Below are 143,880 nucleotides of genomic sequence, written 5' to 3'. Positions count from 1 at the left end.
AATTATTTAATTTTGATGAACAAAGTGCTACTTTTAGCTGGGAAAATGTTCCTTTCGAGTCCTAGAGGAAAAGAAAAAAGAGAGAGAGAGAAGAGCAGTTCTGAAGGATGATGACATCACCACTTTCACACAGCAAGAGAAGCCCCATTGCCACTTCCCTGGCTGAGTAAAAATTAGCCACACATTTGACCCCAGGGTAAATTTTTGGAAAGCAAGGGATGGGTGGGTTTCCTCGGGGAATCAGCATTAATTCCGCAAAGCCATCTGCCATCTTGTTTTCGCTCTTCGGTGCATTTGCCGGGGTGGTGCAGCAGTTAGAATGCAGTACTGCAGGCTACTTCTGCTGACTGCCGGCTGCCAGCCGTTCGATCCTGACCAGCTCAAGGTTGACTCATCCTTCCATCCTTCCAAGATAGGTAAAATGAGGACCCAGATGGTTGCGGGCAAGAGGCTGATTCTGTAAAACGCTTAGAGAGGGCTGTAAATTACTGTGAAGCTGTATATAAGTCTAAATGCTATTGCTAATCCTCCATCCCTCCCACCCTCCCTCCCTTCTGTTAGAATGCCACATTGCAGGCTAATTCTGTCCACAGCCAGAAGTTCGATCCTGACCGACTCAAGGTTGACTCATCCTTCCATCCTTCCAAGGTGGGTAAAATGAGGACCCAGATTGTTGGGGACAAGAGGCTGACTTTGTAAACCACTTAGAAAGGAATGCAAATCACTGTGAAGCGGTATATAAGTCTAAGGGCTATTATTTATTTTATTTATTTATTTACTTACTGAATTTATATTGCCACCTATTCACCCATGGCAACTCAAGATGGCTTACAGAATATAAAACCACATTTAAAACAATAAAAAAGCTAACAAAAAGAATTAAATAAATTAATATAGTTCAATATAACAAAATATTGCTATTGCTATTCTGCAAAGCCCAACAGCAGGATTGGGACTTATGGAAGGAAGAGAGGGATCTTTTCCATTGTCCTCTTAAAAATAGGCGTGGGGGTTTGTTCGTTGCTTCAGACAAACACGGATCCATTTTATATTCTTTTAATGATAATATTTCACTCCGCACACATTTCTCCAGAGATTCTCAGAAAGGATCTCATTGGGTGATATATAAAGAATTAGGAGAAAATCTTCTGACTTTTACCTTCTATGCCACACAGCTACAGTTTCCTGGGCCCTCAGAGGTAAAGAAAAATACTTTCTCCAACTTTTTAAAACTCTGGTGTTGGTGGAGTTTTCCCTGTTTCCTCCCACAAGTATTCTCCTGCAGCAGCAATCCAAGGAACCATTTCTCAGAGGCATGAAGTTATTGATTGCTTTCTAAGACCATCAAAAGCCTTTGACTTTTCTTTTTTTCCTTTTTGTCTTTCTAGTTAAACGTTCTGGGTTCCAGAATGTTTCGGAGAAGCAATGAATGGAAAGGAGGCAGATCAGTTTGACTCAAGGCCTGATGGAACAAGGTGGGGATTGTGGTGGGTGGGCTAAACACCAACGTGTTGTAAATTATGAAACTGCTTTTTGTTAAGTTGGAGGGATAGGGCTGACCCAGAAATCCCTCTACCCCACAGCATGAGAACTAGGTCAGTTGTCGGACCATTTTTGTAGTTCCGCAAAATTGTTTGCTTCTGTTTCTCCTTCCCGTTTCTCCTTTCTTTTTTGGAGTAAAGAACCATTGGTGGTGGCAACTTCAGGACCAGTGAAGGACAAAAATTAGTCAGGACTTACTTGCTTAATCTGCTCTTCTGACAACCCTTATATTATTATTTCCCAGCAAGACTTACAGATCAAGTGACATAATTCTCACAGCTCTTGTTAAATAGGATCCTCCATACATAGAAATATGATGTCATCCTATTCATCAACTGTTTTGTAACTTCAGCCACGGTTGAGGTCCTTTTAATTTTCCAGATTATGAGTCTCTTGTCCCATTAATCAGTCCGAGATATTGAGAGAATCTGGAGCCGTGGTTTTTGTAAGAAAAAGCACAACCCTGATCATCAACTGCCTCTTGAAATCCCCAGGGGGATGTATTCATGACACAGTTGCCTATAAGTTGCAGATATAATGTTTAGATATATGATGAATAACAGAGTTGGAAGGGACCTTAGAGGTCTTCTAGTCCAACCTCCTGCTCAGGCAGGGAAGCCTATATTGTTAAGTCTGGGCGGTGGGTCCCAAGGAGAGACAAGACTCGAAGTGGTGACAACAGCTCTTTATTTGGAGAACAGATACTGAGACCAAAACCCTAGCCGCGGCAGCTCCTTTTATAGGGCTGGCTGCGGCTAGGCAGCCTATGACATGCAATTGAGCTTGCCGCGCTTGGTTTTACCCAATCGCGGCAGCCCGAATATCAACCAATCAGAACGCTTAATATCGTCCAATCACGGCCCGGCTTTTCCGGACCAATAGGAATGCAGGTCTACAAGCCTGCTAGTATGGAACATATATCACTTCAGACAAATGGCTGTCCAATCTCTTCCTAAAAATTTCCAGTGTTGGAGCACCTACAACTTCTTGAGGCAAGTTGTTCCACTGATTAATTGTACTGTCAGGAAATTTCTCCTTGGTTCTAGGTTGCTTCTCTCCCTGATTAGTTTCCACCCGTTGCTTTTTGTCCTGCCCTCAATTGCTTTGGAGAATAGCTTGATTCCCTCTTCTTTGTGGCAGCCCCTCAAGTATTGAAACACTGCTATCGTGTCACCCCTAGTCCATCTTTTCATCAAACTAGACATACCCAATTCCAGCAACTATTCTTGATATATTTTATCCTCCAGTCCCCTAATCCTCTTTGTTGCTCTCCTCTGAACTCTTTTCTAGAGTCCCAAGATCTTTTTTTACATTGTGGTGACCAAAACTGGATGTAATATTCCAAGTGTGGTCTTAATATCTATGAGGAAATGCTTCCAGAAAAATAAAGTGTATACGTTTTCTTCGTGCTGACATTTAAATTAACAATTTATGTGCTGATTGTATTAATAAACTTTAGATCAGTGGTCGCCAATCAGTGGGCCGGAGACCACTGGTGGTCTGCAAGAAAATGTTGGTGGTCCGCATAGAAATGTCACCCCCAAAGCAATTAATCCAGGCTGCGCAGGAACACAAGGCTGCGCTGCCCACATGGCCTGTAGGAACACAAGGCTTGCGTCCCTTGCATTGCTAACAACACAAGGTAGTGAGGGGAGGGGGGGAAAGGGTGGAGAGGGGGAATTTGCCCCACTCGCCCCACGTGCCTCGCTTGGCCACCGGGCTGCTTCTTTCAGCTTCTTTCTTCTGCTTTTGGCTGCACGCAAGGAAAGCAGCAAAAGTCTTTCTTTCTCTCCCCCAAACTCCACCAGAAATGAGTCTTTGGGACCCGGCAAGTCATCCTGCTGCAAGAGGCTGCACCGGCATGACAAGTCCCACCAAGACTCATTTCTGGCGGAGTTTGGGGGAGAGAAAGAAAGACTTCTGCTGCTTCTGCTGCTTTCCTTGCATGAAGTCAAAAGTCTCTCTCTCTCTCCCCCTGATAACAGAGCTGAAGACGATCTCCTGTGATCCCAAATAAAGAATGATTAATTGGTAGGAAAACGGGGTGGGGAATTTTCCTGCAGACTTTTTTGGGGGATTTTCCCAGGGTCTCTGGTCCGCAGGATTTAACATTATGAGTTTGGTGGTCCCTGAGGTCCAAAAGGTTGGTGACCCCTGCTTTAGATCTTTGATGAACCTCACTCTCTGTGAAGGGACCATTGCAGGACAAAAAAAAAGAAAGTTAAGTTTATGAGTTTTCTTCATGTTGATGTTTTAAGCCCCATTTATTGTGAGGATTGTATTGCAGACTCAAAAGTTCACACTCGTAGCAGGGAAAGAGGAATATTTTATCTAGGACGGTAGCAAGATGAAAGCTGCATCTGAACATGTGGTGTGAGGTTGTATTTCAAATAGGGGTATGCAGAGGCTTCTGTTCATGATTAGACATTTCTTTTGAACAGCCTTTTCCTCTAGATCTCCAAAGCTGAAAATTATATCCACGAGCACCAGTGTGCCTAGAGATATCTAGCTTGGCACCTTTTAAAACATCTTTTTTTTTTTTTTTTTTTAAATGATACAAAATTAAAACAGAAAGCTGATCCGTTACAAAGCATAATGACACTCGCCAAACCTTTCTTATCTCCAAAAGCTTCTAGGCTTTACATGACACTTTTTTTTTACCCCCAATTCTTTTTGTCCTTGGAAAAGCTCGTCCAATGCTGATTTAGAATAAATGAGAATGGGTCATGGATAAAGCAGGATAACTTTTCACTGGCCCGCTAACAGAAATATTTTGAAATGAAAGCGCCCTCAACTTGCAACCACAATTGAGCTCCAAGTTTCCTTTGCTAAGCGAGACATTCATTAAGGGAGTTTTGTCCCATTTTACGAGCTTTCTTGCTCTGGTTGTTAGGTGAATCACTCACCTTTTGACGACCTCATGATCTCTTGCGTGGTGGAGTCCAGGCAACTGAAGGGAGCTGAGTGTTTACTGGCCAGATGCCTTTCCTGTTGCCAATGTGGAGTTTTGTTTGGCAGATATATTCTCATGTGCCCAGAGAGAGAAATTTCTGCCTCTAGCTAGGATCGAACTCACAGCCTCCTGGTTGTGAGGGAAGACCTCCACCTCTAGGCCACCGCACAAGTGAATCACTGCGGTTGTTAAATGAATCCGGCTTCCCCATTGACTTGGCTTGTGAGAAGGTGGCAAGAGGGGATCATATGACCTTGGAATTGGCATAAATATGAGTCAGTCACCAAGTGGCGAATGCTACAATGGTCGTAAGTGTGAAAAGTGGTCATAAGTCTTTTTTTTTTTTTTTTTAGTGCTGCTGTAACTTTGAACAGCCACTCAGTGAACTCTTGGAAGTTGAGGACTAATTTTGTTTGTTTTGCTACTTGCTTGTGTCGAAGGGGGAAGTAAAGGTGCCCAATTCCCAAAGGTCCATGAAGATGCCCAATCATCCCAGGTCATGGTTGTGCCAAAGGAGCTTTTTTCCAGAAGGCAGCTGGGCTTTCCTGGCTTGGTTTCTTGGAAAGAAATTCCAGTTGTATTTTCGAGGGGAAAAACGGGTTTTCTAATTTACCAAAAGAAGATTTCTTAAGAAGTATGTAAGGGGGTGCATAAGCGTTCAATCGTGCCTACTGTCCCTGGTGCATTGTCCCCAATTATTTGTACCCATTTTCTGTATTTATACTTATGTTTATTATCTTGTAAGCTATTGACAAATAAAATAAATAAATAAATAAAATAAGGTAGCTTTTTCCTTCTCCTCTTCTTCCTTCCTTCCTTCCTTCCTTCCTTCCTTCCTTCCTTCCTTCCTTCCTTCCTCCTCCTCCTCCTCCTCCTCCTCCTCCTCTCCTCCTCCTCTCCTCCTCCTCCTCCTCCTCCTTCTTCTTCTCTTCTCCTTCTCCTCCTCCTTCCTCCTCCCTCCCTCCTCCTCCTCCTCCTCCTCCCTCCTCCTCCTCCTCCTCCTCTCTTTCTTCTTCTTCTTCTTCTTCTTCTTCTTCTTCTTCTTCTTCTTCTTCTTCTTCTTCTTCTTCTTCTTCTTCTTCTTCTTCTTTCTCCTCCTCCTCCTCCTCCTCTTCTTCTTCTTCTTCTTCTTCTTCTTCTTCTTCTTCTTCTTCTTCTTCTCCTCTCCTTCTCCTTCTCCTTCTTCTCCTTCTTCCCTTCTCCTTCTCCTCCTCTCTTCTTCTTCTTCTTCTTCTTCTTCTTCTTCTTCTTCTTCTTCTTCTTCTTCTTCTCTCTCCTTCTCCTTCTCCTTCTCCTTCTCCTCCTCCTCCTCCTCCCTCCTCCTCTCTCTTCTTCTTCTTCTTCTTCTTCTTCTTCTTCTCTTCTTCTTCTTCTTCTTTCTTCTTCTTCTTCTCCTTCTCTTCCCCTCCTCCTCCTCCTCCTCCTCCTCCTCCTCCTCCCTCCTCTCCTCTTCTTCTTCTTCTTCTTCTTCTTCTTCTTCTTCTTTTCTTCTTCTCTTCTTCTTCTTCTTCTTCTTCTTCTCTTCTTCTTCTCTTCTCCTTCTCCTTCTCCTTCTCCTTCTCCTCTCCTTCTCCTTCTCCTCCTCCTCCTCCTCCTCCTCCTCTTTTTTCTCTTCTTCTTCTTCTTCTTCTTCTCTTCTTCTCCTCCTCCTCCTCCTCCTCCTCCCTCCTCCTCCTCTCCTCTCCTCCTCCTCTTCCTCCTCCTCTCCTCTTCTTCTTCTTCTTCTTCTTCTTCTTCTTCTTCTTCTTCTTCTTCTTCTTTCTTCTTCTTCTTCTTCTTCTTCTTCTTCTTCTTCTTCTTCTTCTTCTTCTTCTTCTTCTTCTTCTTCTTCCTTCTCCTTCTCCTTCTCCTTCTCCTTCTCCTTCTCCTTCCACTTCCACTTCCACTTCCACTTCCCCTTTCCCTCCATAAAGACCTTGTAGATGACTCTCACTCTGTCAAGGACCTTGGAGTTCTCATCTCTGATGATCGAAGTGCTAGAGCCTACTGCAATAACATTGCCCAAAAGGCATTAAGCGTTGTTAACCTAATCCTGTGGTGCTTTTTCTCAGGTAATATTGTACTACTAACTAGAGCAAGGGTCTTCAAACTTGACAGCTTTAAGACTTGTGGACTTCAACTCCCAGAATTCCTCCTCCAGCCATGTTAGCTCAGGAATTCTGGGAGTTGAAGTCTGCAAGTCTTAAACTTGCCAAGTTTGAAGACCCTTGCACTAGAGCATACAAAACATTTACAAGACCAATTCTTGAATGCAGCTAATCTGTCTGGAATCCGCACTGCATATCGGACATTAATACAATTGAGCGAGTCCAGAAATATTTCACAAGAAGAGTCCTCCACTCTTTTACTCGCAACAGAATACCTTATGCCACCAGACTTGAAATTTTAGGCTTAGATAACTTAGAACTACACTGCCTTCAGTCTGACCTAAGCGTAGCACATAAAATTATCCATTGTCCTACCCGTTAATGACTACTACAGCTTCAACCTCAACAATATACGCGCACATAATAGGTACAAACTCAAGGTATACTGCACAAAACCCGATTGCAGGAAATACAACTTCAGCAACAGAGCGGTCAATGCCTGGAATACACTACCTGACTCTGTGGTCTCTTCCACTAACCCCCAAACACTTTAACCTCAGACTGTCTTCTGTTGACCTCACCCCTTTCCTAAGAGGTCTGTAAGGGATGTGTATAAGAGCATCAACATGCCTACCGTCCCTGTCCTAATGTTCCTTTTTATTCGTACCTATTTCATGTGTTTATACTGATCTATATTATCAAATGCATGCTTGACAAAATAAAATAAATAAATTAACTAAAAGATGGGAATGGAAGGAGTCGGATGAGCCCAGGGGAGGGGGCAGGGGGAGGGTTTTTTTTTCACTGGGAAAACTCCAGGTTGCCACACACCTGTGAATCACAAAAATCTTGAGAGGGTCTTTGCCAGAGCCCCTACATCTCTCAGGAATGCCTCTGATGCAAAGTATGTGAAACAGCTGCAGCCCTTAATAGCTCAAATCTCTCTCTTTTTTTCCCTGCGAGTTGAATAAACATCCCCTTCCTTTTAACAAAAGTCTCCACCAGGCCCTTTCCTTGTCTCTGAGAGAGTTTCATAATGCTTTTTCTTTTTTTCTTTTTGGCTCTGTAATCAGTTAATTTGGGTGCTCACGTAAGGAAGAGGAGAGAAAAATGCCCGCTGAAGGGGAAAGAAAACAAAGGAAGCCCCCCCCCCCCCGCCCCCCAATTTCCTACTCATACTTATAAAATCTGGGCGCTCAGCGAATTGCTCTTGCCTTCTCAGCTATCACTCTTATTTTGGGTAATTCTGGTACCTGGGGTTGTGGTATAGGGGTGCCTGACAAAGAAAATGTCCTGCGTTTTCCCTCCCCTTCATGGATGAGGAAAGAAATCTGTTTTTTAGAAAGGCCGTTGAAGAAATCTTCCAAAAGGGAAGAACCTTTTGGAGATAACATCAGAGATGGAGGGTGAACTCTCGATGTCAAGAAGCGTTCATTGTGCGTTTTTAAACACAATGTGCTTCGCGTTAGAATGTTGCACGGTTTGCAGTTGTAGTTTGCAGTTTAGCACAAAGGCTGAATCTAGCTAGTTTGGGGTAATAGACTAAAACTATTGGCCTAGCATGACCAGTGCAGTCAAATTGTGGTTCCTGTGAGCTGTGCTTAGCCAGATCCCTGGAAGATTTTTGCACTGCATTCAGACAACATGCAAATCTTAGTTAGTTTTTAACCTTGATTGTTTTTCTTCCTGGCTTAATTTTGTTGGGTGCACCTGGCTGGTTTTGGTTAATTTATGTATTATGCCCATCCAGAAAAAGGATACTTCCTGTATCCAGATGAAATGTTTTATTGACGATTGATTGATTGATTGATTGATTGATTTGTTGAATTTATTTGCTGCTCATCGGATAACAAAAAGATACTGGGTGGCTTGCAAGAATAAATGTATCTTCCTCTTTAGAATAATCAATCAGTCTTCAAATATCTGAAGGATTGTCACACATCCTGATTATAATGATTATAATGCTTTATATAGTGATTATATGCATTATAATGCATTATAAAGTGATTATAATGCTGCAGATGGCAGGTCAAAAATCAATGGACTAAGTTTTTTCAGGTGATCCTTGACTTAACGACTGCAATGGAGCCTGACAGTTGTGGCCACAAGTTATGAAGGTTGTAAAATGGTTCACCCACAGGGCCAAGTCAATCTTATGGCCTTTTTCTGGCAGTTGGGAAAGCAAACACTGAGCAACATTAAGCGAATCAATTGTTCGCAATGAACCAATTTTGCCGAATGCTGGAAACAAATGCCTATTTTCAACAACAAAATTTGGCAATCCTTTATTGGAACTGTGGAAAGGAAAAGGAAGCCTTGTCCTTTAAGGAAAAGGCAAAGCTCTTTCCTTTGTGGATACAAATTTCCCAGCTGGGAGATTTTACTGCAAAATGATTGGTCAGCTGCACTGGGAGTCAGAATCAGTTTATTAATAGGAAGGCAAGTAAGAAGAAGTCCTACAGCATTCCTGAGGTTTATCTAATCTTGTGAGTAGAGAAACCTCTCTCTTATACCCTTCAGATCCTTTGATTTTGTGAGTGTGAACCCTTGAAGTCTTTGATTTGTGTGTGTGTGATGAGTTCCTGTCTCGTGAGGTTGGGATCTCTTCCTGGGATCTTGGTAGGAGTAATTGTTTTATAGCAGCTGCTTGTTCACGTTGTAGCTGCTTGTTGCATTAGGTTGCAATATCCCGAGTTTCCTGTTACGTCTTTTGGTTTCCTTTTCACAAGTTTTTATAGCTTGCCATCTATTTCATTTCTATGAGAAAGGATCTTAGCTAATTTGTAGGCTTTTTCTGTATCCCATGCAAAGTGAGGGCTAATGGAGCTGACCCTGCTTGTGTTTTCACCTCTCCTTTCTCTAGGGGAATTTTCCTTCCCCTTCTAATGTTTTAAGATTTCTTTTCTTTTCCTAGAAGAGGGGGGAATCGTAACGTCCAACAGAACTTTGGAATCAGTTTATAAATATCTCCCCAGGGAGGTTTGTTTATAACTTGGAACGTTTGCTAAGTGACCAGTCATAAGTCAAATGTCAACCCATTTTTAGAGTTGCCAACAGAAAGGGAGGGGGGAGCAGTGCGGCAGCTTGCAAACTGAAAGCACATTCCATAAGTGTTTTCAAAGATAGTAACTAGGTGACTGAAGTTTCTGCTGTGCAAAATTCTAACTGGAGAGCATGATTGATGACTCTGGGCTATGGATGTGTCCCATTGGAGGATATGAATTACGATACACCCAGGGGGTGGGGGAAAACCAGGGTCAAGGGTGACAATGAATTATGTGTCTCAGAGTCAGCTACACCCAGGCAGTGCCAGACAGTTTAACTCCCAATAAATCCTTTTTAAGTTTTGGAAGTTTGGCTCAAGACTCATGATTTAAACGGGGGTAACTGCCAGAACCCTGACATCGAGAACTACTGGCAGAAGTGGAAGTTCACTCTAGATCTCAGCAGGAACCTCTTGGGTGAACAAACGGTCTGCCAATGAAAAAAATTGCTAGTTGATGTGGTAAGTTCTCCTTTGTCCAGGTCCTCAATTCTGGTTGTGTGTCAGAAATGCTCCAGTGGCTCTTGTAGTAAGCGGGGCATTTTACGAGATGACTTCTCTAGTCCTTTCTAACTCAGGGGTGTCAACCTGGTGGCCCCTAGGCCAGATGCATCACACACAGGCCATGCCCACCCCAGCTCCGCGAATGGGAAAAACGTCGCGAAACACCAACTGACAGCACCAGTTTGACACATTTTGTGTTCTAACTCAACGATCCATCCTTCCATGGGAAAGTTCTTGGGAAGTCCTCTAATTTGACCATCAGTGCTTCTTCCATTCCCAGTAATCTTTGTAGAGGAGCCAACCCTCAAAATGACAATTTTCTGGGGCTCACGCTGTCTTCTTCAAGGAAGAAGAGCAATTTATATCAGGTTTTTGTTTTCGGCTCCAGAATGCGATAGAATTTAAGATTTGGAAGGAGAAGATTCCTTTCTTTTTGTTTTGTTTTATGTTTAACATATAATGAGAACTTTGTGTGTGCTGCTAGCAGCAGTCCTATTAGAATGTGATGAATGTCAGTGTATAATTCTGACAAGCCAAGCATTCCTGTGGCATGCCTTGATCTTTTGAGTTTTTTTTTTCTCTCTCCCTCTCTCTCTTTCTCTCTCTTTCTTGATCTTATTTATTTATTTATTGAACAACAAGTAACCGTGGCTTATGTTTTATTTTAAAATATAGATTTTTGTTTAAACTGACCCATTATTTCAATTCCAGGACATTATACTTTATGTCTTTTTGGCAACCTTGAGGTTATTTAGACAATTGAGATTTGTATTTGCCTATTGGGGAAAAATACGTTTATCAGTAAAAAAGATGTTTTTTAGTCTGCATTTGCACCTCTATAACTGTCTGGTTTGGATCTGCAACCCAACAAGACAGACACAGACTTCAGAGAGTAATTAGGACTGCAGAAAAAACTGTTACTACTAACCTGCCTTCAATCGAGGACCCGTATACTACACGAGTCAAAAAGAGGGCTGTGAAAGTATTTACAGACCCCTCACACCCTGGACATAAACTGTTTCAACTCCTACCCTCAAAACGATACTACAGAGCACTGCACACCAGAACAACTAGATACAAGGACAGTTTTTCCCCCTGAATGCCATCACTCTGCTAAACAAATAATTCCCTCAATACTGTCCTACTATTTACTAAGTCTGCATTACTATCACTATTAATCTTCTCATCACTCCTATCACCCAACCCCTCCCACTTGTGACTGCATGACTGTAACTTTGTTGTTTGTATTCTTATGATTTACATTGACTGTTTCCTAGTATGATTTGACATTCATTCATTCATTCATTCATTCATTCATTCATTTATCTGTCTAACAATCATCTGAAAAAGGAAAACTCTTGATATTAGAATGTTCTGCTTCTATATAATCAAGGTAATTTGAACTAAGAAATCAGTACAAACATCGGCAGATTATTGTGGAAAGAAGATCAGAATTGTTTTGTCAGCCAACTTGGGTTGTACCGGAAGTTTTGGGAGATGCCTACGGTTAGTGAACTCATAATTACTTGAAAGTTCAGGCAAATAAAATACAATGAAAGATCAAACTGGTGCCTAAAAATTAGATAACTGTCAAGCGCTGGGCAAATCAGGAGATTCAGGCAGTTCAAATGAATGTAAAGATTTAGTGCAAGCTTAAGCTCTCCACAAGAATCTGACCTACTAACGGTCAAGGGAAATGAGCGGGAGATAAGAGAGGCATTCAAGCTGGGCTGGATTTAGATCTCTTGTGGGCATGCAGGGACTCGTGACTTATGACGCATTTGACCCCTCCTTCAGGCTCAGCCTGGTCATTTCCTACAGATAGTATCTGTATGAAAGGTATTTTGTTGTGGGCATTCACTACAGAGAAAGTGTTCATTGGGATTCCAGCTTGGATTATGCGGTTTTATGGAGAACTTATGAACGGAACTCCAAGCTCAATGTTGTAGCACATGCATGTGCATTGTGCATGTGGAGGCCATATGTTGCCCCCAAGGCATTTTTGTGAGTCCCACACAACCCCTTTTCCCAGCTTTCATGAGTTTTCAGAAGTTAAAATTAAAGGAAGGGTTCTTAAGAATGGAAAAGATGGAAGATGGAACATGGGAGGAGAAGGTAAAAGTTGATGGTGGATGGGGGTTAAGAAAAATGTGCTTTTGATCTGAATATGCCCACTTCCTCTCTGTCCTGCTCTCATGTTTATTCCAGGGCTTTTCACTCATGTGTGGTCTCCACAAAAGGCTACACACTCTTATTGTTGCATTTTCCCAGAAAGCTTAGCAACCTTTGACCCTGGACTTATACCATCCCACTCAGTTCTTTCTGGATAAGAAGGAAGAAAAAAAAAAACCCTGGTTAAGTTGGTTGTTATTTGAACAATTATAAATTTGGGAAACTGATTTATTCCAGCTTATTTGGTAGGTTTTCATTTATGGCTTTGGGCTTGTTCCTTACTCTAACATGGTCTGGCTTACTAAAGACATCTAAATACTAATATTAAACACTGCATATAAACATTAAAGATTATAATTAAATGGGTACTCTAATACCAAACCTAAATGCTAAATGTCAATATTAAATACTAAATACCATAATTGGAAAGTAAGTAGGTATCGGTAGATAGATATAGATTGGGATACCAAATAGTACTCCCTTGGAGTGATAGTAGTAAACCTACATCCTAAATCTAAGTCTCAAATACATTATTTGACACCTGATTTTCAGTCCAGGCATTCAGTCCTTCTATCAGAACTTCACCTGTCTTAACTCAGATCAGAAGACATAGGTAACCTATGATGGATTCGCCAGCTGAAGGAGGGAGGACCCCTTTGGAGGGTGGGGTGGAGTTGATTTGGGGGAGAAAACACTTGAGGCCAAACCTTTAGGCCTATATTGCCATTTCCCAAAGGAAGGAACGCAGTCTGATGAGATTCTTGTAGTATAGGTGATCAACAATGAAATATCTTCTTGAGCTTCTTCACAAGTGGTTATTCTGGTTGCTGGTGCCTGACCAACCAGAATAACAGGACCAGATGGAAGTGATTCATCATTTTAGAAGAAATTTACTGAGCCAGAAAATAACCTCAGTCACTACCCCTCTCCCCAAACCCATTCTTTGTTCAACTGAATCCATGAATGGCCTTCTTCTAGAGTGAACCCAAAACCCTTTCCACCCATCCTTGAAATCCACCCACCATGGACTTTGGTGCCCCCATCGCTGCTTCCTCTTTGGCCTCTATTGCTTCTGTTCGTACTCGCTGTCAACCCCCCTGACTCTCCTCCCAGGTGTTATGCAACAAAGTCGAACACATTTTGTACACTCGAGACGGCCTTCGTCTGGGATTGGAATGTGGGAGAAAAATATTACGGCCACATTCTTGTGGCTAAAGATGCTTTAAGCCTCTTTCACTCACAGGCTGGGGAGAAGATGAAAGTAACATGGCGGAACAGGGTGCCAAGGAGGGATGGTATACTGATTAGGTGCAAGTGAGGAGAAGGTTTAAGAACTGAAATTATCCATATCTCATCCTGAGCAAGCAACTTCTAACACCAAATAGGCTGGGCTAAGAAGGCGCACTCCATTTTATAACATAGTAGCTGGGTAGTGCGTGATAGAGAAGTCCCATCAAAACTAGATTAAAATAACATCAAAGAATGAAAATAAGTGAATTCTGACTTTAACTATGAACCTGTCCTTCCTGCTGTGTATCTGGATACTGCAGGAGCCTCAAAACCTTGATTAGCGTAGACACCAAAGGCTGGAACGATACTGTGGATCGGCTCACACAGTTGTAGATGGCATCAAAGCAATCTCAGACGAAAGACAAGAGAAGGCTGTAACCAATGCTTCTATGCCTCATCAGCATCTGTGGGGTGCCTTAAAAACTGTTGAAAAAATATACTCTATGTTTCTGCCATTCCCACAATTTACTAATATCCATTTTCTACAGTTTAGTAACATTAAAAATATTTCGGAGCTTAACATTTGTACCCAGTCTACTCCCAACATCTGGAGAACAATGTAGGCAAAAGCCAGCTGATATTGTGATAGTATTTTCATGGCTCAGGGTGATGGCACATGAAAAAAAAAATGATTCAGGACATTATAGATATAAGTTATGGTCAATGGGCCAGGTGTTATCCTGTGGTGAAAACTGAATTTCCTTTTTTTTTTTTTTCCTCCATAGAGCCTTCAAATCTTTAGACTTGACATGTGCAGAAATGATGTGTGTTTGATTCAAAGGCTAGAAAGTGCTTCTGAATCCACCGGAGATCATATTTTTGCTCAGGAAAAGACACAGCAAAGACCAAAGGTATGAAAGCAAAACTTGACTCTTGCAACATTAAGTCGTAATGTCTTTCGGCTTAGCATGTCCTGTGAATCCTGGTTAATTTAAAGTGATGGGAGTGTTGTCTGGATTCCCAGGAGGGAGGGGCTGCATTCTGGAGGAGCAAGGGACCACACAGTTTAGATCAGGGGTCTCCAACCTTAGCAACTTTAAGACTTGTGGGCTTCAACTCCCAGAATTCTGGGAGTTGGAGTCCACAAGTTTTAAAGTTGCCAAGGTTGGAGACTCCTGGTTTAGATGGTTTGTGTGAGAGAAAGAGGATGAAGGTAGCTCCTCCCTAAGAGTTTCCAGTCCGTATGCTTGTATTCTGCTTTACTTTGGAAGGATTTCTATTTACAGTGAAGAACAATAGAGAAATTTGCTTAGAAGAATGTCAACATGTCTCCCTTGGGTTTTGGAGCCTGATATAACGTTTTGCAAGGATGTGCAACCCAGCCACCAGACCAACCCAGCAATTTCTTTAAAGAACACCCAGAAAACTGCTATAAACACTCTTCCCCCAAATAGGGGTGGGCAATTATTACTCTTAACGTGCTGTGGACTTCAACTCCCCAAATTCCTGAGCCAGGCATGCCTGGCTCAGGAATTCTGGGAGTTGAAGTCCACCGGTCATAAAAGGGGCCATAATTATCTCTGTTTTGGAATAATCAAACATGGTCTAAAACAGTAGAACAAAACAGCTTGATATATTTCTCTCCAAAGCAGTATTCAACAGGTTCTCACCAGTTCTGGAGAACCATTAGGGGAAATTTTGAGTCGTTCGGAGAACTAGCCAATCCCACCTCTGACTGGCTCCACCATCCCCATCTCTTCTCTGCCTCCCATTGAGTCCCAGCTGATCGGCTGGGTCTTCTTTGGTTGCCCTGCCCAGGAGAGCGGAGCTGGAAAGCAGGTTAGCGGGGTGGGGAGGGAAGGGGGATTTTGCAGTATATCCTTCCCCTGCCACGCCCACCAAGCCATGCCCATAAAACTGGTAGTAAAAAGATTTGAATCCCACCACTGCTCCAAAGATACAAAACAAAAAACACCATAGCCAATGTTCAGTTTTTTATTTTGGATCGCCTCCTTCTGAAAATGCACGGGAAAACATGCGTTTGAAGTCAACAAGATGGGAGTGTACGGGATTCGCTTCTCCTCCATGTTCAAAAAGCCAGTGTGCTTTGTATTTTTCCCTTCCTATGGAGTTTAATGCTTGGCGTAGAATATTTTTTCTAGGAGCAGCCAGCCAAGCCATTTCCTTCCTAGAACATGTTTCTGGCATCATCTATGGCTCGCTGTTTGCTGGACTTGACAACCTGCCAAACATTAGCATCTTTATGTATTCCTGATTCAGGCAGAACTCCAAAAGTAAGCGATGGAAGTCCTGCCCAGACAAACACTTATGAATTAGTCCCAACCTTGGAGATCAGACTATATAAAGCTACACAAAGAGCACACTGGTGTGCAGGGAAAGGGCCCCTTCATGGATCTCCTCCACCATGGCTGTTCCTTCACTTTTGTTGTTGTTTCCCCTCCCTGCTATGCTCTACTGCAAAAAGAAACACGGCAGCACGGATGTTCTCTACCCCACTGTTCAGTGGTGGGATTCAAATTTTTTTATTACCAGTTCTGTGGGTGTGGCTTGGTGGGCATGGCATGGCTTGGTAGGCGTGGCAGGGGAAGGATATTGCAAAATCCCCATTCCCTCTCCACTCCTGGGGGAAGGATACTGCAAAATCTCTATTCCCTCCCTACCTCACTATCCTGCTTTCCAGCTCCGTTCTCCTGTGCAGGGCAACAAGAGGAGACCCAGCTGATCAGCTGGGACTCAATGGGAGGCAGATAATAGATGGGGTTGGTGGGGCCAGTCAGAGGTGGGATTTGCCGGTTCTCTGAACTACTCAAAATTTCTGCTACCGGTTCTCCAGAACTGGTCAGAACCTGCTGAATACCACCTCTGCCACTGTTACTTTTCCCGGATCAAGGGGGCATGGATAAGGTGGCATGGAAGACTGGCACAATTGTCTTCCATTCAACTGCCTAACCCTGGTCTCTGAATGTTGTATGAATCCTAAAAGTTCTCTCACTAGTTGCCTGAAACAGGATATTCTGATGAATCCAAGAATCTGACTGAAGAAGTCAAGCCAGGACGCTAAAAACAACAACAACATCAACTCAGAATCAAGGGAAATAATTGTCCTCCCAGACAATGTCTCCTTAGGAAATCCTTCCTTTTGAACATAGCGAATGGTCAGTTTAAGTGGATGGAGCTATCCAAAACAAGGAAAGCTTGATTGCCCTAAGAGATTAACAAAAGAACAGAGGAGGGAGGGACTTTGGAGGTCTTCTAGACTAGCCACCTGCTCAAGCAGGAGGCTCTATAGCATTTCTCTAATCTCTTCTTAAAAAGTCTCCACTGATGGGGCATCTACCACTTCTGGAGGCAAACCGTTTCACTCATTCATTGTTCCCGCTGCTAGGAAATTTGTCCTTAGTTCTAGATAAAACCATCTACATAAAACTAAATATTCTAACCTTTTCTTGCCTGGAGGCTGTAGATAAGAAGAATATGGCCTATTCTGGACATCTGAAATCAGATGAGAGCATCAGGTTCAATCCTGTTGGTCTTCTAGTGGGCAGAATCTCCCGAAGAATTATTACACAGTATCAGCCTATGTGAATCTAATTGGAGTAGTCCAACCAGCACATTCCTTTACATTTCACTTTCTAGAGTAAGTTTGTAGACCACTGCAGTTGGATGAATCTTGATCTGGCAGGTTTGATGTAATTGTCTGTGGAGATTCTCAGTCATCCAGGCCATGGTTGTCCCAAAGGTGCTTTTTCAGGAGGCAACTGGACTTCCTTGTTTTTTTCTCTTTGAAGACGTTTCACTTCTCATCCAAGAAGCTTCTTCAGCTCTGACAGGATGATGGGAATAGTAGGATTTATATTCCTTGTAAGTTGGTCATTTACATTTTTTTAGAGAGTCATTGCAGCACAACAGACCCTCTAAAAGGATGCAAATGACCAGCTGTCTGCAAGGAATATAAATCCTTCCATTCCCCACCATCCAGTGAGAGCTGAAGAAGCTTCTTGGATGAGAAGCGAAACGTCTTTTTTAAAAAAGTCCAATAGCTTCCTGAAAAAGCACCTTTGGGACACCCTGATGGAATTAATAAAATACACCAAAAAAAGCCACACGAACTGTAGTCCTTCCAGGATTTAGGGGTGATTTAGCAAAGTTACCTTCAAGGTCCATCTGAAGTTGGAGCAGAAAAGGCATTCAAACGTGGTTCTTCTCACCCTGCATCAGATGGGATGGGATTTCCAGTGCCATAAGTATCTTTGTTTTATTTATCAGGAGTTTCTTTTGGACAACTCCTTCATCTTCCCCGTCTATATGCTCTGAGTTTCTTACGTTGCAGGCCAGTACTGGTGTCTAGTCTAAAACCAGGAGAAGTCTTTACGAAGGTCAAGTGCCAATGTAAAATCAAGGTACAGCAAATTCCAAATAGACCTTTCTGTTTCCATGGCACACAGAATATCCCTCAATGCTCAAACAATAATGTGAAACATGCTTGTTCTCTCTTCTGAATCTCTGCCAGAGGGAAATCACATCCAGGCAAACGGGGAAAATGAAACAGAATCGTGCGCCGTCATGGGAATCGAGGGAACAAAATGATAGAATGTCTTTAAAAAAGAGAAAGGGGGAGGAGAAGACGGATGAAAACGCAAAACACAGAGAAGAAAAGTGTTTGTGAATGGAATCTGGTCAATTAAAGTTGGGAAAAGGAGGCCTTATGATAAGTTGTGGGCCAAGTTAATAGTTAGCCTCGCCAAGTAGCAATTGGGAATCCTGTGTGGCTCAGGAGTTGCCATTCCAACTGCATGGATAGGATTGGCTTAGTGGTTTCTCTCACGGCATTGAAAAATATTGTTGGATTTTTTTGGGTGGAGAAAATGGACAAGCTGGCAGATTTCAGACGATAGGATGGTGGCTTTTGACAGTCCCATAACTAGTCCAAGCCTAGGAAAACAAGATGAGGAGATATCTTGAGAACCTACTAACCGAATTGCTTGTACATGGATAGCTCATGCCCTATCTAACTGGGTTCATCCTTTGTTGGATGTCCTTCCCTTCCCTTCCTCCCTTTCTTTCCTCCTTCCTTTCCTTTCCCTTTCTGCTTCCTCCCTCCCTGTATGCCTTCCTTCTTCCCTCCCTCTCTCCCCTCACTACACCCTCCCTCCCTCCCTCCCTTCCTTCCTTCCTTCCTTCCTTCCTTCCTTCCTTCCTTCCTTCCTTCTTCCCCTCTCTTTCTCTCTCTCCTTCCTTCCTCCCTCCCTCCCTTCCTTCAGTCTTTCTTTATTTCCTTCTTCCCTCCTCCCCCTCTCTCCTTCCCCTTCCTTCCTTCCTTCCTTCCTTCTTCCTTCCTTCCTTCCTTCCTTCCTTCCTTCCTTCCTTCCTTCTCTTCCTTCCTTCCTTCCTTCCTTCCCTTCCTTCCTTCACTTCCTTCCTTCTCTTCTTCCTTCCTTCCTTCCTTCCTTCTTTTCTTTTCCTTCTTTTCTTTCTCTTTTCTTTTCTTTTCTTTTTTCTTTTCTTTTTTTCTTTTTTTTTCTTTTCTTTTCGTTTCTATCTCCAACTTTTGATAAACCTTTGTGCGGGTTGCTCTTTTTCCAAGCAGCTCCAGTGTAACGCTGGCAAAAAAACAGAACCACGCTCTAAAAGTTTTCCTCCTCTCTTTTTTTGGTTTTGTTCTGACCTCATTGCCAGAGAAGTCTAGAATTTCGACCTCCCCCCACTTTCCATTTTCTTTTTCTTTTGAAATCTGAGGCAGGAGAATTCAGTCTTGCTCACTAACGAAAGAACCTGAGTTTGACCACTGGGATATATATATATATATTGTTCAGGCCACTGTGGTCGCCCTTAGTAGGCATCTAAAGGCTGTGTTCTTGGGCCTAAATGTGCTGTGTGGTTTTGGGGGCACATTCTTTTTATCGTGCGTGGCATAACCCCCCAGGACTACTGATTTATGTCCAAAAACTGGCCTAGAATTCCCCTTGTTTCACTTTGAGAAAAAGATGAAGGTCTGCAGAAACCGTTTGTAGCAAACATAGCTCCTTTGATTGGGTTTAAAAAGAGTTTTCCCCTTTTTAACCTTCCTTGCCTGCCTGTTTTGGTCAAAACTGCAACATTCAAACTAAGTGGAAAAATCTATTTTCTAAGTGTAACAAGTTAAAAAAAAAATCCCATGAGCAGCCTATTTATTAGGTATACAAGAGTATTCCAGTGAGTCCTCGCTTACCGACTGGCCTTGTTTAGTGACCATTCCTTAAGTGAGGACGGTATTAAAAATACAGGGTGCCCTCAACTTACGACGGCGATTGAGCCCAACATTTGTGTCGCTGAGCAAGACATTTGTTAAGGGAGTTTTTGCCCCATTTTACAACTTTCCTCGCCACATGTGTCAAGGGAATCATTGTGGTTTTTGAAATGAGTCACGCGGTTGTTAAGTGAATCTGGCCCGCCCGTCGACTTGGCTCATCAGAAGGTCGCAAAAGGGGATCACGTGACCCTGGGACCCTGTGACCATCATACATGTGAATCAGTTGTGTCAAGCATCCGAATGTAAATCACGTTCACCCTGAGGATGCGGCAATGGTCGTAAGTGTGAAAAATGGGTTTTTTCAGTGCCGTTGTAACTTTGAACGGTCACTAAATGAACAGTTGTAAGTCCAGCAGAGGTGGTATTCAGACAGTTCTGACCAGTTCAGGAGAATCGGTAGCGGAAATTTTGAGTAGTTTGGAGAACCGGCCAATCCCACCTCTGACTGGCCCTGCCAACCCCATCTCTCCTCTGCCTCCCATTGAGTCCCAGCTGATCGGCTGGGTCTTCTTTGGTTGCCCTGCACAGGAGAATGGAGCTGGAAAGCAGGTTAGTGGGGTGGGGAGGGAAGGGGGATTTTGCAGTAACCTTCCCCTGCCACACCCACCAAGCCACGCCCACCAAGCCACGCCCACAGAACTGGTAGTAAAAAAAATTGAATCCCACCCCTGATATATTTGCTTCTTTGAGCTTCATGATTTGACTGTGTAGGTCACCGTCCTTTCTTTCCTTCCTTCCTTTTCTTTGTCTTTTCTTTCTTTTCCTTCCTTCCGTTGACTCAGCCTTCCATCCTTCTGAGGTGGGTAAAATGGGGACCCAGAGTGTCAGAGGGCAAAATGCTGACTTAGAGAAGCACTGTGAAGTGGTATATAAGTCTAAGTCCTTCCTTCCTTCCTTCCTTCCTTCCTTCCTTCCTTCCTTCCTTCCTTCCTTCCTTCCTTCCTTCCTTCCTTCCTTCCTTCCTTCCTTCCTTCCTTCCTTCCTTCCTTCCTTCCTTCCTTCCTTCCTTCCTTCCTTCCTGATTAGTGATGTGGGGAGGGAATGGGGATTTTGCAGTGATCTTCTCCCAGGAGTGGGGAGGGAATGGAGATTTTACAATATCCTTCCCCTGCCAAGCCCACCAAGCCACGCCCACAGAACCGGTACTAAAAGATTTTGAATCCCACTACCTGTAAAGCTTTGTGACAAGCTCTGGGGTTTGCCACCGTCACAGCATCCCACAGTCCCAGGGAAAGCAGCGTGATGGAGCTGCAGAACATTGGGCTAGGAATGAAAGATATGGGGAGCGATTCCCCACCCCTTTTTAATACCATGTTGTATCTGTGATCATCCAACATAAGAGAATGGTATGTAACCCAAGAGAGTAGAAAAGAAGTACCTTCCACAATAGATATTCAAATAATGGCCTTTGATGCTCTAAGAGCCAGTGACATTTGTGCTTTTGTTTGGTTTTAAACAAGAACTGTAGAAAAATAAAATAAAGAAGCCAGTGTTTACTAGGTCATGTTGGCACTATAGAAGATAATATTTGTAGCTCTGGGTTGAACCGTGGGGTCCTTAGTGGTCTCTGAGCTTGGTGGTTTTCTTGCAGACGTTTCCTAACCCAGCTAGGGAACATCATCAGTGCTAGAAGGGAATGGGGTTTCAAAAGAGGAGGAAGAGGAGGAGGAGGAGGAGGAGGAGGAGGAGGAGGAGGAGGAGGAGGAGGAGGAGGAGGAGGACTGTTGGGTCCTTGGTGCTGTCTGACCTTGGTGGTTTTCTTGCAGATGTTTCCTTGCCAGCCAACTAACATCAACAGTGCTAGCAGGCAGTGTTCTCTGTTTATATACAAGTGGTTCCTTGATCAGGCCATTGTTTACTGTTAGCTTGTTTCTCAGAATTGGTAGCTCCTCCTTGATTGGGGTTTTGTTGACTTCTTACTTCTCCTAATGAAGAAACCACTAAGAATACCCCCACCGACACTAACAGGGCAAGCAACTTGTATATAAACTGAGAGAAAAGCCCACTCCCTTCTAACGCTGATGATGTGACCTGGCTATAATCGAATGAAATATCTTCAAGAAAACAACCAAGGGTCTCAAAACCAACTCCAATGTCAGAGACAACGAGTTGCTGAGGACAAGAGGAGAACTAAATTGTCAGGAGCTTCCTATCAAAATTGGAGCCTCTTCATAGAATTGACAGCATATTTCTAAGTTCCTCCCATCCTTGTCCATTTCTGAAACCCTTCCAAATTCTGGAGAAGGATCCAGGTGACCCATAGCTTGTGATCTCGGTGGCTCACAGAATAAAAGAGGGTCCGAAGATCATTTCGTACAAGCATCTTTTGATTTCCGAAGAGTTTTTGGTGCACTGCCCATCTTTCCTTCATCCCTGTGTTAATATTATCTTTATAGTCCTAAGAAGAGATTAGCTGTTTTGCCCCTCAAGCCAATCATTAGAAAGATAGATCTTCTTAACAGCTATTATGCTGATTTGTTTTGAAGAGATGAAGGCACTCTACTTTGCATCTTATGTTAATATTGGGATTATTTCTGGTGTACAAACAGCCTTGGTGTCTCAAAAATGTACAGCAGTTAAGAGGGGAAGAAGGGGGTGAAGAGCCAAAACAAAACCTTGCAAGAGTTTTCACTGTGGAAAAACATTCCAATGGCGCTGGAAAAAACTGACTTGTGACCATTTTTCACATTTACTGTGATGACCCAGGGTATGGTACAAAGGCAACACAGACGGATAAGTAATAAGAGACCCTTTATTATCTCCAACTTTGCCCTCAATGTCCAGGTTACCTTCTGGCTGGAGAAAAACTCTCCCAGGGACAGCCTTGTACTGCAGAAAATTAAGTCCAAAACATGGTCAACAAAAACTGTAACTATAAGTCCAAACAAAGCAAACTGAAGTAATTAGTTTGGCAGGGCAGAAGCAAGAATCTCAGGCTTGAAGGCACAGCAAAACTCACACGGTTGGGAAGACGCCAAGACCACAAACCATGACAACACAGGATAAAGTCATGTTTGCTCAAAACAGCCTGCCACACGCAGCCTGCCTTTCTTATCAATTGTCTTCCCAGCTGTGGCTAATGAAGGGAATCAGGGCCCTTTCCTCCCCGTAAACCATGCAACCCATGTTGCTCTCTTCTCCGTTCCTCCCTGTGTGCCCTAGGATGAAGAGGGGGTGGGCCTGGGTCTTCCTCTGAGAACAACCCTCCGTGCACTATCCAAATGTTAGAAGTTAACTGAGAAGCGGCGCCCTGCCAGAGCAGCTTTGTAAAAACCCAGATTTTGGGAACCTCTTGAGACGCCTCTCCCCAACAATGTTGTGCCCCTCCTGTGTGTACACACACACACACACAGAGGCCCAGACACACATTTGTTAGCTGGCTGTGGCCTCCATACCTCGGCTGCCTGCCTGTTGAAATATGCAGCTGGGATAGCAGGAAGTGTTTGTGGAGCATTTCCCTGCCTTTTTCGTTACACAAGGCCGTTCTCAGGGGAGGGGGGTGGAAGTCCTTTGAAGTCCTTTGTGATGGCTGTCTAATCTGTGGAAGAGGATTACTTTTTTTCTGCCAGGAGCACATGACAGCTTGGTAATTAATGAGCATCATAAAATTATATTTTACCATTGGATACCCATTAGAAAACCCGGGACGGTTGTCATCTCAGACAAAACCATGCTGGTTCTCAATTTATCCCAACATCAAAGGGAATCTCCTACTGGCTTCTCCTGAATGCTCTAATTGTGCTTGCGTTTGGTTGTGCAGTTGTTGGTACTGAGACAAGACTTGGAGGGGGGGGAGATTGGCTGCACAGCCCCACACTTTGGAGACCTGGGAAGGGGGGGTTGGAACAAACCAACAACAACAAAAAGCAGCATCCTGAATGTGGGAGAGAAGTGTTGCTTTTGTTATTAGAAACACCCCGCTTCTCTTTTCCTGACCTTCATTCTGGATAGACTTTTTTGGATTTGGTTTTTTTTTAGGGGTTTTTTTTTTTGAGAGAGAGAGAGAGAGAGAGCCTGGGAATGGATTTTGTACTTTGCACAGGGCTGAGAATAAAAGAGAAATGTTCCATATACATTCCACTTAAGGACATTGTGTAATAACAGTCCTGTTTTCTGAATTTTCTTCCTTTTTCCTTCCCTCCCTTCCTTCCCTTCCTTCCTTCCTTCCTTCCTTCCTTCTTTCCTTTCTCTTCCTCCCCTACTTTGCCTTCCTCCCCTTCCTTTTCTTCTTTTTCTTCCTTCCTTCCTCTCTCCTTCTCTCCCCTTCTCTTCCTTCCCTCCTTCCTCTCTCATCTTTCCCCTTCCTTCCTTCTTTCTTTCTTTCTTTCTTTCTTTCTTTCTTTCTTTCTTTCTTTCTTTCTTTCTTTCTCTTCTTTCTTTCTTTCTTTCCTTCCTTCCTTCCTTCCTTCCTTCCTTCCTTCCTTCCTTCCTTCCTTCCTTCCTTCTTTCCTCTCCCTCTTTCCCTCTCTCCTTCTCTCCCTCCCTCCCTCCCCTTCTCTTCCTTCCCTCCTTCCTCTCTCATCTTTCCCCTTCCTTCCTTTCCTTCCTTCCTTCCTTCCTTCCTTCCTTCCTTCCTTCCTTCCTTCCTTCCTTCCTTCCTTCCTTCCTTCCTTCCTTCCTTCTCCCTCTCCCTCTTCCTCTCTCCTCTCTCTCCCTCCCTCCCTCCCTCCCTTTCTCTTCTTTCCTCCCTCTCTCCCTTCCCCCTCCTTTCCCAAATGGACAATCCATCTCTTTTGTATATTCTAAAGGAGGAGAAGTCATTATTATTACTTCCAAAGACACTGATCAAAGATGATGTTCTTTTGGCTTGTCCTTTGTACTGTGTTATTCCTTCCTGTTTTTGAAGCAGGGTGATGTCAGGGTTTCCGGGGTTGTTGTGACTGTTTTGTGTTTACAAAACGAAGAGGAACAAACCAAGTCAAGTCGCCTGGCTAGATTCATGGGACCTGGTCTCTCTGATTCCCAAATAAACTATAAATAAACTATAAATAAAATAAACTATTTACAAAGTGTACACTACTATTACTGTTAATCTTCTCATCGCTCCTTATCACCCATCCCCTCCCATCTGTGACTGTAAGGACTGTAACTTTGTTGCTTGTATCCTTACGATTTATATTGACTGTTTCCTAGTATGATTTGATTGCTTATTTGTACCCTATGACTATTATTAAGTGTTGTACGTTATGATTCTTGATTCTTAACGAATGTACCTTTTCTTTTATGTATACTGAGAGTATTTACACAAAGACAAATTCCTTGTGTGTCCAATCACACTTGGCCAATAAAGTATTCTATTCTATTCTATTCTATTCTATTCTATTCTATTCTATTCTATTCTATTCTATTCTATTCTATTCTACTCTACTCTACTCTACTCTACTCTATTCAAATGCCAGTTGAAGGATGCTAGTTCTTACGCAAACTCCTCAAGAGGGATGTTGAATAACCCAATGATTAATTCTCACCTCATTCGCCTATTTGTGTCCTGGAAGCCACTGAGGTCTAGAAAGAACTGTGTTCTATCAAATTGCCAGGTATCTACTGTACGTTCAATGGCCACAAGGATGAGTTTCTTTCTTTATACAGGTAAACAGATAGCAGATAAACAAAGTTGGAAGGGACCTTGTAGGACATCTAGTCCAACCCCCCCCCCCGACCAAGCAGGAGACCCTACACCATTTCTGACAGATGGGAGTCCAGTCTCTTCTTGAAAGTCTCAAGTTTCTAGGTTCTCCTAATGTAGATTTTATAAATGCAAGGTTGGGACTCCTCCTGTCCCTATTCAGGGGGGTGCCATCAAAGCAATTAACACCATTCGCAGCGGCATCCCTTTTACCTGACTTCTGTGCAGGCGCACAAAATGGGCCCTCTGGTTTCTGGACCCATCAGCAAAAAAACAAATGAAGAATTCAATTAAAAATAAAATATAAAAATTAACGCTCGCCCCGGTTAGGAAAAACCGCTCCCCGCTGAGCCAAGGCACCAGGAAACAGTTTGAGAGAGAAAGGGGAAGAAAACACCCCTCGCAGCATTGTTTTTTTGGGACGCAAACATACACAAGTTATTAGAACAGGAGATCAAAGGTGATGTCCCACTGTTCTCTGTTCAATGCCTCCATTGTGCTTGTATATTGAAGCCTGGTAGAAAGTTAGAATGAGAGGAGGTGAGGGAGGAATGGGTGGGGGGGGGAAAGGAAGCCCTTTGTACAAAGATACTTGTCACGAAGAGAAACTTCATAAAAGGTAACGTAAGGAAAAGCACCGGGTGGAGGAGTATAAACCACCCTTATTGTTAAAAAAAATACAAATAACACCCGCCACCTACATTAAAAACAAAAACCGAAACTTCTCCCTTGTCATTTCTCTGGATGCTAGAGGATTTATTGAAGTCCAGAAAACTGCTGATTTCCACCTCTCCTCTCCTCCTTTCACCCTCTCCTCTCCTTTTATTTTCGGAATAAACACCCTTCCTTGGTGATTACTGGCAGGGGAGGGAGGGGGAAAAGTTTTTTCTTCTTCTACCTTCTCAGCGAAATTACCTGTAAAGTTTAAAGGGGATGAAACTTCGCTTCAGCAAAATATTTGCTGAAAGACAAAGAGCGGACGCTTGGAGAGAGAGACAAAAACACTTTGGAAAATAATAATAACAATAACAATAATTCTCCAAGCCTTCGGGGGAGAGCACCCTGGTTTAGAAAGGACAATCCAGCAGGTTGTGTGAGTAGGAGACATTCTCCTTTATCCTTCTTACATACACTGGTGATCAAAAAGCAAATAAATGCGTGCACACACACACACGCACACACACACGCACATGACATTTTCAGCAAGCTGACAGGGAATGAGAGTGCGGCTCCATTGGCTGTGGGGGAAACTGGGGAAGGGCAAAGTCCAGCTGGGCAGAGCAGAGAAGAGGTAGAACAAGGGAGAGGGAGTTCAGAGGAAGACCCAGGCCCACCCCCTCTTCATCTTAGGGCACGCAGGGAGGAACGGAGAAGGGAGCAACATGGGTTGCATGGCTTGTGGGGGAGGAAAGAGCCCTGATTCCCTTCATGAGCCACAGCTGGGAAGACAGTTGATAAGAAAGGCAGGCTGTGTGCGGCAGATTGTTGGGAGCAAACGTGACTTTATCCTGTGTTGTTGTGGTTTGTCTGTGTTCTTGACGTCTTCCCAACCGTGTGAGTTTTGCTGTGCCTTCAAGCCTAAGATTCTTGCTTCTGCCCTGCCAAACTAATTACTTCAGTTTGGCTTGTTTGGACTTATAGTTACAGTTTGTGTTGACCATGTTTTGGACTTAATTTTCTGCAGTCCAAGGCTGTTCCTGGGAGAGTTTTTCTCCAGCCAGAAGGTAACCTGGACATTGGGGGCAAAGATGGAAAGAATAAAGGGTCTCTTATTACTTATCTGACTGTGTTGCCTTTGTGCCACACCCCGGGTCATCACAAAAAGTGACACCATCTTTTTCTCTCTAATGATATTGTAGACCGGTAGTTTGCACCACGGATTCCCGTTAAATACCTTCAGTGGCCACAGATCATGGCCACAGACCACCAAGACTTACTATTTAAATCATAATATTTCTTCCAGCCTTCGCAGACCCCCCCTGTGATGACATCACAGCCCTCCCAGGGACCACAAGCTGAGAACCACTGTTTTAGACTATTTACAAGCCTATGTTTACATCGCTCTCAATTGCCCTTATTTCTCCATAAATGGGGGTGTTGTGTTGCCAGATCTAACCACATAATACTACCATGACATCATCACTTAGACCTACAGTCAGGCCTGCTGTTGTTGGATATTGTCGGAAGATAACATTCGTAAGGGAAAGAGAAAAATGGAACAGCCAGAGAAAACACAACCCCAAAGAAACAGCAACCCAAGAAAATACAATGTATAATGGGCCTCTTTGCAGGTTTCCATTAAAACCGAACAAGTATAAATAGCTTTGATTGCAATAAAGATCAGATTAAGTTCTGCTGTACATGGTTTTCTTAAAAAAATACTTCAGTGATATGTCTTATTAGAATTAGAATTCTTTATTGTCCAAGTGTGATTGAACACACAAGGAATTTGTCTTGTGCAAATGCTCTCAGTGCACATAAAAGAAAAGATACATTCGTCAAAAGTCAAGAATCATCAGGTGCAACACTTAATAATAATCATAGGGTACAATTAGCAATCAAATCACACCAGGAAACAGTCAATATAGATCATAAGGATACAAGCGACAAAGTTACAGTCATACAGTCACAGGTGGGAGAAGATTGGTGATGTATGGATTGGGGTGTGATGGCTCAGCAGATAAAGATGCTGAGCTTGTCAGTTGGAGAGTTCGAGCCCCAGTTCAAGATCTGAGTACCGCACGAAGGGGTAAGCTCCCGTTCTTGGCTCCAGCTCCTGCCCACCTTGCAGTTCAAAAGCATACGATAAATATGAATTGTATGTTGTTTCAAAATAATTATTTGGACATGGAATAATGTGCAAAAAAGATACACTGAGATGAGAAAAACTACAGCTGTCACTGCTGGGGAGAATATCTGTGATAAAAAAATGAGTGTCTTGCCTAGAATGATGGTTTTGTTTTGAAATAATGCTTGTTTTGACAACCAATGCACCATTTATAGAGTGATGGATGAATATATCTGAGGTTGTGTGGCAAGTGGAAAAAACCCCGCAAGTTAAATATAAGGTGTTGCAAGATGCAAAGGGAAGAATAGGGATGGGCCCTTCTGACTTGAGGTGTTTTTTTTTTTGCAGCTGGTGTGGATTGAAGTTGTACCTGCTTTTGATGTGCGTGGCTTATAATTCTTGTCTTCATCCTACTAACATCCTACTAACTTCGCTCAGTGTCTGTGTTTAATGAAAAGAAGGACTAAAGGGGGACATGATAGCAGTGTTCCAATATCTAAGGGGCTGCCACCAAGAAGAAGAAAGGGTCAACTTATTTATCCAAAGCATCTGTTGTGGTTAGCCGGCAGCAGGTGTGGATGGGTGAGGAGAGCGAGGACACAGATGAGGGGCCAGGACCATTAGGGAGTGGACTGCTGCCTTCAGAGATTGTGAGGGCTGGCAGCAGCAATGAGGAGGTTCCTGAGGAGCCTGTGCCAAGTGCGCGTGCGCGCAGGGCTGCTCATAGGAAAGAGCAGCTACAGCAGCACGGGAGACTTGGGAGTAAGGCTGCAAGGTAATATCCCCTCCTTCAAGATAAGAGCCAGCTGTGAATCAGACGTTCTTTGCAGAAGGCAAAGACGTTTTGAAACCCCAGCCTCGTGGACATTCCAGTATCCTGAGTTTGTATTTGAAGATTCTTGTATTGCAAATTATTTCTTGTCTGTTATCTTTTGGCAAGTCTCGCACAGTTTTGGCAAGGCTTGTGCTTATCACAGCTAATTATTTTGCAGAAGCACTAAAAGGTTTTTGTTCCCTTTGGATTGTGTTTGATTCGTTGGAAAAGGGTGTGGGTCAGAAGGCAAGACAAGAAGCAACGGATGGAAACTAATCAAGGAGAGAAGCAACCTAGAACTAAGGAGAAATTTCCCGACAGTTGGAACAATAAACCAGTGGAACAGCTTCCCTTCAGAAGATGTGGGGGCTCCAACACTGGAGGTCTTCAAGAAAAGATTGAACCACCACTTGTCTGTAATGGTATAGGATCTCCTGCTTGAGAAAGGGGTTGGACTAGAAGACCTCATAAGTCCCTTCCAACTCTGTTATTCTGTTCAAGTGGAATTTATTTATCCACCTCCCATCTATTTATCTCTTGGGCCCCAAGGAAACATCTTTCTGTAAAAGACCCCAGCTTTTTTAAAAAAAGAAAGAACATCTAAACATTTGTTCCATAATATTGCTTTATTTATGTGCCAGTGTGTGCAACTTTTGGCAGATCGTTCAGCAATTAGCAAGCTGTTGTTACTGACACAGTTGATCTACGAAGATTTTCTTAACAGCTCCAAATAACCCAATCCAGGAGCCGTGTTTCCTAAACACGGGGAATAATCAAGTTCAGCCTGCTATTTTTATTTATTCAGTTGCGTTGGGGGAGAATCTCCTTCCTTTCTTTTGGCCTCCCTTTACAGGAAGAAGGAAGTTGCTTCTTGCCTCTTGCAATTTAGGGTGGTGTTTTTTTCTTTCCCAGCCACAAGTAACGGTTCCTATCTTAAATGGGCATGTAAAAAAAAAAGCTTTTGAAGGGTGTTTTTTGGCATGGGGGAAATGTATTGTTTGAACGTTGGTTTTCATGGTTATTTTCAGAGCAGGGGCTGAGAATGGGTTTCTATCTGATCTGAGGCTCAAAAGTTCTTTCTCCGTGTCAGCTCTCTGCACAAGTTTTCGCCTGTTTGGTTCGAATGAAAGGCAAACGGAGGGAAAATTCACAGCCACCTCACTGTCTGCATCAGGAGATCGCAAACCCTTCCCAAAAAAATAAAAATAAAAATTCCACTGCGGTCACCGGGTTAAACGAGAGGCCCTCTTCATCATTATTACAGTTTTATGAATGGTGTCCCTTACTCTAATATTTCACTTCTTAACATGCTCCATTGAAAGGGAGGAGGGTAGTGGAAAGGAGGGGGGGAGGAGAGACAGGGAGAGACAAAAGTCTTTGTATCTGAAAGTGGTTAAAACCTCATTGTAATTATGTTGTGCATTCCTCTCCCACCCCCTCCTCAAATCCTCACAATTGCTAAAAAAAACAACCCAAAACAAAACATCAACTTGTGGTACAGATTTCATCCGTGCCCGGAAATAGTTCAATAAAATGAAGCAAAGCAGAGGTGGTAATTCAGCCAGTACTGACAGGTTCTGGAGAACCGGTAGCGGAAATTTTGAGTCGTTCGGAGAACCGGCAAATCCCACCTCTGACTGGCCCCTCCAACCCCATCTCTTCTCGGCCTCCCATTGAGTCCTAGCTGATGGGAGTCCCAGCTATCGGCTGGGTCTTCTTTGGTTGCCCTACACGGGAGAACAGAGCTGGAAAGCAGGTTAGTGGGATGGGGAGCAGAAGTGGGATTCAGCAGGTTCTGACCAGTTCTGGAGAACCGGTAGCAGAAATTTTTGTCATTCAGAGAACCGGCAAATACCACCATCTATTCTCTGCTCCGAGTCCCAGCTGATTGGCTGGGTCTTTTTTTGTTGCCCTGCACAGGAGAACGGAGCTGGAAAGCAGGTTAGTGGGGTGGGGAGGGAATGGGATTTTGCAGTAACCTTCCTGTAGGAGTGGGGAGGGAATGGGGGTTTTGCAGTATCCTTCCCCTGACACCCCCACCAAGCCACGCCCACAGAACCAGTAGTAAAAAAATTTTGAATCCCACCACTGGTGGGGAGGGAATGGGATTTTGCCCTAACCTTTCCTTGCCATGCCCACCAAGCCACGCCCACAGAACCGGTAGTTTAAAAAAATTGAATACCACCACTGGAGCAAAGATCTTTGGATTTGAGGGCACCTCACGGGATCTTGATCAAGGAGGCTTCTGAAGATGTTCTAGATCAGGGGTGTCAAACTCAAGGTCCGAGGGCCGGATCCAATCTGCAGGGTGCTTAGATCTGACCCGCAGGGCCACCCTGGAAATAGCGAAGGACTGAACTGCAGTGCCTCTGGCAGCGAAAACAGAACTCAGGAGGGCTGTGCACACCATTTTCTCTGGCAGAAGGTTGCAGGAGGCCACTGAAGCAGAAAACGGAGCTCGGGAGCCCATTTTCGCTGGCAGAGTGCTTGGGCCACCACAGGCGGCCCTGAAACAAGTGATGTCAAGCTGGCCACGTCCCCCGGGGCCACACCCTTCCCCACTCCACCAAAGTCAAACACAACCCTAATGTGGCCCTCAACGAAATCAAATTTGACACCCCTGTTCTAGATGCTTTCTAGGTGAGGGTGCTGTGATCTACAATGTAATCTGGATGATTATTGGAAGCGTGATCCAATGGGAATGAATAGGGATATGCCAATTTAGATTGGATTGGGTTGGGGATATATTGATACTACCTCTTGTTGAATTGTCCATGCAGATTTTCGGTCATCCAGATCATGTTTGTTCCAAAGATATATATTTTTTTCCAAAGGCAAATGGACTTCCTTTGTTTTTCCTTGAAGGCATTTCACTTCTCATCCAAGAAGCTTCTTCGGTTCAAACCCTTATTGAGGAGAGCCACGTTATATATGTGGGTTAGTAGGTTTCGGTTTTGTTTTTAAATTCCAAAGACCCTGTGGTCAAATTTTCCCCTACTCCTTTTATCTCTTCCATGGTTGAAAGTGAGAGGAAAGAAGACTCAAGAGCCATAAGGCAGGAATCTTGGCAAGTTTACGACTTGTGAACTCCAACTTCCAGAATTTCTCAGCCAGCCAAGTTGTAAAGTTGCCAAGGCTGGAGATTCCTGCATCAAAGATTCCGAGGCTTGTAGTTGCTCTATATCAGTGTTTTCTCAAACATGGCAACTTGAAAATGTGTGAACTTCAACTCCCAGAAATCCACAGCCAACACGAAAAACACCGTTCTATTCTGCCTCCTCCAGCAACGGTTAACCTACAACCTGTTCTGAACTATGGCTCCCAGCATCCTTCAGCACCAGCTATTTTGGCCAGGGCTGTTGAGAATTGTAGTTTCTCAACCTCTGCAGGTTTTCCGTCGTCCCTTCCCCCACACATCCAAATATTTATTTTACTGCTCCCTCCCCCAAAACCCAAGAGACAAGACATCTAGCTTTGTTCACTGGGAAGGAAAAGGAAGGGGGGGGGGAGATTGACAGGAGGCCAAAAGTCCCAGGCACCAAGGAGAGAATGAGAATTGCAGGATTTCTTGTGGTGGAAAGCAAACTCTGTTGTGTTTCTTGGCTTGGCAAGCTGAAAGAGGCTCTTAAAAATGGGAGCACTTGCTTTCCTATGATGTCATGCTTTCACTTCTGGCTCCAGGAGCTCCAGGAGCGTTCCAGATCTCAAACATTTCAGATTTACATAGCGCTGGAAAATTCAGCCAGAACCTGCCTTTGTCCATTCATGGAAGATGGGAGGCTTGGTAGATACTAAATTTAAAACATTGCATAGTAATTTCCCTTTAAAGAGGCCCTCCAAAGGCACCTGGCTATAAACCAGGATGTGCTGAGTTCTAGTCCTGCCTCAGTGAGCTGTGGTGGCGCAGTGATTAGAAAGCAGTATTGTAGGCTAACTCTGCCAACTGCCAGGAGTTCAATTCTCACCAGTTCAAGGTTGACTCAGCCTTTCATCTTTCCGAGGTCGGTAAAACGAGGACCCAGATTGTTGGGGGCAATTGGCTGACTCGGTAAACTGATTAGAGAGGGCTGTAAAGCACTGTGAAGTGGCATATAAGTCGAAGTGCTATTGCTATTGTACCCACTGCAGTATGTTTGCTTGTAATTGTTTGTGTTTGTCATGCCCCTGTCGGAATCTGACCCAGAGGAGGAAGGCGAACAGCTGACAGGGAGTGGGAGTGTGGCTCCATTGGCTGTGGAAGAAACTGGGGAAGGGCAAAGTCCGGCTGGGCAGAGCAGGGAAGAGATAGGACAAGGGAGAGGGAGTTCAGAGGAAGACCCAGGCCCACCCCTCTTCATCCTAGGGCACGCAGGGAGGAACGGAGAAGAGAGCAACATGGCTTGCGTGGCTTATGGGGGAGGAAAGGGCCCCGATTCCCTTCATTAGCTGCAGTTGGGAACACAGTGTATATTAAAAAAGGCAAGCTGCATGTTGGGAACAAATGTGAATTTATCTTGTATCGTGATAGCTTATCTGTGTTCCTGGCATCTTCCCAACTGAGTGAGTTTTGCCGTGCTTTCAAGTCTGAAATTCCTTCTCCTGCCCTGTCAAGCTAATTACTTCAGTTTGGTTTGTTTGGATTTTAAGTTACAGTTTGTGTATACCTTGTTTTGGACTGAATTTTCTACGGTTAAAGGCTGTTCCTGGGAGAGTTTTTCTCCACCCAAAGGTAACCTGGACATTGGGGGCAAAGTTGGAGATGATAAAGGGTCTCTTATTGCTTATCTGACTGTGTTGCCTTTGTGCTACACCCTGGGTCATCACAGTGTTGTGTCAATCCAAGCCCAGGAATACATGGGGAATTTCCCTTGCTTCATCATCATACTAACCATGACAGAACCCTGGCTGTAGCTGTCCTCAAGAATGGGGACAAGTAACTTGACTTATCATGGCTCATAATGATCCTGGCTGGCTGGGCTTGCACAACCTACTTACTTAAAATGGGAATAACTAGCTAAGGACCCAAGTTGCAACTGGATTCATTCAGTAAATTGCAGTTAGCATGGCATGTACTAGTTGAAAGGGAAACAGGGTTGTGTGAACGCAGCATCTGAAAGGGCAAAGTAGCTCAGGGGGTTTGCATCCATCTACTTTGAGGTTAAAAGATGATCTAAGACTAAATTTCTGTAACAGGATGAGAACTATGTTTCTTCTGGTTTTGGCAGGTCCTAGCTTCTCCTCCCCAGCTACATTCCTCAGCAGGAACTACTGTGCATTTATTCAATATATAGGTTGACAGAGAGAGTATTTACCTCCTGCTCGTTTTGAGCCAGAATTGCCAGCTTGTGCTCAGGCTAAACTCTGGTTATTTTTATGCATCACTCTTTTAAGCCACGGTGATGATGAAAGAGAGGGTGATATATATTTACACACATCCCACTCCATGTTTCTGTCTGAGTTACTTATATTTTGGCTTAGGTTTCTCTCTTAATAAATCTGCAGCTTGCACATGCACTCGCTAGTTCCAGAAAAAGGCAACTGTGTTAATTGAGTTGTTTTGGGAGGGGGAAGAATTTTGTGGCACTGGAAAAACTAGCAAGGTTGAAACTTCAATGGGTTATATCCTCATCGTGATCAATGAAAATTGTTTTTGTTCTTCCTAATGTTTCCAGAAAGTGAAGGATCTGGGTTTTTTCAGATCAATCAAATGTTGATACTTTGATTATGATAGGAATTGGCCAATTGGCTTGCTGCCCTATTGTGGGCCTGATGTTTGTGGGCTGACAGGGAGTAACTGATCCAAAACCACCCTTTTATGTCTAAAGAGTGACTAGAACTCACAGCCTCCTGGTAATTGGCTCAAAGTCACCCAGTGGCTTTCATGACTAAGGCAGGACTAGAATTCACAGTCTCCTTGTGACTGGTTCAGAATCACCCAGCCAGCTTTCATGACTAAAGCAGCACTAGAATTCAGTCCCCTAGTGACTGGTTCCAGATAGTTTTCATGACTAAGGTGCGATTAGAATTCACAGTCTCCTAGTGCTTGGTCGAGAGTTACACAGCCAGCTTTCATGACTAAAGTGGGACTAGAATTCACAGTCTCCTAGTGATTGGTCCAGAGTTACACAGCCAGCTTTCATGACTAAGGTGTGACTAGAATTCACAGTCTCCTAGTGATTGGTCCAGAGTTACACAGCCAGCTTTCATGACTAAGGTGTGACTAGAATTCACAGTCTCCTAGTGATTGGTCGAGAGTTACACAGCCAGCTTTCATGACTAAAGTGGGACTAGAATTCACAGTCTCCTAGTGATTGGTCGAGAGTTACACAGCCAGCTTTCATGACTAAGGTGTGACTAGAATTCACAGTCTCCTAGTGCTTGGTCGAGAGTTACACAGCCAGCTTTCATGACTAAGGTGTGACTAGAATTCACAGTCTCCTAGTGATTGGTCCAGAGTTACACAGCCAGCTTTCATGACTAAGGTGTGACTAGAATTCACAGTCTCCTAGTGATTGGTCGAGAGTTACACAGCCAGCTTTCATGACTAAAGTGGGACTAGAATTCACAATCTCCTAGTGATTGGTCGAGAGTTACACAGCCAGCTTTCATGACTAAGGTGTGACTAGAATTCACAGTCTCCTAGTGCTTGGTCGAGAGTTACACAGCATGACTAAAGTGTGACTAGAATTCACAGTCTCCTAGTGCTTGGTCGAGAGTTACACAGCCAGCTTTCATGACTAAAGTGGGACTAGAATTCACAGTCTCCTAGTGATTGGTCCAGAGTTACACAGCCAGCTTTCATGACTAAAGTGGGACTAGAATTCAGTCTCCTGATGAGTGGCCCAAAGTCACTCAAGTGATCTTCATGCTGAAGGAAAGACTAGAATTTACAATCTCCTAGTATTGGTTGAGTCACCCAACCAGCTTTCTTGCCTAAGGCAGGACTAGAATTCACAATCTCCTATTGATTGGTCCAAAGCCACCGAACTGGCTTTCATACTTAAGACAAGATTAGAACTCACAGTCTCCTGGTTTCTAGCCTGCTGCCTTACCCACCAGACTAAACTGGCTCTCTCTCGATGAAGACCAACCAACGTGAATGTAAAATTGATCACTCTTTAAGGTGCCACAAAAGTCTTATGCATACCCAGAGATTGAGATATTAAGTAAAACCGGTTGGATTCAGGTGAGCTGCCAAACCGAATTTATGGAATAAACCACGATTAGCAGGATTGACGGACTCCCCTCAGCCAGCCAAGGATGCCCTCCAGATATGTGGCCTGCTGCTGAGAGTTTCTGGCTTTGGAAATCCCGCCTGCCTGGAGGATGCTGAAATTGGAGAAAGCCACACAAGTCACAGTCTGTCATTTCCCCCCTCCCGCAAGGACAGTAGAGTCGCACAACACTCTACAAACCACATTGTGGCTTAGCAGGAAGTGTACATGCATACACCCCTTTAGCAAGGAATTATGCCTTTTTGGGGGGTGCAATTATATTTCAAATCTGCTTGGTTTTTCATACTCCCTTTGTACAAAAAGGAGACCCAGAGGCCAATAAAGAATTCTATTCTATTCTATTCTATTCTATTCTATTCTATTCTATTCTATTCTATTCTATTCTATTCTATTCTATTCCATTCCATTCCATTCCATTCCATTCCATTCTATTCTATTCTATTCTATTCTATTCTTATTCTATTCTATTCTATTCTATTCTATTCTATTCTCCATTCCATTCCATTCCATTCCATTTTCCATTCCATTCTGTTCTGTTCTGTTCTATTCTATTCTGGTCCTACATACCGTGCTAGGCTGCAACCTGATTTCTTTCTTCTGTGCGTTGGGCGAATCCAACTTCGTCGTGAACCATGGTTTATCCATCTGGAATCTAAGTGGTTCAAATGATGACTTAGCTTTACTCGTCAGCCCAACCCTTGTGATTTATAAACCCTGGGATAGAGTTGAGTCCCAGAGTTAGAAGCCACGATTACTGGGAAATTTTCAGTCCTGGCTTTTACCTTACAAACTCTGCACACTTTCAAGGAACCAGGATTTCACAGTCTAGAGAATCTCCCCACTGGGGAGCCCCTTTTCTCCAAACATATGAAGAACGGTAACAGGAACTGGGCCTGGCTAGTCTAGGGAAGAGAAGGACCAGGGGAGACAGGAGAGCAGTCTTCCAATATTTGAGGGGCTGCCACAGGGAGGAGGAAGGAGTCAAGCTATTTTCTAAAGGCCAGACAAGGAATAATGGATGGGAACTGAACAAGGAGAGATTCAACCTGGAAATAAGGAGGAATTTTCTGACAGGGAGAACAATCAACTCATGGAAAAAGAAGTTGCCTTCAGAAGTTAGGGGAGCTTCATCCCTGGAGGCTTTCAAGAAGAGACTGGACTGCCATCTATCAGAAATGGTGTAGGTGTGTAAGGGTCTCCTGCTTGGGCTGGACTAGATGACCTCCAAGGTCCTTTCCAACTCTGTTAAAAGTCTGCCAGAGAAGCGGGCAAAGAGACCGGAGAAGATGTTCTTCCCACGACCGTGCGCTCCGCACGGGGAGGGGAGGAAAGGGGGCGAGTTTCCAAACCAGCCCCTCGGGCCAAAGAGCAACCGGGGTGCGCCCTGCCCGATCCCCACTGGCGGAGGGGAGGTGGGGGAGAGAAGGGAACCAAAAGGAGGAGAAAAACCCTGCCGTCTCCAGCGCAGGCGGCCGGGGCGGCGAGTTGGCGCTTCCCTCCTTCCCTGCCTGCTGCCTTCCTTCCTTCTTTTCCTCCGTGACTCTGGGTTCTGCTGCCTGAGCCTGGCTGGAAATGAAATACCTCAAAGCCGCCGCCGCCGCCGCCGCTCCTTTTATTTCAGGAGGGCTGGGTGGCTGCTTCCCCCCCCCCTCCTCCTCCTCCTGGTTTTTTTTTTTTTTTTGGAGACTCCAAAAGAGCCCTTTCATGTGCCGCCCGCCTCCAATCGGCATCCAGAGGTTGCCTGCAAGTGGTCTAATCTCCATGAGGTGTCAATCACGGCCCCTGGTGGGTGCAGGAAAGTCGTAACCGCCTCTCTCTTTGGGAAGGGAAAAAGGCGGGGGGGCGACGAAGGGAGAGAGAGAGAGAGACTCGAGTGGCAGGAGAGAGAGAAGGAAAGAGGGAAAGAAAGAACAGAGAGAGAGAGAGAGACTGGAGTGGGACGAGAGAGGGAGAGAGGAATAGAAAGAAGAGAGAGAGAGAGAGAGACTTGAGTGGTAAACGAGAGTCGAATACTGAAGCAGCAAAGGGAGGGAGAGAGAAATAGAAAGGGGGGGAGTGGTAGGAGAGAGAGAGAGAGAGACAGAAAGAGAGAGGGGGGAAAGAAGAGAGAGAAAGGGAAAGAAGAGAGGGAAAGAAGAAAGTGAGAGACTCAAGTGGCAGGAAAGAGAGAGAGAGAGAGAGACAGAAAGAGATAGAGAGAGACAGAAAGAGGGAGGGAGAGGGGGAAAGAAGAGAGAAAAAGGGAAAGAGAGGGAAAGAGAGAGGGAAAGAAGAGAGAGAGAGACTCTTGTGGCAGGAAAGAGAGAGAGAGACAGAAAGAGAGAGAGAGAGGGGGAGGGGAAAAGAGAGAGAAAAGGGAAAGAAGAGGAGAGAGAGTCGAATAGCAGGAGAGAGGGAGGGAGAGAGGAATAGAAAGAAGAGAAACAGAGAGACAGACGCGCAGCTGCTGCTGCCGCCGCCGCCGCCCGAGCGCTCCGGTCTCTCCGGGCTGCTCCCGCCGCCGCCGGATGGAAGAAGCGGCCGCCACTCGCCCCTTCGCCTTCTTGCCCCCTCCTCGCGAGTAAGCCCCGCAGGGCGAGGAAGGAAGCGCGTGGGTTGCTAAAACGGGGCGAGGGCGAGTAGGAGCTGCCGCCGTCGCCGTCGCCGCCGCCAAGGAGCCGCCGGCTGCAACCGGGACTCGGAGCCAGCTTCCCCGCTGCCTGACTTAGGGGACCCCTCCCCGCTCTCCCCCAAATCGCCGGGGCGGAGGGAGCGAGAAGGCGGGACACCCCCCCACCCCACCCATCACCACTCTCCCTCCTTCCCCAGCGCCGGCCGTCACCCTCTCCAATGCCATCGCGGGCGCCGAGCCGGGCAGAGCGATGGGGAAACTTCACTCCAAGCACGGTGAGGAGTTGCGAAGTTGCTGGCGGGGTGGAGTGGGTGGAAAAGGGGGGGGGGGGTGGAAGGGGGGTATCCCACGAGCCGGACTGGGGAGCGCCGGAGAGATCTAGGGCAGAGGGAGGGGAGCTGAACAGCTCTGGAGAAGCGAAGCCCCAGATGGGATCTAACCATCCCCCTTTTTTTTCTCCTTTCCCCCTTCCCTTTCTTTGAATCCGTCCCTCTTCTCTGCTTTTGGCCCCACTGGATCTCCTCTAGCTGCGGCTTGCAAACCTCGAGAAAGCCCCGAAGGTAAGAGGAGGGGGGCTTGAGGAGGGGGCTCTCTCTCTCTCTCTCTCTCCGGGTTGCGGACCCTCCCCAGCTTTTCCCGGCCAGGAGCTTGGGAGCGCGTCCGCCCTCGGAGCAGCTGCTGGAGCAGAGGAGGAAAACTTTGCGCGCCGCATTCCCGAATGAGTGGCCGGTTTTTTGGGTGTGTGTGTGTGTGTGCTGCCCGGTGTCCCGTCCCCCTAAGGGTGGAAGGAGGCTGCGAGGCGGTGGGGGTGGGGGTGGGACGCTTGGGGTGTGTGTCAAGGGAGGAAAGGGGGCTCCCCCCACCCACGTTTCCCCTCCGTTTTGCTCTGCCTCCCTCCAGGTGATAGCTTCGCCGTGAACGCCTCGCTGGTGCGGAAAGGGCTGGAGGAATGGCCGGCGAACCCCAAAGGCTCTGAGGGCGGCGGCTTGGGGATCCCGCAGGGCTGCCCCCATCGGGCATTTGGCAAGTGGTCCGGCCCCAGGGTGAGTCTTTGCCTCCCCCGCTCCTTCGGCAACTCCGTCCGGGCTCGAGGGGAGCGGACCAAGCCGCTCGCGAGCGCTCGCTTGCAAATGGCTCGGCCGGGTAATCTTTAGGGCGCGTTGGGGAGAGAGAAGAGGGGGGCGCTTTTTCCCCCCTCTCCCCCTTCTTTTCGGGGGGGTGGGGCAGGAGGTTTGGGCCAAGGGGCTCCTGTCTCTTTCTGAATGTGGGAGGCAGAGGAAGGGTCTCTGAATTATGTCTGTGTGTGTGTGTGGCGGGAACGACGCCGGAATCCGCATGACTTTTGCTGAGCTGCCCGGGAATGGGAGTTACATCTTAAGGGTTGCTCACCCTGTTTGTATCCTCAACTGCCTCTGTACTTTCCCCTACTCTGGTACCCTCCCGCGATGGGGACCACATCTCCCATCATCCTTGACAAGGGAAGACGGTTTCCTCCTTATTAAAGTTCAGTACCCTCCTGCGATGGGAACTACAACTCCCATCATCCTTGACAGGGGGAAGATGGTTTTTCACTTCCATGTGTGTTAAGTGTGAAGGAGGTGTGTTTGTGTTTATTTTCATGGTCATAATGTGCACTGAAAATGGGGTTTGATTTCGGTCTTTGATTTCGTCTGTAAGAGGTGCCATGACAATAAAAGTAAAGTAAACTAAACTCCTTATTAAAGTTTGGTACCCACCTACGATGGGAAGGACAACTCCCATCATCCTTGACATGGGAAGGTGGTTTCCTCTGAGCTGCTGCTCCTTATTAAAGTTCTCGACCCTTTGGATGCCCTTCCTAGGTTTTTGACTTCAGTTCCTTTAGCCTAGTCCAAGAGAATAAGGTCCCCAGTCCTACAAGAGACCAGGATAAAAGGAGGTTGCTTTCCCCCCTGTTGTGGCTTGGCTGGTGATGCCCCCTTTGGTCCTTCTCCTTGTGGCTTGGCTGCTGAAAGCTCCCGAGAATGTTTGGAGGGGGCCAGTTCCAGTTCTGTGTTGTCTTCTTTGGCTGGGACTTCTTGATGGGCCCCTGCAAAGGGGAGAATAGAAAGGGAAGAGGTCTCCTCTGATCTTCCAGATGTTGCGCTGAGTTGCTCGTGCTTATTCTTGACTCGCTTGCTTGGCCTCTTGGCGGTGCAGTGCGACTGAAACCGTGGCTGGCTTGTAAACCGTGTTTGCAGGCTGAGTTCCCACCAACAAGGGCAGCCAGTGGTTGAATCCACAAGGCTGAATGAAACGTGGCTCGTGAATGTAGCTCCCTGTTGAAGGTTCCCTTTCATTTCCAGCAGCCTTCAGCCTCACCTTTTGGATTCTGTCTTCTGTTAGTTTCACATATACAGTTAGTCCTCCATTTACGACCGCAATTGAACCCTGTTGCTGAGTGAGACAAGACGTTAAGTGAGTTTTGCTCCATTTTGCGACTTTTCTTGCCACAGAGGAGGTTTAAGCGAATCCATGCACTTGTTAAGTTAGTCACAGGGTTGTTGAGTGAAATCTGGCTTCACCCTGGACTTTGCTGGTTAGAAGGTCACAACAGGGAATCACATATGTCTCCAGGACACTGCAACCGTCATAAGTATGAATCAGTTGCCAGGCTGTTCTGAACTTTGATCCTATGACTATGGGGAAGGCTACAAGGTTGTAAGTGTGAAAAGTGATCCTAAGTCACTTTTTTTTTCAGTGCCATAACTTGGAAGGGTCACTAAATGAACTGCTGTAAATTCAGGACTACAGTTCCCATCACTTTGAGTTTCACGCTGGCTGAGGATGATGAGAGCTTAATCCTACACATCAGAGGAATGTCAAGTTGGAGAAGGCTGCGATAGAACAACAGTGCCAAAAACGCTGTTTCTACAAAACTGCTGTTAAGGCTTGCAATAAGTTTTAAGACCTTTGCTTTGCTCCTCCTAGGAGTTTGCAAAGTGCTTTGCAGATGGGCTACTTTGTGTGAATAAATAGGTGCCAAAATGCGCGGGTGGGAAAATACGGCCCCATGATCAAGCAGGTATTTGTTTGAATCTCTCTTCCCCAATTTGCAAAAATAGCAAATGTGTTTTCCTGAACATCTGGAATTTAGTTGGCTTTCCCCCTGCTTCCAAAAGAGTTAAGACAAGAAAGGATTTTTTTTTTTAAAAAAATTTAATTTGGAGGAACCCTTGGATTCTTATGTCAAGATGGAGAAGCAGTTGCCATCCAGATGTTGCCAAACTCGAGTTTCTGTCATCCTTTTTTGATAGGCGGTTGCCTGGGACTGTTGGGAATTGAAGTTCATCAACATCTGGAGGGCTGCATGTTTTCCCACCCTTGCTGTAAGAGGCCTTGTCGTGTGTATGCTTCAAGAAAGTCTGGAGATAATGTATTGTTTGTACCCTGATAATTGAAGGGTTATAATTTTTCCCCCACCCCTAAAATATGTTCATGCATGACAAACTGAGGGTTTTAAAGCAGCTTTAGAGGTGTCCCTCCAAGTTTCTGAATCTATGTCTGTTTTTTAAAAAGCTGATATTGATTATTTGCAGCTGGAAACCATGTTTCCCCCAAGCTTTCTGGTCTGGTCTGGAGACAGCTCGTACTGTGGCCGTCCGTAAGAGATTCCCCAGGCATTTGAAACTTAAAATATGCATGCATGAGTTTTTAGAGAGGGTGGGGAGTTAGTGAAATCTGGTGCCTCATGATGTCATCATGCAAACGAGGGGAATTATGCAGATGGCCTCATTTATATGGTGCTGATGTCATCAGGCATGCAAATATGCAGCTGCTTAGCTTAAGTTCATTTGACCTTGTTTAAGAGCATAAGAACAAGTAGTTGTCGACTTACAACATTTCATTTGGTGGCCTTCAAAGCTACAATGGCACTGACTTCCGTCTATTTTTCACACTTACCATCTTTGTAGCATCCCCCATGATCACTTGTGTCATGCCCCTGTTGGAATCTGATTCCGAGGGGGAGGTCAAACAGCTGACGGAGTGGGAGTGTGATTCCGCTGGCTGTGGAGGAAACTGGGGAAGGGCACAATCCGGCTAGGCATTCAGAGGAAGACCCAGGGCCACCCCCTCTTCATCCACGCAGGGAGGACCGGAGAAGGGAACAACATGGGTTACGGGGGAGAAAAAGGCCCCGATTCCCTTCATTAGTTGCAGCTGGGAAAACAGGATATAAAGGATGTTTGTGCATAGCACCTTGCTGGAAGCAAAGCGTGAATTATTTTGGTTTGTCAAGTCTTATCTGGGTTCTGGTGTCTTCCCAAATGTGTGTGTTTCGCTATCTTTTGACGTCTTAAATTCCTTATCCTGCCTGGTCTCGTTAATTGCTGCAGCGTGGTTTGTGTTGGTTTTTGTTTATAACCTATATGTACTTTGGGTTTGAACTGAGTTTCTTTCCTTTAAAAACAATTCTTGGGAGATATTTTTTTTTCTTCAACTGATGATAACTGGACCTTGGGGGCCAAGTTGGAGGAATTAAAGGGACTTTACCAACTTTTGTGACTTCGTTGCTTTTGTGCCACGCCCCCTTGGGTCATCACAATGTGATCAGAATTCAGATGCTTGGCACCTGGCTCATACTTACGACCGTTGCTGTGTCCCAAGGTCATGTGATTTCCCTTTTGCGACCTTTGGACAAGTGAAATCAATGGGGAAGCCGTGTGACTAACGTAATGGCTTCAGGGATTCACTGAACAACTGGGACAAGAAAACCCAGGGGCAAGACTCACTTAACAAGTATCTCACTTAACAAGTATCTCACTTAACAATGGAAATTTGTGGTCATAAATTGAGGACTACCTGTATCTTTGGTGGCGGTGATGATGGATTGTGGATGGATGGATGGATGGATGGATAGATAGATAGATAGATAGATAGATAGATGATAGATAGGCAGGTAGGCAGGTAGGCAGGTAGGCAGGTAGATAGAGATTTTCCTTTAATAACTTTAAAGATGGTAGGACCTATTCTGCAATATATGCAAAATTGCAGAGCTGTCACTTTCATTCAGACAATGTGGAAGTTTGGTTCTTTACCAAACAATTCCATTGTGGATTGTTTACAGAAGAGGCGGTGTGGTTTAGTAGTTTTTAAGATGTTGGGTTGGATCTGGGGAGATATTTTTGCATACCCATTTAGACTCCAGTGGCAATCATCCAATAATTGTGCATAATTTTATGCATATCTGGAAGGATTGTTCCTTCCTAAGACACTGTGAGCTTATCTGAATAATCCTTGATTAGGGTTTAGCTTTTGTAACTTCCGAGGCTTTTTTTGTTTCTGTTCTTGGAAGCTTCATCTTGATGGTGGACCATATATTTGATAGGAGGAATCAGTGACTGGGCTCGAGAACTCTCTTAAAGGTGGTTGCTAAATTAATCCAATGTCCCAAGGATGCTTTTCTTAAAGAAGCAACTGGACTTGCTTGTTTTTCTTTGAAGACATTTCGCTTCTCATCCAAGAAGCTTCTCCAGCTCTGACTGGATAGTGGGGAATGGAAAGATTGATCTTCCTTGCAGACAGCTGGTCATTTGCATTCTTTCAGAGGGTCATTGAGGCCACTTGGAGGTTTATCTGTGTCCTCAGGGTCACTGGTTCCTGTAGTCTGCAATTTTTTCTTTCTCTGGAAATCCATTCCTAACTTTCACACCATTGAAAGGGTGATCACCCCAAATTGTATAGCTAAAAGTCTGTAGAGATTCTCAGTCCTCCAGGTCATGGTTCTCCTAAAGGTGCTTTTTTTCAAGAGGCAACTGAACTTTCTTGTTTTTTTTCTTTTTTCTGTCCTTTTTTCTGAGACGTTTCGTTTCTCATCCAAGAAGCTTCTTCAGTTCAGAATCGAAGCTTCGTGGATGAGAAGCAAAACGTCTTCAAAGAAAAACAAAGCCCAGTTGCCTCCAGAAAAAAAAGCACCTTTGGGACAACCATGACCCGGAGGACTGAAAATCTCCATAGACAATTAATCCAATGATCTCTCTCTCTCTCTCTCTCTCTCTCTCTGTGTGTGTGTGTGTGTGCCTTCAAGTCAACATTCACTCCTGGCAGCTGCCTGGGCTAGTTCCCTGCAGCTTTCTGGCAAGTTTTTTTCAGAAATGGTTTGCCATTGTCTTAGCTACCTAGAGCTGACACAGAGTGAGTGGCCCAAAGTCACCCAGCTGGCTTTGTGCATAAGGCAGGACTAGAATTCACAGACTCCTCATTTCTAACCTGGTGCCTTAACATAGGATAGGATAGGATAGGATAGGATAGGATAGGATAGAATAGAATAGAATAGAATAGAATAGAATAGAATAGAATAGAATAGAATAGAATAGAATAGAATAGAATAGAATAGAATAGAATAGAATTCTTTTATTGGCCAAGCATGATTGGACACACAAGGAATTTGTCTTTGGTGCAAATGCTCTCAATGTAAATGAAAGAAAAGATATATTTGTCAAGAGTCAAGAATCATAAGGTACAACACTTAATAATAGTCATAGGGTACAATAAGCAATCAAATAATACTAGGAAAAAAATGATATAGATCTTAAGGGTACAAGTGACAAAGTTACAGTCCCACAAGTCGGAGAGGATGGGTGATAAGGAGTGATGAGAAGATTAATAGTAATAGTAGTGCAGACTTTGTAAATAATTGGACAGTTTTGAGGGAATTAGTTGTTTAGCAGAGTGATGGCATTCAGGGAAAAAACTGTCCTTGTATCTATTTGTTCTGGTGTGCAGTGCTGTAGAGCGTCGTTTTGAGGGAAGGAGTTGAAACGGTTTATGTCCAGGATGTGAGGGGTCTGTAGATATTTTCACAGCCCTCTTTTTGACTCCTGCAGTATACAGGTCCTCGATTGAAGGCAGGTTGGTAGCAATTGTTTTTTCTGCAGTCCTAATTACCCTCTGAAGTCTGTGTCTGTCCTGTTGGGTTGCAGAGCCAAACCAGTTATAGAGGTGCAGATGACAGACTCAATAATTCCTCTGTAGAACTGGATCAGCAGCTCCTTGGGCAATTTGAGCTTTCTGAGTTGGCGCAGAAAGAACATTCTTTGTTGTGCTTTCTTGATGACATTTTTGATGTTAGGTGTCCATTTTAGGTCTTGTGATATGATAGAACCTAGACATTTGAACATTATACCCTAACTGCTCCCAAAGGTGCTTTTTCAAAAGGCAGCTGGCCTCTCTTGATATTTTTCCTTGAAAACATTTCGCTTCTCATCCAAGAACTGAAGAAGCTTCTTGGATGAGAAGCAAAACATTTTCAAGGAAAAACAACAACAAAGAAAGTCCAGTTGCCTCTTGAAAAAAGCACCTTTGAGACAACCACGGACCTGGATCTCCCTAGACATTTACACCAAACTGTTTTTCCTCATCCATGATTAGTGTAACACACTTAAAAAGGCTGAGTTTGCACGAGGTGATAAACTTAAAACAACAACAACAACCCCAGTGTATCCAAGGTTAATTCTAATCAAGCTTAACATGGTGTTAATGGAGATGTTTAGGACTTTAGGGACTTGCTAAATTTGTTGGGCAAACCCATTAGTAGACATGCCATGTTGGGAATTTAATTCACTATCTCAAATTTTCCTAAGCAACCCTGATGAGCAAATAAATCATGTGCTGGATTTTGTAACATGGTTCCTTCATCATGATGGGAAACCAGGCCTCTGTGGTGTAGCAGGATGACTCCAGCGATCTCGGGAAAGGATTGTGGTCATCTCCGACTTAAGTGGTTGATAAATTAGGGACTTGCCGTATCTTGAAGAAATCTATCTATATATAAGCAAAATACCACTCACACATCATCACAAAATCTCCAGAACCGTAAAACCTACAAACTTGAAGTTTGGCATGTATGTTCCTCTTGGCTTCTAGGTGCTACTAAGAAAGGATTTTTCAAAATGACCATCAGAGCATTAGTATTTCATATATTATTATTAACATGCTCTGATGCTAAGGAGTTCTACTCCCCCTCCCCACCTGAAAAGAAATCTGTTCCAAAGGCAAAACACAAGCAGAGGAGAGGAGTTTCAGTTTCAGTTTTAGTCTCACAGCACCAAGTAGCTTTAGTACAGAACAGTTGAGCTAAGCCACGCCCAGGCTCCTTGTTGTCTCCTTCCTCACACAGCAAATACTGTTTCAGTTTCTAAACAGCCCTCAACTCTCTCACATGCTGACAGGATGCTAGCCAGATGAATACTGATAGGCAGAGGCAGAATTTCCCCCCTTATTTTCCTCCCCAAAAACTAAGCCTGACCACATAGTTTCATAGTGAAGCACGGGTATCAAGCTAGTCGTATATAGAGCTAGTCGTATATAACACTTATGATCATTGCAACATCCTCATAGTCACATGATCCTGACCAATAGAGATATTGAACAGCATATTTCAGTTCTTGCTGTCAAAGTAGATGATCTGATAAGAGAATTACCCAGTGACTTTCACACCACTAGTCTTTGGTTCTAAAATATGGCACACAGTTCTTCTAAGGGAAATGCTATGTTTGTTGAGGGTTGGTGAACAATTCTTTTGAGCAAGCTTGTTTTACCTGATTTGAAAGTAAGTTGAGAAATACATCTTGAATGACGTGTCCTATGTGGACCGCAAGGAATGTATATATTTTACTCTGTTCTTCACTACTTTCTTGAGATGAAAGATCTGATCTCGTTCACTGTCTGCAGATCTTTGGTTCCAGATATTTTTTTGGAGAATATCCATTCAAAAATGCGTATAAAGAAAGTGTGGTGGACTAGACCAATGTGCTGGTGGTGTGTGTCTGTTTTTTTTTTTTTTTTTAAAGGGGTTTAAATTATTTACTGTTCAATTGCCTTTTTCTGGTGTTTGAAGTTTCAGTCATACTGTGGGGTTGGGAGGAACTGAATTGCTCAATAACCCAGCAGAAAGCTGGAATCCGTGGCGATTATTCTCAGAGGATAAGTTCAGTGTAGTTACAAACCATAAAGGTGTAGAAAGCACCTAGCATCTCTGTGCAATTTTGCTCTGGAGGCCAGGAGAGAGCTGGGTTGCAAAATTTGGCAGAGTTGAGTTTAAAGAGGCACCGGATGGAGTGCCTCAAGAAGAGATGTTGATCTGCATTTATTTGGGTGTGTTTTCTGGATTGTTCATATCTGATGGGGCTGCTTGTATAATTTGGATCTTGGCAAGCCTTACGAGAAGGGTTCTTGTGTTTACTCTCTACTTTAAAAGAGAATGATATGCTTGTGAGAACAGACTGTAAACAGTAATAATTGAGACTGATTACGGGTGAGTCAGAAAGGCAAAATAAAGGGAATGTTCCTTTTGAATTGGACTGAGTGCCTGGTGATTTCACAGTCACATTTATGTAACTTCCTTGGCAAAGTGTGTGGAAGAAGGTTAATGCTCCTTTAATTTAGAATCCTATCTCTCAACCTTGGCGATAGGAAGATGAATAGTCTTCAACCCCCAGAATGAAGCCAGCAGAATGGGCAATTGAATTGAAGTTCACCCAGATTGAGAAACATGATTTAGGAAGTTACTTCAATTTCCTGATTGGGCTCTAACTCTGATATTATTGATGGTTTACTATCCAGGTGTTAAGCAGCTCCAATCCTATAGAGAGGTCAGGTAAGTTTAGGCGCATTTGGGATGTAAAGAAACCGATAAGAAGGGATATTTGGAACATGACTATGACATATGCAAGGGCCAAAGACTGAAGAATCGGAATAGTAGCCTAACAGATATGGAAGGGACCATATCTTGGAGGTCTTCTAGCCCAGTGGTTGCCAACTAGTGGGCTGGGACAACTGGTGGTCCACAAGAAAATTTTGGTGGTCTGCAGAGAAATGTCCCCCCCAAAGCAATTAATCCAGGCTGCATGGGAACACAAGGCTGCGCCGCCCACATGGCCCGCCCACCCACTGGCCGAGTGCAAACCTTACCTTGAGTAGAGCCACGCAAGGTGGAACTGGAACTGGTGGGGGAGGGAAATCCGCCCCAGGGTGGCTTGCTGACATGGGTGGGAAAGTCGGTCCCATATTCCAGAGCTGCAATTGTCAAGGACTGGCCTTTGGTCATCCCAGAGCAGCTGCTCCTCCACCCGGGTGCGCCGGCCTGCCATGGACTGGAGGAGCTGCTCCGGGATGACCAAAGGGCCAGTCCTGTGACAACTGCAGCTCTGGAATATGGGACCGACTTTCCCACCAACGTCAGCAAGCCACCGTCAGTCAAAATTCATATTAGCGGTCTGCGGGATTTAAAATTATGAGTTTGCTGGTCCCTGAGGTCCAAAAGGTTGGCGACCCCTGGTCTAGTCCAACCCACTGCCCAAGCAGAAGGCCCTACACCATTTTCAGACAAATGGTTATCCCATCTCTTCTTAAAAACTTCCAGTAATGGAGCACCCACAATTTCTGAAGGCAAGTCCTTCCACTGATTCATTGTTCTGTCAGGAAATTTCTCCTTACGTTCCTTAAGTTGGTTCTCTTCTTGATTAGTTTCCATCCATCAGCTCAGGAAAAAACAAGGGCTAGGGGAAAATCTGTATATTGTATCCATTTGTGTACACAAAGCTAAATGAGGTGGCTGGATGGACCTCATGCCTAAATTTGGAGTTACTCGTCATTTGATTGTAGTGGGTAAATTGTAGCAATAGCGATATAATCAGAAAACCATGGTTTATATAACTGCGCTCACTCATTTAGTTTTTCTTTCCCTCCCTCTACAATTGAAGAGAGTCACTTCAAAGGGGAAAAATATGTTCCTAATAAACCAAGATCAAAATGATCTTGGACATAACGACTGAGCTCCAATATCATAACTCTTCCCCCTTCAAAATCAAAACAGCCTTCCTCTCTCTAAAATTAAAAAAAAAAAAAAAAAGAACCCAACTTTTGGCCCGAGAAGAAAACTGGAATGCTGGAAATCGAAACTGTTTGTCTGGGAGTCCATCCTTTTCAAGATCCGTGGCTTCGTTTTCATGTTTAAAATCTAATCTTCGCACCCGAGAGTGTGTGTCTTGTCGGAAATGGGATTTTCCTTTTTTCAAGAGGGCCAACGGAACGGCGACGCTTGTGCGAGCGAAACACCTTGCATGGCTTTAAAGCCTCATCCTAAAATTTGCTTCTTCAGCAACGGAGGGGATGAGAGAAATGCTGTGCAGGCATTTACGCTCAAGTTTATTCGTGGAAAGCTGCCTTTGTGTAGATCCAGCCGCCACAGTGGAGAGCCCAGAGCTGCTTAAATAGGGGGGCTGTTTTTATAGCCTCCTCCTTTGCCTTCCCAGAGATGTTAGGATGGCTTTTTATGGCTTCCTTTGAACTTGGCTTCGGAAGGGAGGGGAGGAAGGAGGGGGGGGGGAAGAGAGAAGTGTGGGGGCCCCGCTGGAGCATTGAAACTTTTGTAAGGGCTGATGCTGGCTTCAGGAGAAGAGAAGCATCCATGCAGTGATGATCTTTTAAAACAAAACAGAGCATTCACCGAGGCCACCTCCTGCCAGTCTAGCCACTGGCCTTTATAGAAATCCTGGAAAAGGGCACGGCTTAGGTTTCCTGCAAGCGTGCTTCAAAACCTGGTTTGAAAAGTAAACTGCAGATGTTCGGGGGGCTGGTAGAGGTTTTTTTTTCCCCTTCCCCCTTTTTTTTTTCTTTTGGTCTGGGTGGTTTATTTTCTTTCAAGGCACTGGCAAACGAGACAGTTCCTGCTGTGGGAGCCTGGGGCTCCGCTTTTCCTGGTTCTCGCGAAGCCAGAAGGCTGAAACCAAAGAGAGACTGAAAAAGCAAGCTCTTGGATCGCTCCCTGGCAGGGATGAGACTCTGGGGCTCAAGTTGCTAGTCCGTTGGGTCGCTTTTACTAGGGAGCGTGGTTAAAAGACAGCAGCCTAGGAAGCTGGAGACTGTGACTTCTTGTCCTGCCTTAGGCACGGAAGCCAGCTGGGTGACTTTGGGCCAGTCACCAGGAGACGGTGAGTTCTAGTCCCACTTTAGCCATGAAAGCCAGCTGGGTGACTTTGGGCCAGTCACCAGGAGACGGTGAGTTCTAGTCCCACTTTAGCCATGAAAGCCAGCTGGGTGACTTTGGGCCAGTCACCAGGAGACTGTGAGTTCTAGTCCCTTCTTAGGCACAAAAGCCAACTGGGTGACTTTGGGCCAGTCACCAGGAGACGGTGAGTTCTAGTCCCACTTTAGCCATGAAAGCCAGCTGGGTGACTTTGGGCCGGTCACCAGGAGATGGGGAGTTCTAGTCCCTTCTTAGGCACAAAAGCCAACTGGGTGACTTTGGGCCAGTCACCAGGAGACGGTGAGTTCTAGTCCCACTTTAGCCATGAAAGCCAGTCGGGTGACTTTGGGCCAATCACCAGGAGACTGTGAGTTCTAGTCCCACTTTAGCCATGAAAGCCAGCTGGGTGACTTTGGGCCAACCCCTCTCTCTCAGCCCGGTCCACCTCTCTTTCAGTCCAACCCATCTGTTGTTAGGGGAAAATAGGAAGAAAGAATTATTGGATATATTCATTGCCTTGAATTATTTATAGTTTTTAAAAATTATTACTCCTCCCTCCCTTCTTGTTCCCATTTTGTCCCTGCCCGTTGAGCCAGGAGAAGGGCAGCTTGGTCTTCTGAATTCATGCAAGCTGCCTAAGTGGCTAGATACTGGTGCCAAAACTCTGTAAGCTGCTTTCTCTATGATGGGGATGAAACCCCCCCCTCCCATGGGCTAAACGACCTGGAACATGCATGTTCACTTCCCCTGATCACGTGGCAGTCGATAAACCTTGATGTCCTGCAGATGTTTCGAATGCCAGTTCTCGCCAGTCCTGCAGCCAGCATTTCCAGGGGCAAAGGACAATGAAAGTTGTCACCCAAACACCACACCAGGCTGTCTGTCCCTGACATAATAGCAATTTAAGGCGGGGCTTCATTTCTCTACCCCGCCTGATTACTTTGGCCCAGATTCCACCAATCGTGTGCTCTGCTTTTTCCCATTATGTTAACACACAGCCGTTATTTTGCTCATCCTCGCTTGCAAAAGTCAGGCAGAAGGCTCTGAAGTCACCACTAGGAGGGCAGCTTGCCAACTTCCTCCAAATTCTGATTGGCCAAGAGAATTCCAGCACTAAATGTGCTAAAAAGTAGGAAAGCACGTGCAGTCTTGTTTACCTGTGGCAGGTGTCTCGGGTTTTCAGAGCCTTCTTCCTGGAGGTGATTATTATTTTTCTTTTATGTTAAACTTGATCAGTCTTCCTAAAGCTTTCTTGGTCCTCGTGTCTTTATCACCATGGGTATTTGGAGTTTAAGGGATGCACCAGAACAGCATTTTTCCACGTTTGGCCACCCTTGAAGATGTGTAGACTTCAACTCCCAGAATTCCCCAGCAAGCGTGCAAGCTGAGGAATCCTGGGATTTGAAATTCACACATCTTTAAGCAGCCAAGCTTAAGAAACACTACATTAGAAGAGCCATCCTGTTTTGCTCAGAAAGAAGCAAGTGGGGACAGAGTGTGTTGTGCGGCTGCTGGAAAAATTGCCCTGGATTCTGTATACAGATGCAGATTTAACAGAGTTGGAAGGGAGCTTGTAGGTCATTTAGTCCTACCCCCGCCCAAGCAGACCCTACACCATTTCTGACAGCCTCTTCTTGAAAGCCTCCAGTGATAAAGTTCCCACAACTTCTGAAGGCAACTTCTTGTTCCATGGGTTGATTGTTCTCACTGTCAGAAAAATTCTCCTTATTTCCAGGTTGAATCTCTCCTGGATCAGTTTCCATCCATTATTCCTTGTCTGGCCTTCAGGTTCCTTGGAAAATAGCTTGACCCCTTCCTCCTCTCTGGGGCAGCCCCTCAAATATTGGAAGACCGCTATTGTGTCTCCCCTGGTCCTTCTCTTCCCTAAACTAGCCATGCCCAGTTCCTGCAACCGTTCTTCATATGTTTTAGTCTCCAGTCCTCTAATCATCCTGGCTGCCCTTCTCTGCACTTGTTCTAGAGTCTCAACATCTTTTTTATAGTGTGGTGACCTAAACTGGATGCATACTTTAGGTGTGGTCTTACTAAGGCTTTATAGAGTGGTATTAGTACCTCCCTTGATCTTCATTGTATCCCTCTGTTAATGTAACCTAGGATTGCGTTGGCTTTTTTGGCTGCTGTACACTGCTGGCTCCTATTTAGCTGGTTGTCCACTAAGACTCCAAGATCCCTCTCACAATTACTGCTGATAAGTCTAGTTTCACCCAGTCTATACGTGTCCTTTTTTTTTCTTCTTGCCTAAGACTTTTAATTTTCTCTACATTGAATTTCATCTCATTCGATAGGGCCCAGTGTTCCAGTTTAACGTATACTTTACATTAAAATAGAAGTAGCATTCTGGTCCTCATGGTGGCAAATTAAAAAGAATAGGCCATTTGTTTTTGTTTTAAGGTGAAAAGGCTAGAAAGCAGAGCAGAAAAGGGCCTTTTGGGAAGTGGCAGGCTCGGATATGATGTTGCTTCTGGCTCCACCTCACCCTTTTCAGGAGGTGTGTAGATTTCTCACTGGCTTCTGGGCTGGGCTGAGCAGGGAGCACTCCTTGCATGTCCGGAATTTGACTGGGAAATGAAATGCTTCAGCCAGATCGCATCCTTCAACGGTGCATAACGTGCGAAGGCGCCATCCTTTAAAAAAAAAAACGGGGGGAGGGGGCGTCTGACCTTACCAATTCTAAGGAGACCCCCCCCCCGTCTGTAGATGGAAACATTTACACCAAGCCTGGAAATAAATTCTGTTTGAGGCCTTTCCGCACACACGCTGCCTTCGCCTGGAGGGATCAGTGATGGTTTATAACAAACTTAAGACTCTGTTGAAAATCTGAAGTGGGAAACTTTTGCATTCTGCCTTCCTCAAAGGGGGAGGAAGAAAAAAAAAAAAGAAGAGGAGAGAGAGTGATTTTTTTCCTCTCTACTGACATGCTGGACACTTAAGTGTTCACCGCTGTTCTCATCGGTGGTTGATAATGGCTTGGAGGAAACTAACTTAGGAACACCGTCGCCATCCTGAGTCAGAAGCGGTACAATCGATGGTGGTTTAGTTGAAGGTCATTTGAAAACACCTGTTATGTCTAGTTTCTAGCCATTCAAAACACTGGCCTTTGTCTACCTGGGACAAACTCCAAAAATCAAGTCAAAGGTACCCTGAATTTTTTCTAAATCAGGGCGTCTCCAACCTTGGCAACTTTCAGACTTGTGGATTTAAATCCTGCCTTGAGCTACCCACGTTTTCTCCACATCTGACCCCAGGTTAGCTCCGAGGCTATTGCCACCAGTCTCTCTCTCTCTCTCTCTCTCTGTCTGTCCCTCTCCCTCCCCTCCCTCCCTCCCTCCCTCCCAGAGCATAACCTGTTTCTGACCATCTCTGCTCAGAGGTTCTGAGCTTGGGGAGGATTAGGGCGCAGGGAAGTCCCCCATTAAAGCCTGATTCTCTGATTTCAAGATATGGGGAAGGAAAACTCATGCACAAGTGTTTGATCTACGGGTGATGCTGCACACACCATTGCTGGGATCAGCTCGGGAGGAAAGAGCGAGAACAAAGGACCACCCTGCAGGAGAAATGGGACCAGGGGGGGGAGATGTTCTGGAGGTCCTTTCATCTGCCGGGTGATGTGTGTTCGGTGGAGGAAACTTGCACACCCTTTCCTGCTTTTCTTATCTGCGGGGTTACAGATAAATACAGATGAACAGAGTTGGAAGGGACCTTGTAGGTCATTTAGTCCAACCTGCCACCCAAGCAGGAGACCCTACACCATTTCTGACAGTCCAGTCTCCTTAAAAGCTTCCAGGGATGAAGCTCCCACAACTTCTGTTCCATGGGTTGGTTGTTCTCATTTTCAGAAAAGTTCTCCTTATTTCCAGGTTAAATCTCTTCTTCGGTTTCCATCCATTATTCCTTGTCTGGCCTTCAGGTGTTTTAGAAAATAGCTTGACCCCCTTCCTTTCTGTGGCAGTCCCTTAAACATTGGAAGACTCTGCTATCCTGTCTCCCCTGGTCCTTCTCTTCACTAGACTAGCCAGGTCCAGTTCCTGTAACTGTTCTTCATATGTTTTAGCCTCCAGTCCCCTCATCATCCTGGTTGCTCTTCTCTGTACTTTTTTCTAGAGTCTCAGCATCTTTTTTATAGTGTGGTGACCAAAATTGGATACAGTACTCTAGGTGTGGTCTTACTAAGGCTTTATAATGGTATTAGTATCTCCCTTGATCTTCATTGTATCCCTCTGTTAATGCAGCTTAGGATTGCATTAGCTTTTTTGGCTGTTGCTGCACACGGCTGGCTCATCTTTTTAGCTGGTTGTCCACTAAGACCCCAAGATCCCTCTCAGGAGGAGGAGGAAGAAAAGGCGTGGAGCCCCTTGCAGATAACTTACCACAGCAGCTTCTTTGGTGGAGAAAAAAACAGAGAGACCAAGGGTGTGGCTGTTCTTTGGCCAGGAAAAATGGCAAAACGAGAGAGGACCACTGGATCCAACTACAACTATAGGAGAACCAGTTATTTAGGGAGGCGGGGAGGAAGTGGGCTGGGTTGTTCTTCAAGCTCAGAGAGCATCCAGGACCCCACAGTTCAATCCTGAGCTTGCAAATACCAACAGTCGACTCCCCAAATTTATGTTGCAAATTTATGAGAAATTTTATTGAGTGAGTTTTGCCCCATTTTTCTGGCCACCGTCGTTGAGTGAATCCCTGCAGTTGTTAAATTAGTAACGTCATTAAGTGAATCTGGCTTCCCCACTAACTTTGCTTGTCAGAAAGTTGCAGTAGAGGATCACATGATCCCACGACCATCATAGGTATAAACCAGTTGCCAAGTGGCTGAATTTTGGTCACGTGACCACAAGGAAGCTGCAACGGTCATAAGTATGAAAAACAGTCCTAAGTCACTTTGTACGGTGTTGTCGTAACTTCGAACAGCTGGAAAGCAAATGGTTACCACCCATTATTTTTTTTTAAAAAAAACTGGCTTTATATACTGAATTGATTCATACTCCATTCAGTGGTGGGATTCATTTTTTTTACTACCGGTTCTGTGGGTGTGGCTTGGCTTGGTGGGCGTGGCTTGGTGGGTGTGGCAGGGGAAGGTTACTGCAAAATCCTGTTCCCTCCCCACCCCACTAACCTGCTTTCCAGCTCTGTTCTCCTGTGCAGGGCAACCAAAGAAGGCCCAGCCGATCAGATGGGACTCAATGGGAGGCAGAGAATAAATGGGGTTGGCAAGGCCAGTCAGAGGTGGGATTTGCCGGTTCTCCAAACTACTCAAAATTTCTGCTACTGGTTCTCCAGAACTGGTCAGAACCGGCTGAATACCACCTCTGGCTCCATCACGGTCTGGGTTACATTTTCTGCAAAGCTTTTAGGAAGACGTTTCCTAATGGTGTGGGTATTGTTTCAAAATGGGTCCCCTTCAGCACCAGTTGTGCTGTAAATGAATCCCTTGCCATTTTGAGAGCCAGGCTCATGAAAAGCGTCGTGTAAACCCAAATGGGAGCTTTGCTTAATTCAGTCTGACTTCACTATGTCTGGGTTTGGCTTGGATCTTAACTTTTGTCCCAGGCATGTGGACTCAATGTGAGGCACTGAAAGATGTTATTTTTTGTTTTGTTTTGAGGCTAAATGAGCACAGAGTATCTAACCGAAGTTTATATCAGCTTGATTCATATAAACAAACAATTTAAGGCTACTTTTAAAAGGCTAAAAATCTGTAGAGATTCTCAGTCCAAATTGCTTTTGTTTTTCCAGGAGGCAACTGGACTTTCTTGCTTTTTTCTTTGAAGACATTTTGCTTCTCATCCAAGAAGCTTCTTCAGCTCTGACAGGATGGTGGGATAGGCTTTTAACAGGATGGCCTTTTAAAAGATCTCTAAGATCTTTTGAAGCCATTCTTTTAATTTGCAAGGGATGGGATTATTTTTGTAGTCAGATTGCTAGATAGTTGTTTTTTCTTTTCTTCCTCCCTTGAAATTCAAGCTGCAGGGCAAATGTCTGAATGGGACTAAATTGAAGGTTTGTTTGTCTGTTTTGTTTTTATCTCGCCATGTAGATTTGTGGGACATGCACTTTGACTTTGCATAGGACAGTTTTTTGGGGGGGTATTTTTATTTCCATAACAAAGTCCATTTCAAAAGTAGGAGATCACCTGAAAGAAAGTAGGAGATTGCCTGAAAGAAATTCTCAAAGCAGAGGAAGACACACACACACAAAAAAAAAACCTCCGAAGCCTCTTTTGCGGTGGAAGAAACTTTTTGAGAAATTGCAGGGCCAACTGGAAAGCGGCCTTCCCTCTTTCATCTCTTTGCAATCCGATAGTGGTGGAAAAAAATAATAATAATCTGGGATCGGCGCCAGATCCTGAGCAGATTTATATTGTGGCTTATCCTTTGAACCTTCAGAAGGCTTGGAGCTTCTTTCTCCCAAAGTCATTCCGGAGTCTCGGCATGGACAGGTGGTCCATCGGTTTTGCAAAATGCTTCTTGCATTCTGGACACAATTCCCGGAGAAGCTTTTGGCCAGCCGATAAATCTTAAGTAATCCCTGGAGGGTCTTTTGAGACCTGCTAAACAAGGTGGCACTCTAAAGGCCACGCCCCTCCCACCCCAAAACAAAAGATAATTACTCATGCCAATAATCTCCTCTAACAAATGTGTTTAGGGAAAGCGTTCATTAGATCTTAGAAGAGATGTTCAAAGGGTTTAGCTTGCTGGGTGAACCAGGCCACCTTCTCTCGTAGTGTTCTGACCTAGACCTTCCCAAGATCGTGAAGCCGGCTCCCCGTCCCGATAAAACCCCTTTTATTTAAGTTAAAAGGAATTCCTCTCTCCAGCAAAGTCCCAGCAAACGGTCTTTCAAGAGATTTCACAACTACAGATCTTTATCAGGCTTGGAGAGTTGCCAGGCTTATATCTTCCAAGCGCCATGCTGTAGCAGAAATTACTTGGCAAGGAATCAGGAACAGATCTTCACCCTAACGAATTGAACTAATTGTCTCCTGCAAACATCACTCCCCTTTCGCTCCTCTTTATTCCCTGTGGGAGGGGCCATTCACCATCCACCTGAGCCTTTACTCCTGAGTCGACCCTTGTTCCTGAACTGTTCCCTTCTCCTGACAGCTCTGTGCATGTGCACACTGGGAACAGGCTCCAGCTGTTCTTCTGCCCCACTGATCTCTGACTCCGAAGGCAGCTGATAACTGTCGGATGACCCTGGCCCCATCTCTGCCTCCGATGCAGAGCCCTCATCAGAGCCTTCCTCAGACTCCAGGACTGGCCCATGTTCTTCCCCAACCTCCTCACTGTCCAAGTCTGTAACCAGCTCAGCTGGCCGCTGGTGGGTCACAACACCTAGGTTGACTTGCAGTCTCTGGGGGCACCAATGGATGTCTACTTCAGAGTCTACCAGGCTCTCTGGACCACTGGATTTTTATTTGGAAGGGCAGAAGAGACCTTGTGACCTTTACTTCCAGTCCAGAGTCTATAGATGTTCTACATGCTTCTATAGATCTTCTAAATCACGGGTGGGCAACTATCGCCCCTTTATGTCCAACTGACTATGGCGCAGGGATTCTGGGAGTTGAAAACCACAGGTCATAAAGGGGCCATAGTTGTGCACCCCAATTCTGAATGGTTCCAGTTCAAGGCTTCGTTGAGAAGGATGCCCACCTGCCCAGAGCTGGGAGGGAGAACTATCTGGAGGAAAAATGTGAATATCAACCTCACAACGTATTTCATAGGTATTTTGTGCCTGACTGCGACCCAAAAGCAGCCATCTGGGAATAGCCAAGCTCCCTTCCTTAAAGGATAGTCATTTTGTGTACATCCCAAGAGATGTTTCCCAAGCTCTGTGTGTGCCCCAAAGTTGACAAATCTTGTAGAGCGTGGTCTTCTTTGGAGAAAAACGAGGATATCATCTTAACTGCCTCAAGAGTCAAGACATGATTTGAAATCAGACAACTATCCAGTAAAGTTCTTAGGTCCGCTCCAAGGGCACAAATACACATTTTTTGACTTCCTATCAGGCAAGGTGCGTACAAGATTAGAATCAGAAAATAGATCAGAAGCAAGAAATAAAGGAAATTATTTGTCTTGACATTGGCATCTATTGAGTTAGAAGGTTACAAAGCCGGAGTTATCTGCAGATGTTGCAATCAAGACTCTTCATGGTGCTAAATAGCTTCAGAAGACATCTAGGATTGTAGACATTCAAAAAAACAACAACACTGTGGCTTAATTAACATGTCAATGTTGGTTTAGCATGATGTCTGAAATAGCTCAACGTGCTCTTATCCTTTATGACTTGTCAGCTAGTTTTCATTGTCTAGAATGATTTTCTGGTTTGCACAGACACTAAGTGTTCTCCAACATCCAGGGGTTTGGTACTGTTGTGGCCCAGCGGCGGCTGACAAGAGTTGGCAGCAGAGTCGGAGAGTAGCAAGGAGGTTGGGAAGGAACCTGGGCCAGTCTTGGAGGCTGAGCGGGACTTGGAATGAGGGCTCTGCATCAGAGGCAGAAATGTGGCCAGGACAGGCTTGTAGTCATCAGCTGTCTTCAGACTCAGACAGCAATGAGGCGGGAGAGTTTCTGGAACCAGTTCCCAGCCTGTGCATGCTCAGGGCTACCAGAAGACAAGAACAATTGAGAAAGCAGGGTCGACTCAGGAGTAAGGCCACACCTCAGAGATGATTGGCCTCTCCCCTAGGACATAAAAAAGGAGCAAACAGGATGTGAGCTTTTGCAGGAAGCAATTACTTTGTCTGGTCGATTCAAGCTTTGAAAAGGTCTCTTTGATTCTGTCAAGTTTGGCCTTGCCCTGTGCTTGGCAATTAGTTCCCTGGCAGCTTTCCAACTTGCGATAAGATGGGTGTTTATAAACATTCCCCTGAAAGACTGTTTGTGAAGCCTTGCAGGCGGTGAATGAATATAATTCACAGCCATGGAAATAAGAGGTTTTGCTGGTACTTTCATGTCCCCAAAGTTCCTGGGACAAGCAGTTCAACACTACAAAGGCTTCCATGCAAAGTTAGTCTATTGGATTTTATTAGGCATCCTCAAAGTATAACTCACAGTTATGTTGAGATTCATCTAATGTCCAATCTTTGCCTCAATACTATGAAAAGATGGTTATTTTTTATCCCATAGTGTTTATAGCAAAGGAAAACTCCAGCACGATGCTGGGTTCCAGGTAAGAATGCCCAAAAACCTCCCCCAGCCCAACCAGAGATCAAGTCAGTGACAAATCAGGATTGCAGATGTGACCACATGACATGAACTACATCTCCCATGAGTTATTAACTACATTTCCCATGAAGCATTCCCTTAAGGGAGCAGCTCTCTTTCCTAAACTAAGTATATACTGTCTAACCAGCACAGGGGTATTGTTGAAGTTACTCAATGGACAGGCCACAGGTGATCTCGGAGCAAAATGTGGTTCAAACAGCCTATCCCACACTTTCATGAGTGGATCCTGCCTGGACAATGTTTTGCTAACTTCAAAGGGCTTTCTAGGCTGGCTCTGAGCCTCTAGACCTTTTGTTTTGTTCAGCTCATGACCGTGTGTGATTTGGTGGAGGTATGCAATGTTTTTCTTGAAACAGCCCTTGCCTACGTCGAGATGAACTTGATTTCTCTCACGCTCCAAAGTTTTTAAACACAAAGGTATAATGTAGGGTCAGGCTTTGTCCGCTTTAAACTTTTTAAGAGAAAGGTTTATGATGTACTTCAAACAGAGGAACATTTTATAAAGGAGAGAAATAGGAAGAAGAACGATCTTGCCAAGCCTCCTTTTTCATTCCCACCATGCTTAGAGAATTCTTAAGTTGGAGAGCCAATGGACTTTTCTTTGCCAGCTATTCACAGATGGAACGATTCATGTTTTGATTTAGTTGCTTTCATCAGGGTTTTAAACTCCAGCTAGACTTTGTTTGAAGCAAATTACAGGCAGGGAAGGGAGTAAACTGGGAAAGCTGTATGGCTTCTATTCTTCCGTTGGATTTGAGCCGTCAAAGTAGAGTCGGAATGAAACTCTAGTCTATGTTCAGATTGGGTTATCCAAAGGAAATCTGGAATAGAATAGAAAATAGAATAGAATAGGGAATAGAATACTAGAATAGAATAGAATAAGGAATAGAATAGAATAGGGAATAGAATAGAAAATAGAATAGAATAGGGAATAGAATAGAATAGAATAAGGAATAGAATAGAATAGGGAATAGAATAGAATAGGGAATAGAATAGAAAATAGAATAGAATAGAATAGGGAATAGAATAGAAAATAGAATACAATAGAATAGGGAATAGAATAGAATAAAGAATAGAATAGGGAATAGAATAGAATAGAATAAGAATAGAATAGAATAGGGAATAGAATAGATTAAAGAATAGAATGGGAATAGAATAGAATAGAATAAGGAATAGAATAGAATAAGGAATAGAATGGGAAAGAGAATAGAATAGAGAATAGAATGGAATAAGGAATAGAATAGAAAATAGAACAGAATAGGGAATAGAATAAGGAATAGAATAGGGAATAGAATAGAATAAAGAATAGAACAAGGAGTAGAGTAGAATAGAATAGAATAGAATAGAATAGAATAGAATAGAATAGAACAGAGTTGGAAGGGACCTTGGAGGTCTTCTAGTCTAACCTCCTGCTTAGTCAGGAAACCCTAAACTCTATACCATTTCAGACAAAGGGTTATCCAATCTCCAATCCAATTCAAATCTTCTGGTTCTAATTTCATGAAAGGCCGGGTCCATGTTTTAAGGAGAACCAGGGAGGGGTATGTGTTTCAAGAGTAAATCTAGATGGGTAGGGAGGCTGGTAACCAAACCGTAGAAGGAATAGTTGAATAAGTTGAAGATAGCACATTAAGCTCCATGGAGAGGAAGAACGAAGGGAAGAATTAAAGGAGGCCTTCAGGTATCTGGCTGTCGAACAGGAGAGTTCCCCTGGCTGGGGAATTCTGGGAGTTGAAATCCGCACATCTTTAAAGTCACTTGTTTGCAAGGACGGTGATTTTATTTTATTTTCCTCCAGCCCCTTTTCTGATGCACTGTTGTTTGTCTGTTCTGTCTTTTGTCTGACTGAGGGGATCAGTGTCGGTTGCATTTGAAGTTTGTTGATTTTTATCAGGCCTCAATTCCGCGGTGCTCCTAAGGCATCCCATACGGCAAATGTGTCTGACTCAGAAATCACATCTTAAGAAAACAAAATTAGAAAAAGGAAACACAGGACTATAATCATGATACAGAATAAATAAAGAATCCTTTATTGGTCAAGCGTAATTGGACACACAAGGAATTTGTCTTGGTGTAAACACTCTCAGTGCACATAAAAGAAAAAAATAGAAAAGAAAGTCAAGAATCATCAGGTACAACAATGATAGTCATAGGGTACAATAAGCAATCCAATCATACTAGGAAACAGTCAATATGAATCGTAAGGATGCAAGCGACAAAGTTACAGTCATACAGTCACAAGTGGGAGGGAATGGGTGACAAGGAGTGATGAGAAGATTAATAGTGATAGCAGTGCAGACTTTGTAAATAGTTGAACAGTGTTGTGGGAATTATTTGTTTAGCAGAGTGATGGTGTTCGGGGAAAAACCTGTCCTTGTGTCTAGTTGTTCTGGTGTGCAGTGCTCGATAGCCTTGTTTTGAGGGAAGGAGTTGAAACAGTTGATGTCCAGGATGTGAGGAGTCTGTAAATACTTTCATAGCCCCCTTTTTGACTCATGCAGCATACAGGTCCCCCATGGAAGGCAGGTTGGTAGTAATTGTTGTTCTGCAGTCCTAATTATCCTCTGAAGTCTGTGTCTGTCCTGTTGGGTTGCAGAACCAAACCAGACGGTTATAGAGGTGCAGATGACAGACTCAATAATTCCTCTGTAGAACTGGACATAAGGAATTCAAACATCGGAGCAGCTTTTTTTTTTACTTTCTATCTAGAAAGGTTGTGTCTTGGAAATGGCAGCTAACACGTAAACCAAATCTGTAGGAATCATTTGGTTGCGTAGAGTCCTCGACGTACAGCCATAATTAGCCCAGAATTAGAGTTGTAAGGCATAGTTGTTAAGTGGATCACCTTGAGGCAAATGTCACACTCGTTAAGCAAATGCAAACTTCAAACAAACCAAATTTTCATTAATGGCCTTTTTTTTTTTTTTTTGCCAGAAATGGGAAATTAAAAGTCCTGAAATCTGCAAAAGACCCTAAAAATCACGGTCATGTGACCACAGCATGCTGTAAACAGTCATAAATAAACAGCATTCAAAAATCTGATCCCACAACTCAACACAATTCTCTTTTGCCCTAAAAATCCTGCCTTAAAGGTTAGGAGACAGAATTGTTAGGTTCCCATGGAGCCTCAAAAGTTTTAAAAACCCGTCTTGAAAATAACCAAATGACCTTCTCTGGAAAGTTATTCTTGGCAGCTGGGAGTTTTTAACTTGTTGACTTGCCTTAAATGAAATGTGTGTCAAAATGTTTGCAAAAGAATTCAAATGGGAGGCTCCATGTCTCTGTCTGTGTGTCTCTCTCTCTCTGTGTGCGTGTGTATGTGTAGCTTTTGGGTTTACGCTGGGCTTTAGAAGAACTCAGATAACAGATAATCAGAGTTGGAAGGGACCTTATAGGTCATCGAATCCAACCCCCCCACCCCCACCCAAGTGGGAGACTACCCCATTTCTGACAAATGGCAGTCCAATCTCTTCTTGAAAGTCTCAAGTGATGGCCCTCCCATTAGAAGAACTGGGGTGGGCTGGGGTCCACGGGGGGTCTCTTTGTATTACCAGGATAAGAGGCACGTCGAGTCTTCTCCAGAGTCTGCAAAGTGTCAACAGTAAAAATGTAAAAAATGCATTTATTAAATGCAAAGATACATTTATTAAATGTAATTTTTGCGCTGCTGCTTCTAACCTGAGTTGCAAGCACAATAGGCCGCTTTGAGGCATCCATCACTCTTTCCCAGGGACATTAATGGGAAAGGTTTAGTTGTGATGGGCTCCTTTTCGAATGGGTTTTAACAAAGCTCTTCGGGAGTAGCTTAATTAGAATATGGACCCATAATGAAGATGGGCCTGTTAACTTACAATACACAGGAACTAAGAGCAAACAGGTTCAATTTGTCACTTTTCCCCTATTATTTTAAACACAGAACCATTTGCTTTAAATTATGAAAACTAGCTTGACTAGCTGGTTTGGAAAGTTTTAACACCCAGAAGAAGAATAAAAACTCTCCATGATTCATTCATTCATTCATTCATTCATTCATTCATTCATTCCTTCTCTTTCTTTTTTCTCTTTCTTTCACTCTTTCTTTCTCTCCCACCCACCCTCCCTCCCTCCCTCCCTCCCTTCCTCCCTCCCTCCCTTCCTTCCTTCCTTCCTTCCTTCCTTCCTTCCTTCCTTCCTTCCTTCCTTCCTCCCTCCCTTCCTTCCTTCTTCCTTTCCCTTCCCTTCCTCTTTTTTCTCTTCTTTCTTTTCTCTTCTTTCTCTTCTTTCTTTTCTTTCATTATTCAAAGCTTAAGAGAATTAAGGCAGTTTCCTTCTGTCTGAAAAGGAGTTAATAGCATCGTTAAGCCCTTTAAATACATAAATAAAGACAACTTCTCTGATGAATATTGGATTATAGAGATGAAGTTTATATTCCAAGCATTGGGGGTGGTAGCAGTTTCTCTCCCCACCCCCATCAAAAAAAGGCCCAAAGAATCTGACTGCAGTAATCATGAGCTGTTTCTGCTGCTCCTCCCTTCACGAAGATTAAGCCAGATCTCTTTGCTTATTAAGCCCTGCCAAGGGATTCATTTTTCTTAGCTTCTTAGATGGTGCCAGATTTTTTTTTCTTTTTGTTTTTTTCCCTTCCTCTTTTTGGACAGTTCCCTCTTTAAGTACAAATATCTTGGAATAAAGTCTAGTCGTTTGCCTCTTGTCACGTCCCGTAGCCTCGCTTGTCCCAGAGCTGATGTCTTTCCAATTGGTCAACGTTCAACCCTTCTCATCTTTAGCCAACAAGGCCGGTGCTGGCTAAGGATTAGCAAAACTCGAGATGCGCACATCCTGAAGGCATTAGATGGGAGGTGAGTTCACTTAGCCCTTCTGATCCTGGGTGGGAAGGTGGTGGATGCATTTCCTACGATTTTGAAGGGTTTGTTATGCACAGGCTGGCTGCCTTTTTTCCAAGGACATTCCAGCAATGTAGGATGTCTTGTTTTGGTTCCAGGAAATGCTCTAGAAGCCATCAGAGATAGCAGACTGGCCAGCTTGTTTGGGTTTGGATGAAGGGTGGTGAAGCAATAGGGGTCTATATCAGGAACGATAAAGAGAGGAAGGGTTGGGGACCTAAGGTGTTTCTTTCAAAGGGTTGTGCGTTGTCCTTTAATTGCAGGGGGCTTTGCATGACCATTGCAGGACAATGAGCCCAGCCTTTGAAAAGAATGTAAGGGTAATCTTGGAATCCTACAGAGAGAAAAATGTGATCCATTCGGGAGAGCCTTGAGTGGACATGGATTCTGATAAAGTTGTTGGCTTTCCTTTAGCAATTGGTTGTGTGTGTTGCCAATGCCATTGTTGGCTTGTTTTTAACTTTTCCTGCACAGCCTATGAAGCAGAGAATATTTCAATCAATCAGCTGGAAGGGACCTTGGAGGTCTTCTAGTCCAACCCTCTGTTCAAGCAGGAGACCCTATACCATTCCAAGCAAGTGACTGTCTGGTCTCTTCTTAAAAACCTCCAGTGACGAAGCACCTACAACTTCTGGAGGCCAGGTGTTCCACTGATTAATTGTCCTCCCTATTCGGAAGTTTCTGCTCAATTCCCAGTTGCTTCTCTCCTTGATTAGTTTCCATCCTTTGTTTCTTGTCCTGCCTTCTGGTGCTTTGGAAAATAAGTTGACCCCCTCTTCTTTGGGGCAGCCCCTCAAATACTGGAAGACTGCTATCATGTCCCTCCTAGTCCTTCTTTTCTCTAGACTAGCTAAATCCAAGTCCTGCACCAGTTCTTCATAGGTTTTAGTCTCTAGGCTTTTAATTATCTTAGTTGCTCTTCTTTGCATTTTTTTTCTCTGCACCTTTTCCTTCCAGAAAAGCTTTGTGTTTGGAGATCTGTTAGGCTTAAGTTCCTGTAATCACAAAGGCCAAAGTACCTGGGGATAATGAATGTCAGAATTCAAAAGAGATAGTTGGATATTCCTTTTGGGAAAGGCTCTTTTTGAAGATTGCTATAAGAGGAGAAGATTGATTGCAACTTCTGATGCAGCCAGGAAGAAAAAGGGTGGATGATATGCAATTCGTACAGAGTCTTCTTCATCCTAAATTTGTTGGCTTGGATTTAAAAGCCCGGGAGGTGTTCCTTAAATTACAAATGTCCTTGGCTCTTGCAGTTGTAAGGAAGGGCTCCTACAATCACTGTCATCTCAGGGGTAGTGTTTTATTTTTGGTACAAGAGACAATCCTGCTATTACATAGAGGTCACCTATATTTACACATCCACAGAGAAATAATTTCCATATAACATTTATCAGACCCGCAGGATGAGATCATCTATCTTAGTGAGAAGGAGATCCTGTCTATCTGTCTTAGCAAGGGCTTATTGTGAGATTCATTTTCATTGATGAATAATTTTTTGAATGGGGAAGAAGAAGAAGAAGGCCTTGGGTGTATGTGTGCCTCCATTCTCCTGTGAGGATATGCAATGAAGAAAACATGTGGTGGCACCCTGTTGCCATCTCAGTAACACCTCAATTCCTACATGTATTTCCCTGAACCCATATTAGTACTGTGTGGGCCCAGGGGGAGAAAATTGGATCTTTTAAGGAGCAGTTGTGAGGTGCAGAGTGAGTATTCACATGAAATCAGAGACACTCTTTCAGCTCAAGATCCAAGTACTGAATATCTCTCGTATAGAGTTAGTTCAGTGCAGTGGTTAAGGTGCTGATCTAGAAACCAGGAGAGGGTGAGTTCTAGTCTCATCTTGGGCATGAAAGCTGTCTGGATAACTTTGGGACTATCATCAGGAGACTGGGAATTCTAGTTTCATCTTGGGCATGGAAGCTGGCTGGGGACTTTGGGTCAATCACCAGGAGACTGGGAATTCTAGTTTCACCTTGGGCATGAAGGCTGGCTGGGTGACTTTGGGGCAATCACCAGGAGACTGGGAATTCTAGTTCTGCTTTACCCATGAAGGCTGGCTGGGGGACTTTGGGTCAATCACCAGGAGACTGGGAATTCTGGTTCTGCTTTACCCATGAAGGCTGGCTGGAGGACTTTGGGTCAATCATCAGGAGACTGGGAATTCTAGTTTCACCTTGGGCATGAAAGGTAGCTGGGTGACTTTGGGCCAGTCTCTCTCTCTCTCTGAGCCCAACCCACTTCACAGGGTTATTCTGGGGAAAACAGGAAGAAGTATTGTTTATGTTCATACCGCCCTTAGTTAGCTATAAACTAATAAAGGCGGTATAAAAATCTAATACATAAGAAATATTGCCTGAATTCTCTCCATGAACTCAGAAGGACATCCAGGGAGAAAACCTATTAAGTCTTTTTCATGTCGGACAAGGGGAAGGGCTGGAAAGCATCAACAACATCCTTCCCATCTAATAATAAATCAAATCACCCCATCGCTTCCCAAAGATAATTAAATGTTCAAGCTCTCCGGATATAAGGGAGAAAAAGAACAGTTTTTTGAGACATCACAAGGGTAATTTTGAGTAACGAAGAGAGACACAGAGAGAGAGAGAACGTAGCTTCTTCTTTTGAGCGTCCAGAAATATTTGTAGCATGCACATGGAAAGGCTGGGAATATTTGGAGTCAGGCCTTGTGAAAGATTGTTGGGTTTCCATTTCTGCAGTGTGCGGTGTGTTTAAAGACGATTTTAGATAAAGCCATGGAAATGAGAGATGACACCGAAGGGAGGGGAAGGGTGCATTGTCCTCCTGGCCTCTTTGTTCTTGCAAAAATTTGGCAAAAAGTTATTTTTGTCCCGCGGAACGAGTCATCGCTTTGACCCCCAGAGGGTTGACCCTTCCTTCCCCCAACTCCCTCTCCTTCTCTCTCCATTTCACAACTCACAAAGGGCCAGAAAAACAGCTGCACAAATGCTTTGTGTGCTACTCGTTCGTGGAATTTTCTTTTCTCCCCCTCTCTCTCCCCGATAAGAGCAAATCACTTCTATGCCTTTTGCTCAAGAAGTGGAGAGTATATTTTCTCCCCCTCAAAAAATGTTTTTTGCAAAGGGATGAAATTGTGCACGTGAGTCCATGCAACCGCTTTATGATTCTGTTGCTTTTGGTTGTTTGCTGCTTTGGGAAAATAAGATAGCTTCTCCTGGTTTTCTTTTGATCGTTGAATTAGATGTTTGGAATGATTCCACGCTTTATAAAATGGTAGAGGTAGTCCTTCACTTACAACAGTTTGTTTAATCATCATCATCATCTTTTAATGACCCCATAATCTCTTGCGGGGTAGAGTCTGAGCAAGTGAATGAAACTAGCAGAGTGTTTACTGGCTGGATGCCCTTCCTGTCACTAGTACGGAGTTTGGAGTTTTGCTCAGCAGATATATTTTCATCATGCCCAGAGAAAGAAATATCTGCCTCTACCTAGGATCGAACTCACAGCGTCCTGATGGTGAGGCGAGAACTCCACCTCTAGGGCCACCGTACCACTGCAACCCACAACCCCTGTAACCATCATAAATAGGAGTCAGATGTCGAATATCTGAATTTTGATTATGTGACCACGAGAGATGCCATAATGGTCATAAGTGTGGAAAATGGTCATAAGTTACTTTGTAACTTTGAAGAGCCATTCAATGAACTCTTATATAAGTTAAGGACTACCTGTATACATAATCAATTCTGCAAATTGGTTTGGGGACTGGGAGAAGTAATTGCTGTTGGCCCCTGTCTGAACACCATCTGTCTGAGTCATAATGTTTATGGGTCTTTGTCCGTCCTGCCCCATCACTTGTAGGGTGAAAATGGTCAGCCTTGCCATATGGTGAGCATTTGGTGAGCATTTGGTGAGCTGGTTCTCCATTTCAGATTCCCCAAAGGCGGAGGGCAGGCTACTAAGATTTGGGACTGGCCAGAGGTGATTGTAAATTAAAGTTGGAGTGGAATGAGAATATAGTCCATTATTGGGACTACCAGAATGTTAGTTGTAAGTCCTTGTGGTTGTAAGTTAAGGCACCAGGTAACCAAACCTGATTTCTTTGTATTGTTTTATGGCAGTTGTTAGGTGGAAACTGTGGGCCTGGGATGGGGGAAGTCACAATATTTTTTTACAATGGCCAGACGTTTATTGACACATTGTAAGCCCCCCCCCCCACACCTTTCAAAAGCCAAGTTGTAACTCTTTAACTGTCACTAAACGGCCAATCTTAGGTTGAGAACTACCTGTAATCAAGATTTGTGCCTTGTGTTTTTGATGCAAGGCTATGTAGGGTCTGTGAGATACAACTCTGACTCTGAGAAAACAGTTTTATCCTTTTCAGAACTACATTGAGCATTTTTGTGTATTTAAGATTTTTTTTTTTTTTTAAAAAAAAAACCTCTTGAAACAAATGGTCTCCATGTGGAGTGTAACTTAAGAACACCCAAGTTTTAAACTTCCCTTTTCTCAGAATTTATGGAAGGCAGAGTAATTCTACCCTTTTGCTTTTGGGGGTGGGAGGGGGACGGGACATGCTAAGATCTGTTTCAAGATATTTAACAAAAATAGCAAAGCAAATTTAAAAGCATAAATCCTGAATTTTTCACAGCTTGATTTAATGTAGCTACCATCTGTCTTAAATGCAGCCCTACCTCTGAACTCAGCGTTTCTTTGGGGTGCAGTAAACGTGTTTCTTCGTGACACCAAGTCGTAGTTTCCTTGCCAAGAGGTATAGTCAAAGATTTATTAGGTTCTCTCTTTGCCCTCCTCTTCCTATTCTGCATTTATTTATTAGACAATTTCAGCTTCAAGGCCAGCAGACATGACTGGAAAATGCTTTCATGGTTAGGCAGGTGGACCCAACATAAAATCCATGGAGGCTTTACAAGACTTTGTAGGGCCTTATTTGAGTCCAAAGTTGGCTTGGAGTTGGTGTGCTTCAGATCATTCCTGGAAAAAAAAAAGTCCTTGACTTGCAACAGTTCATTTAGTGATTGTTCAAAGTTACAATAACTGAAAAAAGTGACTTATGACTGTTTTTGCACTTACAACCGCTGTAGTAGCCCCACTGCAGTGATTCACTTAACAACAGTGGCAAGCAAGGTTGTAAAATGGGGCAAAGTTAAGTTAACAACCATCTCACTTAGCAACGGAAATGTTTGGGCTCAATTGTGGTCATAAGTCAAGGACTTCCCGTACAGTAATCTTGCTTGGGAAGTCAAATCTCTGAACCATCTTTAGATGGTAGCTAATTCGGTAGTAGGGTGAGGGATACTGAACTTTGAATAATCAGTATTCCACTGGACATCTACAACCCAACTGGACGTGTAGAACCCCACTGGGCATCTTGAACCCAACTGGGCATCTAGAACTGGGCATCTAGAACCCAATTGGATGTCTAGAACCAGCCAGAAGGCATAAGGAGGATTTTGCAGCTTCTTCACTTCTTCTATGTCTGAGACTCCGTCTTAACAAACGAGGGGTTCCTAACCTCCTATTCAAATGCTTCCTTTTTCTTTTTTAAAAAAAGAAATTCGAAGGTGCTGAAAAGCAGATTTCCAAAAGATAATATAAGCTCTTTTCAGATGTCTGTTGAGGTGAGATTTTATTGGCTTGAATGTTTCGCAGGACTGCAGATTCAGGAAAGCATTCAGATTTTTTGAACAATGTTCATACGGGTCATTTGATTGTAGAATTTCTGTCTTTCTTGATCTTTCAAGCAAACATTGAAAAAACGGTGAAAGCCATGAAGTTCTTGATACTGTCAGCCTCTTTATTCAGAAGCATCTACTGTGAACTTCTAATATTTGCATGTTTGCAGGCTTGCTGAAACCTTAATATAACTGTTCATGCAGGGATCAAATTCCCAGCAAGTTGGCTCCATTCGTTACTCTTTTGGCTGGGCCATTCAGACATGCATTTTATTTAATGTAAAGAAGAAAGTGCTTTTTTTTTGCTTCCAAGAAACAGCTCACACAGACTTGGGAAACCTGCCAGCTTTAAACTGTGTTTATGTATGCCTATGCTTGTAATGTTTAACATCTGAGCCAAACTGCTTGTTCAGAAAGCTGTTTAATGCTTCTTCTGTTACATTTGCATTTTGCTTTTTCCCCCCCCTTAAATGAATCTTGTATTTAACAATCCCCTCTTCTTGTAGGACGGTTTGGGAAGGCCCTGATATTTACAAAGCCTCTTGGGGGGAAAAAACACCTTGATTTTTTTATTTGAAGGCTTAAATGGTATTTCTGAAAAACCATCTGGAATATAATCAGAGGAAATACTCAGTAAGGTTGGACCAACAGGGGAGAAGATGAAGTTGAGAGATACCAAACCATTCTCATATTTAACAAAACAGAGGTGAGCAGAGATGGCAGGTGGCAACCACATTCAATCACTGAATCCCTTGTTTTCTCCTTATGTTAGTTGTTCCAAATGTGTGACTTGGATTCTTCTCATGTTGAATTGGAGAACATCTACAAACTTACGGAAATTCTAAAGTAGGCTTCAGACTGGTTTTGCTTCCTTTTTGATAATCTCATGTGTCTGCTTAGGAAGGTAGAGTTGAGAGAGGATTAGTTTTATTACTCTGCTTGGTTCAAAATCTTGACAGCTGTCCATTCACAGTAGTTTAATGGTCATTCTCAAGTTTCACATGGTTCCTGGTCAACAAAAGTAAATCTTCTATTGCTCTTAGTCATGGTGGTCTTCTACTGCTGTGGGATAGCTTTTGTCAACCAGGGTACCATCTGGATAATATGGATGTGAATCTCTGAATTCTTAGAAAAAACTCTGCTGGTTTTGAGTTTGGGGAATTGATATTGTGGTGCCTGCAGATTGCACAGAAGGTTGTTTTAAGGTCCTTTAAAAAACATTGGCCTAAAGTGTTAATTTGTTGGTATGGATGGGCTGTATGTTGTAGATCAATGCTTCCCAACCTTGGTAACTTAAAGATATATGGACTTCAAGAATTATGGGATTTAAAGTCTAGGAATCTTAAAGTTGCCAATGTTAGAAAACCCTGACGTAGACTTTCTTCTTTGGTTGCGAATGGAGTGAGTGACTGTTGGAGTGAGACTGAACATTGGAGGAGATATGATCTTATTGACTTTCATTTGGAGAAATGGTAGCTCTCCAGAATGACCTATAGAAGCAACTTGTTGACTTGTTTACTTGGTGTTTACTCTGCATTATAACCATTTCTCAAACTTGAAAGAAGGACTCTTAAATTTCAGATGAATGTCCTCTTGAGAAAGCAGTTGTTTCTTCTTCTTTTTCTTCTTCTTCTTCTTCTTCTTCTTCTTCTTCTTCTTCTTCTTCTTCTTCTTCTTCTTCTTCTTCTTCTTCTTCTTCTTCTTCTTCTTCTTCTTCTTCTTCTTCTTCTCCTTCTCCTTCTCCTTCTCCTTCCTTCTCCTTCTCCTTCTCCTTCTCCTTCTCCTCCTCCTCCTCCTCCTCCTCCTCCTCCTCCTCCTCCTTCCGCTTCCTCTTCCTTCCTCCTTCCTCCTTCCTCCTTCTTCTTCCTCCTTCTTTCTTCTCCTCCTCCTCCTCCTGGTTTGCACCACCCCTCAAAGCTTATTCCAAAGAGAGCAAAACCTGTCTAAATTATGGATTCATTGCTTCTTCCCCTTTGCCGTTGCTTCTATAAAACCTTGACTATGATTCATTAAAGCATGTGGGATTTGGGTCTGTGCCATCTAGGTTGCTATAATTGGTTAATCTAGCTTTCATGCTTGCATTTGTGTGCAGAATTAATATTATGATTAGGCTGTGCTTTTACAAAGCAGAAAATCTCTCGCTTTCATCAAGCCATTTATCTGAGAGGGAGTTATTGTTTTTGGAAAGGCAGCTTGTCTGTTGTACCAGAAGATAATCCATTTAGCTGATCACTTTTTAACTTTGTGATGTGGGTTTATACCACAACTCCACTTGAAGGCAGCTCTTCTCTAATATCTGTTCAGATCTTATTACATACACTGGACTTCTTTTTATGTCAACCTTGCCTTTTTTTTCTTTTTTTGCTCTTAGATTCATTCCTGAAGGTGGAAGTTATAAAAACATCTCTGTAACTTAATTCTTCCCCACTCTTTAAATGAACTAGAAAAGCCTTTCCCTGCTGGGTGTTCTCCAGATGTTCTTGGGATCTGTTGGGACCTTGGGAAGTTTCAACCCAGCACCTCTGAGGAACACCAGATTGGAGAAAATACAGATTAGGTCCTTGGGTATTTTGATGTGATTCAATATCTTTGTTTTTTAATGTTTGACTTATGCGTTTCTACTTCCCACAAAGGGTTTGATTTAGGTCATATCAAGTAAGGTAAAGCAGGTATTAATACATTTAAAAAAAAACCCATAGATAATAGCTAATGTTCCAAAAAAGCCAAAGAAAGTGGTTCTATTCTATGTTCTAAAGCAGAATAAGAAGCAACGGATGGAAACCAATTGAGAGATCCAACCTAGAACTAAGGATAATTTTTCCTGACAGTTAGAACAATCAATCAATGACACCAGAAGTTGTGAATGCTTCAACACTGGAGGCTTTTAAGAAGAGATTGGACAGCCATTTGGTTGAAATAGTATAGGGCAGTGAGGGTGGACCTTTTCCTTGTGGTGTGTGCCGAAAGCATGGGCGTGCCAGCACCCACAATGCAATGTGCCCCGCCTCCCCTGTGCATGAGTGTGCAACACCCCCCCACCCCCCGCTACCCTCTTACCTATGCTAGCCTCCCAGCTGATTTTTGGCCCATTTGAGGCCTTTTTCGGCCTCCCAGAGACTCAAGGGAAGCCTCTGCGGCCTTGGGAGGGCAAAAAATGGGCCCGTTTTTCAGCCTCCAAATACCGGAAGTGATGAAACCGGAAGTACTGGAAGTGACGAAATGGGCCTGTTTTTCGGCCTCCAAAGGCTACAGAGGCTTCCCTTGAGCCTCTGGGAGGCCAAAAAGGCCTCAAATGGGCCGAAAATCAGCTGGGAGACACGCACATGCACATTGCAGGTAAGTTTGGCTGGGGCTTGCATGCCCGCACAAATGGCGCTGCATATCACCTGTGGCATGCGTGCCATAGGTTCGCCATCACGAGTATAGGGTTTCCTGCTTGAGGAGGGAGTTGGACTGGAAGACCTCCAAGATATCTTCCAGCTCTGTTCTTCTATTCCTTCCTTCCTTCCTTCCTTCCTTCCTTCCTTCCTTCCTTCCTTCCTTCCTTCCTTCCTTCCTTCCTTCCTTCCTTCCCTCCCTCCCTCCCTCCCTCCTTCTTTCCTTCCTTCCTTCCTTCCTTCCTTCCTTCCTTCCTTCCTTCCTTCCTTCCTTCCTTCCTTCCTTCCTTCCTTCCTTCCTTTTCCATCACTGGAGGCTTTTAAGAAGACATGGGACAACCATTTGTCTGAAATGGTGTAGGGTTTCCTGCCTAAGCAGAGTGTTGGATTAGAAGATCCCTCCAAAGTCCCTTCTCACTCTGTTATTCTATATTCTAGATGCAGGATGGTGAATGGCATGCAGCTTGGTCCCTTGCCAAATGGATCTGTAATAAGAGTAGGACCATGTGGTTCTCCAGAGGTGGCGGACAATAATCGGTAGGGCTCTGCCTAAGGAATGCCTGGTGCAGGATTTCAGCAGTCTTTAGGATCACAGATGGGTTGCGTCAGTCAACCATCTGCAACCCTAAAGACACCGGATACCCCCACTTCCATCGATCCTGCCTGGGGGCCACGTGCCTTATCCTGCCCCTGGGTTTATCGCCCTTTGGGTCTAATTTATCTTGCAACTACCACCCTCCCCTCCACTGAGCTACAAGGGGATCGATTTGCTCCTTGCCCAGTGTGGGGCATGGCAGACGTGTTGTTGGTTATGCCTTGGCAGCTGGGAACATTACAGAACGAACCCATCTGGAGGAGATCAGTGGAAAAAAGGTTGCTGCCAGGCGCTTAGAAGGATTCCAGGGATGTCTCCTCTTTGCAAGAATCTACGTTCCCTGTTGGTTTCTTTCTCCCAGGCCTAAGATTTTCCTTTGCCCAGATATTTGACACTGAGATGTAGCATGAGACGCAACAAATGCATTCGTTTTGAGAGTCCAAGCATTTCTGTTTTAAGGGAAGCTAGCCTGCCTGCCTGCCTGCCTGCCTATCCATCCATCCATCCATCCATCCATCCATCATCCATCTAATCTATCTATCTATCTATCTATCTATCTATCTATCTATCTATCTATCTATCTATCTATCTATCTATCATCTATCTACAGTATCTATTTATCTATCCATCCATCTATGGTATCTATCTACTGACGATATCTATCTACAGTATCCATCCATCCATCCATCATCCATCATCCATCTTATCTATTTATCTATCTATCTATCTATCTATCATCTATCTATCTATCTATCTATCTATCATCTATCTATCTATCTATCTATCTATCTATCTATCTATCTATCTATCTATCTACCGTATCTATTTATCCATCCATCCATCTATGGTATCTATCTACTGACGGTATCTATCTACAGTATCCATCCATCCATCCATCCATCATCCATCTTATCTATCTATCTATCTATCTATCTATCTATCTATCTATCTATCTATCTATCTATCAATCTATCAATCTATCAATCTATCAATCTATCAATCTATCTATCATCTATCTATTTCTACCATCTATCTAACCATCCATCCATCCATCCATCCATCCACCTAACATCTCTCTCTCTCTCTCTCTCTCTCTCTCTCTCTCTCATATATCTAAAAGTGCAAGGAGTTTTCCCATTGGGTGGCAAAAGGTAGCAATTGTACAACCTCTCAGATGCTACCTGGGCTGTGTAAACCATGAGCAATCTCGCTCATCAGGAGAGCTTTCGAGTTGCCTTGCTCCACTCAAATCGAACCAGGGTGTTAGAATAGGACAGGTTGCCTCTTGTAGTTTCAAAGCTTTGGCTAATTATGAGCTGAATGTAATTTTAGTTAATGTGTTCAGTCTTTGCCCTGGGGAGATTCTCATGGAAGGAAATCCTAGCTTCCCTGCCTGCCTGAGCATCAAGTGGAAGTAAGGAGTGGATTTCCATGCATAGATCTGACTCTAAGCAATGGGACCTTCTCAGCCCTTTGTGTCAAAAGGCGATTTTATTGTTATTCATTGATTGATTGATTTGATTAGTCTACCGCTAAATCCATAAAGACTCGGGTATTTTTACTGACTTGATTGACGTTAAAAGTCATCCTTGACCAACGACTGCAATCGAGCCCCAAATTTTCCGTTGGCTAAGCCAGACCGTTGTTAAGTGAGCTTTGCCCCAGTTTTACGATCTTTATGGCCACTGCTGCGAAGTGAATCACTGCCATTAAGTTAGTAACGTGGATGTGAAGTGAATCTGGCTTCCTTCATTGACTTTGCAGGTCGCAAAAGGGGATCATATGACACTGCAACTGTCATAAATGTGAATCAGCTGCAAGGCATCTGAATCTTGATTTAATGTGTCCGCAGAAATGCTGCAACAGTCATAAGGGCGAAAAACGGTCCTAAAGTTCCTTTTTCCACTGCTGTTGTAACTTTGGATGGTCACTAAGCGGATAGAATCATTGTTGTGGTTCTCTGGCAGCAGGTGCGGACAGCTGAGGTCTCAGAGAGCGAGGACTCAGATGAGGGGCCTGCGTGAGATGCAGGGATGGGGCCAGGGCCATCAGGGAGTGGAGTGCTGCCTTTGTGGAGGCTGGCAGCAGTGATGAAGAGGTCCCCGAGGAGCCTGTGCCCAGTGTGCATGTGCGCAGAGCTGCTCAAAGGAAAGAGCAGCTACAGCAGCACTGGTGACTCAGGAGTAAGGCTGTAAGGTAATGGCCTCTCCCTTAAGAGATAAAAGCCAGCTGAGAAACTGGAGTTCTTTGCAGGAAGCAAAGAAGTTTTGCACTCAAGCCTTGTGGACGTTCGGAATATCTTGCTTGGTATTTGGAGACTCTTTGGGTTTGAAATATTTCTTAGTAATTTTATCTAGTGTTCTTGGCAGACTTGCACCACCTTGGCAAGGCTCCTTCTTATCAGAGACAATTAATTTGAAACAGCCTTTTAACTGTGAAGGAACAGAATTCATAAAGAATCATTAAAAGGTTTTGCTGTTACCTCTGTTTCATGTTTGTTTCCTTGGAACGAGGTTTGGGTCGGAACAATCATTCTGTTTGGTTCTATTAGCTCCGTTGACTGCAGGGCCATTGATCCAGCCGATTTCAACCTTGTTGTAATACAAGTATATTCAATGTACAACCACATCTGAGCCCAATATTGATGCTGTTAAGTGAGACATTTGTTAAGTGAGTTTTGCCCCAGTTTACGACCTTTCTTGCCACCATTGTTAAGTGAATCGTTGCGGTTATTAAATCTGAATCTGGCTTCCCCATTAACTTTGTTCATCAGAAGGTGGCAAAAGGGATCACTTGAGCCTGGGACTCAGCAATGGTCATAAGTACGAACCAGTTGCCAGTTTTGAACACACACACACACAAATACACACACACACACACACACACACGAGGATGCTACAAAAGTTGTAACAGTGAAAAACGGACCTAAGTCACTTTTTTCAGTGCCGTTGTAACTTTGAACCGCCGCTAAATGAACTGTTGTAAGTCGAGGACTACCTGTATGACCGAGGGCTATTTCCCCCCCACACACACACACACACAAAAAAAAGTCATGATTTTTGCAGCATTATCCTTGATAGAAATACTTTTCCAAGATCAAGTTTTGCTTGCAGACGAATCTCTCTCTCTCATGCACTTCTTTGGTTGGTTTGGAGGAAACTTCGAAGTTCCCAAAATCTTTATTTTAGGAAACTGAAATGTCTTGAAATCTTAGCCATTTTTTAATTTTTTGGGTGGCACAAGAGATTGAGCCAGAGATTGTGCAATTTGGAAACGCGCAATTTGTTGCTTCGTTTTCCTTGTTGGAACAGAACAAGCCAAGAGTTGGAAATCTGGCACCTATGTTGCCAAGGTGCCTGCAGGTACCTTTTCTTTGGCCTCTGCTTCCCCCCCTCTTTTTTTTAATTAAAAAAATGAGAAGTTGGCAGGCTGCAAGACAAAGCCATTTACATTGTCAGTAAACTGGGGTGGGGGAAACACAGGAGACATCTATTATCTGATGAGTTTGCTTCTTCCTCACCCACAGTGGTGGTTATTATCACAATTTATCCTAATCTTTTTTTTTTTAATTATTATTTTTCAGGGCAAGAGGGCTCGTAAATTCGGTTTAATTACAGCCGTGCCTTTGGGTATTAGATTAAGATTTGCATTTTGGAAAATAAAAAACCTGCATGTTGCTTCAAAGGGCTTTTTTTTGCTTTAATAAACTTCTTCTATCTTGTGTCCCCTCATTTTGCCACCTTGGTCTTCAGGGTGCTTACAAACAGGTGATGGGGTGTTTAGAATGGCTGTGGGAGTCGTCTTAAAAAGGAAAGAAAGTCTAAATTGACAATATAAATTACTAGCTCATACCTGTGCTTCGCTATGAAACTATGTGGCCGGGCTTAGTTTTTGTGGAGGAAAATAAGAGGGGAAAAAAAAATTGTGCCTCTGCCTACCAGCACCCATCGGTACTCACCTGGCTAGCGTCCTGTCAGGGTGTGAGAGAGTTGAGGGCTGTTTGGAAACTGAAACAGTATTTGCTATTTTGCATTGGTTCCTAACGTTGCTAAAGACAGAAGGAAAGCAACTTCAGATTCTCCACAGAGGCATTAGTACAGGGGCAGGGGGTGTTTGCTGGCACATTTCCTTTTTCCCATCCTGCAGGGAGAGCAGACTTCAAACGCTTTTGCAAGGGATTTTAAACACTGCATTTTGTTTTGTTTTTTTCTGTAGGTATCCAAGCCGAACCCCAGCTTTCCAATTGGTCTTTTCTCCTAAAGAGACAATAATCTTCTTCTTCTTCTTCTTCTTCTTCTCCTCCTTCTTCTTCTTCTTCTTCTTCTTCTTCTTCTTCTTCTTCTTCTTCTTCTTCTTCTTCTCCCCCTCCTCCTCCTCCTTCCCCCCTTCCTGCTCCCTTCAAACATGTTGTGGCTAAGTCCAAGCCTTGGGCCTCTTCTCTTGGTTTCCTTAAAAACCAAAACCACCCATCCTCGCTAGACTCACAAAACAAGGTTGGCGTGCCCCAAACACCTGCCAGATTTGCACATCCCATCTTTTCTTGACTCCATCCAGCCTGCGGGGCAGAGTTGGCACTGGAGTGGTGGAGGAATAAAACAGGATGAGGGGTTTTGATAGCAAGCCAAAGCGAGATACCAAAATAGGCTGTGGGATCGGATCCAGTAGTTCTTGGCTCGGGATCAATGAACGCTGTCTTTCGGCTAGTAAACTGCATGGTATGCGGGCTAAAGTTCTATATATTTTCTCTGGGATGGTGTCACCCTGACTCCAGGATGAGAGCATTATCAACATATCGCCAAGTCTTCCAGGAGCTCTTTTATATTACCTTTCTTTTCTTTTTTAGCTGCTTTGATTTACATCCGTTCTCTCCTTAAATTTCACTCAGATCAGTTGCAAAGCTTTCAGTGTGTGTGTGTGTGTGTGCATTGGTGTGCGAGAGTGTGCAATTACAGAAAAAGATGTTGAGACTGGAAAGAATGCAGAATGCCCAGCAACACATCTCCAAATGCAAAGCTATTCTGGAAGGAAAAAGTGCAGAGAAAAAAAAAATGCAGAGAAGAGCAACTAAGAGGATTAAAAGGTCTGGAGGCTAAAACCTACGGAGAACGGTGGCGGGATTTGGGTTTGGCTAGTCTAGAGGAAAGAAGGACTGGGGGGAGACATGATACCAGTATTCCAGTACTTGAGGGACTGCCTGGAATCAAGGAGAAACTGCCTAACAGGGAGGACAATTAACAGATTGCCTTCAGAAGTTGCAGGGCAGTGGTGGTTAACCTTTTTGGGGCTCCAGTGCCAAAAATTATGCGCTCACATGCCAGCACCCAGAAGGCAATGCCCCCCTCACGCCCCCTGTGTATGCGCATGCAATTGCCCCCTGCTACCCCCTTACCTGCACTGCCCTCACAGCTGATTTTTCGGCTGGTTTGAGGCCTTTTTCAGCCTCCCAGACAGTTTGAAAAGCCCTCTGCAGGCTTTGCAGGGCGAATAATAGGCCCGTTTCGTCACTTCTGTTATTGCAGTAAGTGACGAAACGGACCTATTATTCGTCCTGCAAAGCCTGCAGAGTTTTTTTTTTTCAAGCATCTGGGAGTCCAAAAAGGCTTCAAACCAGCCAAAAATCAGCTGTGAGGCGCAGTGCATGCGCAGTGAGGTAAGTTTGTCTGCGGCTCATGTGCCGGCACAAATGGCTCTGCGTGCCACCTTTGGCGTGCATGCCATAGGTTCGCCATCACAGTTGTAGGGGCTTCATCACTAGAGCTTTGCAGGTAGAAATTGGACAGTCACCTGTCTGAAATGTTCTAGTGTCTTGGTTGAGCAGGGGGTTAGACTAGAAGGCCTCCGAGGTCCCTCCCATCTCTGTTCTGATTGAGATTGATTGGGGTGTGTATGAGGGAACTAGCAGGCTGCATCTTCTCCTTTCTTGAGCTAAAATAGACCCCACCAAGATCTATCTAGGAAAGAGGAGAAGACTTAAATTTAGCAAGCCACGGGCCAAATGGGAAGCCAGGGAACCAAATTGGATCTGACCACCTTGGGAGGACGGGGGGGGGGGGTGGGGGTGGAATGCCTGGGGGGGGAATGTGTGATCTAAGGCATAAACTTGTTTTTATAGGGGCAGGGGAAATGAAGAGAGTTTGGCTGGAACCAAGTTTGAAGGAGTTTTTGGAAAAACAACAACAACCAAATTATATACTCTCCCCTCTCCAGTTTGTTCAAGGAGTTACACATATATTTTTTTTGCTTCTTAATTTATTAGCAAAACAACCTAAAAGGATAGGTTAAGCTGAGAACGGATGGCTGGGCCAAGATCATTCAGGGAGTGGAATGGCTCCAGAGAGATTTGCTAACCTTCTTGGCTATCATTTTGCTTCTGTAACTAAGAAGATAAACAAGATCATCAAAGGAATGAGAGTATATTTCAGGGTTTTCTTGTATGAATGTCATAAATCAAAGCACCAGGTTTGCAAGTACCTGGAGGAACCTCTCCCTGCGTTGCTGCTGAAACATCAAACAGTCACTAAATGAACTGTTATAAGTTGAGGACTACCTGTCCTAAAGGACTTTGCTTGAAGATTAGCAGGAAAATGACAGCAGAGATATGCAAACTTTGCTGGTCAAGTCTCATAAAAATAAAAAAACAGATGGAACATTTTCCAAAATAAATTGGCTTCTGTTAGAGTCCCCTCCTTTGCCAAATCCCGTGTTCTAAAATAAAAGCTTATATTGGAGTTACATGACCAAGGAGAAGTGTTTCAAACCCCAAAACCATTCTATATGCTTGGAGGCATTTTTTTTAAAAAAAAGAGAAATTGATGTAACGTGTGTTATGCTTATTCATTCTTATTTCTAACTAGATTTTTTTTGTATACATTTCCTAAAACTCTAGAGTTGTCCTTTCATTCGCTTGGGGAAAACTACTCAATTCTGTGTGATGTTAAGTGTCAGGGTTCCAGCAAACCTCCATCCCAATCAATAACTCCGAGACAAACATATCTCAAAAGTACTTTTATGAGGATAGTAAACTGGCACATCTGTGGAATCCCGAGTTTCTGGGCTTCCTACAATTTTCCAAACTACAAATCCATCCCCCGCTTGGCCGTCATCACATCACATGGCCCAATCACGATCTGTCCAAAAGTAAGATCCTTATTTCATCCTGCGCCATTCTCAATGACCTTGAACTAACAAAAGAATGTATTTTGTCTACTTAGAGCTACTCAATTGAATCCACCCCCTTCCACTTTCTCAGGCTTGTGGCAGCGTGGAAGTATCAAATCTCAGTATGGCTTCCAAAGATGACATTAAGCTTCCATCGAGTATTGCTATACAGCATACACAACAACAATAATAGTTAAAGATGTAGGTGGTAGTAAAAGTGACAAATAGATGGAGTTTTATTCATTGCATCAAGCCATACTGGGATTGTCTACTAGTATCCAGGTATTGAGCTCTTCCCAACCATGATTAACCATTTGTTATTTGTGCTTTTGAGTCAGTCTTGACTTCAGGCAGCTGTCTGGATATGTCCATGCGATTTTCTTGGGAAGATTTCTAGAAGCTACTCGTTCTATTTTCTTCTTAGGATAGAGGGGAGAGACGGGCCTAATGTCACCCTCTGGCTTTATGTCTAAAGTAGGGTGTCAGGGCTTTGACAAACCACCCCCATTCAAATCATAAGTCTCTATCCGCATCTAGAGATAGCCAATGGAGAGAGGAAGGGAAGGAGAGGGGAGAGAGGGAGGAAGAAAGAAAGAGAAAGAAAAAGAAAGAAAAGGAGAAAGAAAGAAAAGCACTTGGATTTCTTTAAAACCACGTGTAAACTTCCTTGTCCCCCTATAGCCTTTGGTCAGTCACAGAGGAAGGAAGGAAGGAAAAAGAAAGAAGGAAGGAAGGAAAAAAAGGGAAATGAAAGAAAGAAAGGGAAGGAAGGAAGGAAGGAAGGAAGGAAGGAAGGAAGGAAGGAAGGAAGGAAGGAAGGAAGGAAGAGAAAGGAGGAAGAAAGAAAAGCACTTGGATTTCTTTAAAACCACGTGTAAACTTCCTTGTCTCCCTATAGCCTTTGGTCAGTCACAGAGGAAGGAAGGAAGGAAGGAAAAAGAAAGAAGGAAGGAAGGAAGGAAGGAAGAAAAGGGAAAAGAAGAAAGAAAGAAAGGGTAGGAAGGAAGGAAGACAAAGAAAGAAAGAGAAAGAAAGAAAGAAAGAAAGAAAGAAAGAAAGAAAGAAAGAAAGAAAGAAAGAAAGAAAGAAAGAAAGAAAGGAAAGAAGGAAAGAAAGAAAGAAAGAAGAAAAAGAAAGAAAGAAAGAAAGAAAGAAAGGCTAGGAAGGAAGGAAGGAAGGAAGGAAGGAAGGAAGGAAGGAAGGAAGGAAGGAAGGAAGGAAGAAAGAAAGAAAGAGAAAGAAGGAGAAAGAAAGAAAAGCACTTGGATTTTTTTAAAAACCACGTGTAAACTTCCTTGTCCCCCTATAGCTTTTAGTCAGTCAAAGAGGAAGGAAGGAAGGAAGGAAGGAAAAAGAAAGGAAAGAAGGAAGGTAGGAAGGAAGAAAAGGGAAAAGAAAGAAAGAAAGAGAAAGAAGGAGAAAGAAAGAAAAGCACTTGGATTTCTTTAAAACCATTTGTAATCTTTCTTGTCCCACTATAGCCTTTAGTTAGTGACAGAGGAAGGAAGGCATGAAAAAGAAAGGAAAGAAGGAAGAAAGGAAAGAAGGAAGAAAGGAAAGAAAAAAAGAAAGAGAAGGAAGGAAAAAGAAAGAAAAGCACTTGGCCTTCTTGAAGACCACGTGTGATGGGCACAGTGTTTGTCCAACCTCTTGAGCGCTTAATGGCATTCATTAGCTTAATACTAAACAAACAAGGAAACCGGAGGGCCCTTCTGCCTCTGATCACTCAAGCGGCCTTTCCAGTTAATCTTGGGGGAGGTGGAGAGCTTGTCCTTTCATCCCCCTCGCCCAGCCCAGGTGTGGCCTCTGCTGATTAGAAGTCCAGTTGCCCATGAAAACCAGGAAAGGGAAGTTTTGGAGTTTCGGGTGAGGTTGTGGGCTCTATGCCTCATCAGTTTTTCTGTTTGGTCTATTGTTTGTCGCTCACACTGATCTAAAAGCATATCCATTACAGGTTGTCCTCAACTTAGGAGCACAATTGGAAGCAGAATTCCCAGTGATCGGTAAAACAATTTAGTGAATCATGCCCGGTTTTATCCCCGTTTTGGACAGGGTTGTTCAGTGAATCGCTACAATTGTTAAGCAAATTGTGTGCTCCCCCAATTTGACTTCATTTATTGGAAGGTTGCAAATGCTGATCACATGACCCTGGGATGCTGCAACCATTGTGTTGTGGTTCGCCGGCAGACGGCAGCGGAATCGGACAGTGGGGAAGAACAGGGAACAGTCAGGAAGTCTGGAGAGGACTCGGACAAGGGTCCTGCGTCCGATACAGAGATGGGGCCAGGACCATCTGGAAGTGGGGTGCTGACTCCAAAGCCTTCGGAGTCTGGAAGCAGTGAGGAAGAGGACCCAGGGGAGCCTGTTCCCAGTGTGCATGTGTGCAGAGCTGCTAGAAGGCGAGAGGAGCTGAAACAAAAGGGGTGACTTGGAAGTAAGGCTGGGAGGTGATTGCCCCTCCCATAAGGGATAAAAGTCAGACCTCAATGACAAAACCTTTGCAGGAAGCAAAGTAGTTCAATCGCTTCCGAGTCCTCCTTAAAGCTCTGTGTATTCTGGTCGGTTTTTTTCTGGTACTTTGGTTGGTTTCTGTTATAATTAAATTGGATACTTCTGTTATAAAGGTCAGGCCAAGATGATGATACCTTTGCAGGAAGCAAAGTAGTTTGATCAGTTCAGAGTCATTCTTGAAGCTCTTTGTACTTTGGTTGGGGTTTTTTTTTTTTTTTTGTATTTCATTTGGTTTCTTTTCTAGTTCATTTGATACTTCTGTTTTTGGCAGCACTTCACAGAACTGAAAGGTGTGTGCTTATCTTGGGGGACTGTTTGAGATTAATTCTGGTTGGGAATGAAAACAATTCCCAGCATTGCAATAAAATAAGACTTGTTTTTAAAATAAGTGTATGCGTAACTACAGTTTGGAAGCCTTGGTCAGAACACATTGTAAATACATGCAGGTTACCATGCACCCAAATTTTGATCATGTGACTGTGGGGAATACTCCAACGGTTGTAAGGCTGAGGACCATTTTCAGAAGTGGTTGGCCATTGCTGCCTTCTTGGGGACAAAAGAGAGAGACTGGCCCAAGGTGACCTAGCTAACTTTGCGCCTAAGGCTGCACTAGAACTCACAATCACCTGTTTTTTAGCCTGGTGCTTTAACCGCTACACCAAACTGTCTCCTGTAATGGTTAATATAGCCAGGTAAATAATTTTCCTTTCTACTTTACTCACTCTAACTCTACTTTAGTGTTCATTGGCTCCACTGTGCTCTATGGCCATCCTTCTTCCTTTCCCAAATGTAGGAGATCATCAGGCTGAGTTTGCAGCGGTGGGATCAAACGAGTCATTAGTTTGGAGTCATTGCGTTCCTACTAGAGAACCAAGTCCAGCTTTCTCCCCATGAATTCTCTTGACTCTTATCTAGCACCAATTTGCCTTGACCACTAGTAGATCAGATTCTTGTCTGTAGATAGCATGAAATAAACTCGTAGTCCTTTTGAACGTTATCCCGGCACCTGGTTTTCTTGTGCCTGACACCGTAGCATCACCTGGATCTAATCCTTTTCCCCTTAGATTCCAACCACCCTTAACTTCTGCGGGGAGAAACTCAGCTGCTCTCCCGTTTCCCCCGATGACAGCTTCTGCAACAGCAAACATTTCCAAAGAGCTGAAAATGTTTTGAACCGTCAGCAGAACTTGGTAAAGAAACTCCATTCAGGGTTGATCAGCTGTTCTTTACCGCTACGGCTCCCTACTGGGTAGCATAGCAATCCAGTTATAGCAAATCCTTAAGAGCAAAATCATTAGAGTAAAAGAAAAAGAAAAAAAAACACCAAAAGCTAGTTTATACAAACAGATTGAAGTTAGGGTCCTTCTCTCCCCCCTCCCCCCACCATAAAAAAACCCATTGAAAAAAAAGGGAGCGTTGCAGGCGCCAGCTGCTTTCCTTCGGTGATTTTTTTTTTTTTTAAAGAGATTGATTTCTTTCATCTTCTTTTTAAAGGGGTGGGGCTGTTGATGCTGTGTTTGTACAAGATCTGGAAGACTTGTCAAGTGAAGGGAGATGTTTTCCCCTTTGATGTCAGACGACTTGGTGCCCTATTTAGCACACAGTGGGGTGTTTAGAGAAGAAGCACTGGAGATGCTTCCAATTAGGTGGATTTGTGTCCTCGCCTCTAAATTTTCATTCTCTTCTGTCTGTATAAATAACATGCATGTCAGCAGGTGGCAATGAGGATGGCTTTACTTGATCTTGGAGGAGAAGTACAGTTTAGACCTGATTGGCATTCTGATGGGAGGACCAGAAAACTTTAATCGATGGATTGGACATTTGGACCATTGGGCCGTTAGAAGAAGACTAAAACCTCCTTAGGGATTTACTCCTATCCATGTGAGTAGGAAGTCCTAGCAAACAGACCATGCACTGTGTGGGGCCATCAAAGGTAGCTGATGGGATGCCCTTCAAACTTGTTGAATGATGGGTTCCACAAGCCGACAATTATGGCTAGACATCAGTCAGTGCTTCAGGGAATCTTATCCCTAAACAGAGTCATCTGGTCCTAAGCTACACATAATAGAACATCTCGTTTACCAAAGGAGATAGTAAACATTGTCTTAGACTCTTCAAATTCAATGTCTAAGATCTTCAAGATAAGCCTGGGATTGTCTGTGATCCAAAATTCTGGTGTTGTCTTCATCATCAGTTTTGACCATGGAGAACTAGATTGACCATGAAGAATTGACCATGAAGAACTGGATTGACCATGAAGAACTGACCATGAAGAACTAGATTGACCATGAAGAACTGACCATGAAGAACTGGATTGACCAGTGGGTTGACTTGATATAAAGAAGCTTCCATGCTCTCTGACGCCAAGATGTACCACTCTGTTTTGATCTGAGGGCCACATTCGGGACAACTTGTGAAGGTTGCTGCCTATCTCTAGAGAGCTTCATAAGATGTAGAGTAAGTCACTTTGGGACCCCAAGGGAGGCTTAGTCTCCTGTTGGGATGTGCCAATGCCAACTTTGGTGCCAGTTTGGAGATAGCAGCTCAGTTCCATCTCAATGTCTACCCTTACTAAGAGATCTTCCCTCCAAAACTCTGCTTTACTTCAGTGTTGCTTTCTCCTAGTAGGAAGCTGATGAAGGAGAGCAAGGGGCTGCTGCTGGCAAAAGAATGCTGCGATTTAGCCCATTTGGGATTGATTGACACGTAGGTGCCTTTCAACTGTCTGCATCTTTGATCAGGGCCGGACTTGTGGTTGCCCTCAAATGCAAGGTAGAGACGACTTGAGGTTCAGAGAGAGAGAGGTTTTAGGTGAACAGTGCTTGCATTGTAGCTAACTTCATCCTTTTCCTTCCCCACCTCCCTTTCCACAACAGTTATTTGGGGAAAGGGGAGGGAGAGGAGCCTTTTATATATCTCCAAATGTACGGCAGGCGCCAAGTCTAAAGGATGATGTTGATTGAGGTCATGGGTGATTCTGAAGCCTGCTGTTTGAAGGTGTCTCACGAGGAACGGGTTGATCCTAGAGCCTTCATCTAGGCAACTCCCACTGATTTCAAGGGGAGATTGACCAATATCAGACCAGGAGACAAGAAAGGCTCTGCAGTTTGATACCCTCCTACTGGGATGCTGATGTAATCTAATTATTATTTTTCTCCCCTTGTTTTTTTTTTTTCCTAAAGCACCATCAGTTTATTTTACTTTACTTTATTGTCATTGCACCTTGTACAAACAAAATTAAATACCCTCTTCGGGGTACATTATGACTTTGAAAATAAACACAAACACACATCCTTCACATTTTATATATTGAATGGAAAACCCCTGATATTGCATTAATATTGCACTATACAGTAGAATTCAATAGAGTTACTGTCCTGGGATAGAAGCTGTTTTTCAGCCTATTTGTCCTTGTTTTTATTATTATTCTGTACCATCTGCCAGATGATCATAGTTTTAAAAAAAAGGGTTCCCAGGATGAGATGGATCTTTGGGGATGTTTTGAACTTTCTTAAGGCAGCAGGAGCTATGAAGCTCTTCCAAAGAGGGGAGAGGGCAACCCATGATCTTCTGGGCAATGATGCTAACCCTCTGGAGTGCTGTCCTATCTGCCACTGGGCAATTGTCAAACCATACAGAGGTGCAGTCAGTTAAGATGCTCTCTATGGTGCAGCGGTAGAAGGTCACCAGCAGTTTTCCATTCAGTTGTTGCTTCCTGAAAAGTCTCAGGTTGTATAATCTCTGTGGGGTCTTTTGACCAGGGCTGCAATGTGAGCACCCCAGGTCAGGTCCTCTTTTAGGGTAACACCCAGAAACTTAAAACTGGCCACTTGCTCCACTTGGTCTCCATGGATAAGCAAGGGCTGGGTGTCTGATCTGTTCCTTCTATAGTCCACTATAAGCTTCTTGGTCTTCTTGGTGTTGAGGACCAAGTTATTGTCTCCACACCATGAAAGCAACCAGTCCACCTCATCTCATTAGGCAGACTTATCCCACCCCCCAGTTACCATCAGTAACTCCTTGGGAACTTTGGGTTCAACCAGAGTGCGGGCTGGGAAATGCTTTCATAGCATACCAGAAAAATAGGAAGGGCCTTTGTGCATCTTAGTCTTTCAATTAAGGAACTAAGTCTGCTAACTGTGTATGGAGATTCTCAGTCGTCCAGATCATGGTTGTCCCAAAAGAGCTTTTTTCAAGAGGTAACTGGACTTTCTGTTTTTTCTTTGAAGACATTTCGCTTGTTATCCAAGAAGCTTCTTCAGTTCTGTTGCATAGCTAAATGTATATGGAGATTCTCAGTCGTCCAGGTCATGGTTGTCTCAAAAGTGTTTTTTCAAGAGGCAACTGGACTTTCTGGTTTTTCTTTGAAGATGTTTCACTTCACATTCAAAGAGCTTCTCCAGTGTTTCTCTCTCTCCTTCCCTCCCTCCCTCCCTCTTTCTTTCTTTCTTTCTTTCTTTCTTTCTTTCTTTCTTTCTTTCTTTCTTTCTTTCTTTCTTTCTTTCTTTCTTTCTTTCTTTCTTTCTTTCTTTTTCTTTCCTTCCTTCCTTCCTTCCTTCTTTCCTTCCTTCCCTCCCTCCCTCCCTCCCTCTCTCTCTCTCCCTCCCTCTGATATTATTATCTACTGATAAAAGAGTCTATGGATATTCTCAGTTGTCCAGGTCATGGTTGTCTCAAAAGTGTTTTTTCAAGAGGCAACTGGACTTTCTGGTTTTCCTTTGAAGACGTTTCGCTTCTCATCCAAGAAGCTTCTTCAGCTCTGCTGGTTCTGCTAGCGTTGGCTACCAGGGGTATGAAAGCTTCAGAGAATTTAGTTGGATTAGAGAGCACATGTCCTCTTTTCAATATACCTTCTTGCTCTTGTGACTTATTTTATTGTGATAGGTCCAGTAGAATAAAACGTGACTGAAATATAAAATCCGCTATCACAGGGTTATGATTACAATTGATCAGTGGAACAACTTGTCTCTGGAGGTTGTGGGTGGCTCCAACATTGGAAGCTTTTTCAAAGAAGAGATTGGACAGGCATTTGTCCTAAATGGTGTAGGATCTGCTTGGCTGGGAGTGGGGGTTGGACTGGAGGACCTCCAAGGGTCCTTTCCAACTCTGTTATTCTGTTATTGTTTTTTATGATTATGTGTATCCATCCCACCAAAGAAAGTCTGGAACTGGTACAAGATCTCCAGCGATAGACAGGGTTGGACTAGAAAACCTCCAAGGTCCCTTCCAAATCTGTTATTCTGTACGGGTAGAACTTTGGGTGGAAATAGAAGTGGAAATGATGGGTGTCACCCATCCCCTCCCACTTGTGACTGTAGTACTGTAACTTTGTTGCTTGTGTCCTAACGATTTATATTGACTGTTTCCTAGTATGATTTGATTGCTTATTGTACCCTATGACTATCATTAAGTGTTGCACCTGATGATTCTTGACTTTTGACAAATGTATCTTTTCTTTTATGTACTTGGTTCATATGCACCAAGACAAATTTCTTGTGTGTCCAATCACACTTGGCCAATAAAGAATTCTATTCTATTCTATTCTATTCTATTCTATTCTATTCTATTCTATTCTATTCTATTCTATTCTATTCCTATATTATCCTATCTTCTATTTTATTCTATTCCATTCCATTCCATTCTTGTCTTCATTCCAATATTCTATTCTATTCTTAATTCTATTCTGTTCTAAATTCTATTCCATTCCATTCCATCCCTTATTCTATTCTATTCTATTCTATTCTATTCTATTCTATTCTATTCTATTCTATTCTATTCTTTCTTTTCTATTCTATTCTATTCTATTCTATTCTATTCTATTCTATTCTATTCTATTCTATTCTATTCTATTCTATTCTATTCTATTCTATTCTATTCTAACGTGTCCTGTCCTGTCCTGTCCTGTTCTACTTTCTATTCTGTTCTATTTTCTACTCTACTCTACTCTACTCTACTCTACTCTACTCTACTCTACTCTACTCTACTCTACTCTACTCTACTCTACTCTCATCTAATCTACGGCCATGCAGTGGGGAACCTACATTTTAGGAGCATAGATTGGGATTCATGGATTGTGCTAAACCATGGTTTCTTGAAGAAGTTGCAAGGGACTGCCTTTACTTATGCTAAACTATGATCTATTGTTTCCTCACTGTGATAGTCACAGGTTCACGAAGCCTGCTAAGAGAAGGATACACATTTTTGTCAAAGGAAATGTATAACGTCACAAACCATACTTAGGTTTAGAAGTGAACGGAAGGAATACGAAGTTTGATAGATCAACAGAATAGAAACGGACCTTGGAGGTCATCTAGTCCTACCCCCTGCTCGAGCAGGAGAGTCTACTTCTATTTAGATTGATTTAAATTAACACAGGTTATTTAAATAGACACAGACATAGTTGGAAGGGAACTGCAAACCCTGGTTGAAGAATTGTTGGTTGTTCTCCTCTGGCGTATACATTATGCCGAGCAAACTATTTTACGTTCTTTCAGGCCTTTTTCTCTCTAGGTCTCTCTCCTTTCTCTCTCTCTCTCTCTCCCCTCCTTTCCACCCCCATCAGACCTCCAGTGATTCCTGAATTACAAGAATTCTTGGAATATATAAGCTTTAATGAGTTATGCAGGCACGATTTCTCTCCCCGCTCCCTCTTCGTGGCATTAACATCTGTTAGCTTTTAAGAGAACAGAGTTTCAGACCCCACCCCCAAAAAAGGGCTGTTGAGGGAAAATACACCGAGTGGGGAGACTGTGCAAAGATATTAAATTTTCTAGCAGGAAGCCTTGGTTTTAAAAGTGGGAGAATAAGGGGAATTGGGGTTGGCAAAATCCTGGAGCTTTGATGTGGTTGCTTTTAAGGAAATTCATAGAGAAGACTGGTCCCTGGTAGCATTTCTGAACATGGGTGTGCTCTGCTTCGGAGTGTGTGTGTGTGTGTGTGTTTGGGATTTTTGTGGAGCTGTTGCCTGATGTAGCAATGTTACCGTGGAAAGATTCTGATGGAAGCGTCCCAAAAGTTGATAGAGAAGGGGGTGTTCATTTAAATCTCCCCCCCTCAAGTAACAACTCTGTGAGACAGGTCGAGCTGGCCCAAAGTCATTTGGTGAATGTCCACTTCTGAAGGTAGATCTGAACCTGGGTGTGTCCTGGTCTTCATCCAACTCTTGATGCCTTTCTGGCTTTCAAAATCAAGCTCTTGGTTGATTTCTTCTAGAATTGTTGGCTGTTAGTGTCTTGTCAGAGTGATAGACATGAGTTTCCTAGTTCTTGGTGGTGTTACAAAGGTGCAAAGACTTGTTATAGAGGATTGAGATAATACTTTTTATCTTTCAAGTTATTGACGTCCCTGTTCACACTGGGCTCTCTCTTTTGGCTGGGGTAGATTCTTCCTTCCTTCCTTCCTTCCTTCCTTCCTTCCTTCCTTCCTTCCTTCCTTCCTTTCCTTCCTTTCCTTCCTTCCTTCCTTTCCTTCCTTCCCTTCCCTTCCCTGAGGAAAGGAAAGAGAGAGAGAGAGAAAGAGAGAGAGAGAGAGAGAGAAAGAGAGAGAGAGAAAGAGAAAGAAAGAGAGAGAAAGAGAGAGAGAAAGAAAGAGAGAAAGAAAGAAAGAAAGAAAGAAAGAAAGAAAGAAAGAAAGAAAGAAAGAAAGAAAGAAAGAAAGAAAGAAAGAAAGAAAGATGGCATACTTGTAATTCTGGGTGGGAAAGGAGCCCAAGACCAATCTTTGAGACATCTGATCTTCCCACACCTTCTGTTGACAGATTTATAGAGTTGCATTAGTTCCCTAGTAAAAGCCCTACACCTGTGTTTTGCTTATGGGGCAAACACAGTTTCTCATTTGCCCAGGGAAGGTTTATTTATTTGCAGTGACAATTGACCAGGATGAAATCACAGCCTTCCTTCTCATGGTAGAGCACCTGTTGGGAGGCAAGCTGGATTACAACTGACAGAACTGGAATAGGGTGGGGTCCTATTGGGGGATCTTGAAGGCTGCCAAGAACAGGCTCAAAACAGTTGTGTTTCTTCTTTCAAGTTTTCTGATGCTCCTCTCATTGGAACATCCCATCTGTTCTTCACTGGAGCACTTTCCCCCAGAGAGCAGCTACATCTCTAGCCACTTCTCTCTGGGGCTAACCCAGATCAAGCCAACCCTATGAGAGGTTAACAGGACGTGTGAAGCCAGTCATTAGTTCTGCCACAATCTGCTTCATGGTGATATTTGAAGGATAAAACAATAGCTCGATGGCTTCCAATCTTGAGATGTTTGGAGTAAAGGCGGAGTACCAATTAAGACCCATTGGCCATAAGGATCATTCGCCCCAACTCATAGCTGTATAATGACTTTCGGTTTGTCTGAGGCTCTTTCGGCTATATAAACTGTCATTTTCTTTGCAGGATTTACAAGAAATGGTTTTCTATGTCTTTCCTGAACAAATGGCTTCCTTAACTAGGCCATTTTGGGCTTAGTTAGAAGATATGTATGTATGTATGCATACATATACATTTGTGCCGTGTAGACACACAATACACTTTCTCTCTCTCTCTCTCTCTCTCTCTCTCTCTCCTTTGAATGGGCCTGCAATCCCCTCTATTGGATGGAGTCAAGGCGATTGAAGGGAGCATGAGAATTTACTGGCCGAATGTCCTTTTTGATGCCTAAGGGGAGTTCACAGCAGACAATAACTCATTGCTCCTAGAGAGACAAATACCTGCTGCTACTAAGAATTGAACTCACAGCCTCCTGATTGTGAGGCAAGACCGCACCACACACACACACACACACACATATAAATACATATATGTATTCTCTCTCTCTCTCTCTCTCTCTCTCTCTCTCACACACACACACACACACACACACAGTATGTATGTATGTGTGTAGATATATATGCACACAATATTCTCCGTTGGGTGATGTCCTTATTTTTTCACATTGATGGCACTTCCTTCCTTAGCCGTCATTTTTTTTTCTAAAATAAAAATCCCCCAGGGTTTAAGCTGCCTTTTTAAGGAAAAATGCTACACCCTCCTGTTGCTAGCTTTGGGACTTCTCACAATTACTGTTCTTTTAAGACAAGTGTGGAGTGAAATAAATGCATTTGGAATAAATGTATTCTGACTTCAAAATAAATGCACTGCACTCTTTTCCCAAGTTAGAATGGAGCATCTGGTTATTGTTAGGTGAAGTTTTCCTTCTCCCATTATTCTCCAGGTGAGTTGTGTTTGTCAATCTCGGCAACTTTCAGATTTGTGGGTTTTAATTCCTAGAAACCCCCAGCCAGACAGCTGGAAAATTCTGGGAGCTGCAGTCCAAAGCTCTTAAAGTTGTTGGTGTAGGTTTGACAAACATTGCTCCAGGTGTATTGGATTACAATTTCTAATTTCTTGTTTCAAAATTCAGCAGGTTTTAATGCAACATCATTAGCGAGGAACTGCTGTGGCAATTACAAACATTTTGCCCCTCTTTCAGAACTGATACCCGGCTTCCTAAAGGAACATTGGAGACCCTTAGCCCCCTTCCCTTGATTTCAATGGAAAATCTATGTGATTATTTTCTCCTTGGAATCTGATCTGGGCTTATCTTTGCAAAGAGGGCGATGTTTTCTCTCTGTTTTAAAAGCGATGGTAGGGGTGTACTTATGTCTCTTTGCCTGGAGAAGTGAATCTTTCTTCCTTGGTTCTTGGAATAATAATCATCATCATCATCATAACAATGATATCAACAGCAGTTTGAACATCTGACAATCCATTCTGAACATCTAGAGGAGGAGGAGAAAGAAAGAGAGAGAGGGAGAAAGGGAAGAAGAAGGAGGAGGAGGTGGGAGAGCGGGAGAAGAGGAAGGAGGAGGAGAGGAAGAAGAAGGAAGAAGAGTAGAAGAGGAAGAGGGGAAGAGGAAAGAGGAGGAGGAGGGAAAGAAGTTGAAGAGGAAGGAGAGGAGGAGGAGGAGGAGGAGGAGGAGGAGGAGGAGGAGGAGGAGGAGGAGAGGAGAAGAAGAAGAAGAAGAAGAAGAAGAAGAAGAAGAAGAAGAAGAAGAAGAAGAAAAAGAAGAAGAAGAAGAAGAAGAAGAAGAAGAAGAAGAAGAAGAAGAAGAAGAAGAAGAAGAAGAAGAAGAAGAAGAAGAAGAAGAAGAGAAAGGGAAGAGGAAGAAGGAGGAGGGGAGAGGGGAAAGAAGAAGGAGACGGAGAGGCAGAAGGAGGAAGAAGAAAGAAAGAAAGAATTCTGCCTGTCTGCACACACATAGTTCTATTAAATAAATGCCTGCCTGCCTGAGATGATGCATAGCATAATCAGACAGGCACCACAGAGAGCAGAATTTTAATTGACAGCTGATGCACTCCAGTTACCTAGCGGTGGCTCTGAAAGGCACAAAGATTAGCATGGTTGGTTTTAGAAAAGAACATTCGGTTAATAGGCTATTAATAAGCGTATTGATGCTCTTGCAGAAATCAACAAAACAGCTATTTGGAAGTTCTCATTATAATAACCACCCTGAGGAGAGGAAATTTAAAGAAGCGAAGCCTGAATTGTCAATAATTATCAACCCAGTTAAACAAATAACTAACGAATACAGAATGGGGAATGATAAATATAAACTAATGCTCGGAGGGCTGAGGGGAGAATGTGTATTTTTTTTTTTTTAAGGGAGAGAAATTGAGGAAAAAAATTATTCTCCTCTACAAGCTCTCCCCCCCCCCCTCCAAATTACCATGCTACCTTATTCCATATTATTACCATACATTACCAATGCGGTCGTGATTTTAAAAGGAGTAAATGAATTGTTTGCATTTTTAAAAGGTTACAGTCTTTTGTACAATAAAGATGTATAAAATGTACATTAAAGATGTATAAAAAACCCAAGTTTTTTTTTTTAAAAAGCCCACATCTTTATTGGTTTTAAGGCTCAGTAAAGCCTTAAAAGGGGCTGGTTTTAAGGCTCGATTTTGGAATTGTATTGACAATATGGGCGGGCAAAACTGCTAATTTTCCAAAGCACAGATGTAAGGATGCAGAATTGGGACTGTGGAGATTCAGGCTGAATCTCCATTCCACCTTAGAAACCCACCTGGATGAATTTAGGCCAGATACGTCTCTATCTCCCAAGGTGGTTGTAAGGAAAAAAAATAGGAAGAAGGAATCCACTGAAATTGGGTGGCCAAATGCATTTAAATTCATCATCGTCGTCAACCTACCCTAAGCAGTAAACATTAGGATAGCACCTGGGGTTAAATATTTACAGATATTTAAGTTGTAGTTGTCAATATACAACCCCACTTGGACCCACGACCACAACTTTCCATTGCTGAGCCAGTGGTTAAGTGAATTAGGGCCAAGTTTATGATGGCTTTTTTTTTGGCCATGGTTGTTAAACGAATCACTGCAATTGTTAAGTGAATCATGCAGTGATATGCAATGTAATTTCATTTTAATGTATGGTGATTAGTGTACATTCAAAGTGACAATGAAGTATTATATTCTACTCAACTCTACTCTATTGTTCCATTATTCTATTCTATTCCTGCTATTCTTTTCTATTCTGTTCTGTTCTATTCTGTTCTGTTCTGTTCTGTTCTAGTCTAGTCTAGTCTAGTCTCTATATTCTACATTCTATTTTTATTCTATTCTATTCTGTTCTATTCCATTCCATTCCATTCCAGCTCCCCTCACAGACTTTGTTGGGAAGGTTCCAGAAGGTGGTCATGTGACCTGATATACCTGCCATGTTTGTACATATATTCCGGTTGCCAGGTGCCTGAATTTTGTGACTGTGAGGAGGCAGTGATGGTTGTAAGTGCGAGGACTGGTTCCAAGTCACTTTTTCCAGTGCCATTGTCACTTTTGTCGGTTTGTAAGCCTAGTGCCTGTAGTTTTATAGACACAGTGTTGACTTTTTTTTTACCAGGGGCTGGTTTTGGGTTTCATTAATGTGAGTACCAAATAAAAATATTATTTAATATGAAATAAACTAACAGACACCTTTTTTCTTTCTTCCTCGTTATAGGAGGCAGCTGGTGAAATTTTCAGGGAGGCGCTTGAGAATGAACATTTTCATCTCGAAGGTGATTTTTTAAATATATACATATATATATATATATAAAAGTAAACATTGTCTCTCTTAAAAAAAAAAATTCCCCAAGGCATAAGGATGTATGTTGGTCAACTTGCAAAGAAATATCCTGCTTGTCATCTGTCCCACCTTGTAATATTTTTGGTTCCAAGCCTTAGTCATATTTTTTTTTTAAATATTTATTTGTAACTCTTTGTTTATTTTGGCCTTTCTATTCTCTCCACTGTTCATGGGCTTCCTTTTTAAACATTGAATTCTTCTTTGAATCGTACGAGCAGTTTGTATAAAATGAATGAGATCTTCATGATTAAGATTGAGCTACCTGGAGAAACGCTACAAGGCTTACCTGTTCAGCTAGTCCTCGGCTTATGACCACAATTGAGCCTAGAATTTATGTCGCTAAGTGAAAAATTCATTTTAACCCCATTCTACAACTTGGTCTTGCCACAGTCCTTCAGCAAATCACTGTGGTTGTTGTTGGTTTTTTTCAATGATTTTTATTGTTCTTTTTCACCTTTTATACATTTTAACCTTAATATTAACAGTACTGTGCCATCATTATTAGATAAACAAATCTCATGTAAATATCTATATTTATATACATTCATAAATGTTTATATTTTCTTATCTCCATTATCCTTAGTTCTATTGTTCCACCATTTATACCAATTGCCCTGAATTTTGTAATATTCCGACTCTTCTTTATCTTTTAATTTTAATGTCAATTTATCCATTTCAGCACTTTCAGCATTTTTTTTTTTTTGAATTACTAATTCCTCTGAAGGCATATTATTTTGTTTCCAGCATTGTTATTATGAGCCTTTGTGGTGCAGTGGTTAGAGTGCAGTACTGCAGACTACTACTGCTGCCTACAATTTGGCAGTTCAAATCCCACCAGGCTCAAGGTTGACTCATCCTTCCATCTTTCCAATGTCAGTAAAATGAGGACCCAGATTGTTGGGGACAAGAGGCTGACTCTGTAAACTGCTTAGAGAGGGCTGTGAAGCATGGTGAAGTGGTATATAAGTCTAAGTACTGTTGCTATTGTGCATATACTATCTTTGTTACTGTCAAAATATGTAGTAAAATATATTTCATCTTTTTCCTATATTTCCCTTTTATTTATTCCCAACTAAAACAACTCTGGTTTAAACTGTATTCGATCCTCCACTTTTCTTGTATCCAACTCCCTATTTTATAGTCCAGTATTTTTGGGCTTCCGGGCATAACCACCACATATGATAGAAGGTACCTTGGTTCTGTTTGCCTTTCCAGCATGTCGGATTCATGTTAGGGTACATTTTATCCAATCTCATTGGTGGCATCGCTGAAGTTGTTAAGTGAGCAACACCATTGTTAAGTGAATCTGGCTTCTCCACTGACTTTGCTTGTCAGAAGGTCACTAAAGGGGATCACGTGACCCCCAGGACACCACATAACCATTGTAAATATGAACTAGTTGTCAAGCATCCGAATGTAAAATCACGTGGCCACGGGTATGCTGCAGCGGTCATAAGTGTGAAGGAGGTCATAAGTCACATTTCTCAGAGCCATGGTAATGTCGAATGGTCACTAAATGAACTGTCGTATGTCGAGGACTACCTGCAGTGGAATCCTTCCATCTCTTGTTCCACTCTTTCTTTCTTTCTTTCTTTCTTTCTTTCTTTCTTTCTTTCTTTCTTTCTTTCTTTCTTTCTTTCTTTCTTTCTTTCTTTCCCAAATCTCTTGCATTCAGTGGGCGGTGAGCATAATCATCTCTCGCCGAGTTGTTTTGGGGTGGGATGAAAGAAAGAAGAAGGTTCCTAGGTTTTCTATTCCTTTTATTTATTTTATTTTATTTTATTCGTTTGCCAAGTTCAGTTTCTCCTCTGCAGGCATTCTGACAACCCCTTGGTTTTCAAGAGGCCCATTTTATATGCAATCCCGTGCCTCATTATCGGAGTTTGCTCATTACAGAGGGTGTCTCTCTCTGCCACCATGTCTTTTGTCTTCCTAATCTTTGAGAAGTGTCTGTTTTCATAACTTTCAGGCACTTTCCTAAAAACCCCATTTCTTTTGCTTAGGCGGTTACTGTGCAAATGCAACAGGGGAGGGGATGCTTTCCCCAACCCCCCCTTTGAGTTTCCAAGTATAAGTTTAAGGGAGAAAAAATGGATTTAATTTACTTACATTTTAATAATTTGTCTTTCTTTTCCATTTCACCTCATTTTGCCTCTCTGAACTGCTTGGAGATGTTCCTGTTGGGTTGGGGTATAGAATCCATTGTCAATATACAAGTGTATGTGAAAATTGCTTTAAAAAGTCGGAAGAATATTTTAAGAGTAGATCCTTTTCACTTCCCTTCTCTATCTTTCCTTTCCTTTCCTTTCCTTTCCTTTCCTTTCCTTTCCTTTCCTTTCCTTTCCTTTCCTTTCCTTTCCTTTCCTTTCCTTTCCCTATCTTCCCCTTTCCTTTCCTTCTTTCCTCTCCTCTCCTCCCCTTCCCCTCCCCTCCGCTTCCCCCTACCTCTCTCTTTCTTGTCTTCTCCTGTCTCTGCCTTTCAACATTTGCTTTTTCCCATTTTCCCTGTATTTCAATGTTTTAACACTAATTCTATAATGAAAAGAAAAAATATTGTGACCTGAAACCGAGCCAACAAAGCTCCCGTTAAGACTAGCATAGCATTCAGAACGTATCTTCAGCAGCTGTAGAGCTGCTTCTTATGCATTAGAAGTTTCTTTGTTTGATATCCTTTCTTTATGCACACAGAAGATGGGTTCTTACCATTTCTTGCTCGAGAAAGCAGATTCAGATTGTACCTCGGAAGAGGGTTGTTTTTTTTTTTTTTTACTTTCTTCGTTTCTCCTGTAGTTGTGAGTTAGGTTGATACTTGTGTTCTCTTTTTCTACTTTTCTTTTCTTCTCATTGTATGGATGGATACCTCATTTAGCACTATCCATGGAATAGGATAGGATAGGATAGAATAGAATAGAATTGAATTGGAAGGGACCTTGGAGGTCTTCTAGCCCAGCCCCTGTCTAGTCTTTTTAAAAACCTCCAATGATGGAGCACCCACAATTTCTGGTGGCAAGCTGTTCCACTGGTTAATTATCCTCACTGTTCAGAAGTTTCTTCTCAATTCCAGGTTGCTTCTCTCTTTGATTAGTTTCCAACCATTGTTTATTGGCTTTGCTTCATTTTCGGGCCATTGCAGTTGAATGCTAACTACAGTGTTGTGTGAACAGGATCCCAAACCTGTGATTCATTGCAACGATTTTCTGGAATCATCTAGCTCGGTGGTGCTCAACCTTTTCTTCACCAGCAAACCGCTTTAAATAGCTTTTGTGGCCATGGACTTCCAAGACTTAACTCCAGATTTAAATCCTAACATTTCTTCTTTGTAGACCGCCTTGTGAGGACATCACGCCCCTCTCAGGGGTCCATGGACTACAGGCTGAGAACCACTGACCTAGCTTCATAAATTACAATTTGAGGTGGACTTGTTTCATTAAACTATAGACAAGCCGGCAATCATTTCTCCTTGTTGAAATATCAAGCGAAAGATTTAATTATTTTGAAGTCAGGTTACCTTCAAGTCAAAATTGATCCCTGGTGACTTAGAGAGATATGACTAGATAGCAATTTTCTTGGTACACTACAGAAGATGGTGGTTTGTGACATCTTACAGGATGGTTTGTTTGTTTGTTTGTTTGTTTAGCCCAATCTGATCTGCAGTTCTAAATTTTCCAAGTGGTTTTCTATCCAAGTCCTTACAATTGCCCATCTTTCCTAGTTTTCTAAACCTAAGAAGGTTCATTTTTTAGCTGTGCTGTAGGAAAGTTATACTCAACTCCCAACCGTTCATGATTTTCATTCACATATTTTGCTGACCATAATATAATTTCCTAGTTTTGTCTTGATAGGCTGTGTGAATCTGACCATTGTGGTTTATAGGACAGCTTACAGCCCTAGTAGCTTATTCAACAAACCCCCCCTGATTCAGATAAACTGATATAGCACATTACATAGTTCTTCTTTCTTATGAACTAATAATCTGTGAAAATTCCTTCGTGATATTCTGCATTTCTCTGACATGATATATTGATGGGAGAGATAAATGAGATAGGATCATGTCTATCCCTCTTGTCAAGCGCAAAGAAGATCTGGCATGGTATCAGACCTCCTGCCATGGATGGGGTTGGGCTAGGACCTCCAAGGCCCCTTCCAATCCTAATCTTATGTTCTAGCAGACATTATAGCTGCTTTTGATGGACCGGTGTGTTTCTTGCCTTTATGGGCAACCCCCAAAGTATTTTTGGATATGTAGCTTCCCAAACATTTAGACCATCTGGTGACCTACTGATCCTTCACCTGAGAAGATATAAAAAAAACTGCAGGGATCAGACAAAGCTCCCTTTAGATAAGCAGTAGAATTCATTGATTTTCTTCCAAATTGGATCTATTACTTCCCACACTTTATGGAATTACCCGCAGTAAGCACCAGCAGCCAAAATAATAATAATAATTTTTTAAAAACCCTCTCTACTTAGCCCCCCAAAAAAAAAAAAAAAAAAGATTCTGGATTTAATTTCCAAGGTTGCATTGCGGGGCTTAATCAAATCTTTTTCTTCTTCACTAGCTTAACCGGTCAACAGTGAAAGGCTCCGGATTCTGGGATTAAGATTGTCTTTGGTAAAAGGACTGTTGCACAAGTCCTTTTTTTAAAAAAAATTGTGGAAAGAACATAAATCAACATCAAAGCTGTAAGCCACAAGAACAGGTTGTTGACTCAGTTTTGAGATTTGACAAGAGGCTCAGCTTGGAGCTGTGTTATTTTGTTTATCCTGCAGCAGGAAGATAAAAATACTCTATTGTTGCCTAATTTTACTTCTGTCTGGTTTGATTATCATTTTTTTTTTTTAGCCTTGGAAGTTCTAGTACTTTGGGGACAACTGGGTTTTTTTTTTAAGGGGGTGTCTTTTTTTATCCCACATTCTGAAGTTGAGGCTCTTGGAGGGATTCAAGATAGACTGACTTACTTTTAATCTTGATTTGATCGTGACCACCTTCTCAGAATTAGAAGAATGTTGCAAGAATGAAGCTTGAATATACACTAGATTTACGAAGGTAGGACTGGAAAGATAATCCTTGGGTTTCATAGCTACTAAAACGATCTACTAAGATTGGTTTCAGAATATCTTCTAAAAAGGATTCTAGATCAGGTCAGGAAACAGATGTCAACAGGATAATAGGGATGCTACTTTATTGTTGCCAAGTATAATAATAAGAATAAGAATTTTGTAGAGTATAATAATAATAAGAATCTTGTCGTTGGTAGTTCTTTCTCTCCCATTGCACACCAAATAAAATCAAGGAGGAATTACTTTGAATTTCTTTCTTGGACTTTCCAGTTTCCCAAGATTGAGACATATCCCATGATGGATTATCCATTCCTTCCCCAAGGTCATCTCTATACAGGTAGTCCTCCACTTACAACCACAATTAAGCCCAAAATTTATGTTGCTAAGTGAGACACCAGTGTTTGTCTACCTGGGACGAACTCCAAAAATCAAGACAAAGACACCCTGAATTTCTCCTAAACGATTTCCCGTGCTTCTCCAAGAGATAGAAATCTTGTCAAATTAAAGCAAAGTACAGGTAGACCACAATTCAGTTTTTTTTTCAGTTCTGTTGTAACCTTGAATTGTCACTAAATGAACCATTGTAAGTCCAGGACTGCCTGCGACTACTGAATTTAGCTACTGGGTGCATGATGTTCACTGTCTTCATAAAAGTAACTTTTATGGGCAAGGGAGTGAAGGGTGAGTTCCCTTAAGAAAACGGAATCTGTGGTTCAGAGTACAGGCAGCCCTCAACATATGACCGTAACCGTTGCAAAACTTAGGTTGTTAAGTGAGACATTTCTTCAGTGATTTTCTCCCCGTTTTACGACCTTGCTTGCTACAGTTGTTAAGTGAATCACTGCAGTTGTTAAGTTAGTAACACGGTCGTTAAGGGAATCTGGCTTCCCCATTGACTCTGCTGGTCAGAAGGACTCAAAGCATGACCCTGAGACATGGCAACCATTGTTAATAGGAGCCATGGGGAAGCCAGATTCACTTAATAATCGTGTTACTAACGTAACGCTTGCGGTGATTCACTGAACAATTGTGGCAAGAAAGGTCCTAAAATGAGGCCAAATTCACTTGACTGTCCCACTTGGACACAGATGTTTTGAGCTCCATTGCAACCTGTAATGTAGAAAGTGTTCTGTTAAGGACGCTTTTATTTGGAGTCCTGAGGAAAAACCCTTCTTCTATCCAGCAGCAGCCAAAAAAGCCAATGAAATCCTAAGTTGCATTAACAGAGGGATACAATTGAAATCAAGGGAGATACTTATACCTCTCTATAAAGCCTTAGTAAGACCACACCTAGAGTACTGCATCCAGTTTTGGTCACTACACTATAAAAAAAGAGGTTGAGACTCTAGAAAAAGTACAGAGAAGAGCAACCAGGATGATGAGGGGACTGGAGACTAAAACATAATGAAGAACAGTTGTAGGAACTGAGCATAGCTAGTCTAGTGAAGAGAAGGACCAGGGGAGACATGGTGGCAGTGTTCCAATATTTGAGGGGCTGCCACAGAGAGGAGGAAGGAAAAAACTCTCAGTTTTACTCAACAAGCAGAGAATAAGGTAGCCTTTGTTATCTAGACAGATTATAGCTTTCCACCCCCTCCATCCTCTTAAAATCTTCTCTTCATAAAAGCTCAGCATGAATGGTGGAATTTCTCTGGCTTGCTTCAGATACTAAAGTGACTTTTATAGTTGTGAAAGTAGCTTCAGGGATTTCATCACAAGTTTTAAGTTTGAGAAGAAGGGATGGAAAATAGAGATGTATTTTTAGTGGGGCAGAGGGTTTTTTTCTTTCCATTCTCCTTTAACAGATGTTTGATCTCAATCATATCCAGACCTCGTAGTCGTTTTACAAGTCAGCTTTATTTTCCTATGAAGGAAAAAAAATGGCAATCTAGCATTTACTTGGAGTCAAACTTCATTTCCCCCCCCCCCTTATATTTCATCCCCCTAAATTTTAATGGAACCATTTTTAGTCTGTTGAGTTAAAAGAAGATAATAAATTTAAAGCAAATGAATCTATGGAGATTCTCAGTCATCCAGATCACGGTTGTCCCAAAGGTGTTTTTTCAAGAGGCAACTGGACTTCCTTGAAGACTGAAGAAGCTTCTTGGATGAGAAGCAAATGTTTTCAAGGAAAAACAAAGGAAGTCCAGTTGCCTCTTGAAAAAGCACCTTTGGGACAAACAGGAAACATTAATTATCTTTATAGCCAACTTGGTAACCAGCTGGCCTCTTTTAGGTGAACAATCTGATGACTTGGATTTCACAGTCCTGGTAAAGATTCTGGAATTTTATCCCTCACACTTAAGAAAGATCCTGACTGAGGAAAATTGCTTTAGAGCAAACCTTTCCTAACAATCTCAACGTATTTTTGTGGGGGAATAGGGGTGGTGTTGAAATCCTGAACATAATCGGGATTTCCCTCTCCTGTTTAGTAAGGAAGATCTAGAATGCTAAGTCTAGAACTTCCAGTCTAGGAAAATGAGGTAGCATAAAGTACGTAGACTGAAATTTAGCTTGCTCCAGAAGCTGGTTTTTTAGATCATGGATGGGTCATCATTGGGGAATAATTTTTTTAGATATCTAAACAGCCTTCATATCTTTCCCTTTGGCATGAGCAATGAGTCTTCACTACAACAAAAATGCACGATAATGAGGATATAAAAATAAATGATAATATTTGTCAGGTTGTGTAGAAAGTGAGACAGCATGTCAATTTTTTTTTAAATAATTAAAATAGCACTATGCTGATAACCCGTATAAAAATAAAAGGTAGCTTTTGTAGTCCAGCACATGTTTCTAATGAGTGAAGAGTGAAGGACATCATCTAGTTCCACTGAATATGATGATGATAAGATTTTATACAATAGAAGTGAACTTCGGGCTTCATTTTTTTTTTAGAAGAGGTGGAGATTTTTGGAGCACCAGTCTAGGATTTTTTTTATTATTATTTTTGTACATATTTAAACACAATATGTTTCAATTGGTTTGCAGGACCATGGGTTGTATGGTTGGTTCACAGCAACCAGAAGGCCACTCAAAATTGGTCTCCACCGCATTATTTCTTTACGAGGAGCTATGTGAAGATCAGAGTGACAGCTCTCCCCATGGGAAGCAATTTTGATGAAAAGGGTGATATGATTATTCCATCATCTTGGCGTTTTCAGAGCTCTTGTTATCACAGCAAAAGTGGGAGCCTTTTCCTTTTTTTCCCCCTTTTTTCTTTTTTTGTGTGTGGCACATCTAAGTTAGCTGAGAAACTGGTTGGGATCAAAGCCTGCATTATTAATGATATTACCTACGCACAACCTTCATTTAAATTAGTGTTGTGTAGGTTTTTCCTTGGGAACTTCAAAATAAAACAACCCTAAAGGGATCACCACACAACCTCCCTCCGAAAATCAAAATGAAATATAAAAACATGATGATGGCAACAGAAATATGTAAAAAAAAATGGGGTTGAGGAAGAGAAAGAACTTGTATCTGTAAACTGCAAATCCACCATAAGCACTCAGTAACTCTGGGGACAAAGCAGCAATTGGTGTTAATCTGAGGGTGTGGTTGAATTTTGCCCCCCTGTTGCCCTTTTCTTGCACCCCTTTTGTTAGCAGTAGGGGTTAACCAAATCCTGAGCCACTGGACAAGGCCAGGGAAGGTTAAGCACAGCCAAAGGTGGGGTAGATTCAGATAAGCCACTAGAAAATCCATTGTCTGTGTCCTGATAGGCTATCACAATCACACACAGCTGAATATGGACCCTGTTGTGTTCCTTTGGTAGGATGGTGTGAGCCGTTTCTCTGTTGGGGTCCTTGGTGCTCTCTGAACTGGGTGGATGTTTCGTTACCACTAGGAAACATCATCAGTGCAAAACCTCACTCCGTTTTAGCACTAATGAAGTTACCTAGTTGGGTAATGAAACATGTGCAAGAAAACCACCCAGCTCAGAGAGCACCAGGGACTCCGTAATCCTCCTCCTCCTCCTCCTCCTCCTCCTCCTCCTCCTCCTCTCTTTCTCCCAGCACTGATAATGTTACTTAGTTAGGTAATGAAATGTCTGCAAGAAAACCACCCAGCTCAGAGAGCACCAGGGACCCTATCCTCCTCCTCCTCCTCCCAGCGCTGATGATGTTACCTAGTAGGTCATGAAATGTCTGCAGGAAAACCACCCAGCTCAGAGAGCACCAGGGACCGCATAATCCTCCTCTTCCTGCTCTTCTCTTCCTCCCAGCACTGATGATGTTACCTAACTGGGGAATGAAACGTCTGTAAGAAAACCACCCAGCTCAGAGAGCACCAAGGACCCCACAGTTCAACCCTGAGAGACAAATATCTATCGGTGCCATTTCTCTACTGGTGAATTAGCTGCTTAAATGAGGAACAAAATCTTTGAGTGACGCTTCCAATTTTTAAGATGACAATAAAGAAAGATTACCCAGTACTTGAGAAGTAACCATGCTACCTATCATTAATTTAAATGCCAGCAGAACTTAATTAAATGTAGGTTTAGTCGCATTCCACCCATTTCCTCAATCTGTCTATGTTTGGGGACATGTTTCTGGGACTGTTTTTCCAAAACCTACCAGTCCTCTAGGCGTTTTACCATCTGCTGCTTGAGTTAATGCTCCATAACCTATTTCTGGGTTTGCACCTCCGTTCGATGAGCTATAAAAACTGCCTTCTCCTCTGCCCCCATCTACTGATTTCCCAAAGGGGTGTTTTTTTTCTTCCCTTTTTCATTTTTAAGAGTCTTTTGCAGCCTTAGTAGTCATCTGGTGCCCAAATCATGAGACCAACAGGAGCTGTGTGTCTTCTTTTATGAGACAAGTAATTTGGAACCATGTGGTTTTTTTTTTTAATTTAAAGAAAAAAGCTTTTTGGTACATAATGATAGAGTATTTTCATCTTCTGTTCCTTCTAAAGTGAACTTGCTAACTTTTGAAGGAGGAGGATGAGCGGGGAGGGCTAGGATAGAGGGAATATATATACACATGCATACATACATACATATCCTTTGATCTCAGCAGAGATGGGGAAAGTCTGTTCTGTTGAGGCTTTTGGCTAACAGAACAAACAGTGTTTAGAATTTAACTTTGCTTAATTAATTAGTAATTCTGTTTAATGCCGTCTGATCTCCATCCAAAAGGTATTCTGAAGCTTGGAAAAGTGCACATCAAAGTAGGTTAGGTGAAGATGGTTAAGTATGGCATTTAATCTAGCTGCTGCTGTGGATGAAACGTTACCAGCCAGGCCACTAATTAGAAAGAGAAACGATTGTCTGCTCCATAAATTCATCAAGCTATTTAGTGCAAAAAAATTAAGCTAGGTGCCTGAGCTAGTATTGAAGTGATATAATTGTGAACTAATAACAGTTTAGAGCTGCCATATGGTTTGGCAATATCCGTCAAATTTTTTTTTTTTTTCCTGAGCGTGTTTGAAGGAAGGAAAAAAAAAAAGAGAGATTTAAAGTTAAAAGGTGGATTGCTTCGGTTGAATTAATGATCAGTGCAAACAGAGAAAACGCTATTAATTCTTCATGTCTTATATGATCCCACTTGTCTTCTTCTGACCGTCGAGTCAAATAAAATATTCAGATTGAGAAAGTTGAGGGTCAGAAATCAGCTAGTTTAGGATCAGCTGACAGTGATGTGCTGCCAACGCCACAGCACAATGTTCCTTTTTTATCAGCTGAAACGGGCCCGTTTCAGCACTTCTAGTATTTTTTTTTTTGGCCTCCCAAGTCTGCAGAGGTTTCCCTCAAGTCTCCAGAAGGGCCTCAAATGGGCCGAAAATCAGATGGAAGGCACGCGCATGCACAGTGCAGGTAAGTTTGGCTGAGGCTCACCTGCCCGCACAATTGGCTCTGTGTGCCATCTGTGGCATGCGTGCCATAGGTTCGCCATCATGGGTATAAGATCTCCTACTTGAGCAGGGGGCTGGAATAGAAGACCTCCGAGGTCCCTTCCATCTCTATTCTGAATTTGCTTTAAAAAGAACACAGTCGCGGAACTGTCTTTCTCTATCCACACCCCTTCTGTTGTGCCTGCTTCTCCAATAACAAATAGATGTTATTAATTAACCAACCTCGGCAACAGATATATCTGGAAGTATTCTTGTACCAATTAGCTTCTTTAATGCAAGAGTACGGTTTCACAGCGTTTGAAATGTAATATTTCTCAGCCCCGTTCCCTTTGTTGCATTTCCAGTTTCGGATAAAAAAGGAACATTGTGCTGTGGCGTTGGCAGCACACACTTTCTAATTAGCAACAGAGAAAGGAGACCCCGTGAAGAAGCCAATGAGATGCAGTTTCAAAGCTGCAATCCTCATTCAATTGAAAATGAGAAGAAAAAGCCTTGGTTTTAGATAGTATGATAGTTTCGTTATTTTTTTTTCCTCCCCCGCCTTTCTGGACTCAGGAGTGAAAAAGTGGCCACTTGATTAGGTTTTCTTACACTGGTTTCAGTAACTCCCCCTTCCAAAAAACAGGCTTCTTAAGCAAGAATTTAAATACATCAAGCTAACTTAGTAAGGCCACACCTAGAGTACTGCATCACGTTTTGGTTACCATACTATAAAAAAGATGTTGAGGCTCTAGAAAAAGTACAGAGAAGAGCAACCAGGATGATTAGGGGACTGGAGACCAAAACATAATGAAGAACAGTTGCAGGATCTGGGCCTGGCTAGTCTAGGGAAGAGAAGGACCACGGGAGACAAGATAGCAGTCTTCCAATAGTTGAGGGGCTGCCACAGAGAGGAGGAACATGACAAGGTGCTTTTTCAAGAGGCACCTGGACTTTCTTTGTTTTTCCTCGAAGACATTTTGCTTCTCATCCAAGAAGCTTCTTCAGCCCTTCCGAAGAAGCTTCTTGGATAAGAAGAGAAACGTCTTCAAAGAAAAACCAGAAAATCCAGTTGCCTCTTGGGTGGAAAAAAAAAAGCACCTTTGGGACAACCATGACCTGGAGGACACAGAATCTCCATCGACATGTGTCCTGGATGCTTTTGAGCACTGGCATTCAGCTCACTGTTTTTTCTAGACAGGAAGACCACCTTTCAGTTAATAATAATAATAAGGAATTGCATACAATTCAGGTTAACTGAATTGTTTAGAGACAGGACCCAGGAAATGACAACAACTGTCAAATATTGCACTTCCCAGAAACAGCCTCTATTGACAGGTAACAAACTCCTGTTGAAACTAAAGGCAGAGTTTTCAACACACTTTATAATGCACCTTTAGAATGAAAGCAGGGAAGGAACATTAAAGCAGCCGTGTCTTTTTCCAAGCTGAACAGCTGCTTCAGAAGCTGACCCTGCCTTGGCATCTATGTACCATACATGTGGAGTGAATAGACTGTGCAGGCATGTGCATATGGACATGCAAAAGGGTAGAAGTGAATTCCAAAGAGTGAAAAATAGACACCGCTGTCTAATGATCTAGAAAGAGTTGTTTTGAGGGCATTTAAAAAAAAATATTCTGAAACAATACTTGCAAAGGATTTTACCCAGGATTTGGGGCATATTGAAAGCAATGTAATCTGTGGAGTGCTTGGTGCTCTCTGGACTTGATAGTTTGCTTGCAGACGTTTTATTATCTGACTAGGTGACATCATCAGTGTTTGATGATGATGATGATGATGATGATGATGATGATGATGATGATCAGTACAGCACTGATGATGTCACCTAGTTGGGTAATGAAATGTCTGCAAGCAAATCAGAAAGCTCAGAGAGCACCAAGGACCCCACAGTTCAACTCTTGAGTAGAGGCTCCCTTTCTGTTGGTTCATCTAATGCATAGTTCGTCCCATAAGAATCAAATTAATGTCATTTTGCAATTGCAAACCTGGGGTTTTGGTCTCCCAAATTCATTTGTGTCCACTGTGTGCACGTGTCTGGAAATAAGATATTTTTTCCCCCAAAAGTGATCTTGCCCACGGATCTGTTTTGAACTGCTCTGAGATGAAAACTAGGATCTTTGGTGATCTCCTGTTTATTTAGGATAGCAATCTTACCTAGACAAATGTAATATTGTTGGCAAGGATTTGGAGTGGAAGGTCACACAGGGCGCAGCTGAACTCTTAGCATTTTGCCTGTGGTTTTTCTTGGGTTGTCGCGCTGCCAATTTTAATCTTCCTGGCCATTGTTCAAATTTTTCTTTAAAGACCGCATTTGCTTTTCTATTGTGCGTATGAGATGTGAACACATCCCTTTAATTGTCCTGTGCTGCTTCATATGCACAGAGACAGACAGCTGAAGGGCATATAGCCTAAAAACACTTAAATTTTCTGTATTTCAGTTAAACGCGTGTTAAAACAAAATTTGTTCGCCTCGAGCCAAAAATGCAATCCTTTGATATTTTTTCCCCTGTACTATCTACTCCAGTGACAGAGCAATTTAACTGAGGCAATGATCTTTTATCCTAGACAGCCAGTTTATTTATATATGTATGTATTTATTTAAAAGATTCATATATAGCTGTCCATCTTAAGTTATCGGGGCTGCTTTTGAAGAAATAGATCTATATTGCACACATGATGATGCCTTTTCCATTTATGGAAAAGTTTGTGTCTGTAGTTGTGACCAGCCTAGGCACTTAATAAAGAGGCCAGGGAATTTCTATACACCCACAGACATTAACAACATCTATAGATTGTGCAAAAGAAACAATCAACCAGCCCAAAAGAGAACAAAAAGATCCAAGCACTTCTCCACCAGCAATGAGAACCCAAATCAGCATAGATTAACTAACTAAAGAAAAAAATCTTTACTTTTATATTTGAGGGATCTAATTTGTCACAGCACAGTTTTTACCTGCCAGAATGTGTCACTTTAATGTTTTATTTATCTCCCTGAATGTGAAGAAAGATTCAGCTGCAGAGCTTAGAGCCAGACTGTTTATTCTCTTATGGACTTCGTCTCTGGTCTCCTTTGCCTTGCTTGCATTATAGAAATTTAATTTAAGGCTGATGAAGGATAAGATATAAGATATAACTTGCATGGATGCATAACACTAACCCATAAAGTAGCTCGTGTGAAGCTAGCCATTGTGGCTTTTAGTTCTATGTGCAAACCAGATATTATTATTTTTTTTTAAAAAAAAACTGATTTATTTTTATGGGTAGACTGGTTGATGGCTTCTGTTGGCTTTACACGAGAAATGAATGTGTGTCTGCAAATTCTAACAAGCCCATTCACTTAGTAGAAATGTTCCAGGTTTTAATACTTCCTTTTTTTTCTTTTGAAAAATTCACTTCTGTATTTCCCCTGAGTGTATTTTTTTTTTTAAAAAGCTCATTTTTCTTCATTCAGAGAGCTTTTAAATAGAGGGCAGAGTCCTCTATTAATGTTATATCCTGTTCAATTGAATTATATTTTATATGACAAAGTTAGGATCCTGGGAGATAGTCTTTTTAGGAAAAAAAAAACCATGTAGAATTCATGGTCGTACCAAGTTGTTGAAAATCAAGCCAAAATTTGACATGGTTGACAAGCATGGGTTTTACAATGAGATCCCTGACATATCAGACAATTAAGCATGAAACCACAAATAGGTTATATTACATGTTCAGAAGAACAAACTTTCTGTGCAGCTATTTTGAATGTTTTGAGGTACAAATGGTTTTGCTCTGAAAAATGCATCTCTCAATAAAGCTAAACTTGGTTTAATGTTGGGGAAAATGTGCTCTATGTCAAACCTGAAACAAAACTCTAAAAACCCAAGCAGTTTGTTTCACGCTCAGGATGCTCAACTTGTCTCTTTTGCACTCAACAAAGTTGAGATTTTTTTGTGCATCCCCGCAGCTAAACTCAATGCCACTTCTAGAACATTCTCCTTAACTCCGCCTCTCTCTTTTGCACCCAGTTGCTCTGCCCCCGGAAAAGACAGAGGGAGCTTGCAGTGGTGATGAAAAGAGAGCCGAAAAGGAAATCGATGGCCGCGCAAATGCCAAGAAGCAGCTAAAATTTGAGGTAAGCAATGTTGCCTTTTGTTAGGGCAGCCAGTTGCTCTTAGATCTTGAAAGATGGTCCTTTCCATCCAATTTGACTCCTAATCGGCTCCATATTAGTGGTTTTGCGAAGGCAAGCGTCGTTCAAAAGAAGCAATGCTGGTTCAGTTCCAAACATTTGGGGAGTGCTCTTGAGGTTAGGACAGCTCTGGTTTGTGCTTGGAACCCTTCCAGAAGAGTTAGAACAACATCAGAACGCTTCCAGAAATGATGAAATAACCCATTTTGGAACTTGAAACGGCGTTTTGGAATCTTGAAATGTTTTGTCTTTGAAACATTTCACAAGCCTGCTTCAATGTGTGCCCTGTTTTCCTGGAAGACAGAAGAGGCTTCAAGAGTTCAGAGAACTGCAAGCTGCGTGCCCTATTTGGGAGTGCATAACAAATATTGGAGAGGATTATCTTGTGTGTATGTGGTTGCGAAATGGTTGCCTGGATCCATATCCTGGAAAAAGACAGATTTGGAAAGAATTGGAGCCCCCCACCCCAAAAAAAAATCATGCTTTCTTCTTCCATCTCCTGCTGTACATACAAGAGGCCACCATGCTAGCCGTTGCATCGTGCTTCAAAACTGACAACGAGGCAGCAACTCCTACTACAAGCTGCAGGTGAAGTGTCCATTGATAAGTTTGCCATTATATCTCAGTCTGCTTCTTGAGGGTGGTTGATTGGCTTTGCTTAATTAAGGGACTTTGAAGAAGAATCCAAGTTGATTCATGGGGCAAGAAGAGCTTTCGCTCAACGTTCAAAAACTTTGCAATTCCAGGAGGATTATTCCAGCTTTTCTGTTTACAAAAGCATCTTGAGCAACCAAAAGAATAACAGATTGGGAGGGACTATAGAGATCTCCTAATCCAACCCCCTGCTCAAACAGAAAGCCCTATATCACTCTGGACAAATGGCTGTCTAGTCTCTTCTTTAAAACCTCCAGTAATGCAGCACCCACAACTTCCAGAGGCAAGTCTGATTAATTGTTTTCAAAGTCAGAAAATTCCTCCTTAGATTTAGGTTGCTTCTCTCCTTGATTAGTTTCCATCCATTGCTTCTTGTCCTACCCTCAGGTGCTTTGGAGAATAGCTTGACTCCCTCTTCTTTGTGGCAGCCCCTCAGATATTGGAAGACTGCTATCATGTCACCCCAGTCCTTCTTTAAACTAGACATACCCAGGGGTGGGATTCTGTGGGCATGGCTTATGTGGTGGGCATGGCTTGGTGGTCATGTGACTGGGTGGACATAGCTTGGTGGTCATGTTATTGACTGGGCATGGCCAACTCAAAGCACTCACATCGAGGCACACATCTCCTTGCCTGGCCTCTTATGACTGTGGGGATACCACAACAGTCATAAGTGTGAAAAACAGTCATAAGTCACTTTTTTCAATGCCATTGTAACTTTGAATGGTCACTCCACACAAGCAAAGTACCAGCAAAGGAGGGGGAAAAAACTCCAGAGAAGTTCCTGAGACAGGAAGTCTAGTCCTGTGAAGAATGTAATAAGGGTTAATGGAGAGGCAGTTTCCGTAAACCTTTTTTTATCTGGTGTGTTCTTGTGTGTGCAGTAGTTCTACGAGTAATTACAGTTCTGAATTAAGCTCTAGATTCATGCCCAATTGGCCTGCTGCACGGGGGGGGGAGGAGGAGGGGGCCTCAACCTGGGTTTTTGGGAGGGGGGGGGGGAAGGGGGAAAAAAAAAAAAAAAGAAAAAAAACTCGGGGCCCCCTTTACAAATAAAAAGGGGTGGAAAAAGGCTCGCGGGAGGGAAATTTATCTTGTGTCTTTTTTTTGTTGTGTTTTTTTCTTTCCCCCGGCCCCCCCACCAGACTCTCAAACTGGTGCAAATGGATTCTCTCTGCTGGCTGTCATCACGCTTCTTTCTCCGAGTTTCTGTTTTCTTATTTTCTTGCCAAAGGTGATCAGTGTGTTGTTGCTGTAAAAGGTACAGATAACGCTGGGAGTAAACAGAGCCAATTACAAGTACATAAATGATCTAATTCTTCTCACCGGGTATAAATTCAGCTAAGTAGACAGTTTAAGGGTCTTCAGAGGTTGGCTGTGATCTTGCCAAAATTGTTCCAGGATTGTTCCAGGACTGATAACTGAAGTTGGAAAAGAATAGGCTTTCATCTTCCCCCCCCTCCCTACGCCTCTTAGATTGCTCTTTCAAAATATAATTAGTGAATCAAACAGAGAGGGATCCTTGAAAAAATAGGGACTTTTCATGTAGCTTCATTGATATCTAACAGAGTCAATGAAGTTTCTATGATTTGAGTGGCTTTAAGATTGGGTCCTTCCTTCCTCCCTCTCTCTCTTCCCTCTACTCTTCTATCTTCTTCCCTCCCTCTCTTCCTTCACCCTCTCTCTCCTCTATTCTTTTTTTCTCCTTCCTTCCCTCCCTCCCTCCCTCTTCTATACTCTTCTCTCTCCTTCCTTCCTCCCATTTCCTCCCTCCCTCCCTCCATAACACCTCATATCAACAATTGTTGATAAGAAAGACAAAAAAACTCTGGAGAGTGAACTCAGCAGTACTTGGAGACAGCAAAACAGAAGAGAAATAACAGGAGAAAATCCCAAAATATAATAAAGATTTGCAAATATAGAAGTATAAATGAATGTGGCAAAAGAAAGCACCAATAATAATAAACGGTGCCTTGTTTCAACGCCAAAGCATCTCGAGCACCACTCAAACATCCATCGGCATTGACAAACCCACCACCAGTCAATTGCAAAAGGCAGCCTGACTCAAACAGGCGTACCTCCTGCAATGATACCTTTTAACACCCTCGAAGAACAGCTTCTGTCTATCCCAGGTCCTTGGCGAAGGACTCTGATAGGCAGATAAAAATGCCAAATCCAGTCTGTACGTGTGTTTGACTGTGCAACCAACTTCATTTGCTGATTTCTATCTCCTGATTGTGCAAGACACAAGCGTCTCATCTCCTCCTGTGTCAAGGGTGCAGATGGGCCCCTGCATGCACCCTCTCCCCTTTCAGAATCAGTGCTTCTCAGCTGGTGCAAGCAAGAGGCTAAGCACACAGGAGAGGCTTTCATTTTATGACAGGGCACCCAGGAGTCTGAAATACGACAGCCAAGAGGTCTAAATCGGGAAGCGGCCCTTTTCAAGAAAGCTGAGCATGTTGGCGTAACCTGAACCTCCACTTCCACAACTGTGTAGGGGTCTTTTGGCAGCTTTCAAGCAGGGGCCTGTAACAAGCAGGAGACGGCTGCCTTTGAACTCAGCGGGAAACTGGGGGCTTTACTGTTAACTGCTGTAGGGAATTGGTTTCAAGTCAGCAGATCAAGGAGGCATTTCAGGCCTTCCATCCTGCCAGAGCTATTTGGAAATGTTTATTTTCCTTGAGTGCCACAGCTTTTCTTTTAATTGCCCCCATGCCTTCCTTCGCTCCCCTCCCCCACTCCCCGATCACGATCACACAAGTTCCACAGAAGGAAATTGAGGGTCCTGTAAAGTTTGTGGCGAGGCCTTGGATTGAGATGAGTCAGTTTTGCAAACAGTTGAGTTTCCTCCTTGGGGAAACTCAAAAGACTGAACTGGAAAGTCCCTAGTTTAATGCGTACCTTAGCCAGGTGTAAGGACACCGATGCATCCTTTCAGGAACTACAGGTAAGTCTTTGACTTACCACAGTTCATTTAGTGACTGTTCAAAGTCATCATGGCACTGGAAAAAAAGTGACTCCCCCCCCACACACACAGTTACGACATCCTCGTGGTCACATGATCAAAATCCAGCCCCTTAGCAACTTTGTATTTAGGATGGTTGCAGCATCCCGAGGTCATGTGATCTGTCTACTTTCTGCCATACAGAAAGGGGGAGAACCACTGCCACTTAGTAGGTCCACTTCCTCTCCAACTCCATAGGTAGTCCAGAAGGACACCAGAATGGATGGTGTCAAAAGCCTCTGAGAAACTTTAAGGGAAAGGAAGAAGGATTGTTGCATCATACCAGTATTGGTTCCACAAGCATGGCCAATGCTCTCTCAGAATTGTGCCTTGAATAGTCTTCGAGGACAGTTCTTTGTTTATAGGTCATCTAGTCCAACCCCGTCACTCCTGCCCAAGCAGGAGACCCTGCACCATTTCTGACAGATGGCAGTCCAGTCTCTTCTTGAAAGCTTCCAATGATGAAGCTCCCAAGGTCCGTGGATCCCTGAGGGACGCGATATCACAGAGGGTCCGTGAATTGTTTGTTAAGTCCAGTGTTTTAAATCTTGAGTTAAATCTTGGGGGGGTCCGTGGCCATGGTACATGGTCACCAAATGTATTTAAAGGCAGTCTGTGGTAGAAAAGGAAGGTTGAGAACTACTGATCTAGATCATCTGTTTCTTGGAGGGCCTTTCAAAACCACAGCCTAACCACTTTCTCAACAATCTCTGCTAATAAAAGGAACATTAGAGATTTTTGTTTCCTTTGGAAAAACATCTTCAACAAAGGATGTTTTAGACCAGGGGTCTCCAACCTTGGCAACTTTAAGCCTGGAAGACTTCAACTCCCAGAATTCCCCAGCCAGCTTTGCTGGGAGAATGAAGTCCTCCAGGCTTAAAGTTGCCAAGGTTGGAGACCCCTGTTTTAGACAATGACAACAACTAGCATTTTGTTTTGGTTAATCTTACACACACGTTTGCATGTACCCTAGGAATTGCAGTGTGATGTATCTGTTGAGGAAGACAACAGGCAAGAGTGGACCTTCACTCTCTACGATTTTGACAACAATGGCAGAGTCACTCGTGAGGTAAGTCCAAGTTACACCCCAAAACAGCACTGGATAAAAACAAGGGCAAAGTAAATTGTGAAAAGGTAGGTTATAAACATGCCATAATTCAATATAAAGTATTTCTAGGTCAGGTGAGCATGAATGTTACATGTTGATTGTCTTTAGGGTCACCAATTCCTTTACTGCAGGGTTGTTGTTGTTTTTTGAGATAAATCTGTGCAGCTCACTCATCCTATATGGCAGTGGTCTCCAAACTTGGCAATTTTAAGACTCATGGACTTCAACTCCCAGAATTCCTCATTCACAACTTTCCAAGTTTGGAGAGTCCTGTTCTATGGAACGCTTTTGAGATACGTATTTGGAATGTTTTTCACAGATACTGAAAATGACCTGCGTACAACAGTGTTGTAGATTCAAAGATCTTTCGTTCTTCAGCTAATTTAAGCAGGAGACATCCTTCTCAAATGCACTTGCCTATACCAAGTAGTAGATGTCTATGGAGATTCTCAGTCAACCCAATCCTGGTTGTCCCAAAAAGTGCTTTTTCAAGAGGCAACTGGACTTTCTGGGTTTTCTTTGAAAAAGTCTCGCTTCTCATCCAAAAATCTTCTGTTAAAAAAGAAGAAAAAAGAGCTGAAGAAGCTTCTTGGGTGAGGAGAGGAGTGAAATGTCTTCAAAGAAAAACGAAGTCCAGTTGCCTTTTGAAAAACCACTTTTTGGGAATCCCAGATAGTAATCGTTTGATATGTAGATCCTCATCATATGGATGGTCTCAGCTGGAATAGCATTGCATTGGCGGTAAAGTTAGAAAATCTGCCTTTAGCATTAATTTGATCAGTGGCTCAAACTCTCTCCTTCATAGAACTGGTTCAAGGGTGTTGAAATCCTTGCCTGAATTTGCAATCCTAAATGAACATTTATTAATGTTAACTAATTAATTAATGCACATTAACAATATGTATTATGGATGTATTATTATTTATCCTTCATATTATAGCAATAGCAATAGCGCTTACTGTAAGTATATATACCACTTTACAGTGCTTTACAGCCCTCTCTAAGTGGTTTACAGAGTTAGCATATGTCCCGAACAATCTGGGTCCTCATTTTACCCACCTCGGAAGGATGGAAGGCTGAGTCAACCTTGAGCCTGGTGAGATTTGAACTGCCAAATTGCAGGCAGCCGGTAGTCAGCAGAAGTAGCCTGCAGTACTGCACTCTAACCACTGTGCCACTGTTACTCATTATCCTTTTTATTCCTCCCTCTTATTGGTATTATGATTAATATTCTGTTGCTGTGCACATACACTGAGAGTTTATGCACCGGAGACAAATTCCTTGTGTGTCTAATCATACTTGGCCATATAAAGTATTCAAAGATATGCCATCTTTTTAATGGTTCTGCTTTTAGAATACCAGAATTACTTTGCTGGTTTTGCTTCTGCACTTGGCATTGTTTGATGTTAGGGATTAGCACCATGCATGTATGCGTGCGTGTTTCAGAAACATTTTTAAAGTGTGAATTTGGAAAGTGATAAACATCTGAGACAAATTATTCTTTAAACAGAGTGTCAAGAGAGCGCTCTTTGCAAATATAAAAACTTTCTGGTTCTTCCAACTGCTGTCAGAACGGAGCCAATAAAATAGCAAAAGTCTTTCAGCTGGACCGATAATCATATTTTATCATGAGGAGAAGGGATCTAAGATGTAAAGAGCACTAAGACTCTGCAAAGTGTTAAGATTTTGCTGAAGCTCATATGCTCTTATAGATTTAGAAGTGACACATCTACCAGCCGTAAAAGGCTTCAATTTTTCAGGCCAAGCTTTTGAGTGATACTCAATATTCCCAGGTTCTTCCATTAGCCTGGATTTAACCTTGCACGTGAAATAACAAATACACAAAGTCTATTCCTGGAGTTGTCTCTCTACCCCCTTGTCTGCAGGGTGTTTCGTTTTGGTAATGTGTTATACCGGCAATTTGTGTGTCTAGATGAGATTTGCACAATGACAAGGGGAGAACGCGGAATTTCTGTGGATTCAGCAAGGCCCGGGGATGAACGGAAATTTCCTCCGCTAGAAAAAGCAGCAAAGCTTAGCCAAGTGTGAAGTTGTGGTTATTTCTGATGTGGTGCATTAGAGAGCAAATTGGCATTTCAGAGAGAACTGTGTTGCCCATGGGTTGTTACAGAGGCTGAGTGTTGTTCTTTGTGAATAACTTAGTGGATGCCCTATAGCTGTAAGGCCTTTCGTGAGGGGGGTCTGTGTTAATCGAGCTTCAGAGAGGTGTAGAAAGATACCAAGGGGATTTAAAAGAAAGAAGAAATGAGCATAGAAAGAGAACCCCTGTTCCAAGTACTGATAGATTCATTTCTGCTTTCTCCCCTCAATATATTCAAGATTTTTTTATGTTATTTTTATGGGTTTAAGCTATCAAAATGCATTGGATGAGAGAGAGAGAGAGAGAGAGAATCCAGCTGCTGTGTTTAAAGTTAAGACTGCAGAAAGATGTCTCTGGGATAGATGAATGCAGAATGTGGGTGCAAAACTATAATTACATTAGAAGCAGCGGTGGGATTCAAATTGTTTTACCACCGGTTCAGTGGGCATGGCTTGGTGGGCATGCTTTGCCGAACGCTGGCACACAGCTTTCCCCATACCAGCTGAGACCTGCAGTGCCAATCATCTGAGAGGATGAAGAAGAGAAAAGCACAGGGGCCGATGGGAGAGGCCATCCTGCGCACGCCTTTTTTTTTTTTTACTACCAGGTCAGCCGAACCGGTGCAAACCGGTAGCATATCACCACTGATTAGAAGGGAATCCGTGGATCTCTGGAATTACTTTTCAATGTGCTTACAAGCCACGGCATTTTTCAAACACGGGGAGGCTTTTAATTAGCCCACCTTATTAAGCTTAGAGGTTTTACATCTTAAAAAGCCATTAGCTTTTAAATCTCAGACATCTTTTTTTTTTCAGGGAACCTCACATGGATGGTACTTGGGTGGTTGGGAATGGGAGACCCAGCCACCAGGAAAAGGATTGTGTTGAGAGGCTAGTCCTCTAGACTCTCCCTCTGTAAATTAGTTAGCTATTCAGCTGATGCAGAGTAAGTGAATTAGACTAGAGTGGAATTTTTGGAACTAGTTAACATAAAGTCACAGATGACTGATTTTTGTAACAATAATAGTTCTTGTTGGTGAGTTGTTCCATCATTTAGTATTAGTAAAACGAATTTTCATGAGTGCATGAACAGGCATGATGGATGCTTTTAAGGAGGTGAATGTGTGTGTGTGTGTGTGTGTGTGTGTGTGTTTAAGTTTTGTGGTACTTACATGTATGGTATTCAGCTTTGTTCAGATTTTCCGTCATTATAGTTGTACTTTTGTTGTAGCACGCTGGCAGAATCTCATCTGCCATCATCAGGCTTCTGAATTGTGATATATACAGAATGTGATATATACAATACAGAAGCCTGATGATGGCAGATGAGATTCTGCCAAAACGTTGCTACAACTTTAAAAGTACAACTATAATGACGTGGGAAAATACCCGAACAAAGCTGAATACCATACATGTAAGTACCCACAAAAACTTAAGAACACACACACACACACACACACATTGAGGATATGAATATGTTTCCTTCACTTGAGAAGTGTCTTATATTCTGATGGCTGAAACAGTTTGGGTGCTAATTAACTGACCCAGAAACTTTACACAATCGCTCTGTAATTGTAATTTCATAATTGCTGCTGTGATATTACAAAATATGCATAGCTCTTTGAACAGTAAGTGTGGGATTTCAGACTGTTGGTAAGAATTACTGTTTCTGTAAAGGAAATAAGTAAGTTTGGCTCCTGGCAGAATAAACACTATCTTTGGGGTTTACATATGTATTTTCTTCTGTTTCTAGGATATTACAAGCCTGCTTCATACCATCTATGAAGTTGTGGATGCCTCTGTCAACCATTCACCCAACTCTAGTAAAACTTTGAGAGTTAAGCTCACTGTTGCTCCAGATGGTAGCCAGAAGAAGAGAAGCATCATGCTGAACCACACTGGTATGATTTGATTTGGGCCTTTTCTTTCTTCTCCAAACAAACCATCATAAGATATTCCTTACACTGGGAGAGATTCTGAAGTTGTATTTGCACATTATACCAAGCCATAATAAGATTTGTTCATTTCGGATTGAGATCAACATGGGTTGGTTTGTTTTTACAAGCTAAGTCATAATGATTCATTGAAGAAACCGTGGGTTAATCTATCCTGGCTTAATGTGATGTGGAATTGCAACCTTTCAAGGAAATTGAAATAGTACATGGCAAAGTTTCTTTAGTGAAAGGGATTGAGTTCTCCATTCCCGTTGGTCTGGTTGAAAATCTTAGCTCTGCTTTTCTTGCTTTGTCTGGCCAACGTTTCTTTGAACGTCTCTTTCCTGCTTGCACTTCTTCGCTTTAGTCAGTCGCTTTTTTCCCCTCCTCTGAAATTGGAGAATGTTTCTTAAGAGGCGTGCTGAATCTTTTCCTGCCTTCAAGGCTGGAGGCAAAGAAATGCATCTGTCTACCTATTTTTCACCAAGAATAGATGTACCCTGTTTAGTTGAGCTGTGCCAGAAAATCAATAAAAAGAGAGGAAATAACCATCTCTTTCTCTCTCTCTCTCTCTCTCTCTCCCCCTCTCTCCTCTTCCCTCCTCTCTCTCTCTCTCTCTCTCTGTTGTGAAAGCAGATCTTCAAAGCTCAAGGCATCGAGCAGAGAATAAAGCTGGTGAAGAAGCAAGAAGTTGTGAGAAGAAGCCAAGAGGTTCCCTCAGGTAAACTGGAGCAAAACGTTTTATCTCTCTCTGGGGAAATGCCATGCTAGATAGCCTTGGATTTAAGCATTCGGTTTAGCACTTCTGGAAACAATGCTGGGCCCAATATATGTTTCCCCTGTAGGATGTCCCACTTTAATGAGGATGCCCCCATATTAACATGGCATGGTTCAGAAGCTCGGAACAAGGAGTATTGAACCTGTCTCCTGCAAATCAAGGAAGAAGGAACATCGCCGCTGAACTTCCTTCTTGTGAACGATATGTGTGAAATGCATTGGAAATGTTAGCATTTTAATTTCCAGCCAAAACAAACACCAACAATTACAAAGTTCTGCAAAGCTGCCAGGCTGCAAACAAGGACCTCTCTGGTAGTTTCTCATTCAAGGATTAACCAAATCTGAGCCTCTGTGCTGCTTAGCTCAGCACAACCCAAGTCAACTATCGGCTGTTTCCTGTTGTAGGAGAATGAGTGGCAGAAACTGGGGGTGGAGTTAAAAGAGGCATCAGCCTAGAATCCCTATGTAGCCAAAAATGAACTGAGTCCAACCTCCCTTGAATTCTGTGGACCCTTATCTCATGCCAAGCAGGTGCTAACCATGAGTTGAGAAGACTCCCATGGTCTTTTAACATCTGTTGAGAGTTTCAGATTAAAGTCCTTACAAAAAATAAAAACAAAAGTCAAGGGACTTGGAGGACGCGTCTCTCTGAAATCTAAACCATCTCCAAAGGAACTAGCTGTTCAGATTTATTTATTGATTAAACTTCTGTGTCACCAAGGCAACTCTAGATTGCCACATCAAGGTATCTTCCATCAATTCCTTCAATTGGAAATATCAGAAGTTGAAATTAAAGTTTTCTGCCCAGAAAGCATACAACCCGCCAATAAATATAGAATTGTGTTCATATTTCAGCACAAAGCTTAGTTTTTAAAGGCATGGCACACGATGAAACTAATAGGCATCCTGTAATTTGGGAACAGGTATCACCATGGAGAATCCAAGCCTGAACCGAATGGATGCTACCATCACTGCGTTGATGAAAACATTGAAAGGAGGAACCACTATTTAGATCTTGCAGGAATCGAAAACTACACATCGAAGTTTGGGCCAGGTATTTTTGCATCCATGCCTTGCAATTCATTCCAGATCCTGTTTTTAATGTTTTGAAATTGGACTGTCCGGTTTACTTGGACAATGGGGCAATGCTGAGTATCCGGAGATCAGGATGCATTTTGAGACTTGGAGCAGTGGTCCTGGAAAGGGCAGAAACGGGTGAAGTGTGGAGGTTTCGGCTCTTAAGGACAGCTTTGATTACCTGTATTTTTCCAGAAGGTTTTTGTAGAAGCATAGGGGGAAAGGAGCAACAGACAACTAGGAAGGCAATGGTTAGATAAACGGGGCTTGATCCCGGTCCAAAAATCTGAGGAAACTTCTCAGACAAGGCCCTCTCTAGTTCCAATGAAGATAAAATGAAGGAGGAATCCCTGTGTGTATTTTACTAGTTGTTGCCAACTATAGGGGGTGGCACTCAACTCCATTTCAAGGCCACTGAGCCAGCTCTGTCCGAAGACATTTCCATGGTCATGTAGCCTGCATGAAAACACAGAAAGCGGTTTCCTTCTCACCAAAGTGGTACCTATTTATCTACTAACATTTGCATGCTTTTGAACTGCTTCTGAGTTCTAGTTAGCATATTTAAGAAGCTTTGGATCAGCAGAGGAAGGGGACTATTGAGGTTTTTTTTGGGGGGGGGGGCTACTCAGTTTTTACTGTTACACGAAGGAGCATGACACCTGCTACAAGAGGTGTAAGTGTGAGGAACAGTGGTAAGTCGAAGACAACCTGAGGTGTGATGTACTAAGCAAAATTTGTTTAAATGAAGTTAGTTAATCAAAGTATTTTTAACTTGCCCTTGATCAAAATATTTATACTTCATGTTATAGACATGTTTATTTCTTTTCTACCCTGTGACTCAGTGTGGAAGTGATTGTTAGAAGTCTAGTGTTTTGTCTCCCCAGACCTCTTCATGTCAACATCTTCCATGTTCAGTCCACAACAAGAATTAAATCAAGGGTCTTCAAACTTGGCAAGCTTAAGACTTGTGGACTTCAACTCCCAGAATTCCTGAACTAACATGACTGGAGGAGGAATTCTGGGAGTTGAAGTCCACATGTCTTAGAGCTGTAAAGTTTGAAGACACCTGGACTAAATGAACACAATTTATCTTTCTTTAATAATGGTAAAATTGTTATATTTATATATCAAGGCCGAGGTGGCACAGTGGTTAGAGTGCAGTACTGCAGGCTACTTCTGCTGATTGCTGACTGCTTGCAGTTTGGCAGTTTGAATCTCACCAGGCTCAAGGTTGACTCAGACTTCTGTCCTTCCGAGGTGGGTAAAATGAGGACCCAGATTGTTGGGGGCGATAGGCTGACTCTGTAAACTGCTTAGAGATGGCCGAAAAGAACTGTGAAGCTGTATATGTCTAAGTGCTATTGCTATTGTTATTTGCAGCAGGAGTGACTAAGGCAGCCACCAATGTCTGTAAATCAGAGAGGACCATTTGGTCAGGTTGCCTTGCAATATTTAAATGATCTTTTGTTGTTTGTTAGGCTCTCCACCGATCACTCAGAAGCACAATCCAACCGTTTGGGTTGCCAATCAAACAAGATCCCGTTCACATGAGCCAGAGGTCTTCCATGGCCACCAGCGGAGGTCCCCTGTGGTGGATCCTGCCCATATCAACTTAATGGAAGCTTCATATGCAAAGCTGGCAGAAATTCAGCAGAGGCTGCGAAGTCAAGAGCCCAGCAGGCATTTCGTGAAGTCTCCCAAGACTCAGAGCAAAAACACTGCTTCTATTCACACCGGAAGGGCGATGAGAAGTAAACCCATCCAAGGAGTACCGGTTCCCGTGACTTCTCCTACTGCACGGGGAGGCCAGAACCTACCTTACCACCCCATGCAGTCTCAGCAGACTTACAAGAAACATAAGCAGAGGGCAAAAGAGACTCACCAGTTGTGCAAAAGCTTCCAAGCTCCCGGGAGAGTGATGGAAAAAGAGCACGTCAGAGATCTGCCTGCGGTCATCTTGTATGAAGGCCAAGTTGGGCAGATGATCCAGAGACATGAGCATCATCATCATCATGAGCACCACCACCACTACCACCACTTCTACCAGACATGAAATGGACTCCTACCTTCTCCACCTCTTGGGAAGTTCTCCCACACGTGAAGAAAGGCATGTTGTGGCCTCTTGGGGAAAAGATTGGTGTTGTCCTTATTCGTGTTAGTATTGTTGCTATAACACAGGGGTGTCAAACTCGAGGCCCAACTCAAGGTGCTTTGATCCAGCCTGTGGGGCCATCCTGGAAACAGCAAAGGACACACAGAGGCCCACAGAGCCTCCGCTAGCGAAAAATGGGGCACAGGTGGGGCACGCCACATTTTTGGCCTGGACAACCTCCTTCAGCACTCTGCAGGCCAAAACACACTGCAGGGTACTGAAAATGGCCAGGCCGAAAATGGGATGTGCAGGAGTCCCCCAGCGCCCCGTTTTGGCCGGCAGGAGGATGTTCAGACTGAAAATGGGGCATGGGGGGGCCGCCTGTAGGCCCGCAATGCTGGCCCAGAAGTAGCAAAGAACCTGCCTGCGGTGCCTCTACTAGCAAAAATGGGGTGTGGGCGGGACTCGCCCCGTTTTTGGCCTGGATGGCCTCCTGAAGCACCACCTGCCAGCCAAAACACGCTGCAGGAGACCGTCCAGGCCAAAAATGGGGTGCACAGGGGCCCCCTAATGCCCTGTTTTAACCAGCAGGGTGCTGCAGGAGGCCATCCGTCCCATCTCCTTCCCCACCTGGCCAGCCCATGGAGGACAACTACAATGCTGATCCAACCTTCCAAAAAAATGCAGTTTGACACCCCTGCTATAACATTAATATTCTGCTAAAGCTATTTTAGAACTTGTATGAAAAACACTAAAAAAAAAAATAACGGTGATGATATTAATAATAATAATAACCTAACATTATTTATATTATGTGAAACTGTATCACTTACTTTAATAGCTTGTGGTTTTTATTATTTTTGAAAGAATTGGCTTGTTCAACATATAAACACTACAGAAGAAAACAGCCATAGATATCTTTATGGGAATCTCTGCGTGGAACTGGTCCACTCCCAGAAATGTACATCGCAAATGTCATCAGAAGTTTGTGAGAAGTTCTCCATGGTCACGTGGGAAGACCTCTTAAGTTCAGGGAGAACTTCAAGGTGCCTCCTTGAGTGTAGATCAAGGGTCTTCAAATTTGGCAAGTTTAAGACTTGTGGACCTCAACTCCCAGAATTTCTGAGCTAACATGACTGGAGGAGGAATTCTGGGAGTTGAAGTCCATAAGTCTTAAAGCTGTCAAATTTGAAGACCCCTGGTGTAGATGTTCTCTAAGCAAAACTCTGGAGAACTTTCTACTGATGGGTGTTAAGAGGTGAGTGGGATTCTGATGGTGGGAATCGGTAGTTGAACATACACCTTGGTTCACACAAAGGCCCCTGTGATAAGCTGTGTTTAAAATCCACTGAAGCAAGCTTTCCTTTGTGATATTGGAAAAGAGGCTTTGAACAAATGGTTAGATGCCTAGTTTATTGCACAGGTTGGCTTACGTCATGCAAATCTGTCAGCAATTTCAAAAATACAAAATAGTTGCTACCTCTTGGATAATTCAAAAGTTCTTATTTGATTGAATGTGTTGCCAGAAAGGAAGGGTTGATGGAACCAGGGAAGGATTTTTTTTTTTTACTTGATTGCATTCATGTAGCCTGCTACTCTTTTACTACTCATCACTTTGTTAGCTATCCCTTAGTACTAGTGATGAGGAAATAATTCATGTTGGTTGTCCAAAAAGCTACAATGTCCAAACTTTTATTTATTTCCATTATTTTTTTAATGGCCACCTTTATAAGTTAGGTCATTTTTAAACATATGTTTTCTTTTTTTTTCCTGCCTCATTGGAAAACCGTGAGAACAAATGTACTCTGTTATCTTTAGATTAGAAGGTCTGTAGGAATTTAGGCTTTTCAGGCAACAGAAAAGCACAGTCCATCTTGGATTAATGCAGGAGACCATCTCTGCTGCTTGCCAGTGAGGGGTCTTAGGGTACTTATGGTTTAGGAGAGCATATATGTAGCTCAGGATTGAACTGTGGAGTCCTTGGTGGTCTCTGAGCTCAGTCATCACCAAGGATTTCATTGTTCTTATGGTACTAGAAGGCAAATGGCCTTCCATTTCAGATGTTGCGCTCAGACAAAGGTCCTCAAACTTGGCAAGTTTAAGGCTTGTGGACTTCAACTCCCAGAATTCCTGAGCTAACATGACTGGAGGAGGAATTCTGGGAGTTAAAGTCCACAAGTCTTAAAGCTGTTAAGCTTGAAGACCCCTGCTCTAAGATGACATCAACAAGTGACTTGCTCTTAGTTCCAGAAAACTTCTGCTGGTCTTTTCAAAGTTCCCCCGGCCACCATATTCTCAGATGAGACTGAAGATCAGAGTAGAATGAACAGAGGACTATCCTGAGGTTTGTTATAAAGACTAATAGTGTATTATAGTCAACGAATGACCAGGTTCACAAGTGTGTCTTGTCTTAGGCCATAATCCAGCAGATCATGATTTAGGATTCTTCTCCACCCAACTGCTATTCTACGTTCTACCATTCTTATTCCACTTGGGAAACGGAAGTAAGGTTTCATGACAGAGCCTACTACACATTCCTTCTTCATAACTACTCCTGTGAGACCATAAGGCCTCAGGGAGGTTCTAAGGAAGAGCCAACATCACCTTTAAACACCCTGTCCCCCCCACTATAAATTAGAGTAGAAGCAGAGTAGCTGAAAGAGAAATGGAGTCAAGTCTGATTCTCAAATTATACAAGGGCCTTTTTGTTTTGTGTTTTACAAGACAGTGAAAGGGGGCTCTGGATTCACCACCTCCTCCTCCCTCCCCACTTATTTCCTCTGGCTATAATCTTGATTTTTATTCCACCCTCTAGCAAGAAATCCAAAGGGGATTCTCTTGTAGTTGGAATGATACAGGAAGCTTTGACCACTCGTGTGTAATTGTTTTGAAAACGGTATGCAATTCGGGGCTGTTGTTTTTAGGTTGCTGTTTATGTTTACAAAACCCTGAAGTGTTATTAGATTGTATTTTTGTTTTTAACAACAACAGAAAATATTTAAAACTGGGATTTTACCATTCCAACCTCCGATTTTGGCTGAATAGAAATGTCACGTTACCCTTTGCAAGAGAGAGTGTAACATTTGCAGAAGTGTTGAACAGGTGAAGCTGACACAATGCAAGATCAGATGGTTCTGAGGGTCGAGACCAGAAGTATTTGTTAATAATTAGCATTTGTCTCAAAAAAAGAGGGGAAAAATGTGTCGAGGTTTTTCTCCCCCCACCCCTGGTGAAATTTTTCAAAACAAATTGAAATGGATGTTCTTGTAGTTTATCTTCTTTCTTTTGCCATCAGCTGGCGAGATATTCCACAGTGTGTTGTTCCCTACGACAACTGTTTGATTTATTCTCTTGATTTGTCTAAACTTTCCCCTGCAAAATATTTATACATTATTTCTGTTGTTTAGAAACCAGCAGACAGAAAGTTGGGTCGTAACTTCTCAATTTACCACTGACTGACTTGTTTTTGGTCCAGCTTTATTTTGCTGCTTGCATTATTGGTCCTTTGTTTTTCTCCCATTTGTTGTATATAAATATAGATAGATAGATACATATACGTGTATCTATCTATCTATATAAAATTATGGACTGCAGGGGAAAAAAATTACTTGCCCAGTATAGAAGGAATAAGCTTATTTATATGATAGTGTTAAATGAAGCCTGATGTATTCAAGTGATGTTATATTGCATGCAGACCCATGAAAAGAACATTCCATTGGGGGGAATACGGGCGAGGGGTGGTTGAGAAAGAGTTTCTTTGCCCCTTCGAACTGTTTTAAAATGCTGAATGTTTTCTACTTCCCTTAGCAACTTGAACAAAAAAAATCTGATCTTGTTCTAACATGAAGAGTCATGAATAGGAAATATTCAAATGTTTAACTGGGGGGACAGACTAGCAATGGATTGAGGTGTCCTGTCCTCCCCCCCAAAATTAAACCAGTGGGAAATTCAGTAAGGAGGGGGGGAAATCAGGAATTGAAGGAAAGAGCTCACAAGCAACTTTCACATTCAGTCTAGTGCTGTCCCAAGAAGCCATGCATATCAGACATGATTCAAATATCAAATTATGTCCTCTACTCTGGTATCATCAAAATCAGGGATCTCCAAACTTGACAACATTAAGGCGTGCGGACTTCAACTTCCGGAATTCTCCAGCCAGGCATGATGGCTGCAAAATTCTGGGAGTTGAAGTCCACAAGTCTTAAAAGTTGCCAACTTTGGACAGAGTGGGATAAACCTGCCTTGGCCAACTGATCCTGGCCCATCTCGCCACAGCCGACTCGCCCTGGCCAACTTGCCACAGTTCAATTCAACACAGGATAACTCAAGAGAGGGACTTGAGAAGGTTGCAGCGGGCCTCATCTTGATGCTTAGGTTTGAACCTTCTCCAGTTAGAAGTCCTCCAGGCTGGGGTGAGCTGCAATTCCACTTGCCCCTCTCTTGAGTTATCTCACAGCGAGTTGTCGCTGTGTGAATTGGCCAGGAGGAGTCGGCTGTGGCAAGTTGTGATTTCATTGAGGGCCGCATCAGGGTAGTGTTTGACCTTGGGGAGTCAGGGGAGGGCATGGCCAGCTCAACGTCACTCATGTTGAGGGCATCTGTGGTGGCTCACGAGCTCCATTTTTGGCTGCGACAGCATCCTGTAACCTCTGCCAGCAAAAACGGAGCTATGGAGGGCTGCAAGTGGCCCTCACAAGCTCCGTTTTCACTGGCAGAGGCACCGTGGGGCCAGTCTGTTGCTGATTCCAGAGTGGCCCAGTGGGCCAGATCTTAGCACCCTGCAGGCCGAATCCAGCCCTCAGGCCTTGAGTTTGACACCCCATCCTAGACCCAAGTTTGAGAAACCTTCAGCTAGCTAGGGAATTCTGAGATGAGAAGTCAAGTACATTTAGAGAGTACCACTATTGAATGTAAGCGGAGAAAAAAAAACCTACATTAGAGTAAGCCACGAGTGCAAAGAGACCTAATTGGGCAACGCCGGTGTTCTAGATCAGAGATGCTGAAAATACCTTTTAACTTCCTCATCCAATTTCTCCCTACCCATTTCTTTTTATGCCTCCTGTTTTGCTTTTCCTTCTAGTTTCCTTCTGAGTTTAGGACACTTTGATCTACCTCGGTTCCTAATCCCCTTGCAATGAGCATTAGAATAATATCTCCTATTCGATGAAAACATGGAAGCCTTAGCTACTAGAATTCTTCAGGTAATCCAAATATTGGCTGAGCGTTTTTCAGGTGGCATTGATTTAACACTCTTCTAAGATTTTTTTTTTCCTGGGATACCTGCCTTTAATAAGGGTAGTTTTAAAATATAAAGTGTAATGGTCTAAATAAAGAATTCTTCCGTATGTCAGAAATAAAACTCCGCTTTAGATTGTCTAAAGAAAGCATGAAGAGAGAGGCTTTTCCAGAGATTGGGAATAATGATGATGGTTGGCTCATGTCTAAGGGTGATCAAGAAACATGTTTTTTTTTTCCTCATTAAGATAGAGAACTCATTTTCAGTGTATGCTGTTTCAAATTGAAATTGGGGTTTACATGACTAAATGTCTTACATACAGAAAAAAGTGAGTTGAACATTTGGAGCGTGCCGAGAAAGAGGTTATGCTTGAACGAAGGGACATGAAAGAGTGTCTGGGTTGCTTTGGTAAAGAAAAAAGGGGGGGAAAAAACTAGCTGTGTTGAAATCTGGGCTAAAAAAAGGGGGGGCAGCATTCAGGACAATTGTGTTTCGATAAAGTCAGAAAAACATTCAACAAAAGAAGAGAGACGTCTGGCAAAAATTAAGAGATGCTGGACTGTACAAGTTTGCCTAACGCTATTAAAAAATAAACCCTGACAAAAATGGCATCTTTATTAACCCGATTATACAGATTGTAATGATCAATCGGATCTGTACTAATGCACAGGTCCTTGATTAGATGTGTGAAAATATCAGATGTCCTGCAAAACACAATCCGTTTTCACTGTGGCCATATGTGCAGTAGAAGTTGAGAAGTAGGATATGAAGATAATGGTTGTGTTGAGACTCTGCCAGATGCATTCAAGGGTGACTGATCTGGAACCTGATCTTAGCAGATCTTCCTTCTGTCAAGTAGATCATGTCTCCATCCTGGTAAAATCCTGGAGGCTAATATCCGCCACGTTTTATGGTTGCAATTTCTATAAATCGGTGCAATGGCCTACAAATCTCTTCTGGGTCTCCAGACCACTGGCTGGTTAATTAAGAGTTTTGGGGTTTATGAGAGAAGAAACACCTGTGGAATGGGACAATTCCCCACGACCAACTCATTGCGGGACAACTCAACAATTTAATTATTTAAAAATTAGGTAGTCCTTGACCTATGATCACAATTTCTGTTGTTAAATGAGAAATGTGTTAAGGGAGTTTTGCCTCATTTTACAATATTTCTTGCCCCAGTTGTTAAGTGAATCACTGCAGCTGATAAGTTAGTAACCTGGTTGTTAAGTGAATCTGGCTTCCCCATTGACTTTGCTTGCCAGGAGGTCGCAAAAGGCGATCACGTGACCCCAAGATGCTGTACGGGTCATAGGTATGAGCCAGTTACCAAGTATCTGAATTTGGTCATGTGACCATGGGGATGCTGCAATGGTCGTAAGTGTGAAAAATGGTCACAAGTCACTTTTTTCAGTGCCATGGTAACTTCGAACGAACTGTTAAATGAACTGTTGTAAGTCAAGGACTACCTGTAATTAAAATAATACTTTAATTTTTGTCATTCACATTTCATTTTGTCCCTACTTCTGTATCCTTTCTTTCACGACTCTATTCCATCATTTCTTTGATATTAGTGTAACTCTTTGTCAGGATCCTGGCAGTTACCCCCATTTAAATCATGAGTCTCGAGCCAAACTTCCAAAACTTCAAAAGGATTTATTGGGAGTTAAACTGTCCATCACTGCCTCTGAGACACATAATTCATTGTCACCCTTGATCCTGGTTTTCCCCCACCCCCTGGATGTATTGTAATTCATATTCTCCAATGGGACACATCCATAGCCAAGAGTCATCAATCATGCTCTCCAGTTAGAATTTTGTGGGGCAGAAACTTCAGTCACTTAGTTACTATCTTTGAAAACATTTATGGAATGAAGTTTTAGTTTGCAAGCTACTACTACCCTGCTTCCCCCTTCCTTTCTGTTGGCAACTCTAAAAAGACCATAGAAATAGTTTATGAGTTGACAACTCTTGTCCTGCAGTAAGTTGTCTTGCAGTGAGTTGACCATGGTGAGTTAATTATGGCATGTCGGGCCTGCCAAGTTGGCCATGGTGAGTTGGCATTGACGAATTGGCCATAGTGAGTTGACAATGGCAAGTTGGCCGCCTATGGTGAGTTGACTGTGGTGATTTGACCATGCTGAGTTGACTATGGCAAGTTGGCCATGATGAATTGACCATGGCAAGTTGGCCATGATGAGTTGGCCATGATGAGTTGACCTAGACCCAACACCTACATATCAGTGCACTACATTCCATCATCATCTTTTTCATCTTGTGCTGTCTCACCTTTCTTTCCTAAAGAAGCCTCAAAGGGTTTGACTCATTCTTCACAGGTATCTTTTCCAGGACCAATTTCTCTGATTTTTTTAAAAAGATGGACATTTGATTCCCCCCCGCCCCCATGGCATTCCATGAGCATTTAGTCCTGGTTCTCTACTGAGCTAAGTTTTCAAAACTTCTAAAGTGAATGTTGAAGGAAACGAGGGAAGATGGATGCACAAAACTGTCAGTGTTGACTGAGCATTCTTATTTTGGTTCATTTTTACAGCTCCAAAATATATCCAGCTTCTGTTTTGTGGAATGCAAGTAACTATTGATGATACACTTTTCTTTTCCTTTTAAAATAAATCAGTTATGTAAAAATATGCAGTATTTAAATACTCTGGCATTTGTATTACGTGTGTTCAGTGTGAATAGTGGATCATGTCATGTAACACAGATTTTTTTTTTGGTTCTTGATTAATTTTTATCTAAAGTCTATACCATTTTTGTAAAAAAAAAACCAAGGAAAAAGAAACAAAAAGTTTGCTTTTGGATATTTTGTATAGTTAATATAGATGGTTTTGACTAAATGCTTTATTTATTTAATAGCAAAACTGTGCCAAGAGATACCCCTGTTAATTAAAAAAAAAATACTAGTTCAGATGTATAAACATATCCTTTCTTTTTTGAAGTTTGATTTCATCCTGTCTTTGCTTCTCATTTCACCGCTCTCCTGAATTCCTTCTTTACAAAAACAAAAGAATGTCTTCTGTTCCCATTTCCTGAGAAACACTATTGGCAACTCAACTCAGGGGAAGGTGGGGAGCCTGGGGACATTGGGATGGTAGATGGAAACAACACAAATTTGCTTCAAATAAATTAACCCAAGGCTCTAATCTAACACTCCAAAGAATCCAGCCTTAATAGCTTTTAAAGTCAAATGTTTCAAATCTGTTAAAACAATCTTCTCCTCTCCTCCCCTCCCCCTTTCCTCCTCCTTCTCCTCCTCCTCCTCATTCTCCTCCCTCCTCCTCGTCCTCCTTTAACAGATAACAGATAATCAGAGTTGGAAGGGACCTTATTTGGTTCTTCTCCTCATTCTCCTTCTCCTCCTTCTCCTCCTCATTCTCTTCCTCCTCCTCATTCTCATTCTCATTCTCTTCCTCCTCATTCTCCTTCTCCTTCCCCTCCTCCTTCTCCTTTAACAGATAACAGATAATCAGAGTTGGAAGGGACCTTGTTTGGTTCTTCTTCTCCTCATTCTCCTTCTCTCCTCATTCTCCTTCTCCTCCTTTCCCTCCTCCTCCCTCCTCCTCCTCCTCCTCCTCATTCTCATTCTCCTCCTCTCCTCCTCTTCCTCATTCTCCTCCTCCTCTTCATTCTCCTCCTCCTCCTCCTTCCCTCCTCATTCTCTTTAACTCCAGATCCTCAGAGTTGGAAGGACCTTGTTTGGTCCTCCTCCTCATTCTCCTTTCCTCCTTCTCCTTCTCCTCCTCCTCCTCCTCCTCTTCCTCATTCTCCTCCTCCTCTTCATTCTCCTCCTCCTCTTCTCCTCATTCTTCTCCTCCTCCTCCTCCTCCTCATTCTCCTCCTCTCATTCTCCTCCTCCTCCTCTCTCCTCATTCTCCTCCTCATCTCTCATTCTCCTCCTCCTCCTCTTTCTCCTCATTCTCCTTCTCCTCCTCATTCTCCTCCTCATTCTCATTCTCCTCTCCTCCTTCTCCTCCTTCTCCTTCCTCCCTCTCTCTTCTTCCTCACCCCTCCTCCCTTCTTCACAGTATTGCTTTGAAGTATTGTGATGTTTGGCCTTCCCCTCCCCTTATTTCTTTTATTCCAGAGATGAGCACTTGGCAAGGATTGTGAGTCTCTCACTGGCACAGTAATATCATCAGAAGGATCAAGACTAATTTTCAGCCTTCACTGAACTCTTTCTTTTGGCATCGTAGTTTTTGGGAAGTTGTGAGAAAAAACTTCCTGGCAGGCAAGCTACTCCTGTTCGTAGCCTTAACTTTATCTAAAAAAAACCCCCCTCTCTTGTTACAATACTGTAATCATTGCCTGAGGCCCTCAAATTAGGGCCACCAACATTCTACTGCAGTGGTTTTCCAACCTGGCAACTTTCAGAAGTATGGACGCACTGGCTGGAGAATTCTAGGAGTTGACCTCCATATATTTCGAAGTCTATACTATGTAAGGTGGCCAAGTTTAAAAAACACTGCTGAATTTCAATGTGGTCAGGATACGTGTGTGCATGGTAGAAGGTTGAAGATGGAACTGGGAACTTCTTTGGTGGTCACTCGTGTTCCTGTGCTTGTTTGAGAAGGGGACAAAACCATTGTACCATTGACAATCTCTGATGCTAAATTTTCAGAATATGATCTTGAGATGCTTTGGGATCACAAATGGGATACTGGGGGCTCAATTTGCCTTCCAGGGATATATATCCTTCTTAGATTCCCAACCTAATTATTTTCCAAAACAGAGTGAATGGTTTTGGAAGTTTCAATTCCCCCCCTCTTCTAGGAAAACAGACCCCACCCTTTGTCAAGTAGGGCTATTAAAATAGCTGGAGCCAGCTTACTTTTCACAACAAAGGAAGGAGAAAATTACAGGCATGAGATACAGAGGGGAAAAAAACCCATCCTTTCCCATAGAAATCAAATAGATGGCAAGTTATAAAAACTTGTGAAAAGCAAACCAAAAGGCATGGCAGGAAGGAAACATGATAGCAAATAAGCAACTACAAAGGATCAGGACCATAAAACTAAGATCCCAGGAAGAGATCCCAAAGAGACAGGAATTCAACACACACAAATCAAAGTCTTCAAAGATTCACACCTACAAATCAAAGAACCTGAAGGGTATAAAAGAGGTTTTTCTACTCACTTATTAGATTAATCCTAGGAACGCTGTGAGGTTTCTTACCTGCCTTCCTATTAATAAACTGATTCTGACTTCCAAGCAGCTGACCAAATCATTTTGCATTTCTCCCAGCTGAGAAATTTGAATCCACAAAAGGAAAGAATTTTGCCTATTCCTTAAAGGGCAAGGTTTTCTTTTTTTTCCTTTCCTCAATGGTCATCACTCAAGATGTATGGATGTCAACTCCTAGAATTCTTCCTTCAATACTTGCCCCCCAAAAGAGCATGCAAGTTGTGAGTATAATCAAGATGGCCAAAGATGTAAGTTGAATGTCAAGTTGATTTTTTTCTTGAGGGTTTTTCGTGTATTTGGCCTGTGTGTGTGTGTGTGTGTGTGTGTGTGTGTGTGTGTGTATTAAGCTAGAGTCTTAACTACATGCTATACCATTCATCATGAGTGTGTTTGCATGAGACCATAAGTTACAAACAAGCAAACCACTTTCCTGCCTAGTGTTAATACAATGTGCGAATTATCACTGGCTGAATAATCGAACCCAGAATTGTCTCTGTCCATAGACCAAGTGATGAATTTCAGAGGGGAATGAACTTTGGAAGGATGGACACGTTCACCAGATATGGATTCCTGGAGATTGAACCGGTTGGTTCTAACAAAAGGGCCCACAAGTTGATGGGGCAAAGGCCCCCTTTTGTAATCCAGCAACTTCTTTGCTCAAACCACAAAAAGCTCCGTACAACCCTATAAATGAATCTGGAGCAGCCCCAGCATTGCTTCCTGTGGCCTGTGAACCAATCACAAAGCCCATCCATCGTGAACTTTCAAAACTCACTTCCACTGGAGATTCCAAGGGCGTCTCTCTTCTCTTTTACGCCATCCGTTACAAGCATCTACTTCTGCTTCTGTGGTAGCCCAAAGCCCATTTTGAATGAAGGAAAAAAAGCAAGGGGGATGTGTTGTTTCGGCTTATATTTATGGCTCTTTTCCATTCCTCCCTCTCCCCTCCATGCGTTGTGCTGCTGACTCTGAGGTGACACACATATTTGTAGCATTGGCAAGAGCAATTTAAAAGAGTTGCAGATTTTGGAAAGGGGGAGGGAGGGAGGGAGGGAGGGAGAGAGAGAAGGAAAGAGAGAAAGAGAGTGAGGGGAGGGTGTCGGAGATAAACCTTATTAGGTTTCTTTTGCCAAAGGAGAAAAGAAACGATATTGACTTAAATGTGAGGAATTTAAAAGGGTCCATATGTTCTCACTTTGTGCTTTGTTTCTAATAGATAGGCAGAAATCTTTGAAGTGTGGATTGGCTCAGTGGGGGGCATGCTTCTATAGAGAAAAAGATGCTAGAAGAGAGGATACAAGGCCATGAGAAAGTCTATTAACCATGCAACAGCAGAGAGAGAGAAGCAAATCTAGTGATAATGTACATCTGTTTCAGCGACTTTATAAGCTTTGAACATTTTTTTATGTGCTGATAAGTGGATCCTTTTCTTACCATAACTTAGAACTTCAAAGGAGATTGTGTGGATAATGCAAATTGCTGAAATATGAGATTTTCTTACAACGGGTTTTTTTTTAACACACACCAGCACACACACACACACACACACACACACACACACGCACAAAATTTGGAAAGAGAGATGGGGGGGGGGCGGGGGATAAATAGCAAAAGAGGACAGAATGAAGGCTAATTTATGCCACAGTCTTTCTGGAGCAGTGCAGAAACTCGACATAAATTGATTTTAGGGAGAGAGAAAAAAAGGAAATTTAAGGGCAGCGATGGAGCGGGAGTGAGCCTATATTAAAATGTCTTTTCAGGGGGGAACATTTTAGGAACGTTTGAGGCAGAACTTAGTGGCAGAAATGAACCTCTGTGTCTGTTGGTGCTAATAGAGGCCTCTGGGATGCATAAGGAAATGTGACAGGAAGCATGGAGTAATTTGTTCGGCTTCAATGGATTATTCATTTCATCCTTATGGTAAGCTGAAGAGTTGAAGGAGATAGTACTTTGACTTACATTATCAAATGGCAATAACTAACTCGGTTCCCTGTTTAATGAAATGAAGGACTAGGGGAGACATGATAGCAGTCTTCCGATATCTCAGGGGCTGCCATAAAGAAGAAGGAGTCAAGCTATTCTCCAAAGCACCCGAGGGCAGGACAAGAAGCAATCAGGATGGAAACTAATCAAGGAGAGAAGCAACCTAGAACTAAAGAGAAATTTTTGAACAATGAAAACAATCAACCAGTAAATGGATTGCCTTCAGAAGTTATGGGTGCTTCATCACTGGAGGTTTTAAAGAAGAGACTGAACAATCATTTATTACTAGCAGTAGCACTTAGACTTATATACCACTTTACAGTGCTTAACAGCCCTCTCTAAGCCAGTCAGAATCGAACTGCTGGCACTCAGCAGAATTAGTTTGCAATACTGCATTCTAAGGGATGAGGTGGCTCAGTGGCTAAGATGCTGAGCTTGTCATCAGAAAGGTCGGTGGTTCGGTCGTTCGAATCCCTAGTGCCGCGTCACTGAGTGAGCTGTCGTTACTTGTTCCAGCTTCTGCCAGCCTAGCAGTTTGAAAGCATATAAAAATGCAAGTAGAAAAATAGGGACCCCTTTGGTGGGAAGGTAACAGCACCTTCCGTGCACCTTCAGCATTTAGTCATGTTGGCCACATGACCTCGGAGAAGGGAGCAATGTGAGTTATGGGGCTTATGGGGGAGAAAAGGGCCCTGATTCCCTTCATTAGCTGTAGCTGGGAAAACAGAATTTAAAAAGGGTGTTTGCGCGCAGCACCTTGCTGGAAGCAAAGCGTGCATTATCTTTGTTTATCAAGTCTTAACTAGGTTCTGGTGTCCTCCCAACTGTGTATGTTTTGCTGGCCTTTCAAGTCTTCAATTCCTTATCCTGCCCTGTCCCATTAATTGCTGCAGTGTGGTTTGTGTTGGTTTTTATATATAATCTATATGTACTTTGGGTTTGGACTGAATTTCTTCCCTTTAAAAACTGTTCTTGGGAGAGTTTTTTCTCTCCAGCCGAAGATAACTGGACATTGGGGGCCAAGTTGGAGGTATTAAAGGGACTTTACCTACTTTTGTGACTTTGTTGCTTTTGTGCCACGCCCCGGGTCATCACACCTTGGAGGTCTTCTAGTCTAACCCATTGCATAGGGCAGGAAACCTTATGACACCTGGGGAAAATGGCTGTCCTATCTTCTCTTGAAAAGGCCCAGTATTCATCTAATTCTAAAATGTATTATGGAGCACAGAGCATGCAGCTTCCAGACTCCCCCTCACACCACCACCACCCCAAAAAAACCCAATGAGGGTAAATAAAAGATCAATAAGCATGAAAGAATGTCACAGCTCATTCTCTTACCACCCCAAAGTGCCTGGATCAAGAAAGTGGTTGAGTTACAGAAAGTCAGGGCCCGACTGAAAATTAAGGAACTGCCCCATCAACAAGAACATTTCAACAGAGAACCAATTACCCAGAAAACCGTTAATCTGGATTTTTGCACAGAGAAGGAACTTGGACTCAAAGACCCCTTCCAGTGCTGAATTTCCATAAAGCCAAAGATCCTTTGAAGATTATTTGGAGCCCGAATGAGGTGTGTGTGTGGGGGGAGCTGTCTCTTCACATGGATCATCAAATTCCCTGCAGCAAATCTCTACAAACTGAGTCGGAGAATGCCCTTTGTTATTTACATTTCGGAGTTCTATATAAAACTTGTTTTAAAAAGCCATGCAAATCCTTCCAGTCCTGCACGGAACGAAGCCGTGTTTGGAACGTGTTGATGACATGGCAGGAGACAGGAATTCTGCCTGGAACCTGGACAGCATCCCTTTTGAACGGGGCGCCTACCGAAAGGCATCCAAGCTTGTGTCATGAGCTATAAACACTGCTGGATGAAGCGCTGTAATTGATTTTTGTTCTGTGTTTGTCAAGCTGGCGTGACTTAGGTTGCAAAGATCAAAGCGGTTGGCTCACAAAGTGGGGGGGGGGGCATCCCCCTCCACTGCCACCTTCATCTTTCCGCTGGCTGTAATGATGATAGCATTGCATCTGCTTCCCAGTTGTAAGTCCAAATTCCCATATGGGCTCCAAGTTTCCAAGTGAAATCCCAGTGTTATTTTTCCGAGAAGGAGGCAACTCACTCCGTCCTCCTCCTCCTCCTCCTCTTCCTCCTCCTCCTCCTCCTCCTCCTCCACTTCCTCCTCCTCTTCTTCCTCCTCCTCTTCCTCCTCCTCCTCCTCCTCCTCCTCCTCTTCTCCTCCTCTTCTCCTTCTCCTCTTCCTCCTCCTCCTTCTCTTCTCCTCCTCTTCCTCCTCCTCCTCCTCTTCCTCCTCTCCTCCTCCTCCTTCCTCCTCTTCCTCCTCTCCTCCTCCTCCTCCTCCTTCTCCTCCCTCTCCTCCTCCTCTTCCTCCTCCTCTTCCTCTCCTCTTCTTCCTCCTCTTCTCCTCCTCCTCTTCTTCTTTCTCCTCCTCCTTCTTTCTCCTCCTCCTCTCCTCTCCTCCTCTTCCTCCTCCTCCTCTTCCTCCTCTTTCTTCCTCCTTCTACCCTTCTCCTCCTCTTCCTCCTCCTCCTCCTCCTCTCTTTCTCCTCCTCCTCTTCCTCCTCCTCCTCTTCCTCCTCTTCCTCTTCCTCCTCCTCCTTCTTTTCCCTCCTCTTCCTCCTCTTTCTCCTCCTCCTCCTTCTGCTCCTCTTCCTCCTCCTCTTCCTTCTCCTCCTCTTCCTTCTCCTCCTCTTCCTCCTCTTCCTCCTCCTCCCCTTCTCCTCCTCTTCCTCGTCCTCTTCTTCCTCCTCTTCTTCCTCCTCCTCTTCTTCCTTCCTCTTCCTCCTCCTCTTTCTCCTCCTCCTTCTTCTCCTCCTCCTCCTCTTCCTCCATCCCTTTGGCAATTAGTCTTGGATGTTGAACATCTGGGCTGCAATGTGGCCACATCTGTTTGCTGCTAAGGCCTGTTGACCTCAGCAGGGCTTCACCAAGTTGCAAGTCTAATGCAGTACAGTTGTCGAATGCGAGGGATGGAATAATGGAGCACTTATCATTTCACAAACAAAGTGAGGATCGGAGCATTTGTTTTAAAGAGACAAATGCCCATTCCAAAATAAAACAAAAAACCCACAGCACAGAATATGTCTGTTGGCCCTAAATTGGTGACATGACAGCAGTCTCCCAATGTATGAGGGCTGCCACCAAGAAGAAGGGGTCAATCTATTCTCTGAAGCACCTGAAGGCAGGACAGGAAGCAATGGATGGAAACTAATCTATGAGAGATCCAACCTAGCATTAAGGAGAAATTTCCTAGAACAGTTACTTAGTGGAAGGGCTTGCCTCTGGAAGTTGAGGATGCTCCAACACTAGAGGTTTTTGAGAAGAGATTGGACAACCATTTGTCTGAAGAGGTGCAGGGTTTTCTGCATGGGCAGGGGGTTGGACTAGAAGACCTCCAAGGTCCCTTCCAATCCCGTTATTCTATTATTTTGTTATCCTGAACTTGGAGGAAGAAAGTGAACATCTTGAATATAGTTGCTTGGCCGCTAGGTCTATTCCGAGTCCAACTGATCTTTGCCCTGTTCCAGCAAATCTCTTCTGTTCCTTTGAATGTTCTTGTGACATTGCCATTGTGGGTCTTTAATGGATTCCTGGATCTCCTCCTAATACTGTTGGAACAATTGTATGGTTCATTGTCATTTAGGGTTCATGGGGAAAAAAACAAACCAATATTTTATCTGGAACTTGGTTAGGTGCCATTTTTCCAATTTTTGCAGGGTAAAATATTTAAACAGTGACAAAAACAAAACAATGTGTACTCAAATAAGGGAATATGGACATGCTGTTTTAGGGAAATCTATGTACAAAACTGAACGTATCAGCAAAACACATGAATAACGGCAGGGAAGACTTTCCCTATCTGTTGAAAACATGCATCTACGTTAGGCATGCTAGGAAAAAATGTGTACAAATGTCTAACAATTCTATATAGATCTGGGGTGGAAATACCAAAGTAAATTCCAAAGAGAAGAAGCCTCATTTAAAAAAAGAAGAAGAAGAAGACTGAGTGAAATCGTGTTAGAAAATTTATCTGTTCATGGTCCCATTCCATTGGTTTTGGCTTGATTTAGTTACCACGAGCTTTTGATGGATGGCATCCTTTGATTCCGATTTTGTAAACTCCCCCCTTTTCTTTAAAAAAGACAACAACCCTAAAGTATTTGGCTCCCAGGATACACAGTTTGTGAAATAGGCAGTGGCAGAACTCGTCCTGTTGAAATGGATTCTGGAGAACTCATTGCAGTCTTTCCGTAAGCTCCTTTCTCCACTCTGGCCTAATACAAATGTTTGGCATGGACTTCAAAATGGCATCAGGCATCTTCAATCCCCGAGGATTTTTCTTGGAGAGAGAAAAGAAAAACCTTCCATTAAAAGAGAACAAGCCAAACTAATCAGAACAGGACAGAAGTAACAAGTTCATAGAATGTGTGGCAAATTAAACCTTTTTTTCTTTCTTTCTGAAATGAAGCCCTGAATAAGAGATGGATTTATTTATTTCTCTTATTCTTGCTATGAAAGTGACTTGGCCGCAATATATCTAGCCATAAATTAGGATGCAGAAAGTGCAAAAGATCCCTGTTGGATGAGACTGAAATTATATCAAGGTAGCTGGTCCCTTCTTTTAATGGTTTCCAATATCATGGTTAAGAATATGAAACAATCCTTGTTAGAAGGGAAGAAAAGTCCATGCCTTCCAACCATCCATGGCCATCTAAATGCTCTCAAGAGAATTTGCTAGCAAAACATGAAGGTCTTTTATTGCTGATACTTGGAATCTGGGTTAGCAACAAACCACATTCTTTTCATATAGAAGATTCTCTTTTCTACCCCCAGCCTTTTTAGATAGGCCTTGGAAAGATTAGTGACAATATAAACCAACATTAAGCAAACTTTCTTCTCCCCTGGAAATCTGTGTCATTGACATGATTGAGAAAAGCTAATCTAGAGAAAAGAAGAACTAGGGTGACATGATAGCAGTCTTCCAATATCTGAGGGGCTGCCACAAAGAAGACGGGGAATCAATCTATTCTCCAAAGCACCTGAAAGAAGCACAAGAAACAATGGGTGGAAACTAATCAAGGAACAGTGTTAGAATAGACATTCCCTAGAGACCCAAAAGATATATCCATTGTTTTTTCTTTTTAATGACCCTCCCAAGGTATATCTATTAAAGTGAGAGAAGTATTGGTTTAGTCTGGCAAGATTCTGTCTGTCGGGTGTTAGCAAATTGAACTTTAGATGGATGGTTTGATGTCATTCTTGGGCTGGGCCTGACAGTCTACCATCTTAATTACGGCTCTGCCCCAAATCTCAAAACTAGCATGTGTAAGAGAGAAAGGAAGAGTAATACAATGAAGCAAACCTCAAGTATCTGTGACCTCCACACATTGTCTGACCAAGATATTCTCCATCCCAGAATAACTGAGTAGAACCAGCATTTTACTCCACCGTAGTGCTTGAAAACTCCATATGGACGTCAGGAACTGAAACCCTGCAGAAGGTTTCAAGGCAGAGGACCGTGGAGATTTAGGAAACCCAGGGGTGGGCTTCAAAAATTTTAGCAAAGTGTTCTCTGCCTGGTTGCTGGATGGGTGTGGCCATGGTGGACATCGCCTAGTTGGCCTCCTGCACCATGGTGTGGGGAGACGTTTTTGACCTCCCCAGGCTCTGGAGGCTTTCCTCGAGCTTCTGGGAGGGTGAAAACAGTCTCCCCAGGCTCCGGAGGCTCTTTAGAAGTCGGAAATGGGCCCATTTCTAGCCTCCCCAAACTTCCGGGAGGCCCATTTTTCACCCTCCCCAAGCCTCCGTGCACACCTTGCACTTACCTGCATCCAAAACGGGCCTTGTGGGGATTCCTGGGAGGCAGAGGTGGTATTGAACAGGTTCTGACCAATTCTGGAGAACCGGTAGTGGAAATTTTCAGTAGTTCGGAGAACCGGCAAATACCACCATCTATTCTCTGCTCCGAGTCCCAGCTGAATGGCTAGGACTTCTTTTGTTGCCCTGCACAGGAGAACGGAGCTGGAAAGCAGGTTAGTAGGGTGGGGAGGGAATGGGGATTTTACAGTATCCTTCCCCTGCCACACCCACCAAGCCACACCCACAGAACCGCTGGTCAAAAAAATGGAATCCCACCACTGCTGGGAGGGGCAGGCTGTGGTGGGCGGGGCCAGCCAGGAGTGGGATTTGGGGGTTGTCCGAACTGCACAGACTCTTAACTAAGGGCTCTCCCGAATCCCTGCAAACCCCCAGCAGCCCAACCCTGAGAAAACCTGCATTGCAAGAGGCAAAAAAAGAAGGAAGCGGTTGAGTCATCCATGCATATCTTTTTACCTTGGCGTAAAAAGTCACGGTGAACAAGCTGCCAAACCTGTCAGAGACACCTGAACTTCAACAACCGTCTTTCCAACCGCTGTCATCCTTTTTTTTTCCCCCCCCAAAAAATCCATTGGAATAAAGAGCGAGAGAAAGAGAAAGACATGGCATTTTTTTTCACGGTGCGCGAAATACCTGCCAAAACTCCAAACTTGTTAAAATGATACCGATTCTCATCAGAGGGAAAGAGAAGTGACACCTCAGCCTTTGTCTTTCAAGGCATGTTTTATTCATTGATTGGGAGGAGAGAACAGGGTAGACGGATAGAAGAAACTGTCTCCGAGGACATGGTTTGGGGTCGTTTCCATGAGGCAACACCAACACAACTAGCGGCTATTGAGAGAGGGCAATAGCTGGACTAGAATTCAAATTACTGTCAAAATGCAGTTATCCTTCCAAGGAGAGAGCTGTGTGGACCCATCATCCGTGGACATTGAGCTGGGTGGACGTTTTGCTAAAGTTTAAAACTCCCTGGGAATGTAGTTTTTGGTTTTTAAGATTGTCTTTCGTTTCCTTTGGCCTTTGAATCGTGGAACTGGAAGGCTTACCCAAGCTTGCTCTTTGCAATCTTTTCAGTGGGGTTGAGTAGGATTCCCTGGACATAAATTGTGCCTGGTAGATGTTTATCTGAACTTTTCCACCCTGACTGCTTCCAGCGTTTGGATTTTGCATTCCTGGGATAACTCCGAGAATGAGTCCTTTAGATCCTCAGACATAAATATTTTGGCACATCTCCTCTTGTTCCCAGGAGGCATATAGATTTAGTGCATATAATCAAGTTGGAAGGAGTTTC

At 43.1% G+C, this 143,880-nt stretch overlaps 1 protein-coding gene and 1 long non-coding RNA gene across 2 annotated transcripts in view; one reads left to right on the top strand and one right to left on the bottom strand.

The window, feature by feature from the left end:
- The window catches only part of LOC148129812 (uncharacterized), a 15,102-nt gene extending 1,693 nt beyond the window's left edge, over positions 1–13,409 (bottom strand). The window contains exon 1 of the long non-coding RNA XR_015750583.1: positions 13,324–13,409. This is a non-coding gene — a long non-coding RNA (uncharacterized LOC148129812). The remainder of the gene's footprint in view (positions 1–13,323) is intronic.
- A 24,726-nt stretch (positions 13,410–38,135) lies between these two features.
- NKD1 (NKD inhibitor of Wnt signaling pathway 1) lies at positions 38,136–125,767 on the top strand. Its single transcript, XM_087971480.1, has 11 exons — positions 38,136–38,843; positions 39,092–39,169; positions 39,422–39,454; positions 39,795–39,937; positions 96,323–96,380; positions 111,369–111,475; positions 116,164–116,259; positions 120,152–120,299; positions 120,969–121,053; positions 122,033–122,163; positions 123,665–125,767. Exons 2-11 carry the CDS (start codon positions 39,145–39,147, stop codon positions 124,237–124,239), a joined length of 1,401 nt encoding a protein of 466 aa, XP_087827606.1. The 5' UTR covers positions 38,136–38,843; positions 39,092–39,144; the 3' UTR covers positions 124,240–125,767.
- The last annotated feature ends 18,113 nt before the right edge of the window (positions 125,768–143,880 follow it).

The sequence above is a fragment of the Notechis scutatus genome, chromosome 9, assembly GCF_049901735.1.
Source record: "Notechis scutatus isolate UNSWTSFEM ecotype Mainland chromosome 9, rNotScu1.2, whole genome shotgun sequence".
Lineage (NCBI taxonomy): Eukaryota > Metazoa > Chordata > Lepidosauria > Squamata > Elapidae > Notechis > Notechis scutatus.
This window is presented reverse-complemented; position numbering and strand designations above follow the sequence as displayed.

Excerpts from the sequence above, each read along its gene's own strand:
- NKD1 (XM_087971480.1), top strand. The coding sequence starts at position 39,145 with ATGGGGAAACTTCACTCCAAGCACG. Across the intron at positions 39,938-96,322 it reads GCAAGTGGTCCGGCCCCAGG|GAGGCAGCTGGTGAAATTTT; the intron begins GTGAGTCTTTGC and ends TCCTCGTTATAG. Across the intron at positions 120,300-120,968 it reads CATCATGCTGAACCACACTG|ATCTTCAAAGCTCAAGGCAT; the intron begins GTATGATTTGAT and ends TTGTGAAAGCAG.